This window comes from Aquarana catesbeiana, linkage group LG03, assembly GCF_042186555.1.
Source record: "Aquarana catesbeiana isolate 2022-GZ linkage group LG03, ASM4218655v1, whole genome shotgun sequence".
NCBI classification, from domain to species: Eukaryota; Metazoa; Chordata; class Amphibia; order Anura; family Ranidae; genus Aquarana; species Aquarana catesbeiana.
Window position 1 is genome coordinate 545311332 of NC_133326.1, and position 144179 is coordinate 545455510.

Sequence of the window (144179 nt, forward strand, 5' to 3'; positions counted from 1 at the left end):
CACCTCTCTCCTCCACCCCCTCCTCTTCTTCTTCCTCCATGGCCTCTTCCTCGGAACCAGCGGTGCTCCGTAGTCGTTCAAGGGGCTACGCAAGTACGCAGGCCAAAAGATGCCATGCGGTGCTTGAGCTGGTGTGCTTGGGGGACAGGAGCCACACTGGGGCAGAGGTTCTGTCAGCTCTGCAGGGGCAGGTTCAGAGGTGGTTGAAGCCACGCCAACTTAAGGCAGGAATGGTGGTTTGCGACAATGGCACCAACCTCCTCTCTGCCCTCCGACAGGGACAAATGACCCATGTGCCCTGTTTGGCTCACGTCCTTAACTTGGTGGTGCAGCGGTTCTTGGGCAGGTACCCGGGCTTACAGGATGTCCTGAGGCAGGCCAGGAAAGTCTGTGTGCATTTCCGCCGGTCATATAATGCCAGTGCTCGGCTGACGGACCTCCAAAAGGAGATTAACCTGCCCAAGAACCGCCTAATCTGTGACATGCCCACCAGGTGGAACTCAACGTTGGCCATGCTGCAGCGGCTGCACACGCAGCAGAGGGCCATCAATGAGTACCTGTGCGACTATGGCACCAGGACAGGGTCAGGGGAGCTTGTTTTTTTTTCCCCACGCCAGTGGGCCATGATCAGGGATGCATGCACTGTCCTGTCACCATTTGAGGAGGCCACGAGGATGGTGAGCAGTGACAGTGCATGCATCAGTGACACTGTCCCCCTTGTCCACCTGTTGGAGCACACGCTGCGTGGAATAATGGACAGGGCACTTGAGGCAGAACAGAGGCAGGAAGAGGAGGACTTCCTTAACTCTCAAGGCCCCCTTTATCCAGACAGTGTTCCTGCGTGCCCGCCGATCACACAGGAAGAGGACGAGGAGGAAGAGGAGGAGGAGGAGGAGGAAGATTGTGTCAGTATGGAGGTGGAGCCTGGCACTCAGCATCAGCAGCAGTCTTTAAGGGATCAGTCCCAAGAAACACATGGACTTGTACGTGGCTGGGAGGAGGTGGCTGCGGACCATGTCGTCCTTAGTGACCCAGAGGACTCCGGACCGAATGCCTCAGCAAACCTACGCTGCATGGCCTCCCTGATCCTGCAAAGCCTGCGTAAGGATCCTCGTATTCGTGGTATCAAGGAGAAGGACCAATACTGGCTGGCAACCCTCCTTGATCCACGTTACAAGGGTAAGGTTGCGGACCTTATCTTGCCATCGCAGAGGGAGCAGAGGATGAAACATCTTCGGGAGGCCTTGCAGAAAGGTCTGTGCAACGCGTTCCCAGAGACTGGGAGGTTACAAACTCCTGTTTCTGGACAACGTGTTGCTGAGGCTTCGGTCAGTCAAAGAAGGAGCGGTGGAGAAGGTGGCCGTCTGACCGATGCGTTCAGACAATTTTTTGGTCCGCAGCCCCAAGGTATGATCGGTTCCAGCAACCATCGCCAGCGTCTGTTTTACATGGTGCAGGAATACCTAGGGGCAAGATCAGACTTGGACACCTTTCCCACCGAAAATCCTCTGGGTTACTGGGTCTTGAGGATGAATCACTGGCCAGAGCTTGCACAGTATGCAATTGAGCTACTGGCCTGTCCTGCATCCAGCGTTCTTTCGGAACGCACATTCAGTGCTGCTGGAGGCGTGGTAACCGATCACAGGGTGCGTCTGTCCACTGACTCGGTCGATCGACTGACCTTCATAAAAATGAATGAGTCTTGGATCACCACCAGCTACCAAGCACCTGATGCTGATGTAACCGAATAATTTTTTTTGAAATCTCAGATCCCTTCAAAGACTGCCTATGCTGATGCTGAGTGACTATCCCTGAGTAATTATCCTCTTCCTCCTCAATCATCACGCTGATAGCTTGTAAGAACATTTTTGGTTCTGGGTGCCACCACCAGTGCCTAAGGCACAATTTTTCAGCCCCTGTTTAACAGGGGCGTGTAATTACGATTTTTGATGTAATACTTTGCAGCAGGGCTCGTTCCTGCATTCCAACTAGAGTGTCTGTGAGGGGTTGCAGTGTTGTGGCACCAGCACCAGTGCCTAAGGCCCAATTTTTCAGCCCTTGTTTAACAGGGGTGTGTAATTACAATTTTTGATGCAATACTTTGCAGCAGGGCTCGTTCCTGCATTCCAACTAGAGTGTCTGTGAGGGGTTGCATTGTTGTGGCACCAGCACCAGTGCCTAAGGCCTAATTTTTCAGCTCCTGTTCAACAGGGGCATGTAATTACAATTCTTGATCTAATATTTCACAGCAGAGCCCTGTGAGGGCTTACAGTGTTGTGGCCACAGCAACACCTAAGGCCCAAATTTCTGCTGAGTATATAGGGCAGGACCCTACTTTCAAACAACTAACTTACAAACAACTCCTACTTGCAAACGGAAGGAGACAACAGGAAGTGAGAATAAATCTACCCCTAGGAAGGGAAATTCTCTCCTGTAAGAGTTAATATGGGAAAAACATTTCTCCTTTCCACTGATGCTTTCCAATCCATTGGGACAAAAAGTGAGGTGAAATCTTCTGAAGAGGAGGAAAGACAGCAAAACAAATGTCACAGGGGTGATAACCCTTCCCTATGTTTTCCAAAAAGCTTAAAAAAGATTTTTTGGCTGGAGCTAAACACGTTAAAAATGTACCCGTTCAAAATTACAAAGAGATTCTACTTAACAACAAACCTACAGCCTGTATACTGCTGTTCAGAGTATATAGGGCCTGGTGGCCCCACACCTTTCCTTATTTTAATTTGGGTGCGGGGTTCCCCTTAATATCCATACAAGACCCAAAGGGCCTGGTAATGGACTGGGGGGTACCCATGCCGTTTGTCTCACTGATTTTCATCCATATTGCCAGGACCCGACATTACATTAAACCCGCAAGCAGTTTTAAATGAGATTTTTTCCTTTAAAAATGACATTTGGTGCAGGGACTGTTCTAAACACGGGAAACACGCGTCACTTTACAGGCATACTATAGACACCCCTCAGGTACGATATTTAAAGGAATATTTCACTTTTTTTTTTTTACTTTAAGCATCATTAAAATCACTGCTCCCGAAAAAACGGCCGTTTTTAAAAGTTTTTTTTGCATTGATACATGTCCCCTGGGGTAGGACCCGGGTCCCCAAACCCTTTTTAGGACAATACCATGCAAATTAGCCTTTAAAATGAGCACTTTTGATTTCGAACGTTCGAGTCCCATAGACGTCAATGGGGTTCTAACGTTCGTGCGAACTTTCGGTCCGTTCGCAGGTTCTGGTGCGAACCGAACCGGGGGGTGTTCGGCTCATCCCTAATCATCACAGAGGAAAAGTAACAATGGGGCGGGTTCTTAAACTGTCAATCACATTTATGATCATTGTGATTCGCTAACCACACTTATCACATGATCAGGATCCAGTTTTATTGATTGAGCACGCCTCCAGCACACACACAGAGGGGTGTGTGTGTGTGTCTATATGTGTTATAAGTAATTTTATAGCAAAAAATACTGATTTAACCACCTCAATACAGGGTATTTTCACCCTCTTCCTGCCCAAGCCAATTTTCAGTTTTCAGCGCTGTCACACTTTGAATGACAATTGCTCGGTCGTGCTACACTGTACCCAAATGAAACATTTATCATTTTCTCCCCACAAATGGAGCTTTCTTTTGGTGGTATTTAATAATCTCTGCGGTTTTTATTTTTTGCGCTGTAAACAAAAGAAGAGCGACAATTTTGAAAAAAAAAAACACATTTTTTACTTTTTGCTATAATAAATATCCCATTTTAAAAAAAAAAAATTTTCCTCAGTTCAGGTCAATAAGTATTCTTCTACATATTTTCAGTAAAAAAAAAAATCGCAATAATCGTATATTTATTGGTTTGCGCAAAAGTTATAGCGTCTACAAAATAGGGGATAGTTTTGTGGCATTTTTGTTCATTTTTTTTTTTTTTTTTACTAGTAATGGCGGCGATCTGCGATTTTTATCGTGACTGTGACATTGCGGCGGACATATCGGACACTTTTGACACCATTTTGGGACCATTCACATTTATACAGCGATCAGTGCTATACAAATGCATTGATTACTGTATAAATGTCACAGGCAGTGAAGGGGTTAACAGTAGGGGGCGGTGAAGGGGTTGACTGTGTTGCCTAGGGAGTGATTCTAACTGTAGCAGGAGGGGACTCACAAGGGGAGGAGACCAATCGGTGTTCCTCTGTACTGGGAACACACCATCGGTGTCCTCTCACCTGACAGGACATGGATCTGTGTGTTTACACACACAGATCCACGGTCCTGCTTGTTTAGCGGCAATCGCGGGTGCCCAGCGGACATTGTGGCCGTCGGGCACGCTCATTGGCTCCCGAGTGACATGGCGGGGGCACGCGCGCGCCCCCCAGACGGCCGGGAAGCCCAGGACGTCATATGACGCCCACCCAGAATGGGAGATCCCTCCTGCGGACGTCATATGTACATGGGCGAGATGTGAAGTGGTTAAACTTGTAAACAAAAAGTGCCAGAAAAGGCTTGGTCTTCAAGTGGATAGTGTACACAGGTGTATGCAAAAATAGAAAATGTCCTAAGAGAGGCTGTATGCAGCACCTGGGCGGGGGGGGGGGGGGGGGGGAGCTGGCATTAATGTTATACAGGCCCATGTGCAACAGCCCTAAAATGGAAAACAATAACAATGATAATAATAAACTTCAAAGTATAACAAATAGGAAAAACTAAGAGAACAAACAAACAAAAAAAAAAGATGAATGCTCTGCTGGAGTGCATGCTTGTAGACAGCAGGTGGATGCCATGAAGGTCCTTATTCGGGCACTTTGCCCCATTTTCTAATTGTGCTCTTGCATTGTCACCCTGTCACATGGGTTTCCTATGGAGACTATAAGTGACCCTTTCAACACACATTACACAGGCATGGACCACTATTGTTACAATCACGAAACCCACCATGAGAAATGCTATACACAGCCAACACTGGAGTGCAAGTAGACTGGCTGCAAAGAGCCTGCAGGGGATCAGCAACACTGAGCTGTAACAAAGGAAAAAGAAGATGAAAACAAAGATTTTATTCTATAAAAATATTTGTTTATGAGGCACAGTGTACAGGGTGCTTGTGCCTGATCTGGGGGTGTGACTCAGAAGTGTTACAGTCAGACACAGCTGGGCAGCAATCACTTCAGAAGAACTCCAGGAATGATTGTATATTTCATAATAGATGTGCTTTGATATGTAAAGTTTAACTCAAGGATAAGCAAATATTGTCTAAATACATTCATCAAGTGTATCTTTACTTGGATCTTGGTGTGTTTTGTGTATTTCTTCCAGGTCTGTGCAGTAAACCAGTATGCGACTTTACCTCTGTGTAGGAGTTTCCTGTAATAAAGACCAGTCACTGCTGCTCTCCCACCTTGTGCAGGGTGACTGGTCTTGTCTCCGCCCCCTCCTGTAGATTTCTGCAGGCAGTGAGTAGTGGGTGGGGCCAGCTGGGTCCGTCCCATAGCTCTGCTCTCTGCTCCTACTAGCCCCCCCCCCCCCCCCCCAGCATGGGCTATATGCAAAACAGTGAAGATGTTATATTTACTTTTACAAGGTAATACCAAAGTTTGTAAAGGTAGTTGGTTCACACAACATGGATTTAAACCGATTGTAAAGTCTCAACGTTTTTTACCTTAATGCATTCTGTGCTTGAAGGTAGAAAACCATCTGTGTGTAGCACCCATCCCAGTCCCACAAATACTTCATGCTCCAGCGCTGTGCACAAGAGCCTCGGCTCTTCTGTGACTCTCTCCCGATTGGCTCCTGCTACTGTCAATCACAGCCAGTAAGCCACTAAGGAGAGAGCGGATAGCGGGTAAGCAAACCCTTCTAGGTCCGATGGGACAGCTAGTGGCATCTCTAATGTGAGTCCCTGCAGCCGCGATTCCATACCTCCGCATCTTTCACTGCTGGCTGCAAAACTTTTAAAAAGCAGCTTTCCTCCTGCTCAACTGGGAAGTGTCAAAATGAGGAGGAGCCTGGGAGGAAAGAACATCCCACAGACGTCTGCTGCATTGTATGTGAGGGTGGGGGGAATTGTACTGGGACACAACTGGAGCCGGGGGAGGGGGGGGGGGGCAGCTGGTGATAAAAAAAATTGGGGGGGGGTGCAAACCCTTCCAGGAACTTACCTGCAAACAGAGCCTCCATCCTCGGCTGTCGCAGCTCCCGATACCCAGCAGCTTCCATGTTCCATCTTCAGCCTCCTGATTGGCCAGGATGTGAAATTGGAAATGACACGATAGCAAATTTTGATTTGCTAAAGTAAAAAGTGGGAGAGTTCGGGACGCAGAGCACTGCACCCCGAGCATAATGTAAATCAAGCCAATCAAAACCTCAGGCTCTAATCACGTGCTTGTTTAACCTCCCTGGCGGTTTTCCCGAGTGTGGCTCGGGGTTAAAATTCAGTACCATTAGCGGTAACCCCGAGCCACACTCGGGATCGCATTGCAGGATCCTGGGGCGGCGTTACTTACCTTGTCCCCGGGATCCTGCGATGTCCCCCGCAGTGTCCGAGGGCTCCGTCCTCCTCCGAAGCCTCTCCGTGCCAGGCTCCGTTCCCTGCGAGCGGCGCGACGCACGGGGGCGGAGCCTGGCGGCAAATTCAAAAAAAGTAAAAATCATAACACATACAGTACTGTAATCTTACAGATTACAGTACTGTATGAAATGATTTCACATCCCTTTTGTCCCCAGTGCTTTGTCCCATGCCCTGCATGCAGTTTTATGTTATATATACTGTTCTTTCTGAAACTGGAGATTGTCCATAGCAACCAAAAAGTGTCCCTTTACATCAAAAGTGGCTTTAGACCAGCTAGAAAACAGCGATAGTAAATTAGAACACTTGCAGAATTGAGCGATAGTGAATTGTGGGGAAATTTATTTTATTACTATTTTTTTTTTTTTTTTTTTTAATTATTTATTTTTATTTATTATATTATAATTTATGTTTTTGTGTTTCAAACTTTATCATACCCGGGATATCTACTAGACTCTGGTTTGGACAGATTTAAGTGTGTTATTGTTAAGATTTACAGACCTACAATATAAAACGCCAAATTTCCATGCAAAATAATTGTACCGCTTTCAGCACCTAAAATCCGAAATAATCATACCGCCAGGGAGGTTAACATTGACAGACCTAATATACTTCTATTAGTCTGGCGTCCCGCAGTACACTGCATACACATAGAATGATATATTTTAAAATAAATCATAATATGGCTAACATTTTTTAACTTTAAGATGTTAAAAAATGTTGGTCATATTATCATTTATTTAAAAATAAATTGTTCTATTTATAGCTTTCCAATTGGTCAAAACTTTGGGGGACAGCCGCTACTGGGACAGAGTATCAAATATTTGTGCTGGGGATGTAAGTGTTTATGCTGGGAGGTGGAGGAAGATATGGATTAGTGCCAGAAGGAGGGGTTGGGGAGGGATGTGTTAGGAGGGGGGACTGGGGGGATTTGTGCTGGAAGAAGGGAAGAGGGGGGGATTTGTGAGGGGGGATTGAGGAGGAGGATTTATGCTGGGAGGAGGAATTTGGGGGGGCGTAAGGTTTGTTCTAGGTGGGGAAATTTGGGGGGAGGGAGAGGATTAGGATTAGCGCTGGCAGGGGGGGTGATATGTAGAGGATGTGCAAGGAGGGGTGATATGGGGGATTTGTGCTGGAAGAGAAAGGATTTGTGCTATGTGGGAGGATGGGGTAAAATTAGTTTTGAACAATTTTGGGGGGGATTTGTGCTGTGAGATTTGGGAGGGGTAGAGCTAGGAAGGGATTTGTGCTGGGAGGTGGGTTTTGGGGAGGGGTGAAGGGGTTGTGCTAGGAAGAGAAACTTTGGGGGGGGGGTGAATTTGTGTTAGGAAAAGTGATTTGAAGGGGGGGTGATTTGTGCTAGTAGGGATGATTGGGGGGGGGGGGACTTGTGCTGGAAGGAAAGATGAGGGGAGATTTGTACTGGGAAGGGGGGTGGGGAATTTTTTTGGGGAGGAAATTGTGGCATTCCAATGATTGTATGCTTAGGGGGTAAGCGTGCAGATTAGTGCTCAGATTTTTTGGGGGTGCTGACACACAATACTTTTACAGCTTGGGGGAGGGTGGCGCTGTTTGGGATCTTCACCCCGGTTGCTAGATGGCCTTTGTCCCGGTGTTCTGCTGAGAAAGTTCCCCTCAGCGGATAAGGACCCCCCTCTACTGCACAGGCGCAGCGCTTGCGCAGTAGGAGCTGGAGGACATAGCCGAAGCCGAATAGAATAGAAATCAGCGGTATATGGCACCTGTAAGAGGGCCCCTCGCGGGCTCGCTTTGCTAGCCACGCTTCGCTTGGCACTTTTTTATTCTCCCTCTTGGTCCACTTGGATGGTGGGGCTTCAACCTGGACCCAGGGTGCAGGCGCCGTGTACAGATGATTGAAGTTTTTCATCTTCGGCTATTTTCGGCGGCTCCTAGTCGTTCGTACTGCGCAAGCGCTGCGCCTGCGCAATACAAGGGGGTCCTTATCCGCCGGGGGAACTTTCTCGGCAAGACACCGGCACTGTCCAGGTGCCACAGACAGCCTGAGACAGTCACTCCCACCCCCTTCATATACCAATGAGTGCTTGAGGGGCAATCACAGCTCTTTGCTTACTGAAGCACCAGAACCAAGAACTGAGAAATCAGTGGTGTTTGATCACTCAGTTCTCGGGTTTAGAGCCAGCGGGGGACTCATGCAGCACCAGATTAATGCTGCATTCACCTTGGTGAGTATAAATGTTTACGTATGGGTAAAGAAAAAAAAAGACTACTGGATGGGAAGCTTTAGTATTTACTCTAAGAGCCCTTTCACACTGCTAGAGCGGCTGCGTTAGCTGTAAAGCACTGCTAGCTTTAGCGGCGCTTTGCTGCTATTATAGCGGTGCTTTTTCAGCCGCTAGTGGGGCGCTTTTAACCCCGCTAGCAGCTGAGGGAAGGGTTAAAACCGCCCACAAAGCGCCAGTGTTTTAACCCCCGCTAGCGGCTGAAGAAAGGGTTAAAACTGCTCGTGTTGCAGCGCTTGCTATGCGCTTTTCAGGCGCTTCGGATGCGTTGCCCATTGATTTCATTGGCAGGGGCGTTTTAGGAGGGGTGTGTACACTGCTCCCACACCACCCCAAAGATGCTGCTTGCAGGACTTTTTTTTTTTGGTCCTGCAAGTGCACCATGGAAAAGAAAAAGGTAACAGCGCTCTCTGCAGGGACAACCCAATCCATACACCAGGTCCACTCACAGGTGCCGAGGATCGATGTGTCCCAACACACTCCAATGCAACAATAGTAAGAAGAGCCGGCAAGACTGTAATCCTCCAAGTGTTGTTTATTCAAGGATTACAGTCTTGCTCCCTCTTCTTACTATTCCTGCAAGTGCACCGCCCCAGTGTGAAAGTACTCGGGCTTTCACACTGGGGGCACTTTTTATGTGTGTGACACTTCCAGGTATTTATTACCTCTCCCAGAGATAACAGTGCTGCCCCAATAATGCCTTCATCTGCTTTTGTCTCCAAAAGGACAGCGACATCCTTGTCCAGCCATCATGCAGGGTCACCATCTGCTTCCTGGACTGAGAAGCTGGCTTTACAGATGACCCAATTTGCCTGTGCATTTCTCTTGGCTATGTTTACAATTGTCTGACACAGATCAGCCCCTGCTGCAGCCTCTCACCCAGTAACTTACTACAAAGTTACATTGTTGCAGTCTGATCATTGGGGGACAGGAGACTGAGGAGGTTGATCAGTGCTATAAGAATATAGAAGGGTTGTGTTATTCAGTAGATGTGTCAGTGTGTTTCTTCAGAGGCAGTAGCGGAGTACAGCGGTGTTTGGAGTTTCGGTTTCTATTCCCGGCTGTGATGATGATGATGATGATGATGATCCGCCCTCTGCTGTTCTCTGTCACCCCGGAGAGCGGACACACACAGGAAGAGATCGCAGGGCCCAGACAGCAGGCACAGGCCGTATTAGGGGCCCCAGAGATCAGGCTGAATTAGGGGCCCCAGAGATCGGGCTGTATCAGGGCCCAGGGACCATGTCTGACCCCGCAGTCACCGCCTATCTGACCAAACTGCTTTGTGTGCACGGCGGCCGGCTGGAGAGGAATCGTCTGTCCGATCTCCTGAGTCTCCCGGAGGAGCAGATCGAACAGATCCTACAGGATGAGCCGCTCAGGTTCCCGCGGAGCTCCGAGCTGGTCCTGGCCCGGACACCCCTGAGGATCTGTACCCGATACCTGAGACCCGGGGACCAGGAGGACGAGCAGGGCTGCCCCAGACTACACCTGTGCCGACACTACCTGAGGGGCCAGTGCCCCCCCGACAGGAGGTAGGTGCAGGGGTCACAGGGGGGTCACTGGGGTAAGAGAGGGGGAGTAAAGAGGTATTGGGGTAGTAGAGGATGGATGTAGAGTTATTGGGGTAGTAGAAGATGGATGTAGAGGTATTGGGGTAGTAGAGGATGGATGTAGAGGTATTGGGGTAGTAGAGGATGGATGTAGAGGTATTGGGGTAATAGAAGATGGATGTAGAGTTATTGGGGTAGTAGAGGATGGATGTAGAGGTATTGGGGTAGTAGAGGATAGATGTAGAGTTATTGGGGTAGTAGAGGATGGATGTAGAGGTATTGGGGTAGTAGAGGATGGATGTAGAGTTATTGGGGTAATAGAAGATGGATGTAGAGTTATTGGGGTAGTAGAGGATGGATGTAGAGGTATTGGGGTAGTAGAGGATGGATGTAGAGTTATTGGGGTAGTAGAGGATGGATGTAGAGGTATTGGGGTAGTAGAGGATGGATGTAGAGTTATTGGGGTAGTAGAGGATGGATGTAGAGTTATTGGGGTAGTAGAGGATGGATGTAGAGTTATTGGGGTAGTAGAGGATGGATGTAGAGTTATTGGGGTAGTAGAGGATGGATGTAGAGTTATTGGGGTAGTAGAGGATGGATGTAGAGGTATTGGGGTAAGAGAAGATGGATATTGAGGTATTGGGAAAGAGAGGAGGGATATAAATGTATTGGGGTATGAGAGCAGAGGTACGGAGTTATTGGGGTAAGAGAAGATGGATATAGAGGTATTGGGCAAGAGAGGAAGTGTATATAGTTTTAGGGTAGCAGAGGATGGGTATAGAGGTATTGGGGTAAAAGAGGATGGGTATAGAGGTATTGGGGTAGTAAAGGCTGGATCCAGAGTTATTGGGTAAGAGATGATGGGTATAGTATATTGGGGTAGGAAAGGATGGGATGGGTCTAGAGATATTAGGTAAGAGAGGATGGGTATAGAGATTTAGGGGTAAAAGAGGATGGCTATAGAGGTATGAAGTAGTACAGGATGGATCTATGGGTATTGAGGTAAGAGAGGATGAGTCTAGAATAGGGTTGCACCGATGCCAATATCGGTGCAGATACTAAGCAATTGCACAAGTACCCGTACTCGTGCAAATGCTCCGATACTTAAAATTGATACCTTTGCGATGCAATTTGAACCCTTACAAAATGAATGAGCTCAAATCTTACTGTTAAGAATCGCATGTGATTTGAACAGGAATGCGGTGAGATTCCTGGCTGAATCACATATGATTTCCACCCTTGTCATAGTGACTTCAGCCTGGGTTCAGACAGGAATGGTGTGGGAAACCACATACGATTTGGACAGGAGTTGCACCGCATTCCTGTTTGAATCGTATGCGATTCTTTGCAGTACGATTGAGCCATTCATTTTAAATGGGCTCAAATTGCTCTGCAAAGGTATTGGTAATTGGTGTCAGTGAGACTGGAGCACAAGTATGGGTACTCAAACTCAGCGATAAAAAAAAAACAGTATTGGTACAACCCTAGTCTAGAGGTACTGGGCAAGAGAGGATGGGTATTGGGGTAGTAGAGGATGGATCTAGAGGTATTCAGCAATAGAGGTGGCATCTAGAGGTATTCAGTAGTAGAGGATGGGTCTAGAGGTGTTAGGGGTATGAAACCTATAGGTGTGAGAGGAGGGGTCTAGAGGTATTGGGGGTAAAAGAGGATTGGTATAGAGGTATTATGGAGAGAGGAGGGGTGTAGAGGTATTGGGGTAAAAGAGGATGGGTATAGAGGTATTGGGGTGAGAGGAGGGGTGTAGAGGTATTGAGGTAAAAGAGGATGGGTATAGAGCTATGGAGTTGTAGAGGATGGATCTAGAGGTATTGGGTAAGAGAAGATGGGTCTAGAGGTTTTGGATAGAAAAGGATGGGTACAGAGGTATTCGGTAAGAGAGGAGGGGGTGAGAGAGGATAGGTATATAGGTATGGTGTAGTAGAGGATAGATCTAAAGGTATTGGGTAAGAGAGGATAGATCTAGAGGTATTGGGGTAAGAGAGGATGGGTTTAGAGGTATTGGGGTAAGAGAGGATAGATCTAGAGGTATTGGGGTAAGAGAGGATTAGTTTAGAGGTATTGGGGTAAGAGAGGATAGCTCTAGAGGTATTGGAGTAAGAGAGGATGGGTTTAGAGGTATTGGGGTAAGAGAGGATGGGTTTAGAGGTATTGGGGGTAAAAGAGGATGGGTATAGAGGTATTGGGGAGAGAGGAGGGGTGTAGAGGTATTGGGGTAAAAGAGGATGGGTATAGAGGTATTGGGGTGAGAGGAGGGGTGTAGAGGTATTGAGGTAAAAGAGGATGGGTATGGAGCTATGGAGTAGTAGAGGATGGATCTAGAGGTATTGGGTAAGAGAAGATGGGTCTAGAGGTTTTGGATAGAAAAGGATGGGTACAGAGGTATTCGGTAAGAGAGGAGGGGGTGAGAGAGGATAGGTATATAGGTATGGTGTAGTAGAGGATAGATCTAAAGGTATTGGGTAAGAGAGGATAGATCTAGAGGTATTGGGGTAAGAGAGGATGGGTTTAGAGGTATTGGGGTAAGAGAGGATGGGTTTAGAGGTATTGGGGTAAGAGAGAATAGATCTAGAGGTATTGGGGTAAGAGAGGATGGGTTTAGAGGTATTGGGGTAAGAGAGGATAGATCTAGAGGTATTGGGGTAAGAGGGGATGGGTTTAGAGGTATTGGGGTAAGAGAGGATAGATCTAGAGGTATTGGGGTAAGAGAGGATGAGTTTAGAGGTATTGGGGTAAGAGAGGATAGATCTAGAGGTATTGGGGTAAGAGAGGATAGATCTAGAGGTATTGGGGTAAGAGAGGATGGGTTTAGAGGTATTGGGGTAAGAGGGGATGGGTTTAGAGGTATTGGGGTAGTAGAGGACAAGCCTAGATGTATTGGGTAAGAGAAGATGGGTCTAATGAGTTTAGGGTAAGAATGTTTTCAAAGTTCTCAAAATTGATCTTGTGAGACCTGAGCTGATTTTATTAAATTTACAATGCAGGAAAACTCATAAATCACCCAGGATCTGTCTAGGAGGGGATCACTCTGTGTTTGTGAGACAATTTTTCCCTTTGGGGTGGGGTTATATAATTCTTCTAGGTGAAATCTCCTCACCCTTGGGTGGGGGGAATCATGATTCCCCTTTGGGTGGGTTCTTGTTTAACTCGCTGGGTGAAATCACATTTACCTTCCAACATATTTTCTTTAGCTGCTCAAAATTCCAGTTCATTATTTCCTATGAACTCATCTCCACCCAGAATCAGAGTTTATCGTTTTTTCTCATTTCAGGCCTCGCTGCAGATTCTCTCACGATGTTGAATCTGAGCACAATCGTGCCGTGTTAAGAGCCAATGAGCTGAGCGGACTGAATGAGCATGAGATCAAAGTTCTGCTGTTCCAGAATGACAACCAGTTGCTGCCAGAGGTAAGTCTGACATTTGGCCAGTGTGTACAGCAGCCTGTCCGATAAAACCCAGCCTAACGTCAGGCTTCTGATGGACAGGCATGCTGGAAAACCATCAGCCGATCGGCATCCGATCAGCACTGGCATCCAATGGCTGTGAGCGCTGACCGGTGTGATTTCCAGTGGCGTCGGGAGAGGGGGCTGATGGGGGCAGGAGCCCTGAGTGTGCCCCCAAAACGCCCCGGGTCTCAAAATCCCTAAATGCATTTCTAGCCCCGAGCCGCAGCAACAGGGAACGATCCCCCGCCAGAGCGGCCGAGTGACGTACAAAAAGTCCCGCCTCCGGGATCCGGCTCTATGACGGACGTCACACTCGTCCAATGCCGAGACCGCGAGACTTGTGACGTCCATCATAGGTGCTGCCGGGTCCAGGAGGAGGCAGGAATGACACTACGGCCGCGCTGGGCACTGGGAGATCCCCGCTGAGCCGCTCGCTCTGTGTAAATGGGCGGGCGGCTATTCTATCCTGGCTCTGGCTGCCTGGTGCCTGCAAGGCTGTCTGAGTGGTGGTGAATGCTGGGGCCCGGGATGAGTGTACTCCGACACTACAGTTAAGGCTGAGCACTGAGCAGCAACAATCTGTGTATGTCAGATAGGTCAGTCATGTATGTATGTCAGGTCAGTCATGTATGTATGTCAGTCATATATGTCAGGTAGGTCAGTCTATATGTCAGTGTATATGTCAGGTAGGTCAGTGTGTATGTCAGGTAGGTCAGTCATGTATGTCAGTCATGTATGTCAGGTAGGTCAGTCATGTATGTCAGGTAGGTCAGTCATGTATGTATGTCATGTATGTCAGTCATGTATGTCAGGTAGGTCAGTCATGTATGTCAGTCATGTATGTCAGGTAGGTCAGTCATATATGTATGTCAGTCATATATGTCAGGTAGGTCAGTGTATATGTCAGTGTATATGTCAGGTAGGTCAGTGTATATGTCAGGTAGGTCAGTCATGTATGTCAGTCATGTATGTCAGGTAGGTCAGTCATGTATGTCAGGTAGGTCAGTCATGTATGTCAGGTAGGTCAGTCATGTATGTCAGTCATGTATGTCAGGTAGGTCAGTGTATATGTCAGGTAGGTCAGTGTATGTTTTAAAAAGGAGAGAAGCTGCGCTACAAAGTCCCAATCATTCAAGATAAGGCATATGTAAAAGTTCATATTAAGAAATCGCTATCTCTTCTTAAAGCGGAGTTCCACACAAAAATGGAACTTCCGCTTTTCGGAACCCTCCCCCCCTCCGGTGTCACATTTGGTACCTTTCAGGGGGGAGGGGGGTGAAGATACCTGTCTAAGACAGGTATTTGCATCCACTTCCGGCATAGACACCCACGGGAGTCTATGCCTCTTCCTGTCCCTCCGCGCTGTCTCCTGGGAAACACACAGGTCCCAGGAGATAGCGGGGACCAGTTACGATGCGCAGCGTGACTCGCGCATGCGCAGTAGGGAACCGGGAAGTGAAGCCGCAACGCTTCACTTCCTGATTCCCTCACCTAGGATGGCGGCGGCAGCAGCCGAGAACCGAGCGGGCAATCGGCGTCGGCTGCCGACATCGCTGGACCCTGGGACAGGTAAGTGGCCATGTATTAAAAGTCAGCAGCTGCAGTATTTGTAGCTGCTGGCTTTTAATATTTTTTTTTTTAGGTTGATGTAGGTGGACCCCCGCTTTACTGGCACCGCCGTGATTTCACACGAAAAAGGAGAAGAGTGCCCAACCACCATAACAAAGACCTGCTTACCAGACGGCAAGCTTAAAGAGCAGATGGCTATAACCCAGCCATGGCCTTTAGCTTGCAGGTGACGACCAAATCGATTTAAGCAGGCTAGATGGCTGCATATCTCCCCCTCTTACCGTCTACGGAGTCTGTGTTCGTTTAAGGCAAGTTACCCAAAAAGAAAAGACTGACCATAGCGTAATACAGGCTATAATATTTAATAGGAAAAAAGTAATACACTTACATCCATAAGCTGAAATATCGCATGTATTTAAAAACCGTGGCGGCCGGCAAAAAACAAACGGAGCCTGTCCTCCTAGTAGGTCAGTGTATGTGTCAGGTAGGTCAGTCTATGTGTGAGATAGGTCAGTGTATGTGTCAGGTAGGTCACTGTATGTGTCAGGTAGATCAGTGTATGTCAGGTCAGTGTATGTTAGATCAGTGTATGTGTTGGGTAGATCAGTGTATGTGTCAGGTAGGTCAGTGTATGTTAGGTCAGTGTATGTTAGGTCAGTGTATGTGTCAGGTAGATCAGTGTTAAGCAAGTGAGCCTATCACCCTCCCCGAGCCCGCCCCCCCCAACAACCCCACCTCACTCCCACCCTCCACTTTACCTCCGGGCTGAAGCCCCTGGTCTTTTTCCCACCTAGCAACACCCCTGGGGGGGACACAATAGTTTAGCTGGATGATCGCTGTACAAACATTGCATAGATAGTACAGTGTTTTGTTCAGCCCACCGTGTTGAACAAAAAAAAAACTGTGTGTACCAGGCTTTAGAATATAGTGACAGTATGTAAATAAGCTGTCAAACTTTATTTCTTCTCTTTAAAGTTAAAGTGATACTAAACAAACATGTAAGGCCCCTTTCACACGGGCTTTCAGAACAGGTCCGCCTGTCAGTTTTTCAGACAGACAGATCGAACACTTCATTCACCTCTATGGAGCAGCGGAAGTCAGCGGTGACGTGTCCGTTGACATCTGCCGATATCCAATCCGATCCTGTCCATGGAATCCAGATGGAAGGTGACCCTATTTTCCATCCGTTTGGAGTATCGGATCAGATGAAAACGGACAGGCGGTCCTTTTTCATCCGATCTCCCCATAGAGGAGAGCGGGGCTCTGGCAGGTCAGTCTCAGCACAGTGAGTGGAGATGAGCCTGTCATCCGCCGGATCAGCAGATCGATCCCCCGCTGAACAAAGCGGAGTCCGTTGGGCGGGCCGCCTGTGTGAAAGAGCCCTTATACTTACCTGCTCTGTGTAGTGGTTTTGCATGGAGCAGGCCAGATCCTCTTCTTCTCGGGTCCCTCACCGGGGCTCCAGGCCCCTTTCTCCTGTCGAGTTGTTATGCAGCTTGCTATGGGGGCACCTGAGCCGAGCCGCAGCTCCATGTGTCCATTCAGACATGGAGCGGCGGCTAGGCCCCGCCACCTCTCTTTCCTCATTGGCTCACTGACTTTGATCGACAGCAGTGGGAGCCAATGATGCCCGCTGCTGTCTCAGCCAATGAGGAAGGAGAGTCCGGGACAGCCAAGTGTCTTGCAACATTGCTGGATTGAGATGGGGCTCAGATATGCATTAGGTGGGCTGAGGGGGCTGCTGCACACAGAAGGTTTTTTATCTTAATGCATAAAAATATTCTGCCTTTACAACCACTTTAATTATCATGATTGCCTTTTACCTCTTTTAGGCCTGCTCTGTTTAAAAGTCAATTTGTCCCTTTTTCATCAATCACAGGGAGACCTCCCTGAAGATCCCCTTTTATGTAGGTATTTAGATGATTCTAATTTGTCTTCTGGCAAGCAAACTCCCCTTTCTCTGGCCTGTAGGTAGTTTATTCCCCTGTGTCTTTGTGTCCTTCTCAATGATAGTTTCAGTACAGTTTCCCCTGAGGTTCCTGTACAAAGTCTGATCCTTAGCACAGGGTGTGTCCTTATCTGCCAGCTCACTGCTTTATTTATGGACAGCTCTATAGTGCTCCAGTGGATAGATATGCTTTTGAGTGTTTTTTTTTTTTGCTTTTATTTGTTTTTTGTTTGTGTTTTTAATTTACTGTGGATAATGTGTATTTTTATATGCCGAGTATGTAGACAGCGAGTGCCTAATCCTAAAAGTGTTGTAAAGGCTGAAGGTTTTTTTTACCTTTATGCATTATATACAGTGCCTTGCAAAAAGTATTCACCCCCTTGGCATTTTTCATGTTTTGTTGCCTCACTACCTGGAATTAACATGGATTGTTTGAGGATTTGCATCATTTAATTTACGGAGCATGCAAACAACATTGAAGATGTATTTTTTTTTTTCTATTGTGAAGCAAACAACAAATAGGACAAAATAACAGAAAAAGTCAATGTGCATAACTATTCACCCCCCTAAAGTCAATACTTTGTAGAGCCACCTTTTGCAGCTATCACAGCTCCAAGTCGCTTTGGATAAGTCTCTATGAGCTTGCCACATCTTACCACTGGGATTTTTGCCCATTCCTCCTTGCAAAACTGCTCGAGCTCCTTCAAGTTGGATGGTTTGCGTTTGTGAACAGCAATCTTTAAGTCTGACCACAGATTTTCTATTGGATTGAGGTCTGGGCTTTGACTAGGCCATTCCAACACATTTCCATGTTTCCCCTTAAACCACTTAAGTGTTGCTTTAGCAGTGTGTTTGGGGTCATTGTCCTGCTGGAAGGTGAACCTCCATCCTAGCCTCAAATCACACACAGAGTGGTACAGGTTTTGCTCAAGAATATCCCTGTACTTAGCACCATCCATCTTTCCCTCAACTCTGACCAGTTTCCCAGTCCTGACTGCTGAAAACATCCCCACAGCATGATGCTGCCACCACCATGTTTCACTGTGGGGATGGTGTTCTTTGGGTGATGTAATGTTTTGGGTTTGCGCCAGCATTTTCTTTGATGGCCAAAAAGTAAAATTTTAGTCTCATCAGACCAGAGCATCTCCTCCATACATTTTGGGAGTCTCCCACATGCCTTTTCGCAAACTCAAAACGTGCCATTCCCCCTTCAGTCTATTATGAAGGCTGCTGCTAGACTAATACACCTCACTAATCGATCCATGACTGCCGCCCCTCTCTGCCAATCTCCTCACTGGCTTCCCCTACCCCACCGTATAAAATTCAAAATGCTAACCATAACATACAAGGCCATTCACAACATCACCCCCATCTACATCACCGGCCTCATCTGCAGATATTGCCCAAATCATCCCCTCCGCTCCTCCCAGGACCTCCTGCTCTCTAGCTCCCTTGTTACCTCCTCCCATGCTCGCCTTCAGGACTTCTCCAGAGCCTCTCCCATCCTCTGGAACTCCCTGCCCTAGTATGTCCGATCAGCCCCTACCCTATCCACCCTTAGGAGATCCCTGAAAACTCATTTATTCAGGGAAGCCTATCCCACACCCACCTAACAACTATCCCCGAGCCACCCCCATCAAATCATTCTCTGCAGCTAGTACCTTTTGTACCACCACCCCTCCCTTCAGAATGTAAGCTTTATGAGCAGGGCCTTCCTGCACCTTTTGTATTGAATTGTACTGTAATTGTGTTGTCCCCCCTATACATTGTAAAGTGCTGTGCAAACTGTTGGCTCTGTATAAATCGCGTATAATAATAATAATAATATAATAATAATCACTAGGAACAGACGATCACTCTGTACTCCGCTGACAGAACGGGGATCTGTTTGTTTACATTGAGAGATCCCCGTTGTGGCTTTGTGTGGAGTGATGGTGGGTGCCCGGCAGGCGTCGCGGACTCCGGCGCCCCAAGTGCACCCACAGTATCTATTACACAAAGCGACGTACACCTAAGGCGAGGCACGCAATAGAGCTGACCTGCCGCAGTATGACTATGGCGGCTGATTGGCAAGTGGTTAAAAAAAATAACAAAATTGACTTTAACCATTTGCCAACCACACGCTGCAGTTATATTGCACCAAGATGGCTCGGCTGCACGAATCGCCGCAACGGTACGGCGGCTCGTGCACTAGCTTCTGTGGGCACGCGTGCGCCAATTGGCCAGCGGGGGAGCCAATAGGCGATCGTTCCCCGCAGAGACAGAACGAGGATCTGCCGAAGTAAACAAGACAGATCTCCGCTCTGACAGGGGATTACACTGAGATCTTGTCTTTCTGCTATGCAGTAAGATGGATCTCTGTGTTATCCCAGGCAGCCCATCCCTGTTGTGGCATATTTTCTCCACTTGATGACTTCACTGTCTTCACTGTATTCTATGGTAGATCTAATGCCTTGGAAATTCTTTTGTACCCTTCTCCTGACTGATACCTTTTAATAATGAGATCCTTCTGATGCTTTGGAAGCTCTCTACAGACCAATATCAGGAAAGACCTACTAGAAAAGCTGAACTTTATTTGGGGTTAATTAGAGGCACTTTAAATGATGGCAGGTGTGTACTGACTCCTATTTAACATGAGTTTGAATGTGATTGCTTAATTCTGAACACAGCTACATCTCCAGTTAGTTATAAGAGGGTGCAATCGCTTTATTTTAGTTTTCATTTTTTTTTCACTTTTTCTTTCCAGCCCCCCCAACCACCCCCCCCCCCCCCCCCAAAAAAAAAGATTTCAGTTTTGTTTTTCAATTGAGTTGTACAGTTTATAGCTCACAATAAAGGTGGAAAAGGTTCTGAAATTATTTATCTTTGTCTCATTTTTATTACATCACAGAAACCTGACATTTTAACAGGGGTGTGTAGACTTTTTATATCCACTGTATGTATGTATATAAGATGTTTTAAGAAGCTTTATGAGCACAGACACTTTTAATTATGGCACATTAGTTTAAAACAGGGGTCTCAAAACTTTTCAAACAAAAGGCCAGTTTGTTGTCCTTCAGACTTTAGGAGGGGCCGGATTGTGGCAAGCAGGGGCAGAAAATGTCACGAGTCCAGCATCAGTGAGAATAAATATGGCCTCAGGGTTGGTGGTCAAAAGGAGGAGGAGTAGTGCCCCTATTAGTATGATGAATAGTATCCCATCATTGGTATCGTGGAAGATATAATGCCCCATTGTTGGTGTCAGTGGGAGGAATAGTGCATCATATCAGTAGGAGGAATAGTGCCCTAAGGGCCAGATATAGGCTAGCAAAGGGCCACATCTGGCCCTCGGGTCGCAGTTTGGAGACCCCTGGTTTAAAAGGATAGTGCACATTAAAATGCTTGTGCATAATTAATTGGGGCTGTATTGTTTTGTATTATGAATTTCTGTTTGAAAACCGGGGGAAGTGTTAATGGACTATGAAGGCGCTCATTCTTCCCATTAATCTCCCATATAAGGGGCAACTGACCCCCAATGTAATAGACAGTGCTCCCCTGACTCCCAATGTAAGGAGCATTCTTCTCACTGACCCCCAATGTAATCAGCATTCTTTCCACTGACCACCAATGTAAGGAGCCTTCCTCTCACTGACCCCCAATGTAATCGGCATTCCTTCCACTGACCACCAATGTAAGGAGCATTCCTCTCACTGACCCCCTATGTAATCGGCATTTTTTCCACTGACCACCAATGTAAGGAGCATTCCTCTCACTGACCCCCAATGTAATCAGCATTCTTTCCACTGACCACCAATGTAAGGAGCATTCCTCTCACTGACCCACAATGTAATCAGCATTCTTTCCACTGACCACTAATGTAAGGAGCATTCTTCTCACTGACCCATAATGTAAATAGCGTTCTTCCCACTGACCACCAATGTAATCAGCATTCTTTCCATTGACCACCAATGTAAGGGGCATTCTTCTAAATGACCCCCAATGTAGTCAGAATTCTTTACACTAACCACCAATGTAAATAGCATTCTTCCCACTGACCACCACTGTAAGGAGCTTTCATCCCAATAACCCTCAGTGTAATGAGCATTCGTCCCATTAACCCCCTAATGTAAGAAGCATTCTTCCCACTAAGGCCGGCCATAGAATATGCGATTTTCTTTCCTGCTACCGTGGGTTGCAGGAAAGAAAATTGCTCAATATCCCCATTAACACAGATAGTGTTGACGGGGGGAGCTGTCGCCGTTTGGAGAACACAGTGATTGCTGCTAGCGGCTATAACAGCCGCTAGCAATAATCACATGTAAAATCTGGCAGGCTGGTTATACCCAAGTAGATCGATCAATCAACTTGGGTACATTCATCCTGCCCATCCATGGTTCGAATCTCAGCCAGTTCCTGCTGAACCGGCCGAGATTTGAACAGTCTATGGCCGGCTTAAAGGAGTTGTAAAGGCAGAAGGTTTTTTTTATCCTAATGCATTCTATGCATTAAGATAAAAACCTTTTGTGTGCAGCAGCCTACCCAGCACCCCCCCTAATTACTTACCTGAGCCCCATCTCTCTCCAGCGATGTCCACGAATGTCTAAACCATCCAGGACACTCCTCCTGATTGGCTGAGACACAGCAGCGGTGCCATTGACTCCTGCGACTGTTAATCAAAGTCAGTCAGCCAATCAGGGGAGAGAGGGGATGGGGCCGGTTCGGGACTCCGTGTCTGAATGGACACAGTGAGCTGTGACTCGGCTCCGGTGCCCCCATAGAAAGCTGCTGGCCGAGGGGGCACTTGATAGGAGGGAGGGGCCAGGAGCAGCAAAGAGGGACCCGGGAAGAGGAGGATCCGTGCTGCTCTGTGCAAAACCAACTTCACAGAGGAGGTAAGTATAACATGTTTGGTTTTTTTTATTTTATTTTTTTTACACTAGACTTTGCAATCACTTTAACCCCTAATGTAAGGAGAATTCTTCACAATAACCCCCAATTCAATGGGCTTTCTTCCCACAGACCCCCAATGTAAAAAGCATTCTTCCCACCAACCCACCAAGGTAAGGAGCATTTCTCATGCTAACAACCAGCGAAAGGAGCAATAATTGTTGCTACCAACACCCAATATAAGAATTCTTCCCACTAGTCCCCGATGTAAGGAGCATTAGACTTGATTTACTAAAGGCAAATAGGATGTTCATTTTTGAAAGGAAAGTTGCACTTTGCAAGGGAATTTACCCCAGAGTGGTTTAGTTAATGAGATGAAGCTCTGCTGGCTTCCATCATCCAATCATTTTTCCTTGTATATAATTGGGTATTCTTTGCAAAGTGAAACTTCACCTCATTCACTAAGCTGGGGGGAGCCTGTTTGACTTTATTAAACCAACCCCATTGTTCCCACTATCCCCAGTGTAAGCGGCACTCTTCCCACTGATCCCCAATGTAAGGAGCATTCTTGCCACTGACCAACAACATAAGGAAGATTCATTCCACTGACTATCATGTAAGGAGAATTCTTTCTTCTAGCCCCAATGTAATGAGCATTTTTCTCAATTATCACCAAGGTAAGATGCATTCCTCCCACTAACCACCAATTATTATTATTATTATTATCATTATACAGGATTTATATAGCGCCAACAGTTTACACAGCGCTTTACAATATAAAAAGGAGACAATACAGGTATAATACAATAAAATACAAGAGGATTAAGAGGGCTTTGCTCAGAAGAGCTTACAATCTAATAGGGTGGGGCAGGTGGTACAAAAGGTTGTAACTGTGGGGAATGAGCTGATGGATGTGGTATAAGATTAGTTGGAGACCTGATAGACTTCCCTGAAGAGATGAGTGATCACCTGAAGGTAGCAAGAGTAGAGGATAGCCGGGCCAGTGGAGGTAGCGAGTTCCAGAGGTTTGGAGAGGCTCTGGAGAAATCCTGGAGACGAGCATGGGAGGAGGAGATGAGAGAGCTTGAGAGTAGGAGGTCTTGATAATGTAATGGAGCGTTCTTCCCACTGACCACCAATGTAGGGAAAATTCCTTCCACTAACCTCCAAGGTAATGGAGCACTTCAGTGACCACTAGTGTAATAGGGGACTTTTATACTGACCAGCAATGTAAGGGAACACTACAATTTTCACGGTCTGTGTTTCTTTTCTCACCATTATCATTCTTCTTATTTTTTGTTTCATTTTATTATTATTCCTACTGAAAAGAATGTTGTTGAATTAAGCAAACATGGCTGTGTGATTCATGCTAAACAAGCCATAATCCTTGTTGTTTTATGTATTCTTTTGTCCATGACACTAGTTGTGCAGAATGAAAACATTTGTTTCATCTTGTTGTTTAAATAATTTTGTTTAGTTAAAGTGTTTGTTAAAGCTGAGTTCTACCCATATAAAAGTCAGCAGCTACAAAAAGTGTAGCTGCTGACTTTTATTAATCAGACATTCATCTGTCCCACAGTCCAGCGATGATGGCGTGCGAAGCCACGCTCCTCTCCCCCTCCTCTCTGCGGCGCCGGCATTGTCACTGTGGGCGCCCGGCTGTGGCTTCACAGCCGAGCACGCACTGCACACTGTGACTGGCTGGGCAATCATCTGGGACCCGTGACGTATCTCAGATGATTGCCGAGAGGGAGGGAGGGGGGAGAGGTGAACTTCCTACCGGCGCCGCGGTGCCCCGGGAGGAAGTGGGAGCTGGATCCCTCTAAAAAGAGGGTATCCACCCCCCCCCCCCAAAAAAAAAATGACATGCCAAATGTGGCATATCGGGGAGTCACTTTCACTTAAAGCGGAAGTTCCATTTTTGGGTGGAACTCCGCTTTAAGGCACAAGTATAAGTCTATGCCAGCCCCTCTATGATACTCAGGCATAGCACACTGTATATGTGTTTTCTAAAAACGAGGCTTGTAAATACCTATTTAGAGCAATCTTCAGGCCGGTCACGTGACTCATGGACGCTTTTCAGCTCCGATACATGGCTTCTGCAGGAGGGGCCGAAATCTACATCAGACGTCAGCCGGGGAGGTCACGTGGCCGCTCAGCCCCTCCTGCAGAAGCCTTGTCTCACAGCTGTAAAGCGGCTGGGAGTCACGTGAACGACCTGAAGATAGCTCTAAATATGTATTTACAAGCCTCGTTTTTAGAAAACACATTTACAGTGTATCATGGGGGGCTGCCAGTGACCATTTTAAAAGTTTGGGATTTGTACTAATAGTGGCGGGGGGCGGAGATGGAGACACACAACAATGAGCTGACAGGCAGAGAGGAGGGGGTGAGGGGGAGAGAGGAGAGCTGAGAATAGGGCTGTGGATGACACAGGGACGTACTCTGACCATGGTGGTCAGGGCTCAGCAGCGAGCAGTAGTACAGAGAGGGGATACAGGAAGTGGCAGGTTTTTTTTTACAGCTTAGAGGGGGGAGGGGGCAGATTACATAGCACAAGCACTGTGCTGTTTAGTCTGCTTTAAGGGCCCAGGATATCTTCTTCTTTTTTTTTTTTTTTTTTTTTTTGGGTTAACAAACACTTTAAATTCATTATTTTGCATTTTTTCTTTTGTTTATTCGTTTTCAAACTCAATTTAAATTCGACATTCAAATTTGAATTTATTCTATTTGAAATTCGAATTTATTCTATTTGAAATTCAAATTTATTCGATTTCAAATTTCAAATTTATTCTATTTCAAATTTCAAATTTATTCTATTTCAAATTCAGATTTCGGAAAACTGTTATATTCTTTCTATTTTATTCTATTCTGTTGTCTTTTCTATTCTATTCTCTTGATTTCTATTCAAATTTATTCTATTCGCTTTTGAATTTCGGAAGACAGTTATATTCTTTCTATTTCATTATATTATATTGTTTTTTCTATTCCATTATTTTATATTCTTTTCTAATCTGTTCTATTCAAATTTATTCTATTCAAAATATGAATTTTGGAAGATGGTTATATTCTTTCTATTTTATTTTATTCTATTTTTTTATTCAATTCTTTTATATTCCATTCTCATTTTCTGTCCTGTTCTTTTCTATTCTTATCTCTAATCTATTCTATTCAAATTTATTCTATTCAAAATTAGAATTTCGGAAGATGGTAATATTCTCTCTTTGTCTTATTCTATTCTATTGTTATTTTCTATTCTATTCTATTAAATTTCATTCTATTTGAAACTGGAATTTCAAAAGGCGGTTATATTCTTTCTATTTTATTCTATTCTATTGTTTTTTTCTATTCTATTCTATTATTTTCTATTCTATTTTTTTATTTTCTATTCTAATCTATTCTATTATTTTCTATTCTGTTTTATTTTGTCTTGTTTTACTCTATTCTTTTATTTTCTATTCTGTTATTATTATTATACAGGTTTTATATAGCGCCAACAGTTTGCGCAGCGCTTTACAACATGAGGGCAGACATTACAGTAACATTACAATTTGGTAGAAGAGGAATCAGAGGGCCCTGCTCGTTAGAGCTTACAATCTAAAAAGGAAGGGTCAATTGATACAAAAGGTAATAGCTGTGGTGGATGAGCTGATGGAGGAAGTAAAACAGTGTTAGTTAGAAGCAGGATAGGCTTCTTTGAAGAGAAGGGTTTTCAGGGATCGCCTAAAGATGGATAGATTAGGGGACAGTCGGACAGATTGGGGTAGGGAGTTCCAAAGGATGGGAGAAGCTCTGGAGAAATCCTGGAGGCGAGCATGGGAGGAGGTGACAAGGGAGCTAGAGAGCAGGAGGTCTTGGGATGACCGAAGAGAGCGGCTTGGTTGGTATTTTGGGACTAGGTTAGTGATGTAGCTGGGGGCAGAGTTTTAGATGGCTTTGTACATTATTGTTAGTACTTTGAATTTTATTTGTTGGGTGAGTGGAAGCCAGTGGAGGGATTGGCAGAGAGGGGTGGAGGACACTGAATGGTTGGTAAGGTGGATGAGTCTTGCAGCGGCATTCATTATGGACTGAAGGGGGGATAGTCTAAGTAAAGGTAATCCAATGAGGAGGGACTTGCAGTTGTCGAGGCAAGAGATGACCAGGGAGTGAATTAGAAGCTTGGTGGTGTCATTAGTTAAAAAGGGGCGTATTCTGGAAATGTTGCGGAGGCTAAGGTGGTATGATTAGGACAGGGATTGTATGTGGGCCTGAAAAGACAGCTCAGAGTCTAAGGTTACCCCTAGCACCCTGGCATGTGGGGACGGACTGATAAATGTACCATTGATCTTGACAGAGAAGTCAGGGGTAGGGGCACGTGGGGGAGTAAATATTAAGAGCTTGGTTTTAGATTCAGTTTGAGGAAGTGGTTTGACATCCAGGCTGATATGTCTGTTAGTAGTTCAGTGATGCCTGAGGAAATTGATGGAGTGAGCTGAGGGGCAGAGAGAAAGATTTGGGTGTCATCAGCATATAAATGGTAGTGAAAGCCATGGGAGGCTATCAGCTGACCAAGGGAGGACGTGTAGATCGAAAATAGTAGAGGTCCAAGGACAGAACCTTGGAGGACCCCAATGGTAAAAAGAGTTGGAGAACAGGAAGTGGAGTTGTAAGTGACACTGAAGGTGCGATGAGATTCTAATCTTTTATGCTCTATTCTGTTTTGTTTTACTCTATTCTTTTCTATTCTATTTTCTATTATATTCTATTCTTTTCTTTTTTGTTTCTTTTTTTTCTGTTATACTTGATTCTATTCTTTTATTTTCTATTCTTTTCTATTCTGTTCTAATCTTTTATGTTGTATTCTGTTTTGTTTTACTCTATTCTTTTCTATTCTATTCTTTTTTCTATTCTATGCTATTCTTTTCTATTCTGTTGCTTTATTTTCTATTATATTTTATTATATTCTTTTATTTTTTATTCTGTTCAGTTTTACTCTATTCTTTTCTGTTCTATTCTTTTCTATTCTATTCCATTTTTTCATTCTATTTTTTTATTCTTGTTTTCTAATTCTTTTTCTAATTTGATTCGAAATCCAATTCAAATTGAACTAGAATTTCGGCCAAATTTTGTTTTGTTATTTTGGATTCGTTTAAATTCATTACTATTGTAATTTCGGAAATTTGGATACATCTGTACATAACTGCGTGGGGTGAGTTGATGGAGAAAGTAAAAGTTCAGAAGCAGGATAGGCTTCCCTGAACAAATAGCTTTTTAGGGCTCATTCAGAATGGGGCTGAACACCCGGCATCTACATCAAGTTCTATTGGTTGACTGCACGCAACTCTGAAGTGGATGCACAGGCAGCAAAAAGTGGCTCAGCATGAAGGACGGTTCTCAACACCCATTCAAATGAGCCCTCGGACAGAGTAAGGGATAGCCGGATAGATTAGCATAGGGAGTCATGGAGGTGAGCATGGGATGAGGTGAGAAGGAGCTAGAGCGCAAGAGGGCTTAGGAGGAACAAAGTGGTTGGTTTGGATAATATTGTGAGAAAAGACATTGGTAATGGGGTTCAGGGCAGAGTTATGGATGGCTTTGTGTGTTGTTATTAATATATATTATGAATCTTATTCGTTGGTTGAGTGAAATGGCAGAAAGGGTAGTGGACGCTGAGTGGTTGGTAAGGTGGATGAGTATGGTGGCACCATTCATGATATACTCAAGGGGGGATAGTCTGTGTAGAGGAAACCCAATGAGGAGAGCGTTGCAATGATCAAGACAAGAGATAACAAGAGAAAATTAGTAGCTTGATGGTGTCTTCAGTTAAGAAGACACGTATTTTGGAATTGCCATGGAGGTAAATGCAGCAAGATTTGTACAGTGATTGGTTGTGAGGCAGAAAGGTCGGGTCAGAATTCAGGATTACGTTTAACAAACTCTCATGAGGGAAGGGACGGATAGTTGTGTAATAGACAGATAATCAACACATCTTGATGTTGGGGCACAGAGGGTTCACGACAATGTCCTTTGAGCAACAGATTACAGAATAGCAGGGGATCCCTGAGACCTGAAGGTTTATTCAAGAGTTCCTCTGTGTTAAAAAGGTTGCTCTAGAGTTAAAAATCACTGTTGGCAAGACACATGTCAGAAGCCCTTTTTACTTCACAATAGTCATGTACCTAAGGGCAGCAGTCGTTTTCGGTGGCAGAGGGTAATTTTGTACCTTATCCGTTTCTACTCCACCAATGATGCAATTATGAGTGCCACTTTATTAAACTTTTCTAATAGTATTGCTCCATTTTTCCTGCAGAAATGTCAGCAATACAAGCAGGACAGCTGTGATCAAGGAGAGGACTGTACGCGTCTCCATGTGTGCAGTTTCTTCACCCAAGATGGCTGCAACCGCCGTTCATGTAGACGATCGCACAATCTCCTGAACTCCAAATTACTGCTTACCTGCAGCTGGCTGAACCGAGAGACCATCCAGAACTTTCAGATGCTCTGCGTGCTGAAAAGCATCGAGAGGCAACAGGCACCTAGGCAGGGCTCACAAAACGAGGAGCCCTGGGGTGCGAGAGGAATGTCACGGGGAAGAGGGAGAGGAAGGCCAGGATATAACAGAAGATCTGGATCTCAAGACTTGCTGGACAGCAGGAGAAGAGACAGAAGCAGTGAAGGTACTGACACCACAGGCTTAAAGTGGATGTAAACCCGAAAATGTTTTTTTTATATCATACTGTAGAGTATAAGATTTCCTATCATTTGAGCCCAGTCTTGCCACACAGAGTTAATCCATCTCTGAGCAATCCTCTTTTATTGTCAAATCCTCCCCCTTGCTGTGAGTGACAGGTGATTTACATCTCGTGCACTAGCCTAAGAGACATGCATTATTTTTTTATTCCCTCCCCCACTCCTTTCTTCAGCAGCTCTGCAAGGATTGGCTGCTCCACGCCTCAGCATGATTTGGCATGCTGAAGTCATGTGGTTACTTTCCTGTCTTATCATTGGATGTTAGAGATCATAGCAGAAGTTCAGTGTTAGAAATACACAGGAGAAAATGCATATCGACAAGGGGAGTGTAGAGGTGGGCGGGGAGTGTAGAGGTGGGCGGGGAGTCTACTGACATCACGACTCCACCCACCGAGCTCCAGACAACAGACCCACCCACAGAATCTGCAGTTTTTCGGGTCTAATAACAGAGGGGAGACATTTTACAGGTAAAGATACATGCAGGAGGCATGTATATCCTTATAGATAACCCCTATGGCAGTAGTTTAGAAAGGATGACATTGGGTTTACATCCACTTTAATAACATCTTGCTGATACCTAAAGCACAAAAAAGTTTATATAAATATATTCCTATTAAAATATATAAATATATATAAAAAAAAGACGGGAACAATGCTTTGATGCAATTCTTCTTTACAGAAAGTGCAGGCATGCAAGCCACTGTACAGTATCGAGCATATGTGTGGACACATAGCTAGAGCAGCCTGATGAAGAGCAGTTCATGCTCGATACTGTACAGTGGCTTGCACGCCTACACTTTCTGTATTTTGGAAAACTTTAAGTAAAGAAGAATTGCATCGAAGCATTGGTCCCGTCTTTTTTCTAATCATTTTTGGTGGAGGATTGGGAGTCCACCTTGACTGTGCTTGGATATTATAGAGCACTAAGAAAAGAAGATAACCCACCTATTGACTGTTATATATATATATTGGGGGCGGAAAGTATTCAGACCCCCTTAAATTTTTCACTTTGTTTTATTGCAGCCATTTACTAAAATCATTTAAGTTCATTTTTTTCCTCATTGATTTACAGAAAAACACAGAATTATTGAAATTTTTGCAGATTTATTACAAAAGAAAAACTGAAATATCACATGGTCCTAAGTATTCAGACCCTTTGATCTAATACAGCCATGAGTCTTTTTGGGAAAGATGCAACAAATTTTTCACACCTGGATTTGGGGCTCCTCTCTCCTTGCAGATCCTCTCCAGTTCTGTCAGGTTGGATGGTAAACGTTGGTGGACAGCCATTTTTAGGTCGCTCCAGAGATGCTCAATTGGGTTTAAGTCAGGGCTCTGGCTGGGCCATTCAAGAACAGTCACGGAGTTGTTGTGAAGCCACTCCTTCGTTATTTTAGCTGTGTGCTTAGGGTCATTGTCTTGTTGGAAGGTAAACCTTCGGCCCAGCCTGAGGTCCTGAGCACTCTGGAGAGGGTTTTCATCCAGGATATCCCTGTAGTTGGCCCTGCAGCTGAAAAACACCCCCACAGCATGATGCTGCCACCACCATGCTTCACTGTTGGGACTGTATTGGACAGGTGATGAGCAGTGCCTGGTTTTCTCCACACATACCGCTTAGAATTAAGGCCAAAAAGTTCTATCTTGGTCTCATCAGACCAGAAAATCTTATTTCTCACCATCTTGGAGTCCTTCGGTTGTTTTTAAGCAAACTCCATGCGGGCTTTCATGTGTCTTGCACTGAGGAGAGGCCTCCATTGGGCCACTCTGCCATAAAGCCCCGACTGGTGGAGGGCTGCAGTGATGGTTGACTTTCTACAACTTTCTCCCATCTCCCGACTGCATCTCTGGAGCTCAGCCAAAGTGATCTTTGGGTTCTTCTTTACCTCTCTAACCAAGGCTCTTCTCCCCCGATAGCTCAGTTTGGCAGGACGGCCAGCTCTAGGAAGGGTTCTGGTCGTCCCAAACGTCTTCCATTTAAGGATTATGGAGGCCACTGTGCTCTTAGGAACCTTAAGTGCAGCAGAATTTTTTTGTAACCTTGGCCAGATCTGTGCCTTGCCACAATTCTGTCTCTGAGCTCTTCAGGCAGTTCCTTTGACCTCATGATTCTCATTTGCTCTGAAATGTACTGTGAGCTGTAAGGTCTTATATAGACAGGTGTGTGGCTTTCCTAATCAAGTCCAATCAATATAATCAAACACAGCTGGACTTAAATGAAGGTGTAGAACCATCTCAAGGATGATCAGAAGAAATGGACAGCACCTGAGTTAAATATATGTGTCACAGCAAAGGGTCTGAATATTTAGGACCATGTGATATTTCAGTTTTTCTTTTTTAATAAATCTGCAAAAATGTCAACAATTCTGTGTTTTTCTGTCAATATGGGGTGCTGTGTGTACATTAATGAGGAAAAAAATTAACTTAAATGATTTTAGCAAATGGCTGCAATATAACAAAGAGTGAAAAATGCAAGGGGGTCTGAATACTTTCCGTCCCCACTGTATATAACCACAACATATATATTCAAACAGTGAAGTCCACGTGATGAAAAGACTGAATATATATTGTAATTCCGCCACCAACATCACTTCCAAAAGACCCACGTGATTGCCCCTACCACTAGGGTTAGATCTAAGCTTGACAGCCAATTTTGACCCTCTATGAGAAGAGAAGTCAAAAAACACTTGTATGCAACATATCTAAATGATATCACCTTCCACCAGCAGCATCAAAATCGTCCTACCAGGTAAGAAAGGGATCCAAGAAAGCCCTTCACACTCACACAGCCGTAAACTCTCAGAGGAAACATATCATGCTCCACATAGTGTGAATCTTTTTAAAACCAACTTTAATAATTTAGTATTGCACTTACATATAGATATGTACAACTATGCATTGAAGAAAACAATCTGGCTGGCATAAAAGGCTAAAACTCCCTCACTTCCGGTTACGCAGTGACGTCAGCACGAAGCTCCGTCCGATGCGTTTCATCATACATGACTTCTTCCGGGGCCTTAATACAAAAATATATTCCTTCCAAAGGATAGATAGATATATATATATAGATATATATATATATATATATATAGATATATATATATATATATATATATCTATATATATATAGTATCTTACAAAAGTGAGTACACCTCTCACATTTTTGTAAATATTTTATTATACCTTTTCATGTGACAACACTGAAGAAATTACACTTTGCTAAAATGTAAAGTAGTGAGTGTACAGCTTGTATAACAGTGTAAGTTTGCTGTCCCCTCAAAATAACTCAACACACAGCCATTAATGTCTACACCGCTGGCAACAAAAGTGAGTACACCCCTAAGTGAAAATATCCAAATTGAGCCCAAAGTGTCAATATTTTGTGTGGCCACCATTATTTTCCAGCACTGTCTTAACCCTCTTGGGCATGGAGTTCACCAGAGCTTCACAGGTTGCCACTGGAGTCCTCCTCCACTTCTCCATGACGACATCACGGATCTGGTGGATGTTAGAGTCCTTGCGCTCCTCCACCTTCCGTTTGAGGATGCCCCACAGATGCTCAATAGGGTTTAGGTCTGGAGACATGCTTAGCCAGTCCATCACCTTTACCCTCAGCTTCTTCAGCAAGGCAGTGGTCATCGTGGAGGTGTGTTTGGGGTCGTTATCGTGTTGAAATACTGCGCTGCGGCCCAATCTCTGAAGGGAGGAGATCATGCTCTGCTTCAGTATGTCACAGTACATGTTGGCATTCATGGTTCCCTCAGTAAACTGTAGCTCCCCAGTGCCGGCAGCACTCATGCAGCCCCAGACCATGAAACTCCCACCACCATACTTTACTGTAGACAAGACACACTTGTCTGTACTCCTCACCTGGCTGCCGCCACACACGCTTGACACCATCTGAACCAAACAAGTTTTTCTTGGTCTCATCAGACCACAGGACATGGTTCCAGTAATCCATGTCCTTAGTCTGCTTGTCTTCAGCAAACTGTTTGCAGGCTTACTTGTGCATCATCTTTAGAAGAGGCTTTCTTTTGGGAAGACAGCCATGCAGACCAATTTGATGCAGTGTGCGGAGTATGGTCTGAGCACTGACAGGCTGACCCCCCCCACCCCTTCAACCTCTGCAGCAATGCTGGCAGCACTCATACTTCTATTTTTCAAAGACAACCTCTGGATATGACTCTGAGCACGTGCACTCAACTTCTTTGGTCGACCATGGCGAGGCCTGTTCTGAGTGGAACCTGTCCTGTTAAACCGACAACATATTTACACTGTTATACAAGCTGTACACTCACTACTTTACATTGTAGTAAAGTGTCATTTCTTCAGTGCTGTCACATGAAAAGATATACAGTAATAAAATATTTACAAAAATGTGAGGGGTGTACTCACTTTTGTGAGATACTGTGTGTATATATATTTATGGTCAGAGCCCTCCAACCGAGATAGACGTGAAACCACATAAAGACGCCATAAGACTCACAACATAACATACACCTGAGGTGTGCCCTGGTCAGCAGGTCAACATATAGATATATCTTCTCTTTGTGTGCACCAAATGCCTTTTGCAAGCCCAGATATTTTCCAAAAAAAGCCTGTGCAGAGAACAGAGCTATGGGAGCCCAGCAGGGTCCACCCACCACAGGCTGCCTGCAAAAAAATACCTAGGAGGGGAGGATACAAGACCAGGCAGTCACCCTGCATAAGGAGAGAGAGCGGCAGTGACTGGTCTTTCTTACTGGAAACTTGCACAGATGCAGGAGTTGTTTATGCTGGATTTCTGCACAGATCTGAAAGAAATACATACACAAAGGACACCAAGATTCAAAAAGGGATTCATATGATTCCTGCAATATTTGTTTACCCTGAATTTCTACTTTAAAGTGATTGTAAAGATTCCTTTTTTTTTCAATAAAAATAACAAACATGTTCTACTTACCTGCTCTGTACAGTGGATTTGCACAGAGCAGCCCGGATCCCTCGCTTCTCGGGTATCTCCTCGGCATTCCTGGCCCCTCCCTCCTGTTGAGTGCCCCCACAGCAAGCAGCTTGCTGTGGGGGCACCCGAGCCGAGCTGCAGCTCTGGGTGTCTATTCAGACACAGAGCTGTGGTTTGGCCCAGCCCCCTCTCTGGTTGGCTAACTGACTTTGATTGACAGCAGCGGGAGCCAATGGCGCTGCTGCTGTGTCTCGATCAATCATGAGGGAGAGTCCCGGAGAGCTAAGATACTTGTGGACAGAGATGGGGAATGTAGAATGCATTAAGATAAAAAACCTTTTGACTTTACAACCCCTTTAAAGTAGATTTAAACCCTAACGACATTTAGTTTGCTCTGTGCACTGTGCATAATGAACAGTAGCCTTTTTTTTCCAATAAAATGATGTTTTCATATTTTTTTCCATCCCAGTATTGCTGTTTTCCTGTAGCCTTTTTTAGCCACTTCCAGACTACATGCACTCTCACCAGTGTCCGCTGCAGATAATTGCTCTGGACTGGCTTCCTGATAGTGACAACATTGGGCTATGCTTGCTGCAATGTGTTTCGGTACGGCTGCTTGTAGTCTACACTAGGGGTGCAGCAGAACCATTTAGGAGAGAGTTGTCACTCCATAACAGGAAATGCCTGAACAAGGACTTGAAAAGCAGAATCACTAGAGATTACTTTAATGAAACTGCACTATTTACATTTAAAACTACCATTTTGTATAGGAATAATATAACACTGGAAATACAGCACCCGTTTGTGTGCAAAAACACTTACATGGGCTGCCGAGGGATGGTAAAAAAGGGGGTTGACCCATGGTTTTACTGACCGTCAAGCCACAAGTTAACATGGCGAGAAGCCATGTTGACCTGTCACCTTTCCCAGGTCCAACCACCACAAGATGCAAGTGCATGGGACTGCAACTGCTCTGCAAGTGGTTGCGGCGCAGTGCTCTGAGCTTTCAATGGTTAACTCAAGCAGTCAGGAGGCAACATTTCACATCTAAGCCACTTGTCAAATGCCTCTGAAAAACAATTCACTGCAGATCACTTTTGAGAGGTGCGGTAAGCACTGCTGCACGTCTATACAAGCCCTAGGCTACATTTACATATATGCTGGTGCAGGCATTCCCGCACCTGCATGCGGCCACATACAAAACAAGGTGCTGCACAAACAATGAAAAACACGGTGCAAAAACACAATGCAATTTCCGTATAGGTGCGTTTTAATAAAAGGTGCAGGGACCATTTCTCTGCAAAAAACGCAGGCATAGTAGACTATTCAAATAAATGGGCTGCCATGCCCGCACACCCAAGGCAGGTAGAGTTGCATTCATGTGAACCAAGGCTTACTATTAATGAGGCTGCATACTTCTAATTGTTAGGCACATGTGCAAGGGTTCATAAAGAAGAGAAGCTGTGAGTGGTTTCTCCTCTTCCTTGATATCTCATAACTGAGTAGATATCCGAACCAGAGAAAAACATAGGGTGGTGCCTTTGAAATGGTATCTAGTCACTAGTCACTACCCCACACCACTTCAAGTTCCTGAAAAATGAGACTGTGAATTTCAGCAGCCAGTCAGATTACCAATCTAGTTTTGCATTTCAACTAGGAGCAAACAGCAATTTAAGATGAAGGATTATTGCCCTTTTTTTTACTTCTAACCAGTTCTATATAGCTACAATCCCACCAGTTTCTTAATAGTTAGAGTTTATGAATTTCTTAACTTTTCTTTTCCTTCCTAAAACAGCATTACATTTATGGGAGGAGTTCCTCTTTAATTTGTGTTATTTTCAACACCTTTAGGGTCCCACCCTCGCTGGCGTTCTAGTAGCCGCCCACCATCGCAGAGTAGAATGGGACAACGCTCGGGTGATGAAGATTACAATGATAGTGATGGCAGTAGTGACCATGGCAGATATCCAACAAGGCTTGACAATCTAATGGACGATTGGTTTACGCCAAGTGCAGCGCAATCAGGAAAGGCACGAGTCAGATCTGTTGGGGTTACACCAATAGAAGGAATAAGATCTGCACTACCTAATAAAGGCCATGCAATGTCATCTAGAGCTGATAAGCCATTAAAATTTACGCCTCTCCATCAACCTGAGCCAATAAAATCTAGATTAACCTCTGAGTTCTCTACAACATCATACAACACCCTGAAAGCTGATTATGATTCATCAAATTCTGTTGGTGCAACACCAGTGCCGCTTCTTAAATCCTACCCTCATGTACCCTATGCAGGTGAGGCTCAGGGGAGACCAGAAGTTCCCCTTAGAATAGAGCAATCAGTTTCTTATCCAACATCGTATACTAGATCTAGCAGGCCAACACTTACAACCTTGAACAGTGTAACAAGCCTTACTTCACCACAACCCTCAACAATTTCAAGCACATCTAGTTCTTCAAGGGAATATCCAACTATTCCTCCAAAGCCAATTAATGCATTGACTTCATCATTGTTCAACAGGCAGGTGCACCTTTCTACAGGGGGTTCATCTAGTGCTGAAACAAGGGTCAGTCCATCTCTAACAGCATCCAGCAATTCAGAGATCACTTCAACAAAACGTCCATCTACTCCTAATCAAAAAACAGATATGGATCTGGGTAAGGGGCTGGGTTCATCAATGGCAAGGCTATCCATTGCTCCATCAACACCTTCAAAGGCAGCATTGTACACTACCACAGAAATGTCTTCTATAGCTCAACCCAAACCAGCCACCTCTGGTCATATGGGAGCATCTTCAAGTTCATTTAATGCTTTTGTTGAAGCTGACACACCCTCCAGGAAACTTCAAGCTAATGTAAAACCAATCATAAAAACAGACACAACAGGTGGTCCCCAATATTCACAAACTGATGAAGATTTTGAGTCATTTTGTCAGTCACTAAAGGCAACCAACTTTACAGCTACAAAACCTCAACCACCCACCACTATTCCTTCTGTATCACCTGGAAAATGTAAGTAGATGGGACAAGTTTATGGGGGGGTAAAATGTCTTTATTTAAAAGTGGTCCACTAATAAGGATGACCCCATATAAAGAATGTGTGAAAGCTTCACGAGTATTTTCCTCTATCAGATGGACCTCTAATAAAGATGCCTCCTTGTGAAATTTTTTAAAATCCTCACCAGCACAGTGACTTACCATACACTTTAATGGGTGTGTACCCCTAGCATCTGTAGTGTTATGCCCCGTACACGCTGTCGGATTTTCCGACGGAAAATGTGCGATCGGAGCGTGTTGTCGGAAATTCCGACCATGTGTGGGCTCCATCGGACTTTTTCCATCGGATTTTCCGACACACAAAGTTTGAGAGCAGGCTATAAAATTTTCCGACAACAAAATCTGATCGCGTCAATTCCGACCGTGTGTGGACAATTCCGACGCACAAAGAGCAACGCATGCTCAGAAGAAATTCCGAGACGGAACAGCTAGGGTCTGGTAAAATTAGCGTTCGGAATGGATAGAGCACTTTCGTCAGGCTGCAATGTTTAAAATTATTTAATACAGCGCACTCTCTTCTTCTTTATAATGCTAGAAGAATTAAGTAGTTTTGCTGCTCATATTCACACAGACTTCTCACAAACTTATTTCTTTATTATTTATCGTGATTCCCTCAATATATTTTGATTTGTCACATCTGACAAAAATTTTTTTTGTTTTTTTTATTTTTGTTTTGTATTTTTTTCAAGGCTGATGTTTGTTTTTTTTTTTTTTTTTTTTTTTACTCTAGAATATTTTTGTGTGTGTTTTGTGTGTCAAGATACACCATTATTATCTTGTATTATTTAATCTCAAGGAGATTGGTGTTGGTGTCTCTTGTTAATTTCACATTGTATTTTTGAAATGTACCTGCCTTCTCACAAACAAACTGTCCTTTATGAAGGAAAACACACATAGGCAAGTATAATTGTAACAAAAAATCCTTTATTAAGAGCTCAGAACCAAACAAAGAGGGAGGCAACACTGGAGAAACAGCAGAAATTGGCAAAGACTTGGACCCCCAGGGCACACATCAATTATTTTACAGCAAAATTGGTGGCCTGAGGAGTCCATATGTAAGGGAGTGCAGTCTGGTCCAGAAATTCCAGAGATCATGAAAGCAGCAGATGACATGTATGTCCACAGGCTGTGGTCATACAAGAGCCTACATATTTTGCCAGACCGGACTGAGCCCAGGGCCATCACTCTCTGGTCTTCCTTCTTCCTGGCTGTGGCTCTGGTGTTGGAGATGTGGCAGGAGGAGGAGTAGGACCTGGAGGAGGAGGAGGAGGACTATGTGTGAGGTCACAAATGTGGGTTGCACATGTGATTTGGCCCCTCAAGCCCTTATTTAGAGCTTCCAAAATTAAGAACTCACATAGGAGTCGTTGACCCTCCTCCATCTGCATCATTTTGCATGCAGTTAGGCCAGCAAAGTCCTCTTCCACACTGTGGGGTGTTCTGAGGGCCTCTGTAGCCTTCCAAAATAGGCCTATGGCAGCCTCCTCCAGGTTACTCCTCTTCCTGCCACTTTTTCTTTGAAGGTGGAGGGGAGGGACCTGGATATCAGGCAGCCTGCTTGGCCCGGCCACCTCCTGGCTGAGACTTCCCTGTGTATGAAAAAGGAACATGGTTTTAATTTTTGCTTCATCAATCACAAGCATAAATTAGTACTCCAAAATAACATCTAGTTAACATCATTGATTGGACAACCAGAAATATTTAGAAGAATGCTATACCTGGCTCAAGCTGTGCTCCTCCACATGTTGCTGCCTGGAAGGCCCAGGTTGGGCGTCAGAAGCCTCAGCTGGGGGGAAAGGAAGCATGGAAGGAAGAGTGGAGAGTGCTGGCCTGGGTTCAGTCTGACCTGCCAGAAAATGCAGTCTGTCATAGTACCACAGCCTGGGGACATAAATGTCATCTGCAGCTCCTGATCTCTGGGAATCCTGGACCTTCTTGCGCTCCCTTAGATAAGTGCTCCTCAGGCCACCAATTAGGATCTTCAAATAGATGATGTCTGCTGTGGGGATCACCGTCTTCACAAATTGTAGCAAATTATCCAGCGCTGCCTTCCTCTTTGTTTGGTTCTTATATTCAGGGTGGTTTATCTGCCACAGACAAGGCAGCTCCCTGAACATATCTGTGAAGATTGGCATAAAGTCATGATCCTTCAAGATATCCATTTTCACTGCAAGACACAACACAAGACAAACCCTAATGTTAGCCTAAAGTCTTCTAAACTTGTGCAAATACAGGCCTCAGTCTAGAAGCAGTATAGGCCCAATGTTAAATCTTACCTTTGCTATCATGATCAGCGCCTCCGTTACTCCTTCCTCCGCTCACAGATCGTACATACTACGCACGCGTGTTACGCTTTATAGACCCTGCACATGATCCGCCCGCCCCTGACGTTCTTTCTAGTCTATTCCCCACCCCTTCTCGTTCGGCGCAGTGGGGGAAGAGCACATGGCGGAGACACAGCAGGTGTCTGATAATTACACCAACGAGGAGGAGGAGGAAAGCCCCGGAGCCTGAAACGTCTGGATCCAGAAGGAGACGATTTAAGGCCTCAAATATGTCCTTTGGGGAGATGTTGGAGATGGTGGACACCCTAGAATAGCAGCCTAGATATAAGCTGTCTAAAAGGGTCCTCTACTGTAAACCGACATGTTTCGGAATGAATCCTTCTTCTGAGGTTATTTTTGGGGTCCACAAATTTCTATAAGACAATAATAGTAAGGTAACATAAGGAACAATGGATAAAAAATATATATATTATACAATGTTGCAGTCAAAGGATCTGGAATACTAGAAAGACACTTACATTGGACATGTGATAAACAATGGAAAAACAACTTCAGATGGAGTCGGGGTGACTGGTAGATCTGGTCGTGGAAGAGGTGGCAGAAAACCTCCGTATCCAGTATGCGATGCCACAAGAACCCACCCAGAAGTAAGGGGTTCAGCCAGGCTGACAAGGAGCAGCTAGGAGGGAGGATGTTGTAGAAGTGGTCTGTAAATGAAGAATCAAAATATAAAGGTTCGACTTTTCTGATTGTAAGCTAGAAAAAAAAAAGAGTAAAAAAAAAAACTCAGTAGTGTGCACAGAAGACCAGTGAGTCAAAGAGAAGGAAGTAAGCTCTCATATGACAACAATGGGGGAGTGCACAGCAGCATGGAGGTGTTGGGGGTATATCAAAAAAGACTGACCTTAGTTACTGCTGTAGTTGTGCATGCATCTTCTCAGAATACAAACCCAGCGCCAAATGGAAGAGAACACCATCAGGCACTGGGTTGTATAAAAAGGGGAGTTGATTACCTGTAATGGTATACAGGAGTACCAAACTACCTCCTACTCATTAATGGCCGGAACCCCTGTAAAAGCCTGGCCTATGGCCTAGAGGAGGGGCCAGGCACGGGCAGGGTGGGCCCTCCAGGCGCGATGACACACGGTGCAACCCCGCCCTAAGGGTTGGATGATGGCACGCGTTGCTGCCCACCGACACGTTGCTAGGCCACACCCACGGCCGGGAAGCCGCAGGTGCAGCGTGAAGTCTCCGTGCATGCACAGTGACCACTGCTTCCTAAAAAGAAGGACTGCCCAAGGCTGTGGACAGTCCTCAGGTGTCGGTCAGCACGCAGAACAGGACAGCCGGAAACTGCACCCCCAGTGGTCAGAAAGGTCAATACGGCTCCATCTAAGTACAGACAAAAAAAAAAGGAAGGGGGGGGAATACATGTAGGAAAGAAATTGCAAATAATAAGGAAAACAGAAAAAATAGATGGTAGGAGTAGAAGGGAAGGATGGAAACTGGTGTCAACATGGATGGCAGATGGAGGGGGGAATTACATAAACCAGCTACTCAGGGTCAGGCAAAGAAGTATCAATGTGCATGTATGGAATATAGAAATGATGCTCCCTATGAAATTATTGTAATTACAGAAGGAGCTCACAACCCCCAGATGCAAAGCCCGCGAAAAATGGCTTAAAGGTAAAGGCCTCATTCAGGTCTGGGGGTGAGGTGGCATTAAGATGGTGGATCCACCTTAGTTCTCTTTGTAGGAGGATTTTGTTGATATCGTTACCCCTGGGGTTGGGGTGGGCACAATTCAACACAAAAAAGACAGGGATTAGATTGTGCGTGTACTGTAGCCATGTGGCAACCAACTGGTACCTCCGGGTCTTTTTTGCGTATGCTGGTGATGTGCTTATGCAAACATTTGGAGAATTCCTGAATAGTCTTTCCAATGTAAAAGCATCCGCATTTACATTGTAAGAGATATACGACAAATTGAGTACGACAATTCGCATAGTGCTTGGGACAGAAAGTCTCCCCATTGGGGAGTGAGATGTTGGCACTGTTGTCTATGAAGGGGCAGTAAGAGCAGGAGATGGAAATGTACCATAGATCTTGCAACTATCTCCTCTGTGCTGGAGATATTTGATCTGGAAAACTCTATCACCCACAGAGAGGACTCAACTGTAGGTGATAGCTGGTTGGTCGGGGATGAAGGGGCCAAGAGTGGAGTTCATAGACAAGAGATGCAAATATTTCTTGATGATTCGCCTGACTTTAAGATGTTGTGTAGAATAAGTGGTGATAATTCTGGATGTGGTGTCTGTTGGGCATGTTTTGGTGTTGAAGAGTAAATCATATCTAGATGCTTTATTGGCCCGTTTGAAGACCTTCTTGAGGGAGGTATTGGAATACTCCCTCTCAAGAAGGCGTCTCTTGAGATTGTCAGCTTCCCTTTTGAACCGTGTCTCGTCCGAACAGTTGTGTTTGGCCCGGAGATATTGACTGTAAGGGATGGATGATATGAGTGGTTGGGGGTGAAAGCTAGAGGCAAACTGTGGAGTTGCCAGCTGTAGGTTTGCGATATAGCTCACTTGAAATGCCACCTGAGCTACTTGAAATGCCACCTGAGCTATCGTTATGGATGTGAACATCCAAAAAGGTGATTTGGATGGAACCGAATGAGAATGTGAATTTGAGATTGTGGTCGGTATTAGAGCTGCACGATTCTGGCTAAAATGAGAATCATGATTTTTTTGCTTAGAAGATAGATCACGATTCTCTCACGATTCTCACGGCGTAACATCATCTTTCACATTAAACAAAATAATTAGGCTAACTTTACTGTTTCGTTTTTTTTTTATTTATTGAAGTGTATTTTTCCCAAAAAAATTACGTTTGAAAGACCACATAAAATATTGCAACAATCACCATTTTATTCCCTAGGGCCTCTGCTAAAAAAAAAAAAAAAAAAATTATATATATATAAATATAATGTTTGGGAGTTCCAAGTAATTTTCTAGCAAAAAACTCTGATTTTAACTGTAAGAAACAAGTGACAGAAAAAGGTTTAGACTTTAAGTGGTTAAACTTCCTGCATATTCACACAGAAGTTTTATCCCTTTGATCTAAGACAGAAGAGTTACAATGTTGTTAAAAACTTGGCAGACTGCCCTGTTTGGCAGACTGCCAGAGTGAGCAGAGAACTCTTTATACTTGTTACATGAAAGAATCAGGAAAAAATGCAATACAGATCATCAGTGGGGGTGAATCGAGATCACGATCTTTTAACGATTAATTGTGCAGCTTTAGTCGGTATCATTGATGCATGTCATGAATCCTGTCAAAGCTTTAACGGAGCCCTGCCAGAAAATGAAGATGTTGTCTATGTAGCAGTGCCAAGCTACAATGCAATTAGTAAAATACTCCAAGTTCTTGTCCATGAGGGTACGCTTCCACTCCCCCAGGTACAAGTTGGCATAGGAGGGGGCACAGCGCCTCCCCATATCCACAACCTGCATGTGGAGGTAGTGGGAGCCATGCGTTGTGTTGGAGGATAAAGTGTAGTAATACCAAATGGACTAGTTGAGGGGTAGTTCATTCTCACTCCTTTGGGATAGTGTATGGTGAATGGCTTCTAGACCTCGGTCATGAGGTATAGAACTGTAGAGAGCTTCTACGTCGATGGCGACGAGAAGAGTGTCGCCATCGACAGGGGTTCCCTCCAAGATTTGTAGCAGATGTATGGTGACCCTCACATAGGAGTACAAACTAATGACAAAGGGTCTCAAGTGTTGGTGGACCATTTGACTCAGGTTCTCAGTGAGGCTGCCCCTACCCGAGACAATAGGTCGAGCAGGGAAATGTTGGGGATCTTTGTGAACATTTGGGAGTGCATAGAAAGTGGCACTGCGGGGAAAAGGAGTGCGGATAAATTCCCATGTATTTTTGGGTATAATGTTATTGTAGTATGCCTGATCAACTAGGGCATAACATTTATGAATAAAGGAATTGGCAAATGTCTTGGGTATAATCCTATACCAATCATTGGACAAAATTTTGTTGCACATGTCGATATAGAATTGGTTATCCATAACTACTATATTGCCCATCTTGTCAGAGGCTTTGATTGTGATGTTTTGGTTTTTGGACAGGGAATTTAGGGCCTTAGTTTCGCTATGTGAAAGATTATTGTGTGATCTCGGTTTTGTGTTGAGTTTGGAGATGTCTTTTGAAACCAGTTTAAGAAAGGTGGCCGCATTGTTGTTGGAACTCAAGGGGGGATACATATCAGATCTTTTTTTCAGGGTGGAGATACTCGTGGATATAGTGGGGGGGGGGGGAACTACCAGAGCATCTGGGTACCTGAGGAGTGAATCAATATCTATAGAGTCAATAGCGTTTGTTCATTCTCTTCTAATAGAGTGATCAAATGGTCAAGGGCTTGTAGATCCTTCTGAGTATACTTAGAGTCAGGGAAGTTTGCTTTTTGGAAAATAAGCTTTTGAGCAGTACATTCCATACAAACAAGTGTAAGGGCTCTTTCACACGGGGCGGATCAGTGATGATCCGCCCGTGAACACCCGCTTGCTCATCGGGGATTGCTCCGCTGATCCCCGCTGAGCAGGAAGATGACAGGTCCGTCGCTGCACAGAACCTGTCAGAGCGCCGCTCTCCCCTATGGGGGATCGGATGATGACGGACCGTAGAGTCCGTCGTCACCCGATCCGATCTGAAAATGGATGGAAAAGTAGGGTTTTCGGATCGGAGCGGGTCAGATGTCAGTTGACGTTCATCCGCTGACATCCGCTATTCAATAGGGATACATGTATGTCCGTTTTTCATCCAAAAACGGAAGGATGAAAAATGGACATACGGATCGTCCGTGTGAAAGAGCCAATTCAAATTTGTCAAGATCGAAATCAGGACAAAAGGTTAGACCCTTTGACGGCACATTGATTTCATCCATAGAGAGGATATGGGTGGAATGGTTGATAACCTTTAGTGAAGTTTGGTGCTGCGGGTGTTCATTTTTGGTGTGTGTTTGACAAATGTCTTGATGCTGCTTTGGTGTGTGGGCACATTGCCCCGTATTTTCTCTCAAAAAGTGTAATTGGGTGGTTGTGCAGAGAAATGTGAGGGTGTTGGTGTAGTAATGGATGTGGTATGTAGCGTCCCACCAATGGTGGGAGCTGGATATGAGATGACCATATTACCTTGTGTGGTATTGTGGGAGTCAGTGACCACTATGTTGCCTGGGAGTGGAGGGTATTGTTTCATAAGAGAACTATCATGTTAATCAGCAGCACAATGCCACCGTTTGTGTCACCTAGAGCCCCTGGGGTTGGTGGAGAAAGACTGTGAGAGGGAAGAGGAAGAGGGTGAACAAACAGGTACTTCCGACTGAGTTCCAATTCCATCTATGTTAGAATAGTTTTTTGTATAAGTTGTGATCATGGTGCCATTTATAGGCCTTGTGATCTTGGAAAGGGTTCTTGTCATGCAATCATTTTTTAGTATTTTTGGTGAGTATCTCTTTATTACATTTTTCCAAATGTGCTTTGAGTTTTGTTTCGGATTCCAAAAACAACGGGTGTGTCTTCAGTGGAATCATTTGGATATTAAGCCCATCAAGTATTTTGTCCAGATCACTCAGATGTTTGATATTCACCAATAAGAAACTTCATCATAATGTTAGAACGTTGTTTAACCACTTGACCACTGGGCACTTAAACCCCCTTCCTAACCAGACCAATTTTCAGCTTTTGGTGCTCTCATGCTTTGAATGACAATTACTCAGTCATACAACACTGTACCCATATGAAATTTTTGTCATTTTTTTCCCTCAAATAGAGCTTTCTTTTGGTGGTATTTAATCACTGCTGGGTTTTTTATTTTTTGCGCTATAAATCAAAAAAGACTGAAAAAAAAAAATTTGTTTCTGTTAAAATTTATTGCAGAGTATTATCAAGTATTATCAAGTATTGGCAGAATATTGGCAGAGTATTGGCGAGTATTGCAGAGTATTGGCGAGTATTGCACAGTGTTGCAGAGTATTGCACAGTGTTGCAGAGTACTGGCAGAGTATTGCACAGTTTTGCAGAGTATTGGCAGAGTATTGACACTGAGCAGCGCTGTGGGCACTACACATCCAGCCCACATCTCTCCCCCTCTCCCCTCGCACTGTACCGATCGGTACAGAGAGGGGAGGGAGGAACCGGCGTCATGACGTGACGCCGGTTTGTTTACAAGTGATCGCTCCGTCATTTGACGGAACGAACACGTGGTAAACGGCCACGATCCGCGGTCACGGATGTTCCCGAGTGCGCGCCCCAGGGGGCGAGCGGGAGCAACTTTCTGGAATGACATCCCATGGACGTGCACCCAGAATAAGCCGACCGCGCTGTAGCCGTCTTTCGACTATGGCCCGGTCGGCAAGTGGTTAAGGTTGTTCTCCCAAGCCAGTTTGAAATCCGGGTCCATACTCTCAAAAAAGGGAAAGATCTGGACCCGGAGTGCAAAGGAATTGATGTCTTCTTTTCCTTGAAGGATTAAATGTGCCAAAAAAGTAATGATTTTTCTCTCAAGCATTTGACTAATGCCCCGTACACACAGTTGGATTTTCCGACAGAAAATGTTCGATAGGAGCTTGTTGTCAGAAATTCCGACCGTGTGTAGGCTCCATCCATCGGACATTTTCCATTGGAATTTCCGTCACACAAAATTTGAGATCTGGATCTCAAATTTCCCGACAACAAAATCTGTTGTCGTAAATTCTGATCGTGTGTACACAATTCTGACGCACAAAGTTCCACGCATGGTTGGAATCAAGCAGAAGAGCAACACTGGCTATTGACCTTCCTTTTTCTCAGCTCGTTGTACATGTTGTACCTCACTACGTTCTTGACGTTCAGAATTTCCGACAAGATTTGTGTGACCGTGTGTATGCGAGACAAGTTTGAGCCAACATCCATCGGAAAAAACCCTAGGATTTTGTTGTCGGAATGTCCGGTCGTGTGTACGGGGCATAAGACTAAAGAAAACAAAAGTAATGTCCGATTCAACCAATTGTTTCTGCTCAAAGTTAGATTCTAGTTCAGACATAAGTGTCCCGTTCTTGTGCCTTGTAGGCAGCCATGGCTAAAGAGAGGGGGACCAGGGGAAAAACAAGAGGGGGAGAAAAGGGAGAAAGCAAAGGGCAATGAATGTACGTGCACAAAGAAGAAATGCCTCGGACTGAAAAACACAGAAACGTAATATATATATTATAATGTTGATAAAAACGTGATTTACAAAAGTTGTATATTCCACCACGGCTCTGTAGTGTAAAGGATAGGATTTTTGAGGCACAGCTATTTATATAGGTATGTTAATCCAAAAAAGAGTTAATGGTGAAAAAAACTCTAAATTAATAAAAACTAAGGCAAATATCACACTAAAAATACTGAAAGTGATGCCCCAATTCTATCTAATACCAAAAAGATGTTTGAATGTTTAAAAATAAAACAGTGGATAATTAAAGTAATGGAGAAAAAAACTCTCACATAAAAAAACTAAAGCAGATATCACAAACATAGTTGTGATAGTTATAAAATTAATATAATAAAGCTAAATAATAAACACATAAATGACGTAATGGATATAAAACGTGAAAAGGAGGATTGGCTTAACCTATCATTTAAAAAGAAAAAATATATAAGCAAAAGTCCCAGTTTCAAATAGTTCCAAAAAAGATCAACCAACAGAGGAGTCCAAATATAGTGTAAAGGCGATGCTCCACAGAAAAATATAGTGAAAAAACAGTCCTGCATCCAAGATAATTTACACCCAAGTGAGTAATAAGGCTCCTTACCGACTACAGATGACCACCATAAAGGTAGTCTCACCAGGCACAGGGAAATTCAGGTCTCCCAAAAATCCCTTACAGGTGGAGGTGAGTGATACCAACTGAGTGTACCACAATCATAGCCTCAACTGCAGATGTCGGTATAGATTTTTGGGAGACCTGAATTTCCCTGTGCTTAATGAGACTACCTTTATGGTGGTCATCTGTAGTCGGTAAGGAGCCTTATTACTCACTTGGGTGTGAACTATCTTGTATGCAGGACTGTTTTTTCACTATATTTTTCTGTGGAGCATCGCCTTTACACTATATTTGGACTCCTCTGTTTGTTGATCTTTTTTACACTATTTGAAACTGGGACTTTAGCTTATATATTTTTTCTTTTTAAATGATTGGTTAAGCCAATCCTCCTTTTCATGTTTTATATCCATTACTTCATTTATGTGTTTATTATTTACCTTTATTATATTAATTTTATAACTATCTATGTTTGTGAGATCTGCTTTAGTTTTTTTTTTATGTGAGTTTTTTTTCCATTACTTTAATTATCCACTGTTTTATTTGTAAACATTCAAACATCTTTTTGGTATTGGGTAGAATTGGGTCATCACTTTAAGTATTTTTAGTGTGATATTTGCCTTCGTTTTTATTAATTTAGAGTTTTTTTCACCATTAACTGTTTTTTGGATTAATATACCTATCACATCATTATATTAGCGCTGCATCCTCTTTTTATTTTATTGTATTTGAGTTTAGTATTGGACTTTATGGTGCTGGCAGCCTTCTATTTTTACCTTTTTTCAATGGATTTATTTTTCTAGCGCAGTGTTAACCCCTGGGTTCTTTTATAAAAGCTATTTATATAAAATATATTTCCTTTATTATAGATAAACACAAAAACATGCAAATATGCCATGCAACATTTCATAAAATACTGTAGATCCATGATACAATCTTACTCATTGGTTTCACCATAACATTTTATAATAGTATAGACATATGCTGGTCTTATATGGTCGGATGTGTTTCATGGAATAAATCCACTTCTTCAGGAGCTGCCAGTCTATTTAATGTATCAAAATGATAGGAAAAAAAAAGAGTATAGATACAGTGCCTTGAAAAAGTATTCATACCCCTTGGAATTTTATGTCATAGACCAACACAAAGTGGCACATAATTGTGAAGTAGAAAGAAAATGATAAATGGTTTTCAACATTTTTTACAAATAAATATCTGAAAAGTGTGGCATGCATTTGTATTCACCCCCTGAGTCAATACTTTGTAGAACCATCTGCAGTTACAGCTACAAGTCTTTTGGGGTAAGCCTCTACCAGCTTAGCACATCTAGAGAGTGACATTTTTGCCAATTCTTCTTTGCAAAATAGCTCAAGCTCTGTCAGATTGGATGGAGAACGTCTGTGAACAGCAATTTAAGTCTTGCCACAGATTCTCAATTGGATTTAGGTCTGGACTTTGACTGGGCCATTCTAACACATGAATATGCTTTGATCTAAACCATTCCATTGTAGCTCTGGCTGTATATTTAGGGTCGTTGTCCTGCTGGAAGGTGAACGTCCGCCCCATTCTCAAGTCTTTTGCAGACTCTAACAGGTTTTCTTCTAAGATTGCCCTGTATTTGGCTCCATCCATCTTCCCATCAACTCTGACCAGCTTCCCTGTCCCTGCTGAAGAAGAGCATCCCCACAACATGATGCTGCCACCACCATGTTTCATGGTGGGGACGGTGTGTTCAGGGTGATGTTAGTTTTCTGCCACACATAGCGTTTTGCTTTTAGGCCAAAAAATTAAATTTTGGTCTCATCTGACCAGAGCACCTTCTTCCACATGTTTGCTGTGTCCCCCTCATGACTTCTCGCAAACTGCAAACAGGACTTCTTATGGCTTTCTTTCAGCAATGGCTTTCCTCTTGCACTCTTCCATAAAGGCCAAATTTGTGGAGTGCACGACTTGTGGACAGATTCTCCCACCTGAGCTGTGGATCTCTGCAGCTCCTCCAGAGTCACCATGGGCCTCTTGGCTGCTTCTCTGATTAATGTTCTCCTTGCCCAGCCTGTCAGTTTAGGTGGGCGGCCATGTCTTGGTAAGTTTACAGTTGTGCCATACTCTTTCCATTTTCGGTTGATGGATTGAACAGTGCTCCGTGAGATGTTCAAAGCTTGAGATATTTTTTTATAACCTAACCCTGCTTTAAACTTCTCCACAACTGTATCTCTGACCTGTCTGGTGTGTTCCTTGGCCTTCATGAAGCTGTTTGTTCACTAAGGTTCTCTAACAAACAATCTCTAAGTTACACACAGGTGGACTCTATTTGTTTTTGGTTGTAACATGACAAAATGTGTAAAATTTCAAGGGATGTGAATACTTTTTCAAGGCACTGTATACATATATTATAATCACGAAGTATCAGTATGACCTGAAGATCCAGCCACCCAGTTTATGCCACAGCCAGGGACATAGGGGGCGGGAAGTATAGTGAATGCTGCTAATATGTCTGGAGATTTAGGTGTCAGTGACCTCAGATCACTGAAGAACTAAGCCTATACATTTAGTCCAAAAGGTTTTAGAATATTTAGGCCATTTTGAGAAAATTAATGCAGAGGTGATTCTTCTCTTTGCTTTTACTTTAGCATCACTAAAGAAAACACCAGAAATTTGTCTCGCCCATATCTGGAAGCACTGCAGTCTGGAAGGTGAGTGACCAGTGTCCCCTTCCCTGTTCTGTTTTATAAAAAGATTTAGAACTTTTCTAGAGATGACAGTTCATGTTTTTCTTGGTTCACAGATAAGTGCCCTAACATGCACTACGACTTACCATACTGCTGGCAGGTGTTTAATGGAAGAGCTTGGGATGACCTCCCTAAAATGGAGGATATAGAGAAGGCTTTCAGCGATCCCAAAATAGACAGGTATCTCATTTACCAGCATTTACCAGAACATCCACCTTGTAATTTATATGTTAAAAGAGAATTGCAGAAGAATACAACACCGGGCACCCTGGTATTGTTATATGAAGCCTTGAATCCTTTTATTTCCACAATCTCTTCTAAAGCTACTAAAGTAATTTCTGGTCCACTAATACTGATTTATTGTCAGTGTGTGAATTTACTAGCCACCTTCTTGGCATTGCAGGTATCAACTGCTGATCGACTTTCAGGCCATGAAATCTGGTTCCCAGCCAGTCCGCAGGCTTACCACCCCATCATCTGTTACCCAGCCCCCAGAATACGTACTGACCACTGAGTGGTGTTGGTACTGGAAGAATGAGTCTGGTACCTGGACTGAATATGGCCAACTGGTAAGTGAAATTGATATAGGCAATTGGTAAGTGAAATTGATATAGGCAATTGGTAAGTGAAGTACCATACTTTTGGGGGTTTTTTTTTCAAAAGGCCCCCAGTAGGCGATAAAAACAAAAATTCACTGTTATTCCTACCTTTAATCCAGAGCTGTTCGACATAGTACCAAAGTAAACACAATGGAGGTTACCTGAGAGAAGAGGTTGATACCTCATTATTATCCCTTTTAAGTGGAGAGCTAGGTTGAGGGTGTGGATTAGATTTAGGAACTACTGTAGGTTGAGGATTAAGGTGAATTAGAGAATCGGTTGAAGATGGGAGGTTATGGCGAGAGTAAAGGATCTAGGTTTGTGTTGAGGATAAAGCTGAGGTGGAAGGGTTGTGATTAAGTTGATGGTTAATTCAAGGGATAGATACCAGTTTGCTTGTGAGGTATAAAAACATCCAGTACCGATCCATGCCTCCATTATTAAGTGGACCAATTCCTAATTATCTGCTTTTGCATAACTACTGGTAAAATAACAGTTGCTCTTTTACAGATATCATATCACCTTGCAAAATGGTTACTGCTCTATTGTATGATATATGCCCCAATCTGATTTTGGGGTTAGATGCTTTGTTTCACGCAGAATAATAAATATTTGTGTCTCTGCTTTTCTAGAACACAGAGAACATGAGTGCCAAGATTCAATCATCAGATCTGGAGACCATCTACCTGTCTGACCCCAGTGGGACAATCCCTTTTACTGCTGGAAACCAGACCTACATTATTGACTGCCGAGGTATGCACCAGGTTCTTTATATTAAATCAGCAAAATGTACCTGTTCATTGAAGTTAAAATAATTTAACATGGCAGCAGTCTTGACAGTGTGTAAACTGAAAGACTTCTGGGTTTTGTTATATATGATGTTAAATGCTTTAGTGAAGCAATGTTAATAATTCTGTATACAGGGAACCAGATCTATGGCTTAATTTAACCACTTGACTCCCAGGCCAATTCTGACACTTCTCTCATACATGTAAACATCTGTATTTTTTTACTAGATAATTACAGTATTTTTACAGTATTTCCTGAAAGCAAAGGCTCTGGAGAAAAAAAAAAAATTTGGTTGCAATTTTTTTGTGTCGCACAATATTTGCGCAGCGGTTTTTCAAATGCAAATTTTTTGAAAAAATATAACTTAAAGCGGAGTTCCACCCAAAAGTGCAAGCTCCACTTATCTGTCTCCCCCCCTCCGGTGCCACATTTGGCACCTTTCGGGGGGGAGCAGGTACCTGGCGAGGTACATCAGAAGTTTGGCCTCCAAATCCTTCCCTGCCGCTGGACCATTCAGAAGTGCAGCACGCTTCACGCATGCACAGTAGGGAATCGGCTGTGAAGCCACAAGGCTTCACTACTGGTTTCCCTAACAGGCTATGGCAGCGGCAGCACCCAAGAGCCAATGGTAACATCGGCTGGGGTGCCGACATTGCTGGATTCCAGGACAGGTAAGTGTCCTAATATTAAAAGTCAGCAGCTAGAGTATGTGTTGTCACTGACTTTAAATGTTTTCGTAGGGGGGCTGGAGCAACGCTTTAATACATTTTAGTGCACATAAAAACAATTTAATACCCACTTGTTTGGTAAAATATAAACTATGATGTTATGTTAAGTAAATAAATACCTAACATGACACGCTTTAAAATTGCACACACCCATGGAATGGTGACAAACTATGGTACTTATAAATCTCCATAGGCAACGCTTTAAAAGCCTTAACAGGTTACCAGTTTACATCTACACAGGAGGTCTGGGCTAGAATTATTGCGCTCTCTCTGACATTTGATACCTCACATGTGTGGTACGATCACCCTTAACACATGCATGTGGGATTGACATGAGTATTCGCATTTGCACGGGGGCAATCCATTTTATTTAAATTTTTTTTTTTGTACTGTCTCTTTAAAAAAAAATTGATCAACTTTATTGCTGTCAAACAACATCCCTTGTGATGGCTTGTGTATAGCCGCTTGGATCACTTTTACATTATAGGGAATTGCTGGCTAAAAAAAAAGATACCAGGGCCATAACTACAGCTGCAGCCATGACTTTGGTAGACCCACTAAAACCAGAGGACGTTCGGGTATGTCCATCTGTGGCAAGTGGTTAAGTTGCAAATTACTTGAGTCATCAACCCAACATGGTAATGACCACTATGCTAGACTTAACTACAGTAAACACCACAACCAGTGCCGGGACAAGGTCATCTAGAGCCCAGGACAAACATGCCAAACTGCGCCCCCCGATGCATGAGCATTTTGTGTCAGTAAAAATCTCCTCTAATCTGCATGCTTACCCTAAGCTAAAATTCCCCCTCCTCCCAGCACAAATCTGCCCCCTGCTAAGATTCCCACTCTCAGCACAAATCTCCCCCCCCCCCACGCCCTAAATCCCCCCCCCCCTCCCCGCTTAAATGCCCACACCAAAAAAAAAAAAAATTCGCCCTCACCCTTCCTAGCACAAGTCCTCACCCCTAAAAATTTCCTCTTCTAGTACACATCTTCTCCCCCCCCCCACTTCAAATCTCCTCCTCCCAGCACAAATTCCCCCCCAAATCCCCCTCCCTACATGAATCCACCTAAATCACCACTCTTAGCATCCCCCTCAATCTCCCCTCCTAGAACAATACCCTGTGCCATCCCCCAAAATATCCCCTTCCAACACAAATCCCCTCCCCCCCAATCTCCTTGTGGCACCCCCCGCAGCTCACATGATACCACAGTGCCCAGGGCAGCTGCCCCCCTCATGACCACCCCTTGTCCTGGCCCTGGCCACAACACTATTTTGAAGTAAAATTGGCCTTGACGGCCATTTAATAACAAATAACCAAATATAACAAAAACATTCCTTAAAACAGAAACAATGTTAATAATACAGTAGCAATAAACATAAGGTTGCCAATCTTTGGAGGCACAAAGTATGAAACATCCACATCGTATCTACGTAACTACTTACATGGTCCTCAGCTGCACCACACCAGCTCGTAAACAAACCCAACTCTCTGCAGATACCTCTCAGTTCAACTTACCAGTTAAACCACCATTAACTGGTATTCCACATGGGACTCCAAACCTTAGATGGGACCCTAATATGATAATCACAGCAGGTTTTAAAATGCCTCCAAAGACCCCAACTGCCATGCCGTTATAGCCATCCAAAGGGAATTGATCCAGTGCAATTTTCGGGTGGGAACTTTCTTCAACGGTTCTCCCCCGAATGCCTAGAACTTTTACAATCTCACCTTGAAGACCCCCTTCTCCCACTGTGAACCCACCAATCACTGTAAGTGCTCTTGTTATGTTCATCTTATTTAAATTAACCCTCTCTTTCTCTGATTCCACTGTTTGTCCAGTCATGTTATGCCCCGTACACACGGTCGGATTTTCCGACGGAAAATGTGTGATAGGACCTTGTTGTCGGAAATTCCGACCGTGTGTAGGCTCCATCACACATTTTCCATCTGATTTTCCGACACACAAAGTTTGAGAGCAGGATATAAAATTTTCCGACAACAAAATCCGTTGTCGGAAATTCCAATCGTGTGTACACAAATCCAACGCACAAAGTGCCACGCATGCTCAGAATAAATAAAGAGATGAAAGCTATTGGCCACTGCCCCGTTTATAGTCCTGACGTACGTGTTTTACGTCACCGCGTTCAGAACGATCGGATTTTCCGACAACTTTGTGTGACCGTGTGTATGCAAGACAAGTTTGAGCCAACATCCGTCGGAAAAAATCCTAGGATTTTGTTGTCGGAATGTCCGAACAAAGTCCGACCGTGTGTACGGGGCATTATCCCTTCGCTATTTTTTATTTTTTTTTTTGCTTTGGGCTTCTTTTTCTATGGGATACAGTGCAGACAGAGTGACAGGAACTGAATAATCCAGTAGAAGTGGATAAATGTTTTTAGACTTTTAGGTAACTTAAATAAACGTTATTGCATGTAAAATACTCTAATTATGTAGAAATAAAGAAACGCAAAAGTATGTCAAGTTTTGCAGAAGTCTGCACACCTGACCATCACACCTATATGATGCTTGTTGGATATCCCAATCTATTAATACGGAGTTGCCCCCTTTGGGGCTCTAACATCCCCCACTCTTATGGGAAGGCTTTCCATGAGTAGTTGTAGATATGGATGAGTGTAGCAGTAACAAAAAAAAGCAAGTTACTTACATAAGCACAATAATCTGGCAAAAAGAAAGAAGTATAAAGGTATGACTTAAAGCCGAACTCTGAGCAAAATTTTTTTTTTCTCTTCCTGTGGAGCTGTCCTTGCACTGTAAGGATTAACTGCTCGTTTTACTACCTGCAGTGCAATGCTTTTTCTTCTACATTAAAAACACATGGAAAGTAGGTTATATGGGTTCCAGTGGCATAGTTCACATCAGTGCAGTCAATTTCAGGGCTTTTCAGTCTCAGAAAAAAAGGACAGCATGCTGCTTTTTTCCTGCACATATCTGTAGTAAAACGTAGTAAAAAACATAAAAATGCATCAAAAACGTACTGGACCCCATTGCAGTGGAAACAACAGAAAAAAGAAGAAAGAAAGCGTTGGAATGCATCCAGAAATGCATCAAAGGCGCACTGGAACGCATAAAAAACGCACATGCAGAAACGCATCCGGAAGGGATCTGGAGGACATTTTTGTGGTGTGAACGGGCACTTCCACCAGCAAACAGCGCTCCCCCATGGTCCAGCAGTGGACTGTTTTTGGCATCCTCAGGTCCAGAGCAGGTCTCTGGAGCCTTGTGGACTTGATCCTGTCAGGAACAGTCCACCACTCAAGACCACTAGACTGCAGGGGGTGAGTGCAGGAGTCGCAGGGATCGGTCTTGTGTGGGAAAGATTGGAGGATCAGATAAATATATCTCCCATCTCTTCTCCCGTAATCAAAAGGTAGCAATTAACCCTTGCACTGCGGGCACTTTTTTTTGCCCAGAGTTGGGCTTTAAATAAGAAGTTCAAGGGAGACGCAAGAAGTTCAGAATTTAACAAGATACTGTGTACCAACAAAGATTGACCAAAAGATCAGGGAATGTGCTATTCGGAGCTTCAGGGGGCTCAGTAGGAAGAGTAATTGCCAGACACAGCAGATGTCCTGAGTTTGGATTCAAATCCTGACAACCTGGCTCACATTAGCATTCCATTTCATCATAAGGTTGAGGTCAGAGCTCTGTGAGGCCACTTGAGTTCTTCCATACTAAACTCTTCACACCATGTCTTTATAGAGTTGGCTTTGTGCACAGGGGGAGAGATATACTGGGACAGAAAAAGGTCTTCCCCAAACTGTTACCACAAGGTTAAATGTACACAGTTGTCTAAAATGTCTTGGAATACTGTAGTATAAACTGTACTCTTCACTGGAAACACCTAAACTCAATCATTCATAGGGGGACCACTTACCTTTGGCCACAGAGTGTTTATAGAAAGCAAGAGAGAGCGAGAAAGTTCTGTGTCAGACTTTGCAAAGCCTAACCACTAGTATAAAATAGATTATGCTTAGCCATAGTAACTGTACAGTTTGGGAGCTGTTATATAATGTATTATGAATATATCATGCATTATGAATATTTTCAGTAATTCTTTTCTATAATGTAAGTGTTATTGTTATTCATTATAATGTTCCTTTCCATCATTGCTTGTCATTTAATCAACAATTTCCCCTTTCAGAGATGAAGCAAAGGAACCTATTTTTTAGGACCGAGAGGGAAGTGCGTCGGAGACCCAAATTCCTTGATTTCCAGAATGTGAAGATGTTGAAAGGAAGGTAATCGGAAATATCACACGTTAGAGCTCTGTTTAAGGTCAAAACTAATCATGTTGGCGATTTTTTTCTTTCTCATTGAAAGACTACTTTTCTGGCAAATTGCTCTGGATGGTTTATTCTTTACCGTACTTGGATTAAATAAAATAACCCAATATAATTCAGACACCTTTAATTTATTAATATGCTGTGCTCATTACTACCTTTAGCAGCAGATTTAGGACTCCGTATGCCAAAGGTAACCAGACATTAAAAGGAACTGGTGGAAGGAGCTTTCTGGAAGCTGGAAATTGTTTTTCTTGCGATTTTTTTTTTTTTTTTCACCAGTCTGCGTAATGTTCACCATTTTTCACTACGCATCAACAGTGCAAGATTTATTAATTTGAAAGGAAATGTCCCAAACAAAACACAGCTATTGTGCTGATCTGTATGAACTGATTCATAAAGTCTATCTGTATATACTATACTAGCAGAAGTATGCCAGCTGGTGCACAGCACAGACCTGGCTGCCGATACGGGAAGTGGAAGAAGAAAGACACTAGTGGGGGACATGCTACAAATGTGTAGTCTTTTTTGGCGTTGAAGGAGAAAATATTGTGCATGTTTATTATATATATATATTGTGAGGCATTGGCAAGCAGCATTGTGGATAGACATGCACCGAAATTTCGGCGGCCGAAACATATTGGCCGAAAAGTGTGTTATCGGCATTTTGCCGATGAGAGAAAAAGGTGGTGATTTTACTGCAATTTTACTGAGATTTTACCACGATTTTACTGTGCTTAAGGTGTGTTTTTCAAGTGACTCAAAAACGTAACATGGGTGCGTTATTTTCATGCTTTCTTGCTGTGTTTTCAATGCATTTCACTGGGGAGGTGCGTTTTTCGTGCATTTTTTTAACTGACCAAAAATGCAGGAAATGGTATTTTTACGACCACAATGAAAGTGCAACTGACCAATGTTAAGACATACATAGAATAAAAAGGGATACATTTTTCTTGAGCCTTTCTTGCGCTAAAGGTGCCAGTAATGTCTGACAATGAATTCATATTCATTTAAATTCATAATATTAATTGAAAAGTCGAATATAATACAATTATGTATAAAAATATATATACTGTGTGTGTGTGTGTGTGTGTGTGTGTGTGTGTGTGTGTGTGTGTGTGTGTGTGTGTGTGTGTGTGTATATATATATATATATATATATATATATATATATATATATATACATACATATATATATATATATATATATATATATATATATATATATATATATACACACACACACGCACGATACCACAGTGCCCAGGGCAGCCACCCCCTCATGCCCCTTGTCCTACCCCTGACCACGACACCATTTTGAAGAAAATTTGGCCTTGACGGCCATTTAATAACAAATAACCAATTATAACAAAAACATAAGGTTGCCGATCTTTGGAGTCACAAAATATGAAACATCTACATTGTATCTACATAACTACTTACATGGTCCTCAGCTGCACCACACCAGCTCATAAACAAACCCAACTCTCTGCAGATACCTCTCAGTTCAACTGACCAGTTAAACCACCATTAACTGGTATTCCACATGGGACTCCAAACCTTAGATGGGACCCTAATATGATAATCACAGCAGGTTTTAAAATGCCTCCAAAGACCCCAACTGCCATGCCGCTATAACCATCCAAAGGGAATTGATCCAGTGCAACTTTTGGGTGGGAACTTTCTTCTTCAACAGTTCTCCCCCGAATGCCTAGAACTTTTACAATCCCACCTTGAAGACCCCCTTCTCCCACTGTGAACCCACCAATCGCTGTAAGTGCTGTTATGTTCATCTTATTTAAATTAACCCTCTCTTTCCCTGATTCCACTGTTTGTCCAGTCATGTTAGCCCTTCGCTTTTTTTTTTTTTTTTTTTTGCTTTGGGCTTCTCTTTCTATGGGATACAGTGCAGACAGAGTGACAGGAACTGAATAATCCAGTAGAAGTGGTAAATGTTTTCAGAATTTTAGGTAATTTAAATAAACGTTATTGCATGTAAAATACTTATAATTATGTAGAAAAATGAAGAAAAGCAAAAATATGTCAAGTTTTCCAGAAGTCTGCACACCTGACCATCACACCTATATGATGCTTGTTGGATATCCCAATATATTAATATGGAGTTGCCCCCTTTGGGGCCCTAACATCCCCCACTCTTAGAAGGCTTTCCACGAGTAATTGTAGATATGGATGAATGTAGCAGTAACAAAAAAATCAAGTTACTTACATAAGCACAATAATCTGACAAAAAGAAAGAAGTATAAGGTGTGACTTAAAGCCCAACTCCGAGCAAATTTTTTTTTTCTCTTCCTGTGGGGCTGTCCTTGCACTGTAAGGATTAACTGCTCCTTTTGTCCAGGGGACAGGAGAAGGCTTTATACTTACCTGATCCTCTGTTCTTGCTCGTTAATACTACCTGTAGTGCAGTGCTTTTTCTTCTGCATTAAAAACACATGGAAAGTAGGTTATATGGGTTCCAGTGGCATAGTTCACACCAGTGCAGTCAAGTTCAGGGCTTTCCAGTCCCAGAAAAAAAGGACAGCATGCTGCTTTTTTCCTGCACATATCTGTAGTAAAACGTAGTAAAAAGCATAAAAATGCATCAAAAAAGTACTGGATCCCATTCCAGTGGAAAAAACAGAAAGAAAGCGTTGGAATGCACCCGGAAATGCATCAAAGACGCAGTGGAACACATCAAAAACGCACACATGCAGAAACGCATCCGGAAGGGATCTGGAGGACATTTTTGTGGTGTGAATGGGCACTTCCACCAGCAAACAGCGCTCCCCCATGGTCCAGCAGTGGACTGTTTCTGGCATCCTCAGGTCCAGAGCAGGTCTGTGGAGCCTTGTGGACTTGATCTTGTCAGGAACAGTCCACCACTCAAGACCGCTAGACTGCAGGGGCTGAGTGCAGGTGCCAGTAATGGCTGACAATGAATTCGTATTCATTTAAATTCATAATATTAATTGAAAAGTTGAATGTAATACAATTATATATAAAAACCTATATACTGTGTATGTGTGTGTGTGTGTGTATGTATATGTATATATAATATATATATTTTATATATACACACACACACACATATATACACACACATTTTTTAAACTGTAATTTTTCAATTTCGTTTTCTGCATCTCTAATTGTGGAATTGTGGATGTTGTATATGTGTGTTAATTTGGTTTCACATGGTGAGGTGCTGCCAGGTTTATGGCTGATGGAGAAATCAAACTTTGTTTTCTCATAATTCTAATGAGTTCTGTTCTGAGTCCTGGAGCACCGGGACTTTGTAAAGCATTGAATAGCATAAACCTCCTGTACTAGACCCATATCTTATCGTTTTGCCAGACCTCATTTTTAGTCCCAGTTGTCCACTTGCCTTTACACGTGTGAGCTGACCGATGCTCAAGGGTCTCTCGCTCTGGCTATGGCCTTGCTGTACAAATAACTCCTGCGTTGAACTGTATATGTTTACTGCCTTGCTGAAACAAAAGTGCAGAACCAATCTGCTTAGACTGTTCCTGATGTCTCTGTCTTGTGCATGGCTTACTGCTGCCAATACCAATTGAGTCTATCCCCCATGTGATATATATATAAATATATATAATTAGTACAGCTATAAACATAAAAGCACATTTTTATATTGCATCTAACCAATAATGTAGTGGCTGCATTCGTTTTCTTTTTTAGGCATTTTTTTCCTTTTATTTTCACCTTGCGTTCCAGCTAGTAAGTTTGTTATTTTTCAACTTCCTTTAACAGACCAAGCTGTCTAGCAGAAATGGCAGTTAGAGCGTTGAGACAAACCATTTAACACTGACAGGGATGCTTATGATGATCAGCTTATATTCATTAATGTAAAACATTTATCCCAAAAGGAAAATAAATTCTTGCAGTATCAGCTTCAAAAATGTTAGCTGGAGTTCATCTTGTTAGTCAAGTCTATCTAAATTTGCTAGTGCATATTAACACTACCTTCTCTCCAGACTGACAGTTGCTCCTCCATCCAGAATGGGGACACACTGACAGATGTTACTGGCTGGATCACCAGTTGAAAAAAAAGCTAAAAAATAAAGTAACGCAGCTACCACATTTAAGGATTGGCAAGCTAGAATATTTTCAAGTTTATTAGTGCTTTACATTAATATATTGGAGTTATGCATGAAAGGATATGTGTGCTTATGTATTAAATAAATATATTAAATAATTTACAGTGCCTTGAAAATGTATTCATACCCCTTGAAATTTTCCACATTGTGTCATGTTACACCCAAAAACGTAAATGTATTTTATTGGGATTTTATGTGATAAACCAACACAAAGTGGCACATAATTGTGAAGTGGAAGGAAAATGACAAAGTGTGGCATGCATTTATATTCCGCCCCCTGAGTCAATACTTTGTAGAACCACCTTTCGCTACAATTACAGCTGCAAGTCTTTTTGCGTAAGTCTCTACCAGCTTTGCACATCTAGAGAGTGACGTTTTTGCCGATTCTTCTTTGCAAAATAGTTCAAGCTCTGTTCGATTGAACGGAGAGTGTCTATGAACAGGAATTTTCAAGTCTTGCTGCAAATTCTCAATTGGATTTAGGTCAGGACTTTGACTGGGCCATTCTAACACATGAATATGCTTTGATCTAAACCATTCCATTGTAGCTCTGGCTGTATGTTTAGGGTCGTTGTCTTGCTGGAAGGTGAACCTCCGCCCCAGTCTCAAGTCTTTTACAGACTAACAGGTTTTCTTCTACGATTGCCCTGTATCTGGCTCCATCCATCTTCCGATCAACTCTGACCAGCTTCCCTGTCCCTGCTGAAGAAAAGCATCCCCACAACATGATGCTGCCACCACCATGTTTCACAGTGGGGATGGTGTGTTCAGGGTGATGTGCAGTGTTAGTTTTTCGCCACACATAGCGTTTTGCTTTTAAGTCAAAAAGTAAAATTTTGGTCTCATCTGACCAGAGCACCTTCGTCTACATGTTTTTTTTTAAATCAAGAAAAAGTTTATTGAACTACAGAACTGATCTACAGCCATAGATGTCATAAGAGCAGTAGTACGTATAATTCAACAAAGAACAATTGTTATCAATTGTATGGAGTATATATCCCTTCAAACAGCCAGGTGTTTTGTATTGTACAGCATTATTATAAATCAAATAGGTTATCGTTTAGATCAATAAATATGTTTCCTTGAATACATAGAAAAATAGAACAGAATACACCAAAGGTAGTAGAAAACTTCTACTTGAATTTGGCCTAAGTGACAACATTCCTAAATGAGGACAGGTGCCAAACTGGTTACTATATTTCTGTCCCATTATCAGCAAGAACACATTTGTAGCAGTCTGTTTTTCACCAATTGATGTGGAGCTATTCTGGGCATATCTAGCCTTGTTGCCACAGTGAATACATTTTTTTAAGAACACCAGACACCAATGGATGGGTAACAGGTGTAAGCAAAGAGGATATAGGCTCGGACTGAATAGCGTACCTAAGTTGCAGATACTTGTAGAACTGACTTCTGGGAAGGGCAAAATCTGTCTGCATCTCTGTAAAGGATTTAAATGGGGTACCGTTATATAACTGAGAAACATACAGAATGCTCGCCCCCTCCCATAGTTTAAAGTCCTTAGTACCATAGTTTAAAACCTTGAACCTGTAGGATAGTTCAATTATATGCCCATAAGGTTTTCATGAAAACTATCGTGGGGAGGTTTTGGGGCAGGTGTGAGAATCCCGCTTCCAAGTGGGGCAGTGCAGGGGTCTGGGAGCCGTTTGGTATTAATAAGTTCCTAATTGGGTCTGACACATCTTCATGACCCCAGTCCCCCAGCTGTTGTACCTGGGAAGCTAAAAAGTAGAACCTAGAATGGGGGATTGCAAGGCCGCCCTGGCCTTTTTCAAATTACAACGTGGACAGACTAATTTGTGCTATCTTATTGCGCCAAATCAGGGCTATTAACTGTGAGTCTATGTGGGAGAACCTATTATGTGGGATCCATGTGGGTGCATTGTAAAATATGTACAGAAGTTGTGGGGCCCATACCATTTGTATTAAATTGGCTCTGCCTGTTACTGATAGTGGGAGTTTAGTCCACGCCAAACATTTGGACCGAAATTTACGTAATAACGGTACCATATTCAGCGTTATATATTGGCTAGAATCTGGGGTCACTTGTATTCCGAGATATCGGAATTCAGTGACCACTTGAACAGTGCCCGCAAGGTCTGGCAAGGGGTTTGGAAGCGGGTCTAAGGGCATGAGTACCGATTTGTTGCAATTGATAGTGAACCCCGATAGGGACCCAAAGTCGGTGATCAACCTCATCATGTTTTTTAGGGATCCATCCGTGTCGCCCAGATAAATTATTGTCACCCGCATTTAAACAAATGGCATCTTCTTGGGGGCCCCTAAGGAAACCTACAATGTTCTGCGAGGCTCGGATAGGTTTTGAGCTGTGGACCTTGTTGGTATGAATCGAGATTGATCCCTATGAATCAATTTTTGAATAAATTTAGCTAGCCTATTCGCTAATACCCTGGCTAGAAGTTTAATGTCAGATGTGAGTAGTGAAACAGGTCTACACGAATCTGGTGATAGAGCCTCTTTTCCTGGTTTCAGTAATACGATGGTAATCCGTAATCCTCTTTCATAGAGGGGGTGAGTTTCCCTATTACCAATGCATCATTAAATACTTCAAGGAGGGTTGGTATCAGTTGAGTGGTATAGCGCTTATAAACTTCGGATGGTAAACCGTCTGCACCGGGCGCTCGCCCGTTCTGTGTTTGAGCCAGTGCCATGAGGATCTCATCCTCCGTCAGTGGGGCATTGAGCTATTTAGCATGCGCCATTGATAAACTTGGTATAGGATATTGATCCATAAAAACTCAGATAGCAGAGGAGGAGGGTTGTACTTTAGAGGTGTAAACATCCTTAAAGTCCCTAAACACTCTAGTAATATCCTGGGTATAGTAGTGAATTACACCTTGTGTATCAGACACAGAAATGATATGGGAGGAAGGCAGTTGTGTCTTGGCAAGGAGAGCTAACATATGCCTCGTGTTTCCCCCCCCCCTCGAAGTGTTTCTGTTGGAGGAAGAAACGCTTGTTTTCAGCCAGCTGTAAAGATAGATGACGTAACATCGATTGTGACGCCAACCATGCTCTTTTTGAGTCATCCGAAGGGTTAGCAACACGTCACCTCTGTTCTTTGCACTTCTGATAAAATAAACGTCTCTCACTCGTTAGTCTTAGTTTTCATGTGAGTTATTGATCTAATGAACTGACCACGTAAGTAGGCCTTAGCTGCATCCCATACAATGGCTATATCAGCTGTACCTATATTGCACCTAAAAATAGAGGTCAACATGGCCGGCATCGGATCAGGGTCCATCCCGTGTATCTCCTCAGAACCCCGACTCGAAGATCCACCAAAAATGGAGAGTGGTTGGATACGTGTCTAGCAGAGTAATGTGAGGAGTCTATTAAGGGTAACATAAGCTAATTTCTCATTCCCAGATCTATCCAATAGAGTCCCCCATTTGAGGCAGACTGACAAAAATATACCTGGTCATCAGGGTTGCGCATTCTCCACACATCTGTAAGGCCCACCTCCAAGAGGAGACATGCAAAGGCTGTAAGGCCTCTGTTTTTTACAGTGCCCCTAGTAACAGTTGCAGAAAGTTTGTCTTTCTCATGGTCCATATAGTTGTTAAAGTCCCCTATAACGAGAACAGGTAGGCTGGGGTAGCGAGCCATAAAAATTGCTAATAGTTTTAAGAAAATGGTGGAGGAATGTACATGCCTGCAATTATACATCTCATCCCATAAAGGGAGCACAGTAAAAAATATGGAGCGACCTTCTGGGTCAACCTCTACACATAAAAATTGGGTGCCTCTATGAATCGGGACACTCACTCCCCTCGAATACACCAAAAAAGAAGTATGGAACTGATTGCAAAACTGCCGTTGTGTGAATTGGGGGCTAGTAGCTGGGGGAGATGAGTCTCCTGTTAACAAATCATGTCTGCATTCAAACACTTGATTGTAGGTAACACAGCTAATCACTTACCCATGTTATTCAGGCCCTGGACATTGCAGGACATCACTCGGGTTAATCTAGACATTCGAGTAATAGTACAGTAATAGCAGGAATAATAATAGCAATAGCCATATGACGCATTTCCAAGTGAGTAATATATCGTATAGCCATATCCCGGAAGGAGCATATGGATAAACATAGAAAGGCCATGGTAGGTAGTAAGATGGTAGGTTCTAGGCCAATCGGGCCCTCGAACCGTAAAACAAGTTAACTGGGGCTCCACGTAGGACCATTTAGGGGGCAACACTGGAAGCGCACTAGAGTGTTACAGGGCTTCTAAGCAACAGGAACCGTAGCCGCAATTTCCATAAAATGAGTACAGTTGCAAAAGATGAAGCGTTCCGCCTGATATCATAGATCTGTGGGCAAAATGTTGCCTAATTATGGTATGAAATGACCAATAATTATAGTGCAATGTGACATCTGCTTCAATCCCCGCGTAGGGAGTTTTCCTCTCTATCCAGCCATTGTGCAGCATTCTAAGGTTTGTCAAAAAATTGGACTGAGCCCAAAGCCTCCACCCACAGTCATGCCGGGTACAACATAGCATATTTTATTTCCAGGTCCCTGATGGGACGTTTTACAACCGTAAATTTAGCTTTTTGTTTCTGCAGTTCTGCAGAGAAATCCGGGAAAGGAGAGACTTTAGTATTGTCAATCCTCAGGGCTGCAGACCAGATTCTAGCATTGTAGAGTATTGCATCCCTGTATTTGTAGTTAAGGAGCTTAAACAAAAATGGCCACGGAGGAGCCCAAGGTGGTGGAGGCCTGGCAGGGATCCTGTGCAACCTCTCTACTGAGAACATGGGGGAGAACAACTCCCTTCCAAATGTAGTGGTGAGCCATTTTTCGATGAAATTCACCGGATTCTTGCCTTCCACTTTCTCAGGTAATCCTATGACTCTCACATTATTGCGCCTCACCGTGTTTTCTAAATCTTCCAGACGAGAAGCATGTTGCACAGTAAGGTGGTTGGTGTAAGTAAGATCTCTCTGCAAGAGCTCACTCTACCTTCTAAAGCGGATGTCCTTTCCCGCAGTTTTTGTGTATCCTGCCGTAGGAATGTGATCTCTGTTTTGACCCCCTTAATCTCGGCAGTAAGAGTGGCTATGGAGGTATTACAGGAGGTTACTGATGCGAAAATGTCCTGCAGCGTGGGTCCACCCACGTGGTCAGAGGTGGAGGGATCTAGGGGTCTAAAAAAGATATCCCCCAGGGTACTCACTGTGTCCCAATCAAAGCCAGGTCCATTGGCATCTTCAAGGGGTGCAGTGTCATCTGCCTTCAATATGCCTCCTGAGGAATTCTGTTGGTTACTGACAGCGGCCGATGAGTCTTTGGGCAGTGATTTGGAGAACAGTTTTTGTGCTGCCTCCTTGTATCTGTCCTTTGACGTTCTCTGGGACAAGGCGCCATTTTGGGCCATGAGGTCCAAGGCCCGGGCGGTATTCTGTCGTTTGCTCGTAGCCATCAGCTATGTAAAGGCAGGGTGAGGATAGTGCCCCGTTATGTAAAGCTTACTAGATCGTGTTGGAGGTGATCAGGTCTGTATACACTGTACCCACGGGATGAAATGTCGGATTCTCAGTGGAGAGAGCTGAAGATGCGTCCGGCTACATCCACTGCCTGGCCACGCCCCCTTCTTCTACATGTTTGCTGTGTCCCCCACGTGGCTTCTCGCAAACTGCAAACGGGACTTTTTATGGCTTTCTTTCAACAATGGCTTTCTTCTAGCCACTCTTCACTAAAGGCCAGATTTGTGGAGTGCACGACTAGTAGTTGTCCTGTGGACAGATTCTTCCACCTGAGCTGTGGATCTCTGCAGCTCCCCCAGAGTTACCATGGGCCTCTTGGTTGCTTCTCTGATTAACCACTTGCCTACCGGGCACTTACACCCCCTTCCTGCCTAAGCTATTTTTCAGCTTTCAGCGCTGTAGCAGTTTGAATGACAATTGCGCGGTCGTGCTACACTGAACCCAAACAAATTTTTTATCAGTTTCTTCACACAAATAGAGCTTTCTTTTGGTGGTATTTAATCCCTGCTGGGTTTTTTATTTTTTACAAAAAAAAAATTTTTGAAAAAAAAAATGTTTTTCACTTTTTTTCTGTCAGTAAATTTTGTAGGCGGCACTGATAGGCTGAACTGGTGGCCATTGATGAGCTGGCACTTATGGGCACTGATGAGGCGGCACTTATGGGCACTGTTAGGTGGCACTGATGAGCACTGTTAGGTGGCACTGGTGGGCACTGATAGGCAGCACTAGTGGGCACTGATAGGCGGCACTGGTGGGCACTGATAGGTGGCACGGATAGGCATTGATGGGTGGCACTGATGGGCAACACTGATGGGCATTGACAGCAGTGATGGGCAGCACTGATAGGCGGCACTGACTGGCATCGCTAATGGGCAGTGATTGGTAGCACTTGTGGGCAGTGGTGGGCACTGATTGCTGCCACTGGTGGGCACTGATAGCTGGCATTGGTGGGCACTGATTTGTGACACTGTTTTTCAATATTGTAATCAGGGCACTGATGATCAGTGCCCTGATTACATTCCTAAATGTCCTCCTGCGTGGAGATGCCGCTAATCGGTTCTCCTTGCCACACACTCTTGTCAGTGTGAGGCGAGGAGCGCCAATTACCCACACTTGCTTGTTTACTTGTGACCGACTGTGATTGGACATAGCCGATCACATGGTTAAAGAGCCGCGGACGCAGCTCTTTTCACAGATCGGGGTCGCGCCGTATCCTAGCAACACAGTGTGGCCGCGATCGCCGCGCGCGAGAGTGGCCGTTCTGGGACACCGTCCTATGACGTCGTCCCAGAACGAGAGCTGCACCGCCCCGCCATCATTTGACGGTGGGCACGCGGCAACCAGTTAATGTTCTCCTTGCCCGGCCTGTCAGTTTAGGTGGACGGCCATGTCTTGGTAGGTTTGCAGTTGTGTCATTCTCTTTTCATTTTTGGATGATGGTTCACTAACGTAAAACAACTCTAACAAATCTCTGAGGGCTTCACGGAACAACTGTATTTATACTGAGGTTAAATTACACACAGGTGGACTCTATTTACTGATTAGGTGACTTTTGAAGACAATTGGTTCCACTAGATTTTAGTTAGGAGTATCCAGAGTAAAGGGGGCTGAATAAAAATGCACGCCACACTTTTCAGATACTTATTTGTAAAAAAAAATTGGAAACCATTTATCATTTTCGTTCATATTCACTGTTGTTTGCCACTTTGTGTTGGTCTAACTCTATCACATAAAATCCCAATAAAATACATTTACGGTTTTGGTTGTAACATGATAAAATGTGGAAAATTTCAGGGGGTATGAATACTTTTTCAAGGCACTGTATACATCACTTGACAAAATATGTTTAATTCTAGAGTTATCAGTCTGGTGGATGGGTTTAAAGACATGTCTATCATCCCTGAGGTTGTGCAGTATTTCTGGATGTTGGCCCTGCGCAATATGGTCAACAATTCTGGACGGGCATGTGCAATTTGATAATTTTGGGGGATGTCACCAGCAGGGGTGAGCAATGTGTCAATTAGGGGGAAGAAGAGTGTGGCCATTAATCTTGAATGGTTGCGCAATGTGGCCTTCCTGTTCAGGGAGTGAGCAGTATAGCCATCAACAGAGGAAGTTATGTAATGGGCCCGTCAGTCCACAAGGAGGGTTCTGTGTGGATGTGGCTGTCAGTCTGGGGAATTTCAATAGGTAACTAGAGGAAGAAATATGAGAACTGGTCTAAAGTGAGGTTCAGATTTGAAGTGATTTATCACATTATGTTGTATTATTATAATACATTGACACGAATATTTATAAACTATTTATGCAATTTGTCATGTAGAAAGACAAAAAAAATAGGAGAATCAGTCATCTTAGGGCCTGTGCAAAAGGGCTTCATTGGGCAAGTGCAGTGTGATTTTTGACATCCATTTGAAACGCTTCTGAGACCATACAGCGTTCATTGCAGGTGCGGTTGACCTCCTTCTGACTTGCATATCCTCATAGACATGCATTGGTAGGGAAGCAGTTCTGAAACAAATAAAAGCCCCTGGACACTGGCTCTAAGGCTGCATTCACACCTGAGCGTAGCGTTTTTGAGCGTTTCTTCCGGGGTTTTGTCGCGTGTTTTTTCGGGCATATTTGTGCGTTTCCATGCAGCGTTGTCCGGCGTTTTTGAGCTTTGGCATTTTTTTTATTAGCCAATAGGAAAAATGATCATCTGTTTCATCATTTGTTGCTATGTTGTTAGATTTTGTCATCTGCTTCCTGCTCCAAAAATGCCCAAATCTGCCCCATTTGCGCAACAAAAAAAGGTCCAGAACTTGTTTGAGCTTCAGGCATAGGGCTTCAGGCGACTTGGAGTGGAGATGTGAACCATCTCCATAGAGAATAATGGATTTTTTTTCCCCTCAAGCGTTTTGTAGCTTGAGGGTTCAAGCTACAAAACGCTCAAGTGTGAATGGGCTCTTAGTGTGAAGCGGCCCAGAGGAACCAAATAAAAGTTTAGCTCTGAGTTACAGTACTGTGAATTTAGCAGAAGAATGTAAGTATATAGCATTACAAGGTTAATCTCCTTGGTGGAGGAAGAATCAGCAATGTGTTCAACGATCCCCCTGGTTCATGTGAACCCAGAAGTGCTTCCATGTGCTCTGAGCATGTTCTGGTTTGTAGCTGTCAAATACAGTACATGTAAACCTATGGAGTACTGATTGTACTCAATTTGCTTGGCAGCAGTACAGGCATTGGGGCTCTAATAGATCTCTGGTGTCTTCACAAAGTGGACCTGTCACCAGCACTATGCTGGTCAGACCCTTTAATTAAAAAAAAAAAAAAAAGGTGGACCTATCTTTTTGCACTGACTACACCATCACATAGATGCTTGTCAGCATCCTTGTGATAGTACAAAAAGTGAAATACAAAAACAAAAAAACATTTAAGGGACCTGCAACCTTCCTCCATTCTCAAATGTTAACATGCATACCCTAATGCCGCGTACACACGGTCGGACTTTTCGTCTACAAAAGTCCGACAGCCTGTCCGACAGACTTTTGCCGGACTTTTGGCGGACTTGCGGCGGACTTGCGCCAGACTTTCTTACGAACGGACTTGCCTACATATGATCACACAAAAGTCCGACGGATTCGTACGTGATGACGTACACCGGACTTAAATAAGGAAGTTGATAGCCAATAGCTGCCCTAGCGTGGGTTTTTGTCCGTCGGACTAGCACACAGACGAGCGGATTTCTGGGTCCGGCGTAGTTACGACGTAAAGATTTGAAGCATGTTTCAAATCTAAAGTCCGTCAGATTTGAGGCTGGAAAAGTCCGCTGAAAGTCCGGGGAAGCCCACACACGATCGGATTGTCAGCCAGCTTTAGTCCGTCGGCGTCCGTCAGACTTTTGTAGAAGAAAAGTCCGACCATGTATACGCGGCATTAGGGTGCACATCCGTCACAAGCGACTATTACCCTGCATGCAGGAGTGAGAATAATAATTCTAGGGCCATTATGTACAGTTAACTGTAAACTGATATGCTTTAAAAGTGCAAAAGTCATCAGTTTATTTTTTTTAAATGTTGCCTATGAATAATTTGGAGTATCATCATTTTATAACCATTTCACACATAATTTTAAGGCTTTGATTTGATATCTATTTACTTGGCACACTTCATCTTTCAAATTTTGCAAAAAAAAAAAAAAATTATATTGTGATTGTGTAAAAAAAAATATAGGTTTGAAAAAACAGATGCGGAAGTATTGTTTGACACACAAATTTGCAACCATCTTTTTATTCTACAGGTTCTCTGCTGTCAGAAAATAAATAATGGCTATATGTAAAAGGAGACAAAACATTTTTTTAGGTACGGAAATACCATGGGATCACAAACATGAAAACTGGGTACAACGCTTACTTTGAAGATGGCCTGGAAGTAGCAAAGCATTTAAACAAGTATTTCTGTTCAATCTTCTCAGAAGTAAACGACAAAAACAAGTTGGGGGTTCACATTAGTTTTAGTATTGACGGTTCATTTTCAAGATGAACTTATTCTCTCTGGAGAGATATGCTATCAATGTACAAATACCGTACTGGTGACCCTAGTATAGGGTCAAAAAACAATTCCATGAAAGGGAATTTAAAAAGACACGCGGCCATTCACTTAGGCTGCATTCACACCTGAGCGTTTCAAAGTTGCACGATTTTGACTGCGATTTTACTGCGTTTTTGCTGCGATTTTGTTCAGGTCACCAATGTAAAAGGCATAAAAACACCTGTAATCTACCCCAAAGAAGCTCATGTTCTTTTTTGAGCTTAGGGCATTTTTCAGCCGTTTTGCTTCAGGTGACAAAACGTTCAGATGTGAACAGGTGCCTTTGAAATGAATGGAATTTTGCTTGTTGGGCGTTTTTCATGCGTTTTTTCGGGCGTTTTATGAGCTGAAAACGCTCAGATGTGAATGCAGCCTTAAGCTGGAAAGGAAGTGGTTTAACCTTAAACTGCGTAGAGGGTTCTTTACTGTCAGGGTGGTAAGGATATTGAATTCTTTTCCACAAACAGTGGTATCAGCGGGGAGCATTGATATTTTCAAAAAACTATTACACGGGCACCTCAACGACCACAACATACAGGTTTATACGATGTATTATTGGCATAGACACACACACAACATAGGTTGAACTGCATGGACCAATGTCTTTTTTTAACCTCACCAACTATGTAACTATGTAAGAAGTCTAGAGACAGTGGTAGCAGAGGAATGGACTCGGTTAAAGCTTAATAAAGCAATAGGCCCTGATGGTATTCATCCCAGAGTTCTTAGTGCCGGTTCACACAGGGGCGACTTGTCAGGCGACCTAGCCACCTGATAAGTCGCCTCCCGTTCTGTACTATGGAACCGTTCTAATAGGAGCGACGCAAGTCGCTCCGACTTAGAAAAAGGTTCCTGTACTACTTTGGGGGCGACTTGGGGCGACTTGCATAGACTTCTATACAGAAGTCGTTTTGCAAATCGCCGTGGAAGTCGTGTGCAGGTCGCCTCTGTGAGGCGACCTGCAAGTCGTGCCGCCCCTGTGTGAACCGGGGCTTAGAGAACTTTGAGGTATATTTGTTGGACCATTAAGAGATCTTTTTAATCATTCTCTTCTAACAGGAGAGGTTCCCCATGACCAAAGGACAGCTAATAATGTACCTATCCACTGGAAGGGTAGTCAGGTAGAAACTGGCATTTACAGGGCAGTGAGTTTAACATCTGTTGTAATAACATTGATGGATTCTACCTAAAAAGGATTATTGATATATTTTATGTGAGCTGGGGATAGATAGCAGGTGTAATGCTCCCTGGGGTGAACACTCTTTGTTTCACAGATACCAGTCTAGTTCACCGTGGTGAATGTATATCTGCTATTTACCAGTTATTTACATGCGCTGTACATTGCTCCAGAAAAATCAATTAAACTTGAACAAAACAAAACCTATTCCTGTCTCGGCTCTTACTACACATCATCAATCCTTACTAACAGGCTGCCCAAGCCTGATGCTTGTCAGCCTCTGCATGCACAGTTTTCACCAACCTTCAGCTCTAAACCCAGATATGGATCAATATTTGGGCGGTTTGGCAGGAACTGGCTGAATTTTGATCCATCTATGGGGAGGCTGGCTGTACTGAAGATGATCTATCAGCCTATCTAATTTTTTCCTTGTAATCACTGCTGGCAGCTTTAGTCGCCAGTTGTCATCATTGTGTTTTGCAGGTGGGGAAGGCTCTGCACTGGCAGAACACAATAGCGCTTGGGAGAGATTCCTCCATCAACACCGACTGTGTTCATGGGGGAATCAAGCAAATTCCAGGTTGAAGGAAAAGAAAATTGTATAATCTATACCCTGCTTAACAGACAAGATCTGTCTCCTACCCAGGCTGCAGAGCACTGACTGTGTGCCCCAGGTGAACCTACATTTCCTGAAAGAGAGAGGTGCAAAACCCAAAGTGGTTAGAGGATCAGAGGTCTCAAAGTGTTGTTAGAAAGGAGCCTGGGAGATGTGTAAATCTGGAAATGGACTCTGCACCCCCTACACACACACACACACACACACACACAACACACTCACTCTCTCTCTCTCTCTCTCTCTCTCTCTCTCTCTCTCTCTCTCTCTCTCTCTCTCTCCTGTGCCAAAGTTTTAGGCAGGTGTGAAAAATGCTGTAAATTAAGAATGCTTTTAGAAATAGAAGTGTTAATAGTTTAATCAAATCAAATCAATATTTGGTGTGACCACCCTTTGCCTTTAAAACAGCATCCAAATCTTCTAGGTACACTTGCACACATTTTGAAGGAACTGCAGGTAGGTTGTTCCAAACATCCTGGAGAACTAACCACAGATCTTCTGTGGATGTAGGCTGCCTCAAATCCTTCTGTATCTTCATGTAATCCCAGAGAGACTCAAAGATGTTGAGGTCAGGGCCCTGTGGGGGCCAAACCATCACTTCCAGGACTCCTTGTTCTTTTTTTATGCTGAAGATAATTCTTAATGACATTGGCTGAATGTTTGGGGTCATTTTCCTGCTGCAGAATAAATTTGGGACCAATCAAACGCCTCCCTGGTATGACATGATGGATAAGTATCTGCCTGTATTTCTCAGCATTGAGGACACCATTGATCCTGACCAAATCCATTTGCAGAAATGCAGCCCCAAACGTGCAAGGAACCTCCATCATGTTCACAGCTGCCTGCAGACACTGATTTTTGTACTGTTCTATATATATATGTGTGTGTGTATGTATGTATGTATATGTATATATATATATATATATATATATATATATATATATATATATATATATATATATATATAGATCAGACTCAGTAAATCACTTTTTTTTTTTTGCCGTCACCAGTGGCGTACCTAGTACATCTGGCACTTAGGGCCAATCATTTTTTTTACACCCTCCTCTCCCTCCACAAGATGCTCTGAAGAAACAAAGTAGTGTGCACAGTGTGCTGTGCCAAATTGGGGGTGTGGCCATACTGCACTAACCGTGGAAGGGGCTTAAAGGGGCATAAATAAATAAAACCTGAGCTTCTCCCCCTCTATACTCAGCACACGTATGCCACAGTTATTTTACCCACAAAATATGCTTTAAAGACTGTGCCACAAGCAAGAGTATAAGGCTGGGTTCACACTAGTGCGCTGCCAGACATCGCAAGTGATTCGCACTGCATTGCTGTGCACATTACATGTGCTGTCTGTGTGGTGAGTATTCAGCCATACAAACTGTATCATACAACACTACAGTGTTATCACTGTGCCAATCCTGTAGTTGTAAACTGTCATATAACAAGTGATAGATAAATAGAAAGATTACAACAAGATACTTATTCCTGGAGGTATAGGAATAAATGTCAAAGTGGTGGAGTATGGCTGATACTATGGTGCTAGCAAGGCTGCTCAGTTGTGGGCTGGAAATCCACAATCTGCAATACAAACTGTATGGCTGAAATAGCATTGCATTTGCACCAAAATGGTGCAGGACCCTTTTTTGGTCCGCACTGGAATCATTCTCACCCATGTGATCTGATTCCTGTCCGATTTCACAGTTCGCACTGCGATCTGCGAACTGATTTGGAGGTGTCATTAACTTTAAATTGACACCCGCAGTGGTTCGCAGATGTCAGTGTGAACCGCCTGCGATTCAGGTGCAATGCGGGAACCCGCACAGGAATCGCAGGGTTTCCTGCATCGCACCAGTGTGAACCGAGCTTTAGAGACATGTAAAAACATCAACACTCACTTTTAAAAAAATGAAACAGTTCCATTGCAAATGCTTTTTTTTTTTAAAACAAGTTCTTCAGAAGTAATGTACATTGGTCAGTAGTATGCAGTATAAATCATAATGAGGGGACTTTATCAAAACTGGAGCAGACAATGTGGAGCAGCTGTGCAGGTAACCAATCAGATTCCATTGTCAGCTTGTTCATTTAAACTTTGAAAATGAAAGCTAGAAGTCGAATGGTTGCCATGCACAGCTGCTCCAGATTCTGGCTGCTCCAGTTTTGATACATTTCCTTAAGTACCTATAGTACAGGGGTCATGAGTATGTAACTCACAGGCCACTTACAGAGTACAACCAAAATTACCCCATTTCTCAGTACAAACCACCCCCATCAACCCATATCCTCCACAGTACAGATTGCCACTAACATCCCTAATTCCCCCCTCCCAGCCTACCCCAGTACAGATCCCCCCTAAGCACAGACCGACCCCCAGCACAGACCCCTCAGTACAGACACATCCCCCAAGGAACAGACCCCCTGGTACAGATCCATTCCCCCCCAAAGACTGAACGCCAACTCAAACCCCTCAGTACAGATGGATCCCTCTAGAACAAAATCCTCGGTACAGACTCCATGCCAGTATAGACCATCCTACTCAGCACAGACCCCTCAGCACAGAAAGACCCCTAAGTACAGACTAACCCCCCTAACATCTCTAAATCCCCATTCCCAGCCCACCCCCTCAGTACAGACACTCTTCCTTGTTAGTACAGCTACCCCTTCTTCCAGTACAGACCCCCTCAATATAGACACCCCTCCCCCTAGTACAGACCCCTGAGTAATGATACCCTTACCTTCAGTACAGACAACCCCCCTTCAGTACAGACCCCCCCCCTCCCACACACCCATCCCAAAATCCAGTACAGTCCCCTTGGTACAGACACCTCTGGCCTATCCCAAGTACATAACCCTTAGTACAGACACTATAGCTCCCAACTGTCCCTGATTTCGAGGGACTGTCCCTGATTTGGAGCAACGTTCCTCTGTCCCTCTTTACTCCTCATTTGTCCCTAATTTTGGTCAGATCTATATAGTTGTATATAAAATGCACTTTTTATTTTTCAAAAAGTGTTTCCCAGTGCTAAACCTTTCATCCAATTTCTAAATTGCTACATTTGTACTTTTTAAAAGCCAATATAAAGGAATAGTAATGGTAAAAAAAAGCACTTGTGAATTTAATTAACCTTTTTATGGGGGTTAATTTTCCTTTAAGGGAGTGTGGCAGGGGGCGTGTCTTATGCCTACATACATTTGCTAGTAGGTGTCCCTTATTCCCATCTCAAAATGTTTGGGGGTATACAGTAGGGCTGGGGAAAAAATCGATTTAAATCTTGAATCAAGTTGAGAGGTCAAATCGATTCAAAATTTAAGCAAATTTATTTTTTTAGATTTTTTTTTTTCACCGCGCCGGTCCTGAGGCGCTGCGGGCATGAGTTTTTACGCGAGGACGCGGCTTCGGCCGGGCGCCGCGGACTAGGCCGAAGCTGCGGCCTCGCCTAGAAACTCATGCCCGCAGCACCTCAGGACCGGCGCGGTGTCCAAAAAAAAAAAAAAAAAACTCGATTCGAATCGTGAATCGAGTTTTTTTTAAGAAAATCGAAGATTTTTTTTTTTTTAAAGAAAATCTCCCAGCCCTAGTATACAGACACCCCTCATCCCCCCTCACCAGACACTATACGGAGCTGGACTTCAGAGTGAGGAGAAGTCCTCTTCTCGGCTCTGTCATATGAATGGAGCAGGGAAGGAGACTCTCACTCACTCTGGGCTCCCGCTGTCACTTAAAGCAGAACTAAACTGCATCTGAGCACCACAAACTAAAAACGCTATTTAATTCATTTTTGATATTCAAAAGCAAACTCCCCCATCCATCCATGTCTCCCTGCTTTGTTTTGCTGAGAAAACACTTTGACAAACACCTCCTAGCATGTCTGGCTGGGGCCATCTTGAGTAAGGGCAGATTATTCATGTAGCATTTACTTCCTGGAATCCATCTACCCTTAGCTCAGGTATGCAGACAGGAGAGTGTACTCAGCTGAGAAAACCCCTCCCCCTCCTGAAGACTCATGGGATGTATGACATCATTTGCCTAGGCCTGGAAAGCAGGAAGGAACTTAAGAAATGTAAAAAAAAAAAAGTAAATATACTTTCTTATCTATTTACTAAGGGTACTTTCACACTGAGGCAGTTTTCAGGTGTTTTAGCGCTAGAAATAACCTCTGAAAAATGCCTCCTATTCAGTGCAATGAGTGCTTTCACACTTGGGCGCTGCACTTGTGGGACGTTAGAAAAAGCCCTGTAAGCAGCATCTTTGGGGTGCTATAAATACCACTCCCAAAACGCCCCTGACCATTGAAATGAATGAGCAGCACTTTGAAAGTGCTGCAAAATAGGTCTTTTTTCAGTTTTTATTAAGGTCCCGTTGTCACGTGACCTAAACAAAACAGCTCGAAAAGCGCCACAAAATCGCTGCTAAAGCACTGCAAAAAAGGCCGGCGTTTTAGCAATGTTTTAGCGGAGCTGCAGTGTGAAAGGGGTCTACGACTCACAGCATCAGGATTAAAAATAGTCAATGTTGATTGAGAGAGTGAAGTTCCACTTTAAGCACCGGGTGTGGACCCACTGGGGATGCTGCAGCCCTCTGCCGCGCAACACACAAGAAGAAATGTCAGGCGACTGCAGCACTCCCAGTGAGTTTGGACTAATCGCACCCCCTTACTACACCACTTGCCACCAATCTTCTATGTGTCTATTTTTATTTCTTATTGTGTTTTGGGGTTTTAAGCAAATTTCAGGCCTAAAATGCCCATTTTAACATGTGCTTAAAAAAAGCAACTTGTTTTTCTGGAAGGAAATGTAACGCTTTGAGGATTAAAGCAGAGCTCTGGGCAAAAAACTAAACTCATACCTCAGATACAAATTACTGATGGGTTAACATGCACATGCACTTATTCCAGGAAAATGAACACTGATGGGTACATACTTTAGAAACTGCTCGCTGAGAAGTTGGCATTCAAACTTAAGAGCATGGCCACTAATGGGTTAACCCACATATTCTTCAGATTAATGACTAAAGCCTCATACACACGATCAGATATTTGAACGACCGTAGGTCTGGTTTTTTGTTGCATGCTAGTCTCGTGTCAGAAGTGAAGATGTTACTCGCCATACGAAAATTCTCGTATGACAGAATACAACGTCAGAAGTGACCAGTGGTGGAACTACCGCCATAGCGACACACGCGGCCGCTATGGGGCCCGCAGCTGTTAGGGGCTCGGACCGGTGAGGACAGGCGGCTCCGCGGGTGAAAGCGGGCGGCTTTGCGGGCCCGCGGGTGAGAGCGCGGGCGGCTCCGAGGGCTGTCAGGCGGTGAGTCAGCTGGGTGGCTCAGCTCGTGTGTGAGCAGGCTGGCCAATCAGGGAGCTGGCAGCCGGGGGTGCATAGAGATGACATCATCTCTCACCGCCTGGCGCCCTCCCTGCATCCCTGCAGTGCAGTTCCCCCCTCACTGTGCAGGCAGCCTCGGGAAGCAGAGAGATGACCTTATCTCTCTGCTGCCTGACTCTGGGACACAGCATGAAAGTGACACAGGCAGCAAGTGACAATCCGTAATGTGTGACAGATGAAGTGGCAAGTGACAATCCGGGACGTGGCAGCAAGTGACAATCCGTAATGTGTGGCAAGTGACAATCCGGGACGTGGCAAGTGACAATCCGTAATGTGTGGCAGGTGACGTGGCAAGTGACTATCCGTAATGTGTGGCAGGTGACGTGGCAAGTGACAATCTGTAATGTATGACAGGTGACGTGGCAAGTGACAATCTGTAACATGTGGCAGGCGACGTGGCAAGTGACAATCCCTAATGTGTGGCAAGTGACAATCCGGGACATGGCAAGTGACAATCCGTAATGTGTGGCAGGTGACGTGGCAAGTGACAATCTGTAACATGTGGCAGGTGACGTGGCAAGTGACAATCCGTAATGTGTGGCAAGTGACAATCCGGGACGTGGCAAGTGACAATCCGTAATGTGTGGCAAGTGACAATCCATAACATGTGGCAGGCGACGTGGCAAGTGACAATCCGTAATGTGTGGCAAGTGACAATCCAGAAAGTGGCAAGTGACAATCCGTAATGTGTGGCAGGTGACGTGGCAAGTGACAATCTAATGTGTGGCAAGTGACAATCTGGGACGTGGCAAGTGACAATCAGTAATGTGTGGCAGGTGACGTGGCAAGTGACAATCCGGGACGTGGCAAGTGGACAATCGGCAACATGTGGCAGGTAACATTCTGCAACATATGACAAGTGACAATCTGCATCTGGTGGCAGGCGACGTGGCAAGTGGACAATCCGCAACGTGTGGCGGGTGATGTGGCAAGTGACATTCCGTGACAAGTTGCATCTGGTGGTAGGCGACGGTGGCAAGTGACACGCTCAGGGCTCCCACTGATTCTGCATTATGGTGAGTTGAACTATTTCATTTTATATAACAGAACAGAAATTGGTTAGAAGGCTGGAGGTCAGCGATGTGTGTCCTTTAGGGGCTGCATACAGTATACTGCATACTTTGTTGTTCAAAATTAATATAAGCTGTTGCCTGGGTAATGTGCCACATGGGTGCGGTAATCTGTTGTTCAATGGCATTAGTTCTTTTTTGTGGAGGGGGCGGTTTGCAGGGGGGGGGGGGGGGCCCATACAACATTTTGCTATGGGGCCCTGTGATTTCTAGTTACGCCCCTGGAAGTGACGTAATATGTTGAATAGTTTTGTATGTTTTCTTTAGTTTCTGAGCACGCGTAGGCTTGCTCTTACAATTTTTTTCGTACGAAAACCGTACCGATTAACCTCCCTGGTGGTTTTCCCGAGTGTGGCTCTGGGTTAAATTTCAGTACCATTAGCGGTAACCCCGAGCCACACTCGGGATTGCATTGCAGGATCCTGGTGTGGTATACTTACCTTGTCCTCAGGATCCTGCGATGTCCCCCCGCTGTGTCCGCGGGCTCCGTCCTCCTCCCGAAGTCTGTGTGTGCCGGACTCCATTCCCTGCAAGCGTCACGCCTGGAGCCTGGCGGCAAATTCAAAAGATGTAAAAACCATAACACATACAGTACACTGTAATCTTACAGATTACATTACTGTATGAAATTATTTCACATCCCTTTTGTCCCCAGTGCTTTGTCTAATGCCCTGCATGCAGTTTTATATGATATATACTGTTCTTTCTGCCTGGTAACTGTCCATAGCAACCAAAAAGTGTCCCTTTACGTCAAAAGTGGTTTTAGACCAGCTAGAAAACAGCGATAGTAAATTAGAACACATCAGAATTGAGCGATAGTGAATCGTGGGGTAATTCATTTTATTATTATTATATTATTTTTTTTTATAATTATTTATATTTATTTATTATATTATAATTTATGATTTTTTGTTTCAAACTTTATCATACCCGGGATGTCTACTAGACTCTGGTTTGGACAGATTTAACTGTGTTATTGCTAAGAATTACAGGCCTACAATATAAAACGCCAAATTTCTATGCAAAATAATTGTACCGCTTTGAGACGCAAAAATCTGACATAATCATAGCGCCAGGGAGGTTAAACGAAAATTGGACTTTGAGTTCACAGCCATCAAAAATGTTATAGTCTGCACATCCAGCTTTTGTCGAATGAAAAAACAGAATCAGCTGTCGAAAGCACCGTACTAACGATCCAAAAATTGGCAGATCGTTCGTCGAAATTTTACTTCCAATTTTCAGATCGTGTGTATAGGCCTTGCTAAAGCAAACATTCTGGAGACTGGCCATTGAGCCAATAATGCTTATAACTGTACATTGGTGAGTGGTGACCAGTCATTTGATAAAGTAGACACCTCCAGTCCTGCACTTAAAAAGCAAAAAAAGCAATGGGCAGTCCTTAGTGCAGTAATATTTGAGTCCAGACTGTGTGATGGTTCTGTGTGATGGTTTAGTTCAGCCTAAAGGCACATACTCTGGAGATTGGAAAGTGAGGGGTTATTAGAAATACCCAGGCAACTAGCTATTGAGAGTCTACTGCATATATGCTAGTGACTGATTCCTGAAGGTGAAATATGGAGTATTGCCTCTAGTTAAATCTGAGAGTGGGGGAAGCTGAGCTCCACTCAGAGCACACACATCCAAAGCCATCCTAGCTTGTTTTCAACACCTCAAGCTCCATTTTCTTAGCAGCAGTGACTAGCCTCCCTCCGCTGCTGCTTCCACGAAGAATTGGCTACATTTATTACATCCTTCGGCCCTTGGCCTGCAGCCAGACCTGAGCCTGGTGCACCCGCCGCCATTTTGAAGCCTGCTGAGCGCCCGAAGCAAGCCACTCTCCTCTCTCCCACGGATCGGAGGATACGAGGAGCCTTCACCCTAGCTTTCCGGTCGGGTCGCCATCGGTGGTCTTAGCGGACTTTTGTGGCGTTGTGACAACACCTGGTGTTCCCTTCCTCTGACTCTGATTTTTCTCCATCAGACGCCATCTTGTGGCCTATCGTTCCGGCCTCTTCTGCACAAAGGCACAGTGAGTACCGAGGCACCTGCCTATTCTCCCCTCAGCGGACACCCTTAGCAGTGCCTGCGCACTGTCACTCCACCGGGACCCAGAACTTTGTGTCGTTCCGGGCCTATAGGGAGCGGCACTCACCCGGTCGGTTACTACTCTCAGGAAAGCCGCGGCTTCGGCCTACCTCTGGAGGTCGGCGGCCATCTTGGTGCTCCGCAGTACTCCCCTTATTAGCCTGCTTCACTGTCCACCTCACCAAAGAGCCTTTAAATAATAATATTCATCAGCAGGCACCCCCATATAGTGTTGGGACACATACTTATTACCGCAAGGAAGTCTGCGGAGTCGGCCTACCTTTGGAAGCCGGCGGCCATATTGGTACTCCAAGTACTCTCAAGCTTAATTTTCACCACAACATTTTCTACTTAGCTCCTGCTCCTATAGACTTTAATCAAGATAAATCTCCTTGCTCCTCCCTGTGGCTGTTGAAGTGACTCCAATACTATCTGAATACTACCTGCGTTAGACTCTTCGCATAATAACGATATTTTGATGTATGTTTGACATTAAACAAATGTGAATAGGGGGTGCTCCCTACACCAATCGGCTGTATACCTCGAACCATCTATAAGAGGCATCTTTAATACTATCCTGGGTAACCCTGTCACTGAACCGCTGTGCTTTGACCGTGTGCATCGTGCCCTAAGACCCAGAAATGCTAATTCAGCCTAGAGACGTTATCTTATAAACCATAACAAAAAATATGAATACAAAAAACGTGAATAATAAATAATGTGCTCAAAAATACTCCAAGCAGTCCTCTATTATGACATGTGATGTCTATAAACAGAGGAACTTGGACGTGTGATGTCCAAAAAAAGAAAAAAGTCAGTGACAAGCTTCAATCATGTGTGATTATGATCCTCAACCACATGTGGATATAATATAGTGACAGTCTTTAACTTTAACTTCAAATATGTATGATGTAATAACAGTTAATAGTAGGTCCACCACCAAAGACACCAGAAGCTGCTTACCAGAGGGATTGAACTCAAATAGGTGTACACCTAGTGAGTCAATCAAGCTTTGTGGTATAATATACCAAGGGGATCAGGTGCTCTATCCAGATATGACCTCCAGATGGACCTCCGAACAGGTGTAAGGTATGGATGGACTCAGTAGATATAGGCAGTCAGCCTCATCATTAAAAGAAAGAGGAAGGCATATAGTGTAACTCCGTATGGAAATTTTAATACATAAAAAGCAAAGGAAATACACTCACGTGTTTAGCAGTAAAATCAAGCGCTTGTATAAAAGAAGACAGTGGTCTCAGCATATCCTCCCGACGCGTTTCAACTTAGAAGTCATCATCTGGGGTGCTGGACCACTGTACTAGCTGAGTATTTATAGATACTGGTTACCCCCATAACAAGTGGCAGCTCCGTCTGATTGAAAGTGCAAATTATGGAGATTACTTCCTGGTTCCTCCAAAATGGCGCCCGGGCTTGCATTCCAAGCCTCGTTTTCATATGTGGAGGGGGATTACTTCCTGGTTCTGCCAAAATGGCGCCCGGACAAGAGTTCCAAGCCTCATTTTAACATGAGAAAGAGGATGTGACATCATGTTGAACAGTGACTGGTTTAAACAGCCAAAAACATGGCACCGCTATTCTCGGGGACATATAGGGGCAGATGCGGCTTAAAACGGCACAACGTCCGGTGTATATAACCTACAACATGGCGCCATTTGTCATACGGACATGTATATTAATACACTAAGTCACAAGGTATCACCCTTCTGGCAGCAAAAATGAAAAACAATATAATACATCCAAACAGTGCTCTAGCCTGAACATGGGCAGTGGTGTAGTGGCCTGCATTCCCACCCAGCAGCAAAAGGGTCGCCAGTTCGAATCCCAAGATTCCATGTGGGGGTAGAAAAAATAAATAAATAAATAAATAAAAATTATGTAACATATATAAAAAATATATGATACTAAGGTGTGACAAATGATGGAACCCCTCAAAAAGGATACGTTATTGGTTGGATCGAGCTGATATTTGTGATAGGGACCAAACTAGTATATATTCAAATAAGAAATCCAAAATACATTCTAAAATATATGTTATAAGAATTTTATAAAAATACCCTCATAAAAACATTTAAAAATACTTATAAAAAAAACCTCTCATAAAAGATATTCTAATAGGTACCACCTGGACCCTAAAGTACCAGAAATAGAGAAAAGGCATCATGCTTGGTTGATAAAAGCATTGATGTCCCATTCTATGTTCAACCCAAAAGGGGAGTAGGTCTGCAATTGGTGGATCCAATAAGTCTCCAAGCGAGAGCCTTACCTTGTCTTAGCTCCTCCCCTCCAAGGAGGTGTATATTTATCTATGACAAGAAATTAAGAACCAGTAGGGTCTCGTCTGTGATGCTCTCTATAATGTCGAGGCACGTTATGTTTGACGTCACCACTTTTTATTTTAGCGATATGCTCGCTGACTCTAACAGAGAAAGCTTGAATTGTACGGCCCACATACTGCTTCCCGCAGGGGCAGGTAATCAGATAAACGACATGTGTGGTAGCACAAGTACAGAATGTTTTAATGGGATATGTACAGTTTGTAGTGTTCGATTTAAACTCGAGGCTTTTACGTCTACCACAGGAATTGTATTGACATACAGTGCATTTTCTAAGTTGAAACGCGTCGGGAGGATATGCTGAGACCACTGTCTTCTTTTATACAAGCGCTTGATTTTACTGCTAAACACGTGAGTGTATTTCCTTTGCTTTTTATGTATTAAAATTTCCATACGGAGTTACACTATATGCCTTCCTCTTTCTTTTAATGATGGGGCTGACTGCCTATATCTACTGAGTCCATCCATACCTTACACCTGTTCGGAGGTCCATCTGGAGGTCATATCTGGATAGAGCATCTGATCCCCTTGGTATATTATACCACAAAGCTTGATTGACTCACTAGGTGTACACCTATTTGAGTTCAATCCCTCTGGTAAGCAGCTTCTGGTGTCTTTGGTGGTGGACCTACTATTAACTGTTATTACATCATACATATTTGAAGTTAAAGACTGTCACTATATTATATCCACATGTGGTTGAGGATCATCATCACACATGATTGAAGCTTGTCACTGACTTTTTTCTTTTTTTGGACATCACACGTCCAAGTTCCTATGTTTATAGACATCACATGTCATAATAGAGGACTGCTTGGAGTATTTTTGAGCACATTATTTATTATTCACGTTTTTTGTATCCATATTATTTGTTATGGTTTATATGATCACATAAGGGCTGCACATTTCACCCAATTTGTCATTTTTGCAACTTTATCCACTGCTGTGCTGGCTGCTTTAGTTTTCTTTTTTTCTTTTTCTTTTTTTTTGTTTTGACAGCGCGGTATATATTTGTTTATAATTTAGAGATGTTATCTGTCGCCTGCATTACTTTGAAGATAAAAATGCTATCATGATGAAGATGCGGGCCTGCCTAACATAGACTTTGATGGGGCAGTCATCACCATATTTCCAGACCTCTCAAAGGATACACTGGACCGCCGTAGAGTCCTAAAACCGCTCCTTGATCAATTACGCTCAGACGGGATCACGTACAGATGGGGATTCCCAGCCTGCCTGATTGGCCGCTCCTATACACTAAGATTCCCGGAGGAACTTTCAACCTTTCTGCATGATCTTAATCTTCCGTCCATGGAGCTCCCAGGCTGGCAGGATCCAATCCCCAAATTTTCGAGCCCTATGGACCCACCTTGGAAAAAGACACCCTCAAAGAAACAACGTACCTCCCTTCCAGGCTCTGCACAAAAGCATGGTTGACACGTGTATTTTTTTTTTCACACATAATAATTTCATTAATGTAGATAATAATTTTCCTACAGGTTATCTATATTAAGTCAGGTTTTGGTCGCAGTTTTTTTCTACTTTTGCCAGTCTATATTTGACCAAAACTGACATGTCATTGAACTGACCGATGTTTTTTTTTTGTTTCCTTTTTCTTACGTTCTTTAGTTCATGTACCAAATTGGTCTACACTTATGATACCTTTGTAGGTTACATGTGATCCTGGTCCTGCATAGATAATCTTCATGTTACTAAATGGAACTTACAGTTAAAAGTTATTTGTTTCTCACAGACCGTGCGCTGTTGGTGTGCACTTTCCCTTCTACCCCCCTTTCTTACAGAGTAAACTCGTCCCCCTTTCCTTTTCCTTCTGGGTTTGGCGAGGGCGATAGGCCTTACAGTTGCCCTATTCAATCCCTATCCAGGGATTGGGATGGCCTCTCGCTTTCTCTTTCCTCAATGGGAACACTGCAGATTTCTGCGTGTCGTTCATATGTTTCCCACAAGATGTTTAATTCACGTATATGATTTCTACATATGCTCATTCTTTTCTTCCTTTCTTTATCTCTCTCTCCAAAAATCTTCCTTTTCTCCTCCCCCTCCACTCCCCCCTTCTTGTTGGCATGCATGGATGGGTAGGCTGAAGGACCTTGCTCTGCTTTAACAATGGCTACATTAAAGTTTGTATCATACAATGTCAGGGGTCTTAATGTCGCTGCTAAGCGACACCAAATAGCTTGTGAACTAAAACAAGCCACATGTTCCATTGCTCTTCTTCAAGAAACGCATTTGACTCACACAACACCCGTTAAGTTAACCTCACCCCACTATCCGCAGTGGTACTATAGCCTATCAGACACTAATAAAGCTAAAGGAGTTGCCATTGGATTCTGCAGAGGTGTGTCCTTTAGGTTATCTGATATGTTAGCGGATGATCATGGTCGCTTTCTTTTCCTTCGGGGCTTCATAGGTAACACTCAATGTACTCTTGCAAATGTATATTGTCCAAACCAAAATCAGCCAACTTTTCTCTCACAAACCCTAACTAAACTTTCACACTTTGCCAAAGGTCTTACTATCCTAGCGGGTGACATAAACATGCCATTAGACCCCACAATAGATACGTCTCAAGGCCGCTCTAATATTTCTTTCAAACGACTGAAATTTGTTAAAAAAAAGCTTCTAAATCTCCAATTAATAGATGTCTGGCGTCTCCTCCATCCTAAGGAGAAGGATTTTTCACATTTTTCCACAACACACCAATCTTATTCCAGGATAGATAACATGTTTCTAGATCATTTTTATCTCCCCCTTCCTGCAGTCTGCTAACATAGGCACCGCTTATGTATCAGACCATGCACCTGTATCAATGACGTTGACCATGCCTTCCTTACCACGTCGTACTAACAACTGGAAACTTAATGACTCCCTTCTTTCTAATGAAGCTGAGGTATCCATGTTAGCCTCTCATTTATCACAATACTTTAAGGAAAATAAGCCCTCCGACACCTCTCCCTCCGTTGTGTGGGAAGCTCATAAGGCTACTATCAGGGGCTGCCTCATTGAGCTTGGTGCTAGGAAAAAAAGGGAGCATGGTCAACAAATTGATCAGGTTCTGCAGCAGATAGCGGTTCTTGACAAACAACACAAACTCTCTCTGCATATTGAGCACCTCCAATCCCTCACACTTAAACAAGAGGAATTAAAGTCTCTTCTCAACTTAGACACTAATCGACAATTCCAACGCCTATCACAGAAATACTATGAGTGGAGGAACAAACCAAGTAAATGACTTGCTAGATCATTAAAGATTAAACAGTTGCAGTCATTTATTTCCAAAATCAAACTCTCAACAGGAGAGCTAGCCCATGCAACTCCAGATATTGCTAAGGCCTTTAGAGAGTATTATGCGGACCTTTACAATGTTAAAAACGACTTATCCTCTCTACCTCAAAAAGAGAGGAGAAACCGCATGCTTTCTTACTTGAGAGAAGTACCCAATGACCCATGGGCTATCCTCTTCCATTCTACAAAAACTCCCATAAGATTATATAAACATTCAATTATTCCTCACTTACTAAACACTGCCAAAGCTTTAATTCCTACTTTATGGGGCCAACCAACAATCCCTTCTATAAAAGTTTGGCTACAAATGGTCGATAAAGTACACCTTATGGAGAGTATTACCCACAGCATTAGAGGTACTTCCAAGAAACATTCTCTAACCTGGGATTCTTGGATAAAATTTCAGTCCACTTTCACCTATAAGGACCTCTTAATGCAAACCCCTTAAATCTATAGACCAGGCTTAGCCATTTCAATCTCAATGTCTCATCTCTTTTCAATTTAAAGACATGCATGCCAACAACAACCCCCCCCCCCTCCTTCCCTTCTTACCCTCTGTTCTCCTACCTTTTCCACTCTCCTTTTTCCCATCTATACTCTTTCCTATCATCTAATTTTCCCATCTCCTTCTTTACTGCTCTCTCTTATTCCTCACTCTATTTTAACCAAAGCAAAGTTTTTTTTCCTAATTATGCTTTGTTTTCTAGGGCTCACATAATGTGAATCCATTGTTTACTTAGATGTTACATTAGCACTTTATATAACTTTATAACCATTTATTGGATTATTGAATTATAGTTACTTGGTGTAATATATGTGTACTGAAACTTATGTTATTTTATTTCCAAGAATGTATCTATTTTGAGACATATGTATATCTTTACTCTATTTTCTTTAATAAAAATATATTAAACAAAAAATCTGAGAGTGGGGCGGATACCATCATCCTTTGTAGTAGGATATTCGAAAGGGGGTGCCTGGGGCTGCTCCAAACATGCCCCCCCACACTATGAGAGTTGAGGACTATCTCAGTACCCAAGGATTAGGTCAAAATAAGAATAAAACAACAATTTATTAAGAAAAGGACATGATTGAAAACACTTTGTACATAAGTACATGAATAGTTATTTATAACTGTGCATAATTGGTATAGATGGTTCACAGAGAACAAGTAAACCCCACAGGTGATGTGGGGAGTTGAGATGTATATCCTGATGTGATCCTCTACATGTTTCGTGGCTATAACCGCTTCCTCAGGAGGAGTCAACCATAAACATCAGTGGAGGCCTGATGGAACACCAAACAGTACAAAGAGGCACCCAAAAGGGTAGTCCCCCCACGGCGAACACGGGAGACACGTGATGGTGCAATAGCTAATTGATCATGTTAGTGAGTATAGAAAACCCGGGGGTCAGAGGCAGAGAACTGAGGGGCAGTGGTATCCAAGAGGTACAAGATAGGTTATGATTATAAATGGAGACAGTGTTCAAGGATCGATCACAGCCAGCAACAGATCCCCATAAAGCACCTCTGGTCTCGCTTGCCCCTGGGTTGCAGCCATCAGATAGGTGAATCTGAGATTCTCAGACTCCTGGTCTGTACAGCATAGTTAGATGGCAAGTCAGGAGCCTGATTCATCCCATACACACCCACAGTCTTACCCACATTGCTGCCCATTCAGACTGTAATTCTCAGTACAGCAAGCTCTTGATGCAGTAGGCAGAACAGATAGTCTCGGACTCCCAGTCTGACCCGCCAACAGTCTGAATTGGCGGCAATGTGGGCGGGACTGTGGGCGTGTGTATGGGATGAATCAGACTCCTGGCTTATGCTGTACAGTGGGTAGAGTTTGAAACCATCGCGTCCACCCTCTGAAGCAAGTGGTGATGTCATCCCCTCACCAATCACATTTCTGAGAACTACAGGGGGGAATGTACAAGACTGGTGGCCAGAGGGATAGAGGGCTCAGCAGCTACCAGTCTTATGAACAGGATATGAGGGGCACAGAGGGCTCCTCACAGAATAAAGAAGACTGGATTTCTGACTAGCAAGGGGACTGTGCACTAAACCACAAACGAATTTAAAAGGTATGGGAACACCGTATATATTTAGCATGACATTTCTGTCTGAAGTTCAGCATTAAAGTGTTACTAAACCCAGAACCTGCATTCACTATACCGGGTCTCCCACAGTACACAGAACATGGAAATACAATTATTTTAGTAAATATAAACTGCTAAATACCTTTTCTCATCAGCAGTTTTGTGACTTCTATCAGTGTCTGGCTGAGCACAGATTAAAGCTTTTAGGAGGAGTTTTCATTCTCCTCTAACAGTCCTATGAGGCTGCATGACTCCTGACCCTCTGTCAGGACAGTGCTGATTGCACCCCCCCAAAATACTCCCTGGCAATACACACAAAACTGAGCATGTGCAGAATGCCTCCTATAGCTCAGTGCTATCAGCAGATGGATTGGGGATAGTACAAGTACAAGTACAGTAAGTATAACAAGCATGCTTTACTGCATATACAGGCTGATTTTACTGTTGTGGTTTTAGTAACACTTTAGAGAATATGTAAACCCAGCATTTCATATTCCTGATATGTGCCTGCTGTACCATGTACTTGTATGAAAAAAGCATCCTGTTCTCTTTGTATTGCTTACTTTGTGTGAAATCCCTGGTGTTCCTGCCAGTCCCTCAGCTTTCCTATTAAAAATTGACCACACTAAGCAGGAGAACACACCATGATCAGGCCTGTTCTCCAATGAACAGACTTGTCTTGACACCCCCGCCATCCTGTACAGCCTTTCACTGGGAAGGTCAGTGTGCTGCTGTTTCTCCACCCTCACCACTCTGTGCAGCTGAGAACAGAGAGTGTATGTGATCACTGTATGAGCTGTTTTACAAGGTGAGGGTTTACATATACTTTAACCAGTTGCCAACCAGCCACTGCAGTTATGCTGCGGCAAGGTGGCTCGGCTGTGCGAATCACCCTACTGGTACGTCGGTTCGTGCACTAGCTTTTGTGGGCGTGCGCCCACCAAGAGAGGCAGAATGGGGTTCTGCCTATGTAAACAAGGTGGATCTCCGTTCTGACAGGGGAGGAGAGATCAGCTGTTCCTAGGAACAGCGATCTCTTTCTCCTCCCAGTCAGTCAATCCCCCTGACAGCTAGAAAGCACCCCCCCAGGGAACACTTAACTCTTTGATCATCACTAGTGTTAACCCCTTCCCTGCCAGTGCCATTTATACAGTGATCAGTGCATTTTTTTAGCACTGATCACTGTATTGGTGTTACTGGTCACCAAAAAGTGTCACTTGGGGTCAGATTTGTCTGCAGCAATGTCGCAGTCCTGCCAAAAAATGTCAGATCGCTGCCATTACTAGTAAAAATAATTAAAAAAATTAAAAGTCCCCAAATCTTTCCCCTATTTTGTAGACGCTATAACTTTTTTTTTTACCAAAAATATATAGCAGAATAAGACCCCTTTCACACCGAGCCGCCCATAGCGTTGGCGGTTAAACGCTGCTATTTTTAGCGGCGTTTTACCATCGGATTTGCGGCACATTTACCCCCCCCCCGCTAGCAGCCGAGAAAGGGTTAAAACTGCCAGCGGTATCACAGCGCTGCCCCATTGATTTCAATGGGGAGCAGCGGTGGAGGAGCGGTAAACACACTGCTCCTTCACCGCTCCAAAGAAGCTGCTGGCAGGACTTTTCCTGACGTCCTGCCAGCGCACCACTCCAGAGTGAAAGCCCTCGGGCTTTCACATTGGAAAGAATGGAGCAGCTGTTTGAGGGCGGATTGCAGGCGCTATTTTTAACGCTATAGCGCTTGCAAAACGCCCTTGGTGTGAAAGGGGTCTTAATATTGGCCTAAACTAATGAATACATTTGTTTCTTTTCTATATTTTTTTTTATATGTATTATAGCAAAAAAAGAACATCAATTTTGTTTGGGTACCATGTCGCACGACTGTGCAATTGTCAGCTAAAGTAACGCAGTGCCGTATCGCAAAAAATGGCCTGGTCAGGAAGTGGTTAATTCAGGACTAAAAGCAGAATCCCCCATGAGAAACAGGAATTTGCAATCTGCTTTTCATTCCATATACATATACACAGTATATAGAAGATATACTGACTTAATCTAAGAGCTGTTGGTGGAGCCAGCACTATAAGATAAATGCAGTCAGTTATTTGCTTTTGTTTTACAGCACAAAATCTTCTACGGACAGCGTAAAGCAGATGCAATCTGATCCTGGAATCAAGAATAGGATCGATCCACCACACTCAAAGTGGGAGGTGGTGCCGGAAAACAGATACATGGTATGATGGGAAGGGAACTTTGCAATATATTTCATTTGAATATTAAACACAAACCTTGCAAGTGTAAGGTGTTCATAGTTATAGGTGGAGCCTGGTGAACTGAGTTAGCCACTGGCTTTTTTTTATGTCTCTCAGCTCTAAGGTCTCATGCACACAGGGTCAAAAAATGCTGCTTTACAGCATTTTATGCCTTTTAAACTGAATTCAGTGTTAGCTCTTGTGGCCCTGCACCCTGGATGTTTAGATCCATATTTTAAGCTCCATTTAGATAGGCACTTATAAGAGGAATTAATGCGTGAATGCTCATAAACGCGCCTAAATGCACTTGTGCATGTAAATTTATTCAAGTGGGTAGTTTACATGACTATTGTAGCCAAAAGTATGAGTTTACGTGCAAACACTTCTGAATGCCATACGCCTGTAAACACGCATTAATGCGAGTGAAAAACAGGAGATTCGAGGCATTTTTTTCTGCCAACTTCTGGCAGCATTTTGGAGCATTTAATTCATACATGCATGTGCATGATGAATAACTGTAAAATCTCCCTGCCATAATTCTGGATGCTGTCATTGCAGGTGGGTGTTTCCACCTACCTATGTATATTGCAGCTCCTCCTGTTAAGTTCCCCAAAAAATCTACCGAATGAAACATCCAGCAGGGACAATGGGAGCCCCTTATAATGGGCAGAGCAGGTGTACAGAACAATAGAATCACTGAGAGATAGAAAAGCAGCAGCGGCCCGTCCATACGGGGCGCCACCCCCTAATCCATGCGCTCGGCCCCTAATTTACATGCAGGGGGCGGGACACATGGTTTTTTTTAGAATCACATGATTAGAGCCTGAGGCTCTAATTTTCTTCAAAAAAGGGTGAGCTCAGGGAGCAGGGAACTGCACCCCGAGCCCACCCAGTTGTGTGTCAATAGCGAATTAATATTCGCTATTGTCTTACTGAATCTCCTCCCGGCTCAGGAAGCAGGTCCTGAGAACTGATTGGCCGAGAGGAGAAGCGATCCCATTGGCCGCCGAGGAGGGAGGAGATGCAGGGGAAGCCGCCGTGAAGCCTAGGAAGGAGGAGACGCAGGGTGAAGCCTGCCGCCCGCCGCCCGGAGGAAGCCTGCGACCTAGATGGGGTAAGTGCGGGGCTGGTGACCAACGGTGGGGTGGAGTGTTGGTGGTTGCAGGTGGATTGCTGCCCCCCAAAAAATATACCACCAGCCGCCACTGTAGAAGAGACTGTAAAGTGATGGCACAGCTACCACGAAATTGCTAGGGTGTGTTTGTACTTACTAAGGGGCTGCCACTATGTTTAAATGAAATGTACTCTTTCATAATGTTATCCAATACAGTAAATTATGTTTGTATTAAAGAAAAAACATCTATTTTCTTTGCAGAAATTTATTTTACTCCATGATTCCAGCGAGTTTACAAGCATTGTTGCAATGTTCAGCAAGACAGTCTCCAACCATACAGTGAAAAAAATTTGGAGGGTTGAGAATTCCAACCTCTGGATGCTCTATAATAGGTAAGTTGCCTTTTATTACTAAAACAGTGCTCTGAGCTTCTCTGTAATATAAAATTACCTTAAATATATTCATGTATTACACTATGTCACTGTACGACTGCAAAATATTTACGGTACATGTATTACATAGTATCACATATATATGACTGCTGAATATATTCATGCAATACACACTATCACAGCATGACTGCTGAGTATATTAATGTGTTACACATGTTCACTATATGGCTGCATCATATAGTATATTCATGTATTAAACAATATCACTATGTGACTGGGAAATATAAGAACACAGCTTCAACAGGCACAGGTCTCAGGGGCCTTAACATAGGAACGCATGTCCTTGCAGATGGTAGGCTACCAAAGGTTGAAAAAAGCAGAGAAAGTGTCTTGGCAATACTTGAGTGTCTCTCCATCTTGTCAACCTTAATTGCTTTTGATAGGACCTTGAGTCTAAGGTGAAGTGGAAGAAATAACTTACCTGAAGGTAAGTAGGTTGGGGCATCAGACTCGTAAAGCATAGAGTAGAGCATGGAGCAAGGTTCGAAGCTGCAGGATAGCGCTTCTGGCTTGAAGTTTTTGGAGCCTGGGCAGGTGAAGAAAAAGGACCGACAGGCCAGGTCATTTGACTGTCTTGATGAACTCTAATGCAGCATACACACGACCGGACTTTCTGGGAAACTAGGTCTAACGGTCTTCCCGACGGACTTCCGGCGGACTTCCGACGGACTTTCTGAATGAACGGACTTGCCCACACACGGACAAGTCCGTTAATTTTGAACGTTACTCGGATACGACGGGACTAGAAAAGGAAGTCAGTCTTGCCGCTTTTATCGGCGAGATTGACACCTTGCGAGCCCCGTCGCGGGGCATACCAGGCCCTTAGGTTTGGTATGGATTTTAAGGGGAACCCCCTACAACGAAAAAACGCGTGGGGTCCCCCCAAAAGACCCCTATCCTAGCACGCAGCCCGGCCGGTCAGGAAAGGGGGTGGGGACGAGCCAGCACCCCCCCTCCTGAACCGTACCAGGCCGCATGCCCTCAACATGGGGGGGTGGGTGCTTTGGGGGAGGGGGGCACCCTGCGGCCCCCCCACCCCAAAGCACCTTGTCCCCATGTTGATGAGGACAAGAGCCTCTTCCCGACAACCCTGGTTGGTTGTCGGGATCTGCGGGCGTGGGGCTTATCGGGAGCCCCTTTTAATAAGGGGGCCCCCAGATCCCGGCCCTCCACCCTATGTGAATGAGTATGGGGTGCATCGTACCTGTACCCATTCATCTGGGGGGAAAAGTGTCAATAAAAAAAAAACACTACACAGGTTTTTAAAGTAATTTAATAGACAGCTCCGGGGGTCTTCTTCCGACTTCGGGGGTCTCTCCGGCCTCTTCTCCCGGCGTCCGGTTCTTCTCCGCTCTCTCCGTCCTCTTCTCCCGGTGTTCGACCTCTTCTCCCGGTGTCCGGTTCTTCTGCCGACTCCTCCGCTATCTTCTGCCGCTCTTTTGCTAGCGGTGGTCCGGACTTCTGCGTCGCCTTCTTCCCTCTTCTCTTCTTCCGATGTTGACATGACACTCTCTCTGGCTGTAATGCTGTCTGAGCGCTCTGCTATGACTTATATAGGCGGTGACCCCACCCCCTTAAGACGTCACAGTCCCTGGGCATGCTGGGACTGTGACGTTTTAAGGGGGCGTGGTCAACATCACCCGGTGACCATGCCCCCTTAAAACGTCACGGTAAGTCCGCCGGTGTGTACACGGTATAAATCTTTGTGATCAGTATATACCACAAGTGGATGGCGAGCCCCCGTCCCTGTCCTCGTCCCCTGACCAATGTCACCACTCCTCCAAAGCCCAATTGTTGGCTAGACATCCATAGTTCCCAATGTCATAGTTGGTGTTCTGCACTAGAAAAATGTATGGGAAAAATAGGCTCATGCAGCTCATTAGAGGATGGAGAGGGTTGAGAGAGGACTGCGCCAACAATGACATCCAACGTGTTGACCTCCGCGAAGAGTGGTAAGGAAGGATCAGGGTGGGACAAAACAAGTGCAAACAAAAAAATTGACTTTTTGGCAAATGAATGACCAGGCAGTCATAATGTCCTTTGTATATTGAATTTTCCACTTATAACCTTCTCGAATATGTATCAGGTTGTAAGCCCTCCACAAATCTAGTTGGCTTAATACCTGTGCCCCCTGGATCCCGCTGAAGACTTCAGTAATATTGAACAGTGGATACTTATAAAAAATGGGGATCTTATTCAAACCATGATAATCTGTGCAAAAAGACACACGCTCCTGGCGAGAAGTGGACATGCAGATGTAACCCCTCTCAAGATTCTTCTGGATGTATGATTTAATTGTTTGTGTCTCAGGTTCGAACAAAGAGAAAACTATCTGGCAGGAGATCAATAGAGCAATCATACGGGTGGAGAGGTGGGAGAACCGCAGCGGCCTTTTCTGAAAATCCTTCACTAAACCCTGCAGAACAAGGTGGGAGGGCAAAGACAAACAAGTTGGTCAGGAGCTTATTATACACCAGGCAGTCCTGGAAGCACATCCGAGACCCGGATATTATATAACCGGAGGCCCAACTTATGTTTGGGTTACGTAGCCTAAGCCAAGAATAACCCAGGATAAGGAGGATAAGCAGTTATTTAGATGAAGAGGGGGGCACATACTGTTGTCCATATAGTGTATAACATAAGCGGCAGTTGTGTGGACAAACATGCCTTGTTGATGTCAGAGAAGAATGGGCAGACTGGTTTGAGATGATAGAAAGCAACAGTAACTCAAATAACCACTCGTTACAACCAAGGTATGCCGAATACCATCTCTGAACACATCAAACCTTGAAGCAAATGGGCCACAGCAGCAGAAGACCCCACCGGTTGCCATTCCTGTCAGCTAAGAACAGGAAACTGCTGGACCCTTGGCATGTGGTCTGGCGCGGTTTCAGCTGTGGTTTTTATGTGAGTACAACTAGGCATGGCCACTTTTTTCACTTTTTATACTCAATTTTTTGCCCTTTCACATAAGGGTATACTAACTAGACCATATGGGTTATTCATATTTTTCTATAGAACGCGGATGCACCTGGCTCCTGACGAGTGTATAGGAGTCCACAAAACGCGTAGAGCCCACCCAGATGCATCCCATATACATCGATTGGTTTTAGATGGCCTCATCTCCCCTTTTTTTATTCATTCATATTTTACTGTTTGGTGTACCCTGGTCAGTGGAGGACTAGGATGTACAATGGTACTATTTATTTTGTTCATGCCTTGCTGTTACGTGTTTTATCAATATATTGTGATTGACCATTTTTCTACAATTTATGTATGCAACACTGTCACTTTATGCTATGTCGATCATTTGTCTCAATAAAACATACATATGTTTTGACTTATGTGAACTTGATTGGTCCCATTATGCAAGCCTCATTTAAAGTCCCAACCTCCCCCCCTCTTATATACGCAATAGGGATGGGGGCGTGAACTTTTCCTCACGTTCCATTTAAAGTCCCAGGTTCGTCCTTTCCCCCACTTTTTCGCTAAGAACAGGAAACTGAGGCTAAAATTCACACAGGCTCACCAAAATTGGACAACAAAAGATTGGAAAAACGTTGCCTGGTCTGATGAGTCTAGATTTCAGCTGCAACATTCAGATGGTAGGGTCAGAGTTTTGCGTAAACAACACGAAAGCATGGATTAATCCTGCCTTGTATCAACAGTTCAGGCTGGTGGTGTAATGGTGTGGGGGATATTTTTTTTGGCACCATCTTGGCCCCTTAGTACCAATTGAGCATCATTTAAACCAAAATCTCTGAGGAATGTTTCCAACACCTTGTTGAATTTATGCCACAAAGAATTAAGGCCGCTCTGAAGGCAAAAGGGGGTCTAACCCGGTACTAGCAAGGTGTACCCAATAAAGTGGCAGGTGAGTGTATATTCATTGTTATTTACTGTTTTCTGTATAAACTTTTTACAAATCCTCAGCATAGTGGCTACAAACACTGCAGGTGAAAATTTTAAAAACAAAACTATTAATTTCAGATGATTTATTGAACATGTTTTTGTGTCTCAGGCAAAAAGATCAGATGAAGAAGAAGAATTTGGCCAACACTGTGGATGAGCGCCAGCTGTTCCACGGTACAAACCCTGCTGACATTGATGTCATCTGCAGCCGGAACTTTGATCAGAATATCTGCGGCACCAATGGCATTGAGTACGGACTTGGTCAGTGCTAAGGAGAAACATTGTGTTTAGCAATTCCAATAGCTTCTTATGATACAGTATAAAAGATATGCAATACCCTGATACAGTGTAAAATATCTATCCAGCCCTCACACTAGTTGCTGAGCGATCTAATGCAGATTGTATTGTCTGTGATCAGCTTTACAGTCATTGAGATGCATTGAGATCTAGAAGACCTAAAAAATCCAGTATTATTTTTCTACCTGCTCTGAACTGGCCGCTCTGACCCATACAAAAATATATGAAATCCAGATTCCCTTCTACCCAACCCATCATGAATGGGCTGTGATTGTAGCCTTCAGCCACTAGATGATGCAATCCATGTATGATCAGATGTAGGATGCTGGGGGGCTGAAATAAAATATGTTTCAAATAACTCTCCGGGGAATGCAATGAGACCAATGTACTGAAAAAAAACAATTATTTCTATTGTTAGTTTTGCCAAAGGAACCAAGTTACATATTTAGATAAATCTCAGCAGATACAAACAATTGTACTACAATATTTTTGTACATTATCTCAGCACGGTCATGAAATTATATGTTTGTGCATTTGGCTGTCATCAGAATTCTCTGTTACAGTGTCACTCCATTAAAGTGGTAGCTTCCATTTTTTTTTAATTGTCCCAATGTGCAGCCAATCATGTAGTTTTCTCACATTGTTCTGCAGTGATGTCACGGGTCAGGGTTAGTGAATTGACTGTTTAACCTCCAGTGAGTATGTACATAAGTTAGTATGTATTGTAAGTACTTAAAGGTGTATTTAAGGGCAAAAAACATGTTTGCAATACTTGCACATTTCCCCATGTTTTATTCTTTAAAAAAGAAAAATACCTGTTGATCCTGACAGAAATCCTGTAAGCTCCTAAATTCCTGTAGTAAGCTGAAAACACTGTCTCTGCTGCACTGAAATCCTAAGCACCGTTGTCAGTCTTGCCTGAACTATCCTTTGGTGGGAGAGGATTTCTGTAGTCCAGCAGGGGGTTGGGTGGGTACCGTGGCTGGAGTTCCCTTTTAAATTGAGCCTACGGGCCAAGAATGAAATGTAAACCAACATAACAAATAGTCGGCACCTCCCAATGATTCTCTGTATAGCACCTCCTCTATATACAGTATATATATATATATATATATATATATATATATATATATATACACATATATATATACACACACACTGTTCAAAAAAATTAAAGGAATACTTTAAAAACATGTCAGATCTCAATGGGCAAAAAAATCATGCTGGATATCTATACTGATAGGAACTGGGTAATGTGTTAGGAACGAAACAATGCCACAATTTGATGGAAATTAAAATTATCAACTTACAGAGGGCTGAATTCAAAGACACCCCGAAGATCACAGTGAAAAAATGATGCAGCAGGCTAGTCCATTTTGCTGAAATTTAATTGCAGCAACTCAAAATAGTACTCAGTAGTTTGTATAGCCCCACGTGCTTGTGTGCATGCTTGATAATGTCGGGCATGCTCCTAATGAGACGACAGATGGTGTCCTGGGGTATTTCCTCCCAGATGTGAACCAGGGCATCACTGAGCTCGTGAATAGACTGAAGTCAACCCGGCGGTGTCGGATGGACTGAAACATAATGTCCCACAGGTGTTCTATTGGGTTTAGATCAGGGGAGCATGGGGGCCATTTAATGGTATCAATTCCTTCATCCTCCAGGAACTGGCCGCATACTTTAACCACATGAAGCTGGGCATTGTCATGCACCAGGAGGAACCCAGGACTCACTGCACTGGTGTAGGGTCTGACAATGGGTCCAAGGATTTAATCCTGATACCTAATGGCAGACAGGGTGCCATTGTCTAGCCTGTAGAGGTCTGTGCGCCCCTCCATGGATATGCCTCACCATATCATCACTGATCCACCACCAAACCGGTCATGCTGAAGGATGTTACAGGCAGCATAACGTTCTCCATGGCTTCTCCAGACCCTTTCATGTCTGTCACATGTGCTCAGGCTGAACCTGCTCTCATCTGTTAAAAACTACAGGGTGCCAGTGGTGGACCTGCCAATTCTGGTGTTCAATGGCAAATGTCAATCGAGCTCCACGGTGCCGGACAGTAAGCACAGGACCCACTAGAGGACGTCAGGCCCTCAGGCAACCCTCATGAAGTCTGTTTCTGATTGTTTGATCAGAGACCTTCACACCAGTGGTCTGCTGGAGGACATTTTGTAGGGCTATGGACATGCTCATCCTGTTCCTCCTTGCACAAAGGAGCAGATACCAATCCTGCTGATGGGTTAACCACTTAAGTACCGAGCCTCTTTTTGTGTTGTTTACAAGTTAAAAACATTTTTTTTGCTAGAAAATTACTTAGAACCCTCAAACATTATACATTTTTTTTCTAACACCCTAGAGAATAAAATGGCGGCCGTTGGAATACTTTCTGTCACACCGTATTTGCGCAGCGGTCTTACAAGCGCACTTTTTTTGGAAAAAATACACTTTTTTGAATTAAAAAATAAGACAACAGTAAAGTTAGCCCAATTTTTTTTTATATTGTGAAAGATAATGTTACGCCGAGTAAATCGATGCCCAACATGTCATGCTTCAAAATTGCGCCCGCTCGTGGAATGGCAACAAACTTTTACCCTTAAAAATCCTCATAGGTGACATTTAAAAAATTCTACAGGTTGCATGTTTTAAGTTACAGAGGAGGTCTATGGCTAGAATTATTGCTCTCGCTCTACCGATCGTGGCGATACCTCACGTGTGGCTTGAACACCATTTTCATATGCGGGCGCTACTCAAGTATACGTTCGCTTCTGCACACGAGCTCAGCGGGACGGGGGGCGTTTAAAAAAAAAAAAATTTTCTTATTTATTTTACCTTTTATTTTGTGTGTCACTTTTTTATTAAATGTGTCACTTTTATTCCTATTACAAGGAATGTAAACATCCCTTGTAATAGAAAAAATGCATGACAGGACCTCTTAAATATGAGATCTGGGGTCAAAAAGACCTCAGATCTCATATTTACACTTAAATGCAATAGAAAAAAAAAAATGTCATTTAAAATTTTTTTTAAAAAAATGGCCCTTTAAGAGCTTTGGCTGGAAGTGACGTTTTGACATCACTTCTGCCCTGCAATGTTATGGAGACGGGTGGGGGCCATCTTCCCCTCACCCGTCTCCATACCCAGCAAGGGTGAAGATCCGATCGCCTCCGCCCCCGCTGACGGCTCCGGTAAGCGGCGGAGGGCACCGTTAAGTGGTGGGAGGCTCCCTCCCGCCGCCAATAAAAGTGATCTTGCGGTGAATCCGCCGCAGAGACCACTCCTATTGGAAAGCGGACCGCCGGCCGAAGAAGAGGATACCAGGGTTATGGCAGCTAGCTGCTGCCATACCAATGAGATCCCCCTTCAAAGTAAGGACATATATGGGCGTGTGGCGGTCCAGAAGTGGTTAAGGACCTTCTACAGCCCTGTTCAGCTCTCCTAGAGTAAATGCCTGTCTCCTGGATTTTTCTCCATGCTCTTGAGACTGTGCTGGGAGACACAGAAAACCTTCCGGCAATGGCACGCATTGATGTGCCATCCTGGAGGAGTTGGACTGCCTGTGCAACCTCTGAAGGGTCCAGGTATTACCTCATGCTACCAGTAGTGACACCGACCCTATCCAAATGCAAAACTAGTGAAAAACAGAATAGATGAGTAGGGAAAAAAAAATGTCTGTGGCCTCCACCTGTAAAACCATTCCTGTTTTGAAGGTCGTCTCATTGTTGCCCATCTAGTGCACCTGTTGTTAATTTCATTAACACCAAAGCAGCTGAAACTGATTAACTGACCAGATCAATATCCCAGGAGTTTAATTGACTTGATGCTATACTCTGATTAAAAAGTGTTCCTTTGTATATAGAAACAATACATAGCCACAAGGTTTTAAAAGTTAGCACACTCTGATAAGATTATATACACTAAAGTGGTCACACGTTTCTAAAAAATAAAGTGTAAACAGGTTCAGAATTAATGAAGATAGTTTTATCTTACACAAAGTCAAGCATAACTTGTAAACTTTCTTCCAACAGGAAGTTACTTTGCCAGGGATGCGTCATACTCCCACAAATACTCCATACCCACCTCTGCAGGAAGGCGGACCATGTTTTTGGCTCATGTGCTTGTGGGTGATTTTACAGAGGGGAATCCTGCGCTGATACACCCACCACAGAAATACGGAAGCAGTCAGAGATATGACTCCTGTGTAGACAACAAAAACAATCCATCTATTTTCGTGGTGTTCGAAAAGGACCAGGTCTACCCGATGTACATTCTGGAGTACGAGGAACGGAAGACACCGTGCCATGTTAACTGACAGGTGGCAAGAAAATTTCTTAATATTTGGATGATAAGAGGAATTTCTGGTATTCATAAAACACAGGGCGCAATGAAATGAGAACCCATGTTATCATTTGTTTTTCATTGCAAGCTTCAAAGACTTTACTTTAAATGAGCTAGGCCCCTTTTGACATCTCACACAGCACTAATCTATGCAATGATGATGACTGGTTTAACTATGTAATATCTCATGTTGCCAGACACGGGTAATAACTGGGGGCTATCTACACTGTTGCATGTCCAGGCTGCAGATGACAGTAACAAATGGGGCCCTCATCTGTAATTTATTTTATAGACCATTATAAAATTACAAAAATGTATGGGTATTGCAATATCCTAAATATGGTTCTTCTTCACTATGGAAAACTAACTTAGATCCCCCTTAAAGTGGTTGTATACCTATTTTTAAAACTTTTACCTACAGGTAAGCCTATAATAAGGCTTACCTGTAGATAAAAAAAATATCTCCTAAACCTGTACGGTTTAGGAGATATTCCCCTCGCAATGAGCCGCTGACTGCAGCGGCGCATGCGCACAGGGGATTCTCGGCTGAAAGCCCGGCAAACTCCGGACCTTGCCGGAAAGAAGTCTCCCGCGCGCATGCGCGGGAGTGACAACATCGCAGCTCTGGCCACTCACAGCGCCGGAGCCGCGATTACCCGGAACACACGCCGAGGGGAAATGTCAGCTCCCTCGACGTGGACCGGGTGAGATGCCGGCGCCTCGTTCTAAGGTAAGTATCTCATAATGAGCTAGTATGCGGTGCATACTAGCTCATTATGCCTTTTCCCTTACAGGTGTAGGGAAAGAAAAAAAAAAATTCAGCGGGTTTACTACCGCTTTAAGGATCTCTAGCCACTTCCCATCCAGGCCAATTCTGACATTTGTCTCCTACATGTAAAATTGATCATTTTTTTGCTAGAAAATTACATAGAACCCCCAAACATTATATATGTTTTTAAGCAAAGACCCTAGAGAATACAATGGCGGTCATTGCAACTTTTTATCTCGCACGGTATTTGCGCAGCAATTTTTCGAACACTTTTTTTGGGGAAAAAAAAAACTGTTTCATGCTTAAAAAAAAAAAAAAAACAAAACGTTAAAGTTAGCCCAATGTTTTTGCATAATGTGAAAGATGAAGTTATGCCAAGTAAATAGATACCTAACATGTCACGCTTCAAAATTGCACACACTCGTGGAATGGCGCCAAACTTCGGTACTTAAAAATCCCCATGAGCGATGCTTTAAATTTTTTTACTGGTCACATGTTTTGAGTTACAGAGGAGGTCTAGGGCTAGAATTATTGTTCTCGCTCTAATGTTCGTGGTGATACCTCACATGTGTGGTTTGAACACCGTTTTCATGTGTGGGCGGGACTTACGTATGTGTTCGCCTCTGCGTGCAAGCACACAGAGACAGGAGCGCTTTAATTTTTTTTTTTCTTTTATTGTTAATTTTACTTTTCTTTTTTTAGTTTGACACTTTAAAAAAAAATAAAACATTTTGATCACTTTTATTCCTATTACAAGGAATGTAAACATCCCTTATAATAGGAGTATGGCATGATCGATAAGACCCCACATCTCACCTCTAGGCTGGGACAGCTGAAATTAAAAAAAAAAAACGATCACGGCTTCCCAGCCGAGGCGGCGCCATTTGTTTGAATGCAGAGGCCGGGCGTGACGTCATAACATTGCGCCCGACCTCCGAGCGATCATAGAGACTTTGGGGACTATCTGGTCCGCTGGAAATCTCTATGGTCAGCATCCGGGGGCGGCGGATCCGTTCTCCAACTGACAGATGGAACGGTGAGTCGGTAGAAAGTCCGGAGTGCGGCGGGATGGGGGGGGGGGCGTCCCCTATCGCCACCCGTAAGAACGATCAAGCGGCGGAACAGCCTCTATGATCATTCTTATGGTTTAGGGAATCGCCAGCTGAAAACGACGACATCTGAATGATGCCTGAGCTGCAGGCATCATTCAGATATACCCGTTCAAATCAAGGACGTCATATGACGTACCTTGGGCAGGAAGAGGCTAGAAAGCATTGTTAACATCCAAACTGTCCATACAATTTTAAAAACTCTACAGATTTTAGTATTTAAAATGGCTTTGTTGGTTTTTCGAATGCTTATACTGCCAGGTACATGTACATAACCTGGAAACTTAAACTCTGGGCAAATTAAAAACAGACATACAGTAGATGATGAAGTCAGTCAGTAGCATTAACACAGCAGTTTTTAAAATCCTGTAACAGTTTTACATTTTTAAGTTTAAGTTTAACATTTAAGTTTTAAATGTTTACATTTTGATCTTCCTGGCAGATTCATCATTTTTCCACTTGCTGTAAAGCTGACCATACACTGATTACAACATTTTCTAGCATGTGCCTTCGACAGTCCTGGTCCCTGCTGAACCTGATGGATTTCGATCAGTGTGTGGCAATCCTTGCTTGAAGTTAATCTTTGTCAAAGGGACATGCTGGAAAATTTTTCTTGATCAGTGTATACTTACAGTGGTAGAGTAGGAAGAGTAGAGTTAGCTTTGGGTGTTGTCAGCTTAGAGATGCTATTGGAAGCAATACATGGTTATCATCTGACCAAGAGAAGAGGTGTAGATAGAGAATAGAAGGGGTTCAAGAACTGAGCCTTGGGACCCCTATGAAAAGAGGAAAAGGGTAGAGTTGTTGGTAACTTTGAAGGAGCACTTAGGTAGGAGGAGAACCTTAAGTCTTAAAGGCCAATACAGTAGAGTGTTTTGAGGAGAGGTGTTAGGTCAACTGCATTGAAGGCAAGGGAAAGATCTAATTGTAAGAGCACTGAGTAGTGGCCATTGGTTTAGCAGTTAGTAAGTTATGAGTGAGTTTTAGAAGGGCAGTTTCTGTTGAGTGTTGTGGATGACAGTCAGACTGTAAGGGGTCATGAAGGTTATCAGTGAGGTATCCATTCAGATGGTTGTAGAATTAAGCGTTCTAAGAGTTTGGATGTAAATGGGAGCAAGGAGATAGATCTTCAGTTGTTCAGACTGGTGGGGTCCAGATAGTGCTTTTTAAGTATCAGGGTGACCAGTACATGTTTAAGAGGAGAGGGGAAGATGAGAGAGAGATTGAAAATGTAAACGGGAGAGCAAAAAAAGGAGCAGAACTGAGACCAGAGTATTTACAAGGGAATGTGGTCCAGGGGCAGGCGGGGTGGGTATGAGAGGAAAGTTTAGCAAAACCCTCTATAGTGACAGGGTTTGAGGAGGAGAATGTTGATGTGGTAAAGATGGTATGGTAAAAGGGGGTGGGGGGGGGGGTAACTGGACAGAGGCAATCTCATCATAATTTGCATCTTTCTTGTTGCTGAAATGAATAGCGATGTCCTGGACAGTGAATGAGTTAGTGGGTGGTTGTAGTGGAGGATGAAGTACCTGTAACGAAGAGTTGGCAAGGACTGTATGGCAGGGTGTTAATGAGAGTGATAAAATGGGTCTTGGCAGCCTGGAGGGAGAAACTATATACTAGGAGGGCAGATTTTGGCATGGTTAAGACTTTTAGGGACCTAGTTTTAAAGAGGTTGTAAAGCTAGAAGATTTTTTTATCTTAATGCATTCTCTGCATTATGGTGAAAAACCTTCTGTGTGCAGCTCCCCCCACCAGTCTCCCCTTTTACTTAGCTAAGCTCGAACTCAATCCAACACTGTACACAAGAGCAGCGACTCTCTCGGCTCTCTCCCTCCTCATAGGCATTGAGACAGCCGCTGGAACCATTGACAGGGCCGAGCCAGGCTCTGTGTGTCAATGAACACACAGAGCCCGACTCGGGATTGAAGCTGCACAAGTGCTATGGAGCACTCAGCAGAGGGGAGGGGCCAGGAGTGCCGATGGGGGAGCCAAAAAGATGAGAATCGGGGTTGCTCTGTGCAAAACCATTTCACAGAACAGGCAAGTAAGACTTGTTTGTTTTTTTTATTGTTATTTTAATTGTATTTTTACAGTCACATTAAGAGCATGTCAGTTGCTTTAAGAGCAATGTCATTTGAGACTTTTGGTGTCTTCTGTTTAACAGGGTTGTAACAGCCAGGGACTAATTCTGCAACCAGTAAGGATGAGAGTGATCTTTTGTAGATAGAAATAGTCAGGGCAGGACAGGGGTGACATTTTGTTGTAGATGTTGTCAGTAGCAGAAAAGAGAAGAAAAGGGGTTAAGTAGTGAAGGTTGCATGGGTTTTACTGGTTAAAGGATTAGGAGGGTGAAGACATGGTGAACCTGAAACTGATAACATTGTGATCAGTGGTGTTGGAGAGGTTACAGGGAGTGCAGAAATGGGAGAATACAAGGTCAAGCGTTTCTGTTAGAATGAGTAGGAATGTGTATATATTGTGTTTGGTCAAACGATGAGATTAGTTTGAGAAGTTGAGCGTTAGCTGGGGAGTTAGCATTAACAGGGATGTTTTATCTACCCTATTGCGTTCTCTCTGTTTTCTTTTATTTTACCTTTTAACGTTAAGGCCTCTATAGTTGATACAGTATATTGGAAGCTATCTCCTTTGTGAAGGGGTGCTAATAATACAGTGATATTAACACAAATATACAACAATATCATAAATTATAGACTGATAAACTACATATATAATATCAAAGTGCAACGTGCTTAATGTGAATAAAATATAATTAATAATAAAAAAAAATCCTATTAAAGTCCATAGATTCTTTAGTGATAAGTTACCAATAAACCATGAAGTGTAACACCATCACCATTGGCAGTGAATCCACAGATACATACCCAATGTGCTCAGTTAGGATTTCCTACTCACCAAACACATGTGACCTCTTTAATTAACCACTTCAGCCCCGGAAGAATTTACCCCCTTCCTGACCAGAGCACTTTTTACAATTTGGCACTGCGTCGCTTTAACTGGTAATTGCGCGGTCATGCAATGCTGTATACAAATGAAATTTGCGTCCTTTTTTTCCCACAAATAGAGCTTTCTTTTGATGGTATTTTATTGCCTCTGCGATTTTTATTTTTTGCGATATAAACAGAAAAAGACCGTAAATTTTGAAAAAAAATGATATTTTCTACTTTGTTATAAAAAAAATTTAAGAAACTCAATTTTGGTCATATATTTAGGCCAAAATGTATTCAGCCACATGTCTTTGGTAAAAAAATGTCAATAAGCGTATATTTATTGGTTTGCGCAAAAGTTATAGCGTCTACAAACTAGGGTACATTTTCTGGAATTTACGCAGCTTTTAATTTATGACTACCTATCTCATTTCTTGAGGTGCTAAAATGGCAGGGCAGTACAAACCCCCCTCCAAATGACCCCATTTTGAAAAGTAGACACCCCAAGGAAATTGCTGAGAGGCATGTTGAGCCCATTGAATATTTTATGTTTTGTCACAAGTGATTGAAAAATGACAAAAAAAAAAAAAATTACACAAAGTTGTCACTAAATGATATATTGCTCACACATGCTATAGTTATATGTGGAATTACACCCCAATATACATTCTGCTGCTTCTCCTGAGTACAAGGATACCTCATGTGTGGGACTTTTTGGGAGCCTAGCCGCGTACAGCACCCCGAAAACCAATCACCACCTTCAGGATTTCTAAGGGTGCAAATTTTTGATTTCACTCCTCACTACCTATCACAGTTTTGAATGCCATAAAATGCCAAGATAGCACAAAACCCCCCAAAATGACCCCATTTTGGAAAGTAGATACTCCAATCTATTTGCTGATAGGCATGTTGAGTCCATGGAATATTTTATATTTTGCCACAAGTTGCGGGAAAGTGAAACTTTTTTTTTTTTTTTTTGCACAAAGTTGTCACTAAAGGATATATTGCTCAAACATGCCATGGGCATATGTGGAATGACACCCCAAAATACATTCTGCTGCTTCTCCTGAGTATGGGGACACCACATGTGTGAGACTTTTTGGGAACCTAGCCGTGTACAGGACCCCGAAAACCAATCACCGCCTTCAGACTTTCTAATGACGTAAAATGGTGATTTCACTTCCTCACTACCTATCACAGTTTCGGAGGCCATGAAATGCCAAGATAGCACAACCCCCCCCCCCCCCCCCCCCCCCAAATGACCTCATTTTGGAAAGTAGACACCCCAAGCTATTTTCTGATAGACATATTGAGTCCATTGAATATTTTATTATTTGCAATAAGTTTCGGGAAAATTAAAATTTTTTTTTTTTTACACAACATTGTCACTAAATGATATATTGTTCAAACATGGCATGGTTATATGTGGAATTACACACCAAAATACATTCTGCTGCTTCTCCTGAGTACGGGGATACCACATGTGTGGATCTTTTTGGCAGTCTAACTGCATACAGGACCCCGAAATCCAATCACCGCCCTCAGGCTTTCTAAGGGCGTAAAATGGTGATTTCACTCCTCACTGCCTATCACAGTTTCGGAGGCTATGAAATGCCCTGATAGCATAACCCCCCCCCCCCCCCAAATGACCCCATTTTGGAAAGAAGACACTTCGAGCTTTTTGCTGAGAGGCATGTTGTGTCCCTGCCGGCGCAGTATAATTGCGCCGGCTGGTCCAGAAGCGGTTAGACTAGCTTGGATATCATTGGAGATACGACACGAGACTTAAATTTGCATCCTCCTCTCCACCATGGTGACCCATTGGAAATAAGAGAAGGAAGGAACCATAGCGTACAATTGTATTTAATAGAATGTAAAAACAGATAACATAATGCCTGCTTACATAGGCGTGTGCCTTCTCTTTGGGTACAGCATTTCATGACCGCGCAATTACCAGTTAAAGCGACGCAGTGCCAAATTGTAAAAAGTGCTCTGGTCAGGAAGGGGGTAAATTCTTCCGGGGCTGAAGTGGTTAATTAAAGAGGTCACATGTGTCTGGTGAGTAGGAAATCCTAACTGAGTACATCGGGTATGTGTCTGTGGATTCAAGTGCCAATGGTGATGGTGTTACACTTCATGGTTCATTGGTAACTTATCATTGAAGAATCTATGGACTTTAACAATGACTTTTTTGTTTTATTAATTATATTTTTTTCACATTAAGCATGTTGCACTTAGATATTATATATGTAGTTTATCAGTCTACAATTTATGATATTGTTGTATACAGGGGCGGACTGATAACTCATGGGGCCCCCGGGCAATAGGAGATTATGGGGCCCCCAGGCAATCAGAGATTATGGGGCCACACAGTATACACACACACAGTATACAATCACACAGTATACACATACATGTACACACAGCATACACAGATAGATGTAAAAAAAACACAGATTTATACATACTGTCCCTGGTTTTACTGAGGCTGGCAACCCTGATGGGGCCCCCTAGTGGGCCAGGGCCCTCCGGCAGTGCCCGAGTGGCTCAATGGTCAGTCCGCCCCTGGTTGTATATTTGTGTTAATATCACTGTATTATTAGCGCCCCTCACCATTGTCTTTTATCACTTAAGGTAGGAGTTTTATACCTTTAGGGGAGCAGCTCTATTAGTTATCATATTGATCACATACATATATTGACACAAGGTTTCTTCTTCACTTTTACAGTCTCTTTTGTAGTTGAGACCAGTGCAATAAAGTTCGAATTTGATTTCTGTGTATTTTTAAAATCTTTTGTGGCATTGGTCAGGTCAGAAGAAGCTGTAAAGTTTAAATTATTGTTGGAGAACCCCTTTAACCCTACCTGATACAAAATAATGTTCAGCCTCACAGTGAGTATAAAGTCTAAACTGTGCTACCTGTAACATTGGTCATTTACCAATTGCAGCTCTTAGACATATGAGGTATGCCCCCAAAATTTTCATCTTAGCACCTTGAACATACCTTGTACTGCCAGGGCATCCCCCCCCCCTCCACTGTGGCTGCTGTGTTAACTAAAATCATTGAGCCCCGGTCTGTGCCTCAGGATTGCTAACAGCGGCTATTGTAGCTTCATTTATTAAAGTGGTTGTAAACTCTGGTGTAAGAAAACAAAAAACAACCTGCATCGCATACTAGCTCATTATGAAATACTTACCTTATAACGAAGCTGTTGCAGTGGTCCTCGTACACCGATGTGGCGGGCAACATGTCTCCGGAATGTTACTTCCTGGTTTGCGAGCTCGGGCACTGTGATTGGCCGGATCCGTGATGACGTCACTCCTGCGCATGCACGCGGGAGCCCCTGGTAACTGCACTCCAGCTGAAGAAATGGCACGAACGAGCCTTTTCTTCAGTGCGCATGTGACGATGACGTCGGCACATGCGTATACAGTGAATATCTCCCAAACTATGCAAGTTCACAGTAGCTACAAGTAAGCCTTACAATAGGCTTACCTGTAGGCAAAAGTGGTTGTAAAGGGTTTATACTAAAGGGTGACACTAACATTTGGTTTTATATAAATGTATGTGAGAACGTAGCCATCCTCTCTTGCACACTCCTGAGATTGACTATGGGATTTACAGTGTGCATAGAGCAGTGCACATGACGGAATCTGCGGTGCACTGCTGTTTCCAATCAGAAATGAGTGGGGAAAAGAAGAGATTTGGGGGCTCACAGAGAACTTTACAAGGAGTCAGAATAACACAGTAAGAAATGACTTTACGAAAAGTAGATTACTGGGTCATTAGATAGTAGTAGATGTATATGGAAAAGGTTACTAAAAGTAAGAAAATTCTCATACAACAGAACAAAAATATAAAAGTGATGTAATGTGTTGTAATGTATTTGTATTGTTTTTTTTTGAACGACAACTCTACTGATTAAACGAAAATCGTACGATCTGGTATCATACGAGAAAATGTTCCTGTTTATCCGATCAGATATAATCGAATGAACAGTCAGGATCGGCTCTCGGAAGCTGTGTACTAATGATCCGATTATCGTACGATCGCTTTGAAGGCGGTATTTTTCATCTAATTTTTGGATCGTGTGTACGCTCATAAGACATTGTTTCAATTTAATACATTTTAACAAAATTACTGATAGTGTTTCCTGATTTTTAATAATATGAGAAAGTCTGTTTGCTTTTTCTTAATATACTTTTTTTTAATTTTTACTTTTATATCTGTTATGTCTGTTTTTAAAGTGAACTTTTACACCTAGGCCCCATTCATAGTTTGTGATTTGGATTTGCGGGCAGAATCACCACGATTCTGCCCACAATTCCAAATCATGTGGCAATTAATGCACCCCAAACATGATACAATTCTGCTGTGATTGTTGTGCAACAGGATCGCATGCCAAACTGCGCCTATAAAAGTCGTGTGAAGTGTGTCGCCCGAAAAGGAGCAGGAGCTTCTTTTCGGGTGACAAATGCACATAAGGTAGTGCTGGCCCTATGCAACTCGCAGATTTGCATGACAATCGAGCTTTAAAAATCACGTGAATGATCGTTCCCACTATGCAATATGTAAATAGGGTCTTAAACTGTGCAAGTCTGTATGACTTAATTCCTTGAATGTCACAATATCAAACAGTATCATTTTTCAAAAAAGCTTTGCCTTTTATTAGAAAGCCACCCTTGCGCTCCAGTCAGTGACTTTTCCTAGGCTGGGATGATGTCATCAGTTTTCTGCGTTTGTTGAGCGTCGGAAATTTGGTCAAGTGTGAACAAGCCTTAAGATGTCAGTTCAGGAAGCAGATGGTGACCCCGGATGATGCCTGAACAAAGATGGTTTTGTCTTTCTAGAAGGAACAGCAGATGAAGGCATTGAAGGGGGTGTAGGAGGAAGTACTGTGATCTCTGTAAGAGGTAATAAGCATCGCATACTAGAACATTATGAAATACTTAACTTAGAACAAAGCCCTTCCAGTGGTGCACACTCACCAGCTGAGACGGCTGACATCTTCCCCCGGTGTTTCCTCCAGGTTTGCGGGCTCCATCGCTGTGAGTTGCCGGAGCTGTGTGTGCGCTGGAGCTGCCGTTTCTGGCACGGGTTCTGAAGATCTGGCACTGTAAGCTGGACCTTGAGCACGCAAACGCAGATGATGTCATCAGCTGCATGCACTCTGAATATCTCCTAAACTGTGCTAGTTTAGGAGCTATCCACAGTGCCTACAGTTAAGCCTTATTATAGGCTTACCTGTAGGTACACGTGGTGTAACAGAGTTTACAACCACTTTAATATAAAATAACAGATCCATTAAAGAATGCAGCATTCCGAATCAGCTGTTCAGTGAAGGGTTAAACTGTGCCAGCTTTATGATTTTTACATAATGTTTAGATAACAGCTGGGATATAGTGTAGAGGCAGAACTCCAAATTAAAGTCAGTATAAACAGAAAGACAGACAGATTATACAGTAATACGGTATATTCGTGATGAATGGAAAAAAATGATCTTCCTATCACCACTAAATATGGTTAGCTGTGTAGGGGAAACCCCAAAACTCATGGGTTTCAGTAACATTTTGACTGTTGAAGCCAAATTGAAAAATAAATGTATTTATTATACAAGCATGTAGGTAGAAATACATGCTTGGAGAGCACCACAATCACAATACATAGTGTTGGATTAAAAAAGGAATAGCTCTAACTGGCTAGGACAATTGTATGGTCTGAAGTGGGTGGCACCTATCTATCTAAAGTTTCTTTGAAGTCAAATCTGGTGAAACTGATTGAAATGCGGAATAGTAGGCTTGTCACTTCAAGTGTCCATTTGAAAAAAAGGCTGAGATAGCAATCTTCACAGCTGGAGGTGTAAATGGAATTTGAACACAAAATTCAAGTGTTACACAATATGACTTCCAACAACATTTGCATCCAATATACTGTATCTGCTTAATTGGAAATAAATGTTTTGATCATCATAACTAAATGTTTGATAAATAAAGTGGAAATTCCATTTACACTATCAATCCCTTCCCTTGGCCATTACAATTGGCCACACAACTTTCCCATCCAAAAAATGGAATTTGGAAACATAACTGCACTACAACAAACAATTCATACACTGAAAGGGTCATGTAAAAAGCCCACCTTATGTTCATACTGTGTTTTGCGATTTAAGGCTGGACTGCTCCTTTAAGTATATTATTTTGCTTAACAGTAAATAAGTATATTGTTGTGTAAGCAGTAGGCTTGTATTGATATCGAAACCCGAAATGAGGAACTTGCATAGGTGTCATCAGTTTGACTGGAACCACAATGTCCTGTACACACTATCGGACATTCCGACAACAAAATCCCGAAAAATCAGATTTTTTCCGATGGATGTTGGCTCATACTTGTCTTGCATACACACGGTCACACAAAGTTGGTCGTAAATTCCAACTGTCAAGAACGTGATGACGTATGACGAGCCGAGAAAAATGAAGTTCAATAGCCAGCGCGGCTCTTCTGCTTGATTCCGAGCATGCGTGGCACATTGTGCGTCGGAATTGTCTACACACGATCGGAATTTACGCGAACGGATTTTGTTGTCGGAAAATTTTAGAGCCAGCTCTCAAACTTTGTGTGTTGGAAATTCCGATGGAAAAAGTCAGATTAAGCCCACACACGATCGGAATTTCCGACAACAAACTCTGATCGCACATTTTCTGTTGGAAAGTCCGATCGTGTGTACAAGGCATAAGAGTTTTTTTTTTTTTTTAAGTGACATAATAATGAGTTTTGTTCAGATACAAAGGTGTAAAGAGTTCAAAATATATATGTCATTATAATTGGTTAAGTGCATAAGTAAAGGAAATATGTCATTTGAACATGTACCGCTTATTGGTGGAAAATGATTAGTAACGCCCATCTTTCTTACGTATTTAACATCCTGTACGAACTGGAAATAAACTGGACAGTGTGTAATCAACCTGTGTTGTGTCAAGTTTGTATATGCTGTCCCCTGTGCACAGGTTTTGGGTGTGGTCAACTAGGTGATGCCGGCAATAAGGTAATTATAAATAGATGATAAAAGTAAATAGCAAGGACTAGTGGTTATAGGTAAAAGGGCTTTCCTAACATACACTGGTTGTGAACAGTTGGGTTCATGACTATTCAGTGTAGCGCTTCCTTTGGTGACAGTCAAAGCTGTGTAGAGCCTAACTAGATGTGGATATTGGAGCCCTTTCACTCTGAGCCTCCCCGGGTTTCGGCGGTAAAACACCACTACTTTTAACGGCGCTTTACCGTCATTTTTGTGGCGCTATTTGGCCGCTAGCGGGGCTCTTTTAACCCCTGCTAGCAGCCGAAAAAGGGTTAAAACTGCCCGCAAAGCGCTGCTACAGCGCTTTGCCGGCGGTTCAGTGGCGCTGCCCATTGATTTCAATGGGCAGGGGTGCTTTAGGAGCAGTGAGTTCACCGCTCCCAATGCGCTCCAAAGAAGCTGCTGGCAGAACTTTTTCTGACGCCCTGCCAGAGCACCGCTCCAGTGTGAAGGCCCTCGGGCTTTCACACTGGAGTGAATGGAGCCGCTGTTTTAGGGCACTATGCAGGCGCTATTTTTAACGCTATAGCGCCTGCAAAGCGCCTCCTGTGAAAGGGGTCTAAGAGGTAGTGATATAGGGGAAAATTGAGCAAACTAGCTCTCATAAGACATACAAAACATAACATAAATGGCACGGTAACCAAATATCAGCGCTAACTTAAATATTAATGAGTAAAATAAGCAGCCAGCATGGTTTGTTGATTCATCAAACATAGATACAAAAAGTCATAAATGCAGCGCTAAATAAAATAAGATAGTCCATATAGATCAATGAAGGGCAGAGCTGAGCTGAAACCTCCACCAAAACTTCAGTGTGCAGGAGAAAAGCACACCACACCCAGGTGCTTGTCAATCTGCTTACCAGAAAGAAGTAAAAAACAAGCAAAATAAGCGTGTAGAACAAAGGCTCAATCAGTACATCCAGTTGGCATACTCCATCAGAAATAGATACAGTTGTCACGTATCACCAGGTCAACAGCATGATACCCAATGAAAAGAAAGTGATAATAGTGAAGCCCGTAAGGATAAAACACAAGTTTTTATTATAATCTACTTACAGGAATCCAGTAAAAACATCATCACAGAAATGGACAAAGATAATCCGCGGTTCAGAAGCGTGCTTGCATCGGCCAGCCTGACATGTTTCATCCTATGTGGATATCATCAGAGGTGTGGCCAATGATGCAAGCATGCCCACATATATACAAAACATCCTATATCACGCTGCCCCCTGATAGGACAGCGTGATACATGCAGCAGCTGTCAGCAATAACAAATCAGGCCCCCGCCTGCGCACTAAAGATCCTCGGTGCAGGAGAGTCACATGCGCAGTACAGTCATGCGTTCCAGCGCGATAGTGGAATAAACCAACTAGGCGGGCGCAATGACGTAATGCCGCACATGACACTAAACGTTCCTGAAGCCGGAAGAGCAGCTCGGCCGTGAGTGCGCGCATGCGCAGCAAGGCCATATATCCCAAAAGGGAACAGTCCGATGGGCGGAGTGACGTACATGCCGCCGTCACTCCTAACTCCTATGTAAACAATACGGCCGCGCCTGCGCATTGCGGTCGCATCACACAGAGAGTCTTGCGGCCGCAAATAAAAGGTGCAATTCTAATTCATCCTATTAAAGATAAAAGGACAAAGGAACATCAGCATAAGATGAAAAAACTGATCATTGGATAAACTGTAAAACATATTATTACACCTTATTAGATAGATGTTTGAAAATACAGCATATTGGATATAAAAACACAAATCAAATATACATTCCATTGGGAATAAAAATATTTCTGGAGATCAATATTCTGCATTAGAGAGAATAATGATAAAAGGAGGCTCCCAAGCATAATGCAGCAGTCAATCAATATTGAGCTCCAGAGATGTGATGATACATCATAAAAACTACTAAAAAATAAATAATGAATAAAATATAAAAGAAAATGATAAATAAGTATCAAAACAGCCCACAAGTATAAAATCCGTACATATAAAATTTAACTATTATTAATAAAACAATTTATATCCCAATCGACATTCAAGCCGAAAGGGGTATAACTCTTTATTTCATATATCCACCGGGTTTCGAGTTTAGAGATTTCACCGTTTGGATGAACTGCCCGCCAATGTGGATTAAACCTGTCGATGGCCACAAATGTAGTCCCCTTAGGGTTTTGATCATAACACTCCAAATAATGTTGGGAAACGGCGTGTTTCGGAAATCCCTTTTTAATGTTTGTGATATGTTCATTTACCCTAACGTGCATGGCCCGTGTGGTGCGACCCACATATTGCATGCCGCAGGGACAAATTATTAGATAAACCACATTTAGTGAAGTACAAGTGATAAAAGTATTGATGTCAAAGGTTCTACTCGTAGCATGAGATCTAAATTGACATATTTTCCTACTTTTATCAATGTTAATAGCACAAACATTACACCCCCGACAGGGGTGATAACCTTTAGATTTTTGGAAGAAGGGCATCCAAAATGTTGGGTGCAACTTGGAGTTTAAGAGGGGGAACTCCTCTAAAAATGACTTGTGGCCGATCTGGGAGCACCGGACCCAAAAGTTTATCATTTTTAAGGACTCCCCAGTGTTTAGAAAAAAAAAATTTAATATCAGAATACTGTTGGGAATAAGTGGTAATCATAGAAAAATTATGTCCAGTCTCATTTAATAAAGGTTTTTCCTTAATCTGTAAGATGGAAGTACGATCCATATTTCCCACTTCATTAATCACTAGATTCAAATCATTAGGTAAATAACCTTTTTCAATGAATCTCCCTTTCAAATTATGGATCGTACTTCCATCTTACAGATTAAGGAAAAACCTTTATTAAATGAGACTGGACATAATTTTTCTATAATTACCACTTATTCACAACAGTATTCTGATATTAAAATTTTTTTTTCTAAACACTGGGGAGTCCTTTAAAAATGATAAACTTTTGGGTCCGGTGCTCCCAGATCAGCCACAAGTCATTTTTAGAGGAGTTCCCCCTCTTAAACTCCAAGTTGCACCCAACATTTTGGATGCCCCGAATAGAGTGTCCTTCTTCCAAAAATCTAAAGGTTATCACCCCTGTCGGGGGTGTAATGTTTGTGCTATTAACACTGATAAAAGTAGGAAAATATGTCAATTTAGATCTCATGCTACAGGTAGAACCTTTGACATCAATACTTTTATCACTTGTACTTCACTAAATGTGGTTTATCTAATAATTTGTCCCTGCGGCATGCAATATGTGGGTCGCACCACACGGGCCATGCATGTTAGGGTAAATGAACATATCACAAACATTAAAAAGGGATTTCCGAAACACACCATTTCCAGACATTATTTGGAGTGTCATGATCAAAACCCTAAGGGGACTACATTTGTGGCCATCGACAGGTTTAATCCACATTGGCGGGGCAGTTCATCCAAATGGGAAATCTCTAAACTCGAAACCCGGTGGATATATGAAATAAAGAGTTATACCCCTTTCGGCTTGAATGTCGATTGGGATATAAATTGTTTTATTAATAATAGTTAAATTTTATATGTACGGATTTTATACTTGTGGGCTGTTTTGATACTTATTTATCATTTTCTTTTATATTTTATTCATTGCAATATTTTTTAGTAGTTTTTATGATGTATCATCACATCTCTGGAGCTCAATATTGATTGACTGCTGCATTATGCTTGGGAGCCTCCTTTTTATCCTTATTCTCTCTAATGCAGAATATTGATCTCCAGAAATATTTTTATGACCAATGGAATGTATATTTGATTTGTGTTTTTATATCCAATATGCTGTATTTTTAAACATCTATCTAATAAGGTGTAATAATATGTTTTACAGTTTATCCAATTATCAGTTTTTTCATCTTATGCTGATGTTCCTTTGTCCTTTTATCTTTAATGGGATGAATTAGAATTGCACCTTCTATTTGCGGCCGCAAGACTCTCTGTGTAATGCGACCGCAATTCGCAGGCACGGCCGTATTGTTTACATGGTTAGGAGTGACGGCGGCATGTATGTCACTCCGCCCATTGGACTGTTCCCTTTTGGGATATATGGCCTTGCTGCGCATGCGCGCACTTACGGTCGAGCTGCTCTTCCGGCTTCAGGAACATTTAGTGTCATGTGCGGCATTACGTCATTGCGTCCGCCTAGTTGGTTTATTCCACTATCGCGCTGGAACGCATGACTGTACTGCGCACGTGCGCACAGACGGAAAAAAAAAATAATTTTTTTCCTCTATCTCCTGCACCGAGGATCTTTAGTGCGCAGGCGGGGGCCTCTGATGATATCCACATAGGATGAAACATGTCAGGCTGGCCAATGCAAGCACGCTTCTGAACTGCGGATTATCTTTGTCCATTTCTGTGATGATGTTTTTACTGGATTCCTGTAAGTAGATTATAATAAAAACTCGTGTTTTATCCTTACGGGCTTCACTATTATCACTTTCTTTCCATTGGGTATCATGCTGTTGACCTGGTGATACGTGACAACTGTATCTATTTCTGATGGAGTATGCCAACTGGATGTACTGATTGAGCCTTTGTTCTACACGCTTACTTCGCTTGTTTTTTACTTCTTTCTGGTAAGCAGATTGACCAGCACCTGGGTGTGGTGTGCTTTTCTCCTGCACACTGAATCTTATTTTATTTAGCGCTGCATTTATGACTTTTTATAACATAAATGGCATTTGAAGAAAGGCAGATAAAATCACAATTCTTCTCAATCCCTTATAAATTCCCTGACATCTCCCTCTAACTGCCAAATCTTAGTTTAAATATTTATTTTTCTAGTTCATATTTCTCCTGATTTATGTACCCAATTTACTTCTGCAGAAAAATCTAATTTTGCTTTGTCACGGCTAAAAAATACAAAATATTAAAAATAAAAATAAATAAAAACCCTGAATAAAATATCTAAAAATGATATGTTGGCCTAACAACGTATGAAGGCCAAGTCTTTAGTTGATTCCTCCTAACTTTGACAGCTAGCCTTCCATAAGACTCCACTGCAACACCTAAGAATGCATACAATGTTCATACATAATATTCTCCTCTTCAGGACTATCACAGTCCACATGACAAGAAACTTCCGGTAGGTGTGCAGACCTTTTTGCAATCATAACAACTGAGCTTTGACTTTTTCACAGACAGCTGGCAGAATAGGTATTAACATTCTTCAGATATTAGAAAGCTTTTGAAAGTACTCTTCTCCATCAATGCTGTTTGTGGCTGATGTCATAAAGGCCAGGAATGAGGGAGGATATTTTTGAAGATGACTTCACTCAGCTTGTTAGTCCAACATTAGATCATTAACAAAAATGCCCATAAAGCCGTTGAGTTTTTATTTTTTTCTACTGAAGTAAATTTATGACCTAGAAGAAAAGAAAAAGTCTTAATACAAGGAGAAATCATTCTCATTTAGTATAATTTGTTCAACCATCATCCAAACTAAACTGTCTACACTATCCTGAATTCAATGAAACATTTATCATGAACAATAGGCTGTCTTAAAGGGGGCCTATCATTTATGGCTTGGATCAGAGACCCTACAGTTGACCAGGAACATGTAAGTACAGAGACAAGAGACTTGGAGAGCACAGAATACAGCATTTACAAGAATGGCAGGAGTATAGTGCAGCACTGGGGTGCTTTTCTTACATGCAGTCAGGAAACGAATTGCTAGTAAGAACCACTTGCAACACTGGGGTTCAGGGTTCACAGGAAGGCAGGTACACAAGATACAGTTGACGTATACAAGGATTCTAAGACAGGAAGGATACCTAATGGTACTATCTGGGGAGAACACAGCATGTCCGCACATGCAACAATGGTAAGAGTCCTTGGAAGGGCCGAGGCACAGAGTCTAAGGAACTGCCTTGTCTTCTTCAGAGCTCTTGAAGGTAGAGATGGGTTGAGCTGCAGACAGTTCCCAGGTTGCGGCCCTCTTACTCACCCAAGCAGGCAGCCACCTAGAACTAAGGGCCAATAGACAAATGAGAATCCTATGCAGCGCTGAGGTGCTGGGATCACTTAAGAGTGGGGAGTAAAATTCAAGATGACAGGTGTGTGCATGGAAACACACAGACACGGGACAGATACACAACACACAAGACAGCTAGAAGTGAATAGCCATGCAATTAGTCAAACAGGAATCTATAAGTGCAGATAGAGTTGAAATACACTTGGAAACACAAAGGAAGGCTGCTAGGAACATTAATATGCAAAGCCTGGGGCAATGAGCCACGTTAAAATCAAAAGAAATGGCCTGGCTGGCCATGTAGCTACAGAATCTGACTAAAGTGAGTACACCCCTCACATTTTTGTAAAAACTTTATTATATCTTTTCATGTGACAACACTGAAGAAATTACACTTTGCTACAATGTAAAGTAGTGAGTGCACAGCTTGTAAAACAGTGTATATTTCCTGTCCCCTCAAAATAACTCAACACAGCCATTAATGTCTAAACCGCTGGCAACAAAAGTGAGTAAAAAAAATTGGGACCAATTAGCTATTTTCCCTCACCGGTGTCATGTGACTCGTTTGTGTTACAAGGTCTCAGGTGTGAATGGGGAGCAGGTGTGTTAAATTTGGTGTTATCGCTCTCGCTCTCTCCTAATGGTCACTGGGAATTCAACATGGCACCTCATGGCAAAGAACTCTCTGAGGATCTGAAAAAAAGAACTGTTGCTCCACATAAAGATGGCCTAGGCCAGGGGTAGGCAACCTTGGCACGCCAGCTGTGGTGAAACTACAAATCCCATCATGCCTCTGCCTCTAGGAGTCACGCCTTGGATTGTCAGGGTCTTGCAATGTCTCATGGGACTTGTAGTTTCAAAACAGCTGGAGAGCCGAGGTTGTCTACCCTTGGCCCAAACTATAAGAAGATTTCCAAGACGCTGAAACTGAGCTGCAACATGGTGGCCAAGACCATACAGTGGTTTACTAGGACAGGTTCCACTCAGAACAGGACTCACCATAGTCGACCAAAGAAGTTGAGTGCACGTGCTCAGCGTCATATCCAGAGGTTGTCTTTGGGAAATAGATGTATGAGTGCTGCCAGAGGTTGAAGGGATGGGGGGTCAGCCTGTAAGTGCTCAGCCATACGCCGCACACTACATAAAATTGGTCTGCATGCCTGTCATCCCAGAAAGAAGCCTCCTGTAAAGATGATGCTCAAGAAAGCCCACAAACAATTTGCAGACAAGCAGACTAAGGACATTGATTACTGAAACCAAGTCCTGTAGTCTGATGAGACCAAGATAAACATATTTGGTTCAGATAGTGTCAAGTGTGTGTGGCGGTAACCAGGTGAGGAGCACAAAGACAAGTGTGTCTTGCCTACCGTCAAGCATGGTGGTGGGAGTGTCATGGTCTGGGGCTGCATGAGTGCTGCCGACACTGGGGAGCTACAGTTCATTGAGGGAAAAATGAATGCCAACATGTACTGTAACATACTGAAGCAGAGCATGATCCCCTCCCTTCAGAGACTGGGATGGAGGGCAGTATTCCAACATGATAACGACCCCAAACACACCTCCAAGACGACCACTGCCTTGCTTAATAAGCTGAGGGTAAAGGTGATGGATAGGCTAGCATGTCTCCAGATCTAAACCCAATTGAGCATCTGTGGGGCATCCTCAAATGGAAGGTGGAGGACCGCAAGGTCTCTAACATTTGCCAGCTCTGTGATGTCATTGTGGAGGAGTGGAAGAGGACTCCAGTGGCAACCTGTGAAGCTCTGATGAAATCAATGCCCAAGACGGCTAAGGCAGTGCTGGAAAATAATGGTGGCCACACAAAATATTGACATTTTCATTTAGGGGTGTACTCACTCTTGTTGCCAGTGGTTTAGACAAAGAATGGCTATGTGTTGAGTTATTTTGAGGGGACAGCAAATTTACACAAGCTGTACACTCACTACTTTACATTGAAGCAAAGTGTCATTTCTTCAATGTTGACACATAAAAAAATATAATAAACTATTTTAAAAAATGTGAGGGTGTACTTACTTTTGTGCGATACTGTAATGGGGGTCGTAGAGACCACCGTGCCTATGATTCTGAGGCATTGGAAAGCCCTCAGACGTGAGGAAGCTAGGGCCAGGCGTACTCTGTCCCATACTACCGGGATCTTCACCTGAGACAGGGAGATAGTGTTCTCGACTGTGTCGAACTGGGCACCTAGGTAGACTAAACGCTGTGTTGGTTCTAGATTACTTTTCTGCAAGGTCAGTAACCAGCCAAACTCTAGAAGTGTGGAATTAACTTGAGCCCTGTGATGTTGCAGTTTCTCTCTGTCTTGTGATAGCAAGAGAAGATCGTCGAGACAATGATGTAGGCTTATGCCTCACATTCTGATGAGGGCTACCACAGCCAGAAGAACTTTCGAAAAGACCCGTGGTGTGGTTGAGAGACCAAAAGGGAGGCAGGTGAACTGCTCTTGCCTGACTGTGAACTGGAGGTATTTGTCGAACTCCAATGCGACGGGCACGTGGAAGTAGTCATCTTTTAAATCTATGGAGACTAGCCAGTAGCCCAGCTGGACTGCTTGTTGAATTGTAGACAGGGTCTCCATTTAGAATTTTTCATTTTTGACTAACTTGCTCACAAACCACTACATACAGAAGGGTGTCAGCTACCCCTGGTTCTGGAGGTTTTCATTAGATCAGAGGAGGCCTGGAACCATGCTACAGTGGATAGATGAATAAAAAGAGGGGGAAAGAGAAAAAAGAGGGGGCGGGAGCCATCCCTGCCCCAGAGGTTCGTGATGAGAGATATAAACATTTTGTATTAGAATACAGTTCTAATGCCCCGTACACACGGTCGGATTTTCCGATGGAAAATGTCCGATCGGAGCGTGTTGTCGGAAATTCCGACCGTGTGTGGGCTCCATCGGACATTTTCCATCGGAAAATCCGACCGTGTGTACGGGGCATTAGAACTCGATCGCGTCAATTCCGACCGCGTGTGGCCTGTTCCGACGCACAAAGTGCCACGCATGCTCAGAAGAAATTCCAAGACAGAACAGCTCGTTCTGGTAAACTTAGCGTTCGCAATGGATACAGCACTTTCGTCACGCTGCAATGTTAAAAATGGTTTAATACAGCGCACTCTCTTCTTCTTTATAATGTGACAAGAATGAAGTAGTTTTGCTGCTCATATTCACACACACTTCTCACAAAGTTTTATTTTTGTTTTTTTATTGGGATTCCCTGAATATATTGTTATTAGTTGTCACATCTGACATAATTTTTTTTTGTTATTTAATTTTTTTGGGGATTTTAAGCCTTTTTTTTTTTTATTTAATGTTTGTATTTTTTCAAAGGCTGATCTTTGTTCAATGTTATTTTTATTTTTACTCCAGAATATTTTTGTGTGTGTTTTGTGTGTCAAGTTACCCCAACACCATTGATATCTTTTATTATTTAATCTCCAGGAGATTGTTTGTTGTTGGTGTCCCTTGTTCATTTCACATTGTATATTTGAAATGTACCTGAATCCTCACAAAAAAACTGTCATTTTTGAAGTAAAACACATAGGAGAGTATAATTCAAAACAAAAAACAAAATATTAAGGTATCAGAATTTCGGGGTGCGACGATCGAAAGATCAGCTCAGGAAGCGGTGGTCGGACCTGAAATTAAGAGAGCCAGAGCAGTACCGAAAGATCCGGAGAGTGCTGCAAAAAAGTAAGTAGTTGTGGGGTGTTCCTATTCTTTCTTTATTCCGTTCGTGCTGCTCCATATGCTTTTCTTAATTGTAACGTTTAAAAGGGCAACTTTAATGTTCATGGGCCCATTATTCGTTCGTATCAAACATTTTTCTTTCGGCCTCTAAAACACCATTGTTTAGGCCATATGCATTTTCCCACATTTTTTTTGGGCCTACTTGGATGCCAAATATTTGTTTGTGTAGATGGGTTTGTTACTCGAATGAAATGCAAACTAGATTCTGTGTAAGGAGAGGACACTGAGCAGCTGTTTTCACATCTGGACACTGGAGCACTAGTGTGGGACCCCAGAACACCATTTTTATTAGGGGGCCCACACAGGTGCTCCAGTGTATACTATAGGGGGGGTCTCCATCTGTGAAGCTTGTACTAAACAGGTAAAGTATTGCAGCTTGACAAAGGGCAATAAAAAAAAGACATCTTGGAACTCGGCTAAAATAGACAATTGTACCCCACTTCCAAGCAATGTTTCCTATTTCTAGTTCTGCCATCAAATATCTGTGTGCTAATTATACCATTTTTGTTTTACATAGGGGAGAAAAGACTCGGAGGACACCCCTCATCCGAGGAGACCACAGACCTCCCACCTATGGAAGAAGGGGAAATAACACCAACCGAAGCTGAGCAGGAGGAAGAAGAAGATGTGGTGGAGATTGGCACCACAACAGGTGAGTGTCTGCAACCACAGACTCAGGTAAGAGATGGATGCCGGCAGATTTTTGATACCTGTTTTTGTTTTGTTTCTGATGTGAAAGGATCTGGATCATGATCACCTAAAAAGAGAGAAAGTGCCCAGATCCTGATCGGGGAGATCATGGGGTGTAATGTAGAACTGCAAAACATACAGCAAAAAATCAATGATGTGATTAAAAAAAATTATAACATCATTGATGTTTTGGGGCGAATTTAAAACCCCACAAAATCACTTTTTGGATTGTGGTCCAATCTTTTAAAACTTTTTGCAATGTTTTGAAAAGCCAAATTTGGAGGATGCACACAGTGTGCCAACATGTGCTATCTGCCATCACGGGAGATCAATGGATGCGTTTTGGGGGTGCAACCCCTTCCTCAATTATAAAGTAGCGGTGAGGAAGGGCTTGCTCCCCCAAAACACGTCCCTTGATCCCTCGTGATGGCAAATAGCACATGTTGACATTCGTAAATTGGTGTGCATCTTCCAAATTTGGCTTTTCCAGGGGTGATTTCAGGGGTGATCTGAACGCTATATCAAACCCAGTTCCTAAATACTGATGTCTGATATAGCCTTCAGGTTTTACCTAATGTGAACTTTGTAAGTTCAAGTTTTTAGTCTTTCTTGTTGGTTTTACACAGGCCTGTTTTATCTTAAATGGACATTTCGATTTTTGATAATGCCCCCCCAAAAATTGTTATACAACAAACATGTTGGTTTGTTTTAAAAACCTTTGGTAAATGCACATGTGATTGTGCAGGTATAAAAAAGTTGGTTACTCAAGAATGTGTGGATTATTGTCTCAACACTACAACACTTTTGGGGTGATGTAATTGCTGTTTTCAGCAAAAATGGGGGTTATTTCCTAAGGGCAAATCCTCTTTGCACTACAAGTGCAGTTTCAGTGCAGTTGCAAGTGCACTTGTAGTGAAATGTGTTTTTGCATTTAGTAAATAACAGCCAACAGTGCTTTGTATAATAAGGTTACACAATCACGACATTTTCTGGACTCAACACATTTCTGTCAGGGTCAGCTAAAACAAACACAAGCAGTAAATGTCCACAAAGAATTTCTTTTTTTTTTTAATTATAAAAAGGCTTCACAGATTGTCTGGCATATTGATAGCCCCCCTACCCGCAAAGAACTCCAGGTAGCGTAACCGGACATCACGGGCACTCAGGGAGGGCAAGCCAGGACGGCCACTTTCAAGCGCCGTCAGTGTGGTTTGATGTATCATTCCGGCCTCAGGCCCAACTGAGCCAGCATAGTTGGCCGAATGTTTGCTTAAAAAGTTATGGAGAACACAGCACGCAAGTATAATATGGTTCAGTTTATACTCCGCCATATGGATGGGTGTCATAAATAGGCGGAACCGGCTGGCCAGGATTCCAAATGTGTTCTCCACCACTCTTCGGGCTCTGGCCAGCCGGTAATTAAAAACCCTCTGTTCCGGGGTGAGGGTCCTCATTGGGAATGGCCGCATCAGGTGGTCCCCCAGCGCAAACGCTTCATCAGCAACGAACACAAATGGGAGTCCTTCCACATTGTCCTCTGGAGCTGGCAAGTCCAAGCTGCCATTCTGGAGACGCCTGTAGAACTCCGTCTGGGCGATGACTCCACCATCGGACATCCGGCCATTCTTCCCCACGTCCACATACAAGAAGTCGTAATTAGCCGACACCACCGCCAACATCACTATACTATTGAACCCCTTGTAATTATAATAGTACGACCCCGAGTTGGGTGGTGGGACGATGTGGACGTGTTTCCCATCAATTGTCCCTCCGCAGTTAGGAAAGTCCCACCGCTCGGCAAAGTGGGAGGCTACAGTCTGCCATTCCTGTGGCGTGGAAGGAAACTGTTGAGGAAAAAACAATAAACATTACTATTTTTACTCTGAAACATGGCAAGCAGATTAGGCACAAACATTATGGGGCAACCTCCAGATAGCATTTATTAAGGGGAATTTAACAACGCCAAAGTATAAGGTACACCTATCATATTTCCCCCCCCCCATGGGCCATTTCTAACATTATAGGGTGTGTGTGGAAATCTTGGACAGGTAACCCTCTTCACTTCATTGAGAGATGAATGCCTAAATAATGGGTATTACTTGGAACAGCCCCTCCTTAGTTACACTATTGGCAGCCCACTGGACAGGTAAGAAGTGTCATAATACAAAGATATAAATACACACTGTACACATTTGAGGACATTTGAACATTCTGCTATTACCTATCAAGATAATAATAGGATCCCAAAACTTTAAACAGTACCATTTGAAAGTATACAGGCAGGCCCTTGCACTACATGCTTTGGGGAATTCATCCATAAATCAGAGCACAAAAGAGATGGGTATAGTGTGTATGGGTTTGGCAAAGTCAGCAGATAGATGATTGAGGATACATAGAGAATTGGGATCAGCTGACTTAGCAGTTGGGGGAGGGAGGGTTACTAAAAATTATTTGGGGACACCACAAAAAAAAGCCTCTGGCACTCTGCCTGAATTTAAAGCAAAAATAACATTTCCAAACATTTTAGGGGGTGTTTGGGGTAAAGCACTACTATGGAGCAGAAAAAATACATTGTTAAGTGACTACATGAGGTGAATATAGGGCCAGGAGACACCATGCTGGGGAGGTTATTGAAGGGCAAATATGTATGAAGGACTTAAAATAATAATTACATAAAAATCCAGCATGCATGAGAACAAAGGGGACATTCACAGCATATTACAATCATGGTAATTAGGGAATGAGGAAAGAAATACAATATATTAGCAAACATTACATACAATAAAATGTGAGATTAAAGGATAAAAATCTTACCTTCATATACTCCTTCTGCAGTACCTGGATGATGGCAGAACAGGTCTCTGGGATAATGATCCCCAGAGCCTGGGGGGAGATGCCTGTCGAGAACTTCAAGTCCTGCAGGCTTCTCCCCGTCGCCAAGTACTGCAGGGTAGCGACCAACCTCTGCTCCGGAGTGATGGCTTGCCTCATGCAGGTATCCTGCCTGCTGATATAGGGGGTCAGCGAAGCCAACAGACGGTGAAACACGGGGTCCGTCATCCTGAGAAAGTTCCTGAAATCATCAGGATTATTCTCACGGATCTCACGGAGCAAAGGCATATGAGAGAACTGGTCACGCTGAAGCAACCAATTCTTGGTCCATGAACTCCTCCCCACCCTGTTCATGGACTGGACTTGTGTCAAGGTCAGGACCCCAACACCAAGCCCCCGCACAGCACGAACTCTACGAGGAGTACGCATACGCAACATGGCTAGAAAACGGTCGGCTGCTCAGAACGAAGTAACAGAACGTACTGAAGAACAGCAAGGCCTGTGAAGAGCGACCTGAAAAACAGTAACGAACGAACAAGAATACAATGACTACTTAAAGTCACGCGGAACTTGCTGCACGCACTGAAGAGAAGATAAAAACCCACAAGCACAAACTGAACGGCAGAAAACGATCTGAAAGCCACGAGTCTGAAAAAGTGCGAATCGTCTCTCACCAAACTTTTACTAACACGAGATTAGCAAAAGGAGCCCAAAGGGTGCCGCGCTTGGTTCTGAACCGGCCTTTTCTAGTCTCGTCGTACGTGGTGTACGTGACCGCGTGGTTGGCGATCGGAAATTCCGACAACTTTGTGCGACCGTGTGTAGACAAAACAAGTTTGAGCCAACATCCGTCGGAAAAAATCCTAGGATTTTGTTGTCGGAATGTCCGAACAAAGTCAGACCGTGTGTACGCCCTATAAGAAGCGTGTAGGTGGTTGTGTTGATGGGAAGTAGTCCAGCCATGGCTGCCAGATACGCAAAAATTTGTCATGTTTGTCATTTAAAGTCAACGTTAATTTCTCATTCACTAGGGCGCTGTGCACCCGACCTTTCACTTCGTCAAAGTTGAGAATAGACATTTTCCACGCTTTCGCGATCCTCTGTTTTGTGGCCGAGAATATATGAGTCGCAAGAGCTCACGCCTGTTTAGTAGCGCCTTCTATCAGCTTGTGTAGGAGTGCCCCCCAAGGGTCTTTTTGTACGTTTATGTGCAACACCGAGTTGACCATGTTGTAGACGCTTATCCACAATCTTTTGACCTTAGGACATGTCCACCATATATGCTTCATATCACCTAGGTCTGAGCATCCCCAAAATCATGTAGAAGGGTATGTAGGGAAACATTTAGCAAATCTGGATGGGGTAAAATGCCACCGAGATAAGACCTTAAAAGAGTTTTCTAAAGTTATTACGCTACGAGAGGAACAGAATAGTGCCTCACAAATTTTATGCCAGGTCTCAAGGGTTTGTGTGGCGCCAAAGTCCCTTTCCCAGGTGGAGCAGTAGATTGGGGCACGTAAGTTAAAATTGTTCAGGATAGAGGAGTATAATTGTGAAATAAGGCACCTTGTACTTTTTCAAAGAATACCAGGCGTTCTCTGATTGAACAAGGTTGAGATTGTGATGTCATCATCTTACCTCTCCACCTCATCCAGCCCTGTATCACAGGTGTATTGATCCTGCCAAAAGATTTGTTATTTTACAAGTTCCTGTAACAGGCCAAGCTGTCAAGCAAAAATGACAGTTACAGGGCTTGGGACAAGTCATATACAGTGCATCCGGTAAGTATTCAAGGCGCTTCACCTTTTCCACATTTTGTTATGTTACAGCCTTATTCCAAAATGGATTAAATGCATTATTTTCCTCAAAATTGTATAAACAATACCCCATAATGGCAACATGAAAGAAGTATGAAAGATTTGCAAATTAAAAAGAAAAAACAAAACAAATCACATAAACATAAGTATTCACAGCCTTTTCTCAATGTTGTTGAAGCACCTTTGGCACCAATTAAAGTCTTTTTGAGTGTGATGCTACAAGCTTGGCACACCTTTTTTGGGCAGTTTCTCCCATTCTTATTATCAGGACCTCTAAAGCTCCATCAGGTTGGATGGGGAGCATCGGGGCACAGCCATTTTCACATTCACAGAGTTGTCCCATAGCCACTCCTTTATTATCTTGGCTGTGTGCTTAGGGTCGTTGTCCTGTTGGGAGATGAAGCTTTGCCCCAGTCTGAGGTCCAGAGGGCTCTGGAGCAGGTTTTCATTAAGAATGTCTCTGTACATTGCTGCATTCATCTTTCCCTCGATCCTGACTAGTCTCCCAGTTCCTGCCGCTGAAAAACATCCCCACAGCATGATGCTGCCACCACCATGCTCCACCATGCTGGATGGTTTTGGCCAGGTGATGAGCGGTGCCTGGTTTCCTCCAGACATGATGCTTGCCATTCAGGCCACAGAGTTAAATCTTTTTATCATTAGACCAGAGAATTTTGTTTCTCATGGTTTGGCTGTCATGTGCCTTTTACTGAGTAGTGACTTCCGTCTGGCCACTCTACTATACAGGCCTGATTGGTGGATTGCTGCAGAGATGGTTGTTCTTCTGGAAGGTTCTTCTCTCTCCACAGAGAAACGTTTGAGCTTTGTCAAAGTGACCATCAGGTTCTTGGTCACCTCCCTGGCTAAGGCCCCCCCCCCCCATCACTCAGTTTGGCCCGCTCTAGGAAGAGTCCTGATGGTTCCAAACTTCTTCCATTTACGGATAATGGAGGCCATTGTGCTCATTGGGACCTTCAATGCTGCAGACATTTTTCTGTACCCTTCTGCAGATCTGTGCCTCGATACTATCCTGTCTTGGAGGTCTACAGACAATTCCTTGGATTTTATGGCTTTGTTTGTGCTCTGACATGCACTGTTAACTGTGGGACATTATATAGACAGGTGTGTGCCTTTCCAAATCATGTCCAATCAACTAAATTTACCACAGGGGGTAAATTCAAGTTGTAGAAACATCTCGAGGATGATCAGTGGAAACAGGATGCGCCTGAGCTCAATTTTGAGTGTCATGGCAAAGGCTGTGGATACTTATGCCCCGTACACACGGTCGGACTTTGTTCGGACATTCCGACAACAAAATCCTAGGATTTTTTCCGACGGATGTTGGCTCAAACTTGTCTTGCATACACACGGTCACACAAAGTTGTCGGAAAATCTGATCGTTTTAAACGCGGTGACGTAAAACACGTACGTCGGGACTATAAACATGGCAGTGGCCAATAGCTTTCATCTCTTTATTTATTCTGAGCATGCGTGGCACTTTGTCCGTCGGATTTGTGTACACACGATCGGAATTTCCGACAACGGATTTTGTTGTCGGAAAATTTTATCTCCTGCTCTCCAACTTTGTGTGTCGGAAAATCCGATGGAAAATGTCCGATGGAGCCCACACACGGTCGGAATTTCCGACAACACGCTCCGATCGGACATTTTCCATCGGAAAATCTGACCGTGTGTACGGGGCATTACAGTATCTCACAAAAGTGAGTACACCCCTCACATTTTTGTATATATTTTATATCTTTTCATGTGATAACACTGAAGAAATGACACTTTGCTACAATGTAAAGTAGTAAGTGTACAGCTTGTATAACAGTGTAAATTTGCTGTTCCCTCAAAATAACTCAACAAACAGCCATTAATGTCTAAACCGCTGGCAACAAAAGTGAGTGCAGCGCTAAGTGAAAATGTCCAAATTGAGCCCAATGCGTTAATATTTTGTGTGGCCACCATTATTTTCCAGCACTGCCTTAACCCTCTTGGGCATGGAGTTCAGAGCTTCACAGGTTGCCACTGGAGTCCTCTTCCACTCCTCCACGATGACGAGCTGGTAGATGTTAGAGACCTTGCGCGCCTCCACCTTCCATTTGAGGATGCCCCACAGATGCTCAATAGGGTTTAGGTCTGCAGACATTCTTGGCCAGTCCATCCCCTTTGCCCTCAAATTTTTCAGCAAGGCAGTGGTCATCTTTAAGGTGTGTTTGAGGTCGTTATCATGTTGGAATACTGCCCTGCGGCCCAGCCTCCGAAGGCAGGGGATCCTGTTCTGCTTCAGTACATCATAGTACATGTTGGCATTCATGGTTCCCTCAATGAACTGTAGCTCCCTAATGATGACAGGACTCATGCAGCCCCAGACCATGACACTCCCACCACCATGCTTGCCTGTAGACAAGAGACACTTGTCTCTGTACTCCTCAGCTGGTTGCCGCTGCACATGCTTGACACCATCTGAACCAAATAAGTTTATCTTGGTCTCATCAGACCACAGGACATGGTTCCAGTTAGCCTTAGTCTTCTTGTCTTCAACAAACTATTTGCAGGCTTTGTCATGCATGATCTTTAGGAGAGGCTTCCTTCTGGGACAACAGCCATGCAGACCAATTTGATGCAGTGTGTTGCGTATGGTTTGAGAACTGACAGGCTGACCCCCCAACCCCTTCAACCTCTGCACCAATGCTGGCAGCACTCACACATCTTTTTACCAAAGACAACCTCTGGATATGATGCTGAGAACGTGCACTCAACTTCTTTGGTCGACCATGGTGAGACCTGTTCTAAATGGAACCTGTCCTATTAAACCGCTATATGGTCTTTGCCACCATGCTGCAGCTCAGTTTTAGGATCTTGGCAATCTTCTTATGGTCTAGGCCATCTGTATGTAGAGCAACAATTATTTTTTTCAGATCCTCTGAGAGTTCTTTGCCATGAGGTGCCATGTTGAACTTCCAGTGACCAGTATGAGAGAGTGAGAGCATTTAACACACCTGCTCCCCATTCACACCTGAGACCTTGTAACACTAACAAGTCACATGACACCGGGGAGGAAAAATGGTTAATTGGGCCCAATTTGGACATTTTCACTTAGGGGTGTACTCACTTTTTGCCAGCGGTTTAGACATTAATGGCTGTGTGTTGAGTTATTTTGAGGGGACAGCAAATTTACACTGTTATACAAGCTTTACACTCACTACTTTACAATGTAGCACAGTGTAATTTCTTCAGTGTTGTCACATGCAAATGTATGATAAAATATTTACAAAAATGTGAGGGGTGTACTCACTTGTGTGATTTTTTTCGTTTTTTTTTTATTTTTAATAGATTTGTAAAGATTTCAAACAAACTTTCTTTGTGTTGACATTATGGGGTATTATTTGTAGAATTTTGAGGAAAATAGTTGATTTAATTCATTTTGGAATAAGGCTGTAACATGACAAAATGTGTAAAAAGTGAAGCGCTGTGAATACTTTCGGATGCACTGTATGTGTTTATATGCTGTATATGCCAGGCGTGTTTACAATCATTAGCATTATTCATATAGTTTAAACCTTTTTTCCCCAACTGAAAAAAAAACTGTTGTTGTAACTTTAAAATGGGTTAGATGGACTAATGCCGCGTACACACGGTCGGACTTTTCGTCTACAAAAGTCCGACAGCCTGTCCGACAGACTTTCGACAGACTTTTGTCGGACTTTTGGAGGACTTGCGGCAGACTTTCTTACGAGCGGACTTGCCTACATACGATCACACAAAAGTCCGACGGATTCGTACGTGATGACGTACACCGGACTAAAATAAGGAAGTTAATAGCCAGTAGCCAATAGCTGCCCTAGCGTGGGTTTTTGCCCGTTGGACTAGCACACAGACGAGCGGATTTCTGGGTCCGGCGTAGTTACGACGTAAAGATTTGAAGCATGTTTCAAATCTAAAGTCCGTCAGATTTGAGGCTGGAAAAGTCCGCTGAAAGTCCGCTGAAAGTCTGGGGAAGCCCACACACGATCGGATTGTCAGCCAGCTTTAGTCCGTCGGCGTCCGTCGGACTTTTGTAGACGAAAAGTCCGACCGTGTGTACGCGGCATAAGGCTAAAATTTGTTAGTCCAGTGATTTTAATCATTCTGCAGAAAGGTCAGTTTGCAATTCAGAGGTTTTAAGTTAAAGTAATTTTTTTTTTACAACAGGAAGTTATTTTGCCAGTGATGCATACTTCTCTCACTTATACTCCTTACCAACCTCCTCTGGCATGCGAATGATGATTGTTGCTCGCGTATTGGTGGGTGACATTGTCATGAGGAATTCCACAATGAAACTTCCGCCTCAGAAATCTTACAGCAGCCAGAGATACGACACCTGTGTGAATAACGTCCATGATCCATCCATCTTCGTGGTGTTTGATAAACCACAGGTCTATCCACAGTACATCCTAACCTAGAGTACAAAGAAGGAAAATAATTGTACAGAATCAATGAGAGCGGAGATGTCCTACAAGTTGAATGTACTAATTTTTTAAAAAATATTGTGTGTATACACCTTTTGCAATATTTTATTTTTCAAATAACCAGCTTAAATTTCATGTAAACCTGTTCAACAATTGCATACTACCTAGTTTTCTTTGTGTAATGTCTACCGTTCTCCAAGACGACGTTATACTGTGACGAAACGTACGTCAGGAGGCTGACGTGCTGACGTCATCGCGGTGTACCTTGTGAGCAGACGGGTGTCTGCAAGGCGGCCGGCAAACTTTTTATGGATTTTTTTTATCTTCGCTTTTTGTAAGGGCAACCCTTTATTTTAATAAATCTATAGCGCCGCGGTGATCTATGCTAGGAAGTGGGAGCAAATACCTGTATTAGACAGGTATCTGCTCCCTCCCCCCCCTGAAAGGTGCCAAATGTGACACCGGAGGGGGGGAGCAATCCAAAAAGTGGAAGTTCCATTTTTGGGTGGAACTCCACTTTAAGCTTGCCTTTCGGTAAGCGTGCAATTCATGTGGTGGAGGTTCACATCAGCTGGTGGTGTTTTGTGTCAAGAAGTTCACTTCACTTGCATGCAACCATTGGACTATTTCTTTTCATTAACCATTTGAGGACTGTTCATACTTATTGTTTTTAATGGTACACAGTCTGGCTTTCTTTGTACCACGTTCACTTATGCACTTTAATTATTCTTTTAGCGCAGCTTCCTTTTATATTTTACTAATTGTCTATGTGTGTATCTCGCGTTTGAGCTGCAGCTATTTCTTTTTGTTTTTTCCACTAGTTAATATTTTTGTAGGTATAGCATGGTATTTTTTCTATTTACATCATGTCTATCATAAGCAGTTTTGTTTCTTTTTTCTTAAAATGCTGTTTTTACTATGCCAGCATTGCTGATCTCCTCTAGCTACTTTCAGCCACTTCCTGTCTTAATGTATTCTCTCCAGCATCAGCTGCTCTGGATCAGCTTCCTTAAAATTACAATGATAGGCCATACCATACCTGGGCAATGTATGCAGTCATGGTGGCTTGCAGTCTCCACAGTGGGGGCATGTGACACTGACAACATAGAAACACAATGAAGAGACAGTTGTATCCTATAACAGGAAGTTCCTGATGAAGGACTTTCATGACAGGACCACCATAGATTATGTTATTGAAAGCTGCAGATTTTAAAAGATTTTTAACAACTTTTGGAATTTCATAAACCATAAATGGCCATGTGGAGCCATAAGAGAGAGTCCTCTCTGCTACGGTATAAGCCCCCACAATCAGATTGAGTGATGCAAAAAACAGGTGTGGTGCAGAGGTTACTTTGAACTGGTAACTTAGATGCTGGTCAGGCATCTTACAAAGCTTGGTCACAGTGGAATGCTACTGAGAGATTAGTGACCATGTGTGTTCCAAAGCTGTGAATTCCACTTAAAGTAGAACTATAGGCATTTTTTTTTATTTTGGATAGAGTAAGTGAGAGATATACCGTATTTATCGGCGTATAACACGCGCCGGCGTATAACACGCACCCCAAGTTTAGGAGAGAATTTTAAGGAAAAAAACTTTTAGGAGGGAAGTTTAAGGAAAAGAAACTTACATTAAAATGCCCATCAATGCAGCCTCATCAGTGTTCATCTGCAGCCTTGTTAGTGTCATTGCAGCCTTTTCAGTGTCAGTGCAGCCTTGTCATTGCAGCTTTGCCCCAGTGCAGCCTTGTCAGTGCAGCTTTGCCCCAGTGCAGCCTTGTCAGTGCAGCTTTGCCCCAGTGCAGCCTTGTCAGTGCAGCCTTCTCCCCAGTGCAGCCTTGTCCCCAGTGCAGCCTTGTCCCTGCAGCCTTGTCCCCAGTGCAGCCTTGTCCCCAGTGCAGCCTTGTCCCCAGTGCAGCCTTGTCCCCAGAGCAGCCTTGTCCACAGAGCAGCCTTGTCCACAGAGCAGCCTTGTCCCCAGTGCAGCCTTGTCCACAGAGCAGCCTTGTCCACAGAGCAGCCTTGTCCCCAGTGTCCCTGCAGCCTTGTCCCCGCCGCCGCCATACACATGCTAGTACTTTTAAATATGGCGCCGCGGAGTTCGGGGGTACTCGGGGCCGGCGGAAGTGAACGAAGGCTGCCGAGATACACATAGCCGAGGGTTCTCGGCTCTTTCCGGCGCCGCTCACAGTCCCGCCAGTCCTGCCCTATGATGGACATAACACAGGTCCAATGGCGGGACTGGGCATGACTGTGAGCGGCGCCGGAAAGAGCCGAATACACTCGACTATGTGTATCTCGGCTCTGTGATTTCGGCGGCGCTCGTACAGCACCGCCGAGACCTTCCGAACTTCGCGGCGCCATATTTCAAACTACTCGCTATGTGAATGTCGGCGGCGATCGCCGAAATTCACATAGCGATAGCGGGGATCGGCGTATAACACGCACCCACGACTTTCCCCTGATTTTAAGGGGAAAAAAGTGCGTGTTATACGCCTATAAATACGGTAACCCCTGCCATTTTTTTTTCACTATTTGTGTCCTATAGCGGAGATTTCCCTTCAACTTCCTGTCCCATAGCTAAGAAAAAATCCCTGTCGATTAGGGGAATTCTTTGTGGACCCCCAGGTCACCAGAAATAGTGTCCCCATTGGAAGATTTCCCTTCTATTACTTTTCTTGGAACAACCCAAAATTTGGGATTTTCTTTAAGTTTCACTTTCAATGAAAACCATAAATAGGACAAATAGAGAGGATGAAGCTCCTTAATGAGGGCATAGACAGCAATAAAAATTGGCAAGCTTTCTAATCTCTAGCCAAAACTAAATAAAAAAAGTTTTGCTTTTAGTTATACTTTAATGTCTGACTGTAGGTATAGGTGGGCTGTAGTGTTTCAGGATTTCAATCTGTGGACAACCAGATTTCTTCTAAAGATACTCCCCAACAACAGAAAAGTTGAACTGTCACTTGTAGCAAATCTCTTAAGCAGTTCAGGGCATCCCAAATGAGAGCAGTGAGTGAAATGGCTGTGACAAAGGCTACACGCCGAAACGCGTAAGCCCTGTATTATTCTGTACCACACCTGGATTAATAAATTCATTCATTGTGGAAGATCGAGCTGCTGGCTTTCTTTTATCTACCAGTGAGTGAAACGACTGAAGTCAACCTATGTTGCAGTGCCTAGCATTTAGAGTGTAATTTAGAGATGTGCACCAAAGTTTTCTTCCAATAGCTATCTTTCTAGCAATTTGTATGGGAAAAACCCACCCGTGGGCACACTCTGTGCCGATTTCTACACATTCCTGTACGGTCTGGTTTTGCAACCTATTCATTTGAATGACCAGTAAAAGGCACTGGACCGCTGAGAAAGTATTGCGAGCACTACTTTTTTAGAACACACTGCACAAACCACATGGTACTGCAGTACAGTGCGATTTGTTGCCAGCGTGTTTGCGATCCGCTTTTGGAGTGCCATATCAACACCCGCATGTAGATCGCAAGAGCAGCGTGAGGAAACGTGTACAGAACGTGCCTTTCCTGCAATGTATTTTGGTGTGAAGCAGCCTTTACTGTTCTTTTCTCCAGTTACCTTTTTGAAGAGATCTAGTGAAAAATCCAAATGGAGTTTGTATGTTCTCCCTTTGCTTGTCTGTGTTTCGTCTTGGTAATCAGTCTTCCTTCCACTCTCCCAAGACATGCTAGTAGGTTAGATTGGTTGATTGATAGTTCTCCATCTGACTAATACTCTGTGATGATACAAAATATTATAAAAATACACAAAAGGCAGTGGATGGGGGGTGTTCACAAAGCCTCTGGAATAACTGTACCCACTGTTGTGCTCGGTGGGTAGTACTGCCCACCAAACACTACCTATTTACCTGAAGGCCTGGGCTATTACCGCCCAGCATGGCAGTCTGGGTTTTTAGGGGTTGAAGCATGCGATGAGCAGGCAACATAATGTCTCCTCACCACCTGTCAAATGCCCTCTGAAGAGCAATCCAACATCTGCTGTGGAACACTCTTCAGAGGTCATTGCAAGTGTAAATAAGCCCTTATTGATTTCTAATACAAAGTATTTTAAAAATGTCATGCCTATAGACATACCAGCAAAATTATTAATCAAGGAAACTTGGAATATTCAGCTGCACAGCGCAACAGGATACCAATAAAAACTTCTTTATTTTAATGTAGACAGATGCAGTCACAGGGATGAATGGAAGGTTAACATGTTTCACACATCTTGTGCTTAGTTATAACCAGGACTGGGAAGCAAGGAATACAAAAATAAAGGACCACTTCTTTTATGCAATGTTAACATCAACATATGATGGCACTATAGAGATACCCCTAATTGCCCTAGATGTAACAGAGGGCTGGTAGATCTAATACATGGGTTATGGAGGTGCCATAAGTTATGTTGGTACTGGAGTGAAGTTGTGACCTTTATATCCTCGGTATATCAAGTAACTGAACCTAATGCATGTGTACTGACTATGTTTGATGAAGAGAATCCTTACCCTTTGAAATGCAAGTCTCTATCATTATGTTGTTATATATAGCACATAAAATAATAGCTCAAAAATTTATCTCTCTGAACATTCCTACAATTATTGAGTGGAAACAACAGGTTAATAATACCATACCATACCAGGAAAAACTAGTATTCATGCATAGAAACTGTTCCCAAAAGTTTGGAAAGTTTGGAATCCTTGGATGGAGGTGCCGGGATTGGTCTTATTTGCAGTAATAGTTCAAAGATTGTTCTCACTATGACCAAATTGTGCTTAACCCAAAATAATGCTAACTATAAAAATAATAATGGAGAAAACAAAATAAGTGTAGTGCTAAAAAGTTTTAAAATGTTGCTACACTTATTTTGTTTTCTTTGTACTTGGCATATATCCTGTTGGCCGTGTTAGCTGCTGTTTTTTGTTTTCAGGGCAGCGCAGAATTATACTGTATACTTTTTCTTCTATAATAATAATATGGTTTGCAAGACACAAAGGGAATAAAGTGACCTTATGTTACAAGCAGGTTCTCTGTACTGACTGACAATAACAAGAGATGTACAATACATTATTACAGTACAAATATGCTGTATATGGCTGATCATTATGTTGATCAATTGAAACTGTACAATGAAACCTGCATTGTTACTTTTGTATGTTGTTTGTTTTTGTTTTGTATGTTGTAAAAATACACAATATTTGTATGCAAAAATTATAACAAAAAACTTCTGAAAAAAAAAAAAAGAAAATCAGCATATGCTCTACACCAAATTTTTCAGCTCTGGAACCCCTCCATGTTGTTACATATTGTTAATTGATATTTATTATATAAGAATAAATTAAAGCTGACCTATATATAAAAGACGCAAATAAATGGTGCTGTGTAATCATTATCAAGTGGGGTAAGTATTAGTCTCTTGAAGTCTACATTTAATATCACTTTAAATTAGACATTTTTATCATATGTCTTATCTGTTAATGCCAGGCCAGTCAAGTTATAGTCAATTCAGCTCAAACCCAAACATTCATCCTCCCTTGTTTTCTATTCCATTTACAGGTGGTCCCCTCCTAAAATTGCAGGTATACACCTCAGGAGTAAGCGGTGCAAACCTGTTACTCAAGGGTAATGGGTTATTTGCAGAAACAGAGCCACCCTGCTATATGGCTCTCTCATAGGCCTATGATAAGCTTTATTTGCAGGAGTCACTGGTGCCTCCACCTTTCTATAATAAACTTTTTTAGGTGCAAACTTCCCTTTTGGTCTCTGAAGGGGAACAGAGGGAGCCCTTTCCACTCTATAATCAATAGGGTAACCTTCCCTGTTCCCGGTGATATCGAAATTTTCCTATTCCTTGTCATTAGTGGCATGAGAGTCATAATCTATATCATCTTGGCACTTGCATACCCACTGTAGTCTATGGTCCTCACTATTTACCAAAAATGGCTTCTTCTTTTTTTCTCTCTGCTTTTTATTCTTTTTCCAGGATTTCCTGAAGCTCTTTAGAATAACCTATATAATTCTTATCCTTGGCATGAGGGGCCAGTTGTTCCTTGATTTCAATAATTTCATCATCTATATTTTTTAAAGTGGTTGTTAACCCATATAAGTAAGTTTATGCCAGCCCCTCTATTAGAGCCTGTGTAAGTCTTCTATAAAAACGAGGCTTGTAAATACCTATTTAGAGCTGTCTTCAGGCCGGTCACATGACTCACGGCCGTTGTACAGCTCCGATGGAAGGCTTCTGCAGGAGGGACCAAGATCTCCCTCTGACGTCAGCCGGGGAGGTCACATGGCCGCTCAGCCCCTCCTGCAGTAGCCCTGGAAACCGGCGGAGAGTCATGGACCGGCCTGAAGATCGCGCTAAACAGGTATTTACAAGCCTTGTGTTTAAAAAAGAATAATACAGTGTGTTATGCTAAGCTCTAATAGAGGGGCTGGCAGTGACCATTTCAAAGTTTTAATTTTACTAACAGCGGTGGGGGGGCGGAGACAGAGACACAGACACAGAGCTGACAGGGCTGAGGATGACGGAAGGACGTACGCTGACAACAATAGTTAGGGATCAGCAGCCCTGATTTTTGTTGTCAGCGCAGACAGGGGGACACAGGAAGTGGAGGGATCAGGGAAGTTTTTTACAGTTTGAGGGGGGCAGATTACACAGCACAAGTACTGTGCTGTTTAATCTGCTCTAACCACTTCAGCCCCGGAAGATTTTACCCCCTTAATGACCAGAGCATTTTTTGTGATATGGCACCTTGTCTCTTTAACTGACAATTGCGCGGTCATGCGATGCTGCACCCAAACAAAATTGACGTCCTTTTTTCCCACAAATAGAGCTTTCTTTTGGTGGTATTTGATCACCTCTGTGGTTTTTATTTTTTGCGCTATAAACAATAAAAGACTGACAATTTTGAAAAAAGGCTATATTTTTTACTTTTTGCTATAATAAATATCCCCAAAAAATAAATAAAAAAACGAATTTCTTCCTCAGTTTAGGCTGATATGTATTCTTCTACATATTTTTGGTAATAAAAATTGCAATAAGCGTATATTGATTGGTTTGTGAAAAAGTTATAGCGTCTACAAAATAGGGGATAGATTTATGGCATTTTTTTTTTTTTTTTTTATTAGTAATGGCGGTGATCTGCAATTTTTATCCGGACTGCGACATTGCGGCGGGCATATCAGACACTTTTGACACTATTTTGGGACCTTTGACATTTATACAGCGATCAGAGCTAAAAATAGCCACTGATTACTGTGTAAATGTCACTGGCAGGGAAGGGGTTAAACACTAGGGGGCGATTAAGGGGTTAAGTGTGTTCTCTCAGTGTGTTCTGTAGGGGGGATGGGCTACCACTGACATGACAGAAATCACTGTTCCCGATGACAGGGAGCAGTAGATCCCTGTCATGTCACTTGGCAGAACAGGGAAATTGCCTCTCCTCATCGCGGCGCACGCGCGCCCGCTATCCTGCTTTTGCGGACTGAGGTATGCGTACGTCAGTTTGCGCAGGAGTGCCATCCTGCCCAAGTATATCGGCGTGAGCCGGCGTGAGCCGGCGTGATCCGGTCGGCAAGCGGTTAAGGGACCAGGCTCTGCATTTTTTTTTTTTGGGTGAATAAACCCTTTAATTTCCTTTTCTTTTTTAAATCAAAAACTGCAAGAATCCCATCCCTGCTTGATGGAAATATTGAAACCACTCAGTTAATGCCTCCTCATTTTTCTCAGAATAAACACTCCATCTAAGACTTCTTGGTATCGTGGCATCCTTCACATAACGTTTAAGAAATAAAATATCCCAATAAGTGTGAATCTGTGTCACCATGAGGTACTTTAGCCTCATGAATTTTCCCCTTAAATCAGAATCACTCTCAGTGGGTTACTCAAAGACCCTATTAATATCTGACTTCTGATTTTTCCAATAATCAAAAATATCCATCTTAACAAAATAACGGTGGACACAGGTGCAATAGAATTAAAATTAGGTATGAGCAGCAGGAAAAATTGTGTAAAACTATGTCATCCAATATTGTGCTTAACCCACGCTTGGCAAATAAATCAAATTAAATGACGGTGAGAAAGCAAAAAACCTGACTGCAGCACTCTCCACTCAGCGCCGATATTCACACATAAAATACTGAAAACAACTGAAAGAAATAGTGTTGCGCTGTCAGGAAAACGTATAATTCAGTATATAGTGTATTACTTACAAATCAAAAAATAAAGTCCTGTAAACGAAATATCAAAGTCCACCAAAAGTGTGCAAAATCTTCATGAGGCTGCTGTGCACCAATCACCAAGTGATTATAATGCCACTTACCAAAACCTCAGACCCCACAACTCAAGAGGTCTAAATCAGCATTTAAATAATGACAGATCCCGCATGGATGGATCGAGCTCTCTTCCTCCCACACCTCAGAAAACCTCAAGCCTCACTCTCTCATGAATGGCATGCCCCAAGAGTGGTCACTGAATCACTTCTCAAATACCAGTCTCAGGAGCAAAAACACATACCAAGGAAAGAGCAAGGAAATCCCATAGTGAAGTACTGTTTAAAAAACATTTAATTATAAATCAATAAATGGGTACTCACAAGACAGATAGTAAGACAATTTTGTTGAGTAGTGGGTCTTTATGTGAATGAAAAGAGCTTGTGATCTGTCCCACAGATAAGGGTGGGGGTATTGTTATCTTAGATAAGAGAAGTAGGGTATAAAAGAGAGATGGAAAGTTTGCTGACAGAACAAAATACCTATCAGGTTTTGCCAAGAGATCCATCTCAATGTTTTAAAAAAGATTTGGAGAGTTTGGTTTGGTGGAAGTGGAATTGAGCCTATAACATCCAGGCCAGGTAAATATATTGATTTTTTTCTTCAGCCATTAGTTAGTGGTATCCCTGCTTTCCTTAACGATACAATGGATACTATTAATGCATTGGATAATCTAAGAGTGGAAGGTGACTGCTGGTTACAGCAAAAAATACGCAATGTCTCCTCTATGGATAGGATTGATTTTTTTAGTCCCTAAGATTAGGAGGAATGAGACCTCTGGTTTTGAATGGGCATTTCTGACTACCTTTCCTGACCAACACCAAGTAGTTAAAAGACTCTCTAAGAAACATTGGGGGTTCTTAGAAATGACAGAGTTTTGGGTCCAGTCTTAACTGAAAGACCCAAAGCTATTTTTAGGGCCACCACTTTAAAGAATTTAGGGACTCATAACGTCATTGAGCATCCAGGAAGGCCTACTTTTTTAGAAATTTAAAAGTCTTCTTTCCATGTAGGAAATGTCCAATGTAAATAATGTGGATGTAATGCATTGAGAACAACAATGTTTCAGTCTGCCCTTACCCAAAAAACTTTTAAAATTAATTAGTTCATAACCTGTGTACCCCCTGCAGTGCCCTTTTGGCCTTCAATATGTGGGCAGGACCAAGAGGGCACTGCAGGTGACGATTGCCGAACAACAGACAAAAATCAGAAAGGGCTTCAAGGGCCACAGCCTGTCAAAACATTTTGCTTCATGTCATCAAAAGGATTCCACTTATTTGAAACCGGTGGGAAAAGAGGATTTTGTGGCTCATTGGAGAGGAAGTAATGTGAGGGAGATTTAACGACGTGAGACATGTTGGATTTATCAGCTGAAGACCTATAACCCATTAGGACTAAATGTTGAATGGGACATCAATTGCTTCTTCAATAATAGCTGAGGTATGTTGGGAATTCGTTTATGTTATGATTTTTTTTTTACAAATGTTTTTTATTTAAAATAAGATTTCTTATAAATAGTATTTGAAGCAACAGTGGTGGAACAAACATATGTAAATATACATGTAAAGGGTATACAAATAACATATACATTTGCTGCTGACTTTTGATAAATACACACTCATCTGTCCCACGGTCCAGTGATGCGGCCGCCCGAAGCCTCGTTTCCCTCCCCCGCCTCTCCCCGGTGCCAACATCACTAGTGTGGATGGGGAAAAGGTTACCGCTCTAGGCAGGTATGTTGTACATACCACTCTCCTCAGGGTGGAAGTAACAGGTGCAGGCTTAGCATGTAGTATGAAGAAGGAAGATCTGGACAGCCACACTCCTATACAAACGCCTTTTATTGTATAAAATAACAAAAAGCACCATTGAGAGTGTGAAACGCGTTAGCTATTTCATCCTGTACCCTGCTGCTGTATGAATTTTTGTTATTTTATACAATAAAAGGGATTTGTATCGGAGTGCTGCTGTCCAGATCTTCCTTCTTCATTATCACTAGTGTGGGCACCCGGCTGTGATAGCTTGCGGCTACACAGCCGGGTGCGCACTGCACATGCATGAGCCGCGTGTCCTGAATGGCTGAGCAATCTTCTGGGACGTGTCCCAGAAGATTGTAGGGAGGGAGGAAGAGTCGCCTAGGCAGTGCAAGCAGAGGTGGGAACTGGGTACCTGTCTAAAAAAAAAAAAATGACATGCCAAATGTGGCATGTCAGAGGGTTAGAAGTCCCTAAAGCGGAAGTTCCACTTTTGGATGTAACTCCGCTTTAATAACAGAAAAAAAAACAAAGAAGTAGGAGAAAGAAGACAAACAAAACGAAAAGACAAAACAACATTTGGGTACATCAATGAAGAAGTATCTACGTATGATCTATGCATTATTTGTGGTTTTGTAAACAGGGCCATCTTTAATATTGACTGGACCTTCGGCAAACATTTTCTTGGGCCCCCCACCAAGGGGACATACAGAGTATGGCTTAGTCCCCGCCCCCTGCTCCCTCCTCACTGGCTGTGATTGACAGCAGTGGCAGCCAATGACTGCCACTGCTGTGTCTTGACAAATAAAAAGAGAGAGATCTGGGAGAGCAGAGGCTCTTATGCACATTGCTGGATTGCTCAGGAAAGTATTGGGGAGCTTGGGGGCACAGAATGCATGGAGGAAAAAATCTTCACCCTTTACAGCCTCTTTAAGTCTTAGAATAAAATAAGGCTTAGACATCCACATCTAAGAGATGACAATATATAGGAACACTGCTCTGCAGTGAAATATTTTGCCTGTCATTTGGATGCTCCCACATTTAGATCTAATATATATCAGCAACATTTTATCAGTTCTCACCTGTCCTATGATACAAGCACAGGGGGGCGGGACGACTCTTGTTCTGGGAGGACGCATATGATGTCCTCCCATTCTTGACGCACAGCACGGCAATCGGTGGTGCGCTGTGTCCCTTGATGTATGCTCTTTACCATGTGATCAGCTGTGTCCAATCACAGCTGATCACATGTAAACATATGTCGGTTATCGGCATTTCCTTTCCTCAGCGCTATCACTGTCTGAGGAAAGGGAAGCCAATAAGTGGCTTTTCTGTGACAGGGGACATTTACACTGATAATCAGTGCAGCCCCATCAGCATATCTGTGTTCAGTATATCAGTGCCCATCAGTGAAGCATATCAGGGCCCATCAAAACCACCTTATCAATGCAGCCTCACCAGTGCCACCCATCAGTGTAGCTTATCAGTGTCGCCTCATCAGTGCAGCCTCATCAGTATCCATCAGTGCAGCCTCATCAGTGCCAATCAGTGCAGTTTCATCAGTGCAGCATCATCATTGCCCATCTGTGCAGTGTCATCAGTGCAGCTTATCAGTACCCATCAGTGCAGCCTCATCAGTGCCCATCAGGGCAATCTAATCAGTGCAGCCTCATCAGTGCCCATTAGTGCACCTCATAAGTGCAGCCTATCAGTGCCCATAAGTGTAGTTTAATCAGCACAGCCTCATTAGATAAGCCTATCTGTGCCCACCAGTG

General features: G+C 43.2%; 1 protein-coding gene across 1 annotated transcript; it reads left to right on the forward strand.

Annotated features, from left to right (window-relative positions):
• Window positions 1-9830: 9830 nt before the first annotated feature.
• Window positions 9831-102004, forward strand: LOC141132732 (zinc finger CCCH-type antiviral protein 1-like). The gene is made up of 13 exons (XM_073621496.1): window positions 9831-10358; window positions 13666-13801; window positions 28516-28882; window positions 35746-36903; window positions 49716-49778; window positions 49871-49994; window positions 50218-50383; window positions 51046-51166; window positions 56101-56197; window positions 90662-90773; window positions 92167-92297; window positions 96379-96530; window positions 100601-102004. Exons 1-13 carry the CDS (start codon window positions 10066-10068, stop codon window positions 100882-100884), a joined length of 3204 nt encoding a protein of 1067 aa, XP_073477597.1. The 5' UTR covers window positions 9831-10065; the 3' UTR covers window positions 100885-102004.
• The last annotated feature ends 42175 nt before the right edge of the window (window positions 102005-144179 follow it).

Bases quoted from the DNA above. Each gene is read 5' to 3' on its own strand.
- LOC141132732 (XM_073621496.1), top strand. From the start codon at position 10,066: ATGTCTGACCCCGCAGTCACCGCCTATCTGACCAAACTGCTTTGTGTG. The intron at 10,359-13,665 runs GTAGGTGCAGGG...TTCTCATTTCAG, and splicing joins CAGTGCCCCCCCGACAGGAG to GCCTCGCTGCAGATTCTCTC. The intron at 28,883-35,745 runs GTACTGACACCA...CAACACCTTTAG, and splicing joins AAGAGACAGAAGCAGTGAAG to GGTCCCACCCTCGCTGGCGT.